Below are 144179 nucleotides of genomic sequence, written 5' to 3' on the forward strand. Positions count from 1 at the left end.
CCTTCATATTTATTCAAGAAGACGCCACCGTTTTGTGCCATACCTCTACTCAACTGGAGTACTTTCTACTGGATAATCAGTAAGTGCTACCTCGTTGGGTAAATGTATAGTGCTTTTACTACACTACAGCTGCCTAAAGTGCCAGAGAGTTGTCTACAGCGACCAGGTGTGTGTTACTATGCATTCGCGCCGAAGGGCGCAGGGGTCCCTTGAGTGAGCTGTCCATCATAGTGGGTAAATGGCGGGAAGACGGTGCACACGGTGTGTGTGTGGGCGGGGCCAAACGGGCGGGGCTTCCATGCGAGTGAACATGCCTCTTGTGTGTATATAAGGTCAGAGACCGATCAGAGCAGCAGCTGAAGATACAGAAGCTCGAGGTCACAGGAACAGCACAGGGATTGCGCTCGTGAAAGTCAAGGATGCAAATGCCTCTGTCCAGCATCACAGCTGATTTTCGATGGTAGATTTGGGAAGAAGGCACACCTGCCCAGCCTCCACGACGCTCACGATTGTTTTTGGGCTGATGAATGAGTCACTGAATTTAAGCTTCAACTAGTTCCAGCGACCAAGTGTGTGTTACTATGCAATCGCGCCGAAGTGCGCAGGGGTCCCTTGAGTGAACTGTCCATCATAGTGGGTAAATGGCGGGAAGACGGTGCACACCGCGTGTGTGTGGGCGGGGCCAAACGGGCGGTGCTTCCATGCGAGTGAACATGCCTCTTGTGTGTATATAAGGTCAGAGACCGATCAGAGCAGCAGATGAAGATACAGAAGCTCGTGGGCACAGGAACAGCACAGGGATTGCGCTCTTGAAAGTCAAGGATGCAAAGGCCTCTGTCCAGCATCACAGCTGATTTTCGATGGTAGATTTGGGAAGAAGGCACAGCTGCTCAGCCTCCCAACGCTCACGATTGTTTTTGGGCTGATGAATGAGTCACTGCATTTGAGCTTCAACTAGTTCCAGCGACAATGTGTGTGTTACTATGCAATCTCGCCGAAGTGCGCAGGGGTCCCTTGAGTGAGCTGTCCATCATAGTGGGTAAATGGCGGGAAGAGGGTGCACACCTCGTGTGTGTGGTCGGGGCCAAACGGGCGGGGCTTCCATGCGAGTGAACGTGCCTCTTGTGTGTATATAAGGTCAGAGACCGATCAGAGCAGCAGCTGAAGATACAGAAGCTCGAGGTCACAGGAACAGCACAGGGATTGCGCTCGTGAAAGTCAAGGATGCAAATGCCTCTGTCCAGCATCACAGCTGATTTTCGATGGTATATTTGGGAAGAAGGCACACCTGCCCAGCCTCCACGATGCTCACGATTGTTTTTGGGCTGATGAATGAGTCACTGAATTTAAGCTTCAACTAGGGCACATGCTGTAATGATATCTGTAAGTGCTTCCTGTTGAGGTTCAATTTTTGTGCCAGGACCATCGTGCCAGAATGGACCCTGCCCTTCATATTTATTCAAGAAGACGCCACCGTTTTGTGCCATACCTCTACTCAACTGGAGTACTTTCTACTGGATAATCAGTAAGTGCTACCTCGTTGGGTAAATGTATAGTGCTTTTACTACACTACAGCTGCCTAAAGTGCCAGAGAGTTGTCTACAGCGACCAGGTGTGTGTTACTATGCATTCGCGCCGAAGGGCGCAGGGGTCCCTTGAGTGAGTTGTCCATCATAGTGGGTAAATGGCGGGAAGACGGTGCACACCGCGTGTGTGTGGGCGGGGCCAACGGGCGGGGCTTCCATGCGAGTGAACATGCCTCTTGTGTGTATATAAGGTCAGAGACCGATCAGAGCAGCAGATGAAGATACAGAAGCTCGTGGGCACAGGAACAGCACAGGGATTGCGCTCTTGAAAGTCAAGGATGCAAAGGCCTCTGTCCAGCATCACAGCTGATTTTTGACGGTAGATTTGGCAAGAAGGCACAGCTGCCCAGCCTCCCAACGCTCACGATTGTTTTTGGGCTGATGAATGAGTCACTGCATTTGAGCTTCAACTAGTTCCAGCGACAATGTGTGTGTTACTATGCATTCGCGCCGAAGGGCGCAGGGGTCCCTTGAGTGAACTGTCCATCATAGTGTGTAAATGGCGGGAAGAGGGTGCACACCTCGTGTGTGTGGGCGGGGCCAAAGGGGCGGGGCTTCCATGCGAGTGAACATGCCTCTTGTGTGTATATAAGGTCAGAGACCGATCAGAGCAGCAGATGAAGATACAGAAGCTCGTGGGCACAGGAACAGCACAGGGATTGCGCTCTTCAAAGTCAAGGATGCAAAGGCCTCTGTCCAGCATCACAGCTGATTTTCGACGGTAGATTTGGGAAGAAGGCACACCTGCCCAGCCTCCACGACGCTCACGATTGTTTTTGGGCTGATGAATGAGTCACTGCATTTGAGCTTCAACTAGTTCCAGCAACCAAGTGTGTGTTACTATGCAATCGCGCCGAAGTGCGCAGGGGTCCCTTGAGTGAACTGTCCATCATAGTGGGTAAATGGCGGGAAGACGGTGCACACCACGTGTGTGTGGGCGGGGCCAAACGGGCGGGGCTTCCATGCGAGTGAACATGCCTCTTGTGTGTATATAAGGTCAGAGACCGATCAGAGCAGCAGCTGAAGATACAGAAGCTCGTGGTCACAGGAACAGCACAGGGATTGCGCTCGTGAAAGTCAAGGATGCAAATGCCTCTGTCCAGCATCACAGCTGATTTTCGATGGTATATTTGGGAAGAAGGCACACCTGCCCAGCCTCCACGACGCTCACGATTGTTTTTGGGCTGATGAATGAGTCACTGAATTTAAGCTTCAACTTGTTCCAGCGACAATGTGTGTTACTATGCAATCTCGCCGAAGTGCGCAGGGGTCCCTTGAGTAAGCTGTCCATCATAGTGTGTAAATGGCGGGAAGAGGGTGCACACCTCGTGTGTGTGGGCGGGGCCAAACGGGCGGGGCTTCCATGCGAGTGAACATGCCTCTTGTGTGTATATAAGGTCAGAGACCGATCAGAGCAGCAGCTGAAGATACAGAAGCTCGAGGTCAGAGGAACAGCACAGGGATTGCGCTCTTGAAAGTCAAGGATGCAAAGGCCTCTGTCCAGCATCACAGCTGATTTTCGACGGTAGATTTGGGAAGAAGGCACACCTGCCCAGCCTCCACGACGCTCACGATTGTTTTTGGGCTGATGAATGAGTCACTGCATTTAAGCTTCAACTAGTTCCAGCAACCAAGTGTGTGTTACTATGCAATCGCGCCGAAGTGCGCAGGGGTCCCTTGAGTGAACTGTCCATCATAGTGGGTAAATGGCGGGAAGACGGTGCACACCACGTGTGTGTGGGCGGGGCCAAACGGGCGGGGCTTCCATGCGAGTGAACATGCCTCTTGTGTGTATATAAGGTCAGAGACCGATCAGAGCAGCAGCTGAAGATACAGAAGCTCGAGGTCACAGGAACAGCACAGGGATTGCGCTCGTGAAAGTCAAGGATGCAAAGGCCTCTGTCCAGCATCACAGCTGATTTTCGACGGTAGATTTGGGAAGAAGGCACAGCTGCCCAGCCTCCCAACGCTCACGATTGTTTTTGGGCTGATGAATGAGTCACTGCATTTGAGCTTCAACTAGTTCCAGCGACAATGTGTGTGTTACTATGCAATCTCGCCGAAGTGCGCAGGGGTCCCTTGAGGGAGCTGTCCATCATAGTGGGTAAATGGCGGGAAGAGGGTGCACACCGTGTGTGTGTGGGCGGGGCCAAACGGGCGGGGCTTCCATGCGAGTGAACATGCCTCTTGTGTGTATATAAGGTCAGAGACCGATCAGAGCAGCAGCTGAAGATACAGAAGCTCGAGGTCAGAGGAACAGCACAGGGATTGCGCTCTTGAAAGTCAAGGATGCAAAGGCCTCTGTCCAGCATCACAGCTGATTTTCGACGGTAGATTTGGGAAGAAGGCACACCTGCCCAGCCTCCACGACGCTCACGATTGTTTTTGGGCTGATGAATGAGTCACTGCATTTGAGCTTCAACTAGTTCCAGCGACAATGTGTGTGTTACTATGCAATCTCGCCGAAGTGCGCAGGGGTCCCTTGAGTGAGCTGTCCATCATAGTGGGTAAATGGCGGGAAGAGGGTGCACACCGTGTGTGTGTGGGCGGGGCCAAACGGGCGGGGCTTCCATGCGAGTGAACATGCCTCTTGTGTGTATATAAGGTCAGAGACCGATCAGAGCAGCAGCTGAAGATACAGAAGCTCGAGGTCAGAGGAACAGCACAGGGATTGCGCTCTTGAAAGTCAAGGATGCAAAGGCCTCTGTCCAGCATCACAGCTGATTTTCGACGGTAGATTTGGGAAGAAGGCACACCTGCCCAGCCTCCACGACGCTCACGATTGTTTTTGGGCTGATGAATGAGTCACTGCATTTGAGCTTCAACTAGTTCCAGCAACCAAGTGTGTGTTACTATGCAATCGCGCCGAAGTGCGCAGGGGTCCCTTGAGTGAACTGTCCATCATAGTGGGTAAATGGCGGGAAGACGGTGCACACCACGTGTGTGTGGGCGGGGCCAAACGGGCGGGGCTTCCATGCGAGTGAACATGCCTCTTGTGTGTATATAAGGTCAGAGACCGATCAGAGCAGCAGCTGAAGATACAGAAGCTCGTGGTCACAGGAACAGCACAGGGATTGCGCTCGTGAAAGTCAAGGATGCAAATGCCTCTGTCCAGCATCACAGCTGATTTTCGATGGTATATTTGGGAAGAAGGCACACCTGCCCAGCCTCCACGACGCTCACGATTGTTTTTGGGCTGATGAATGAGTCACTGAATTTAAGCTTCAACTTGTTCCAGCGACAATGTGTGTTACTATGCAATCTCGCCGAAGTGCGCAGGGGTCCCTTGAGTAAGCTGTCCATCATAGTGTGTAAATGGCGGGAAGAGGGTGCACACCTCGTGTGTGTGGGCGGGGCCAAACGGGCGGGGCTTCCATGCGAGTGAACATGCCTCTTGTGTGTATATAAGGTCAGAGACCGATCAGAGCAGCAGCTGAAGATACAGAAGCTCGAGGTCAGAGGAACAGCACAGGGATTGCGCTCTTGAAAGTCAAGGATGCAAAGGCCTCTGTCCAGCATCACAGCTGATTTTCGACGGTAGATTTGGGAAGAAGGCACACCTGCCCAGCCTCCACGACGCTCACGATTGTTTTTGGGCTGATGAATGAGTCACTGCATTTAAGCTTCAACTAGTTCCAGCAACCAAGTGTGTGTTACTATGCAATCGCGCCGAAGTGCGCAGGGGTCCCTTGAGTGAACTGTCCATCATAGTGGGTAAATGGCGGGAAGACGGTGCACACCACGTGTGTGTGGGCGGGGCCAAACGGGCGGGGCTTCCATGCGAGTGAACATGCCTCTTGTGTGTATATAAGGTCAGAGACCGATCAGAGCAGCAGCTGAAGATACAGAAGCTCGAGGTCACAGGAACAGCACAGGGATTGCGCTCGTGAAAGTCAAGGATGCAAAGGCCTCTGTCCAGCATCACAGCTGATTTTCGACGGTAGATTTGGGAAGAAGGCACAGCTGCCCAGCCTCCCAACGCTCACGATTGTTTTTGGGCTGATGAATGAGTCACTGCATTTGAGCTTCAACTAGTTCCAGCGACAATGTGTGTGTTACTATGCAATCTCGCCGAAGTGCGCAGGGGTCCCTTGAGGGAGCTGTCCATCATAGTGGGTAAATGGCGGGAAGAGGGTGCACACCGTGTGTGTGTGGGCGGGGCCAAACGGGCGGGGCTTCCATGCGAGTGAACATGCCTCTTGTGTGTATATAAGGTCAGAGACCGATCAGAGCAGCAGCTGAAGATACAGAAGCTCGAGGTCAGAGGAACAGCACAGGGATTGCGCTCTTGAAAGTCAAGGATGCAAAGGCCTCTGTCCAGCATCACAGCTGATTTTCGACGGTAGATTTGGGAAGAAGGCACACCTGCCCAGCCTCCACGACGCTCACGATTGTTTTTGGGCTGATGAATGAGTCACTGCATTTGAGCTTCAACTAGTTCCAGCAACCAAGTGTGTGTTACTATGCAATCGCGCCGAAGTGCGCAGGGGTCCCTTGAGTGAACTGTCCATCATAGTGGGTAAATGGCGGGAAGACGGTGCACACCACGTGTGTGTGGGCGGGGCCAAACGGGCGGGGCTTCCATGCGAGTGAACATGCCTCTTGTGTGTATATAAGGTCAGAGACCGATCAGAGCAGCAGCTGAAGATACAGAAGCTCGTGGTCACAGGAACAGCACAGGGATTGCGCTCGTGAAAGTCAAGGATGCAAATGCCTCTGTCCAGCATCACAGCTGATTTTCGATGGTATATTTGGGAAGAAGGCACACCTGCCCAGCCTCCACGACGCTCACGATTGTTTTTGGGCTGATGAATGAGTCACTGAATTTAAGCTTCAACTAGGGCACATGCTGTAATGATATCTGTAAGTGCTTCCTGTTGAGGTTTAATTTTTGTGCCAGGACCATCGTGCCAGGATGGACCCTGCCCTTCATATTTATTCAAGAAGACGCCACCGTTTTGTGCCATACCTCTACTCAACTGGAGTACTTTCTACTGGATAATCAGTAAGTGCTACCTCGTTGGGTAAATGTATAGTGCTTTTACTACACTACAGCTGCCTAAAGTGCCAGAGAGTTGTCTACAGCGACCAGGTGTGTGTTACTATGCATTCGCGCCGAAGGGCGCAGGGGTCCCTTGAGTGAGCTGTCCATCATAGTGGGTAAATGGCGGGAAGGCGGTGCACACCGCGTGTGTGTGGGCGGGGCCAAACGGGCGGGGCTTCCATGCGAGTGAACATGCCTCTTGTGTGTATATAAGGTCAGAGACCGATCAGAGCAGCAGATGAAGATACAGAAGCTCGTGGTCACAGGAACAGCACAGAGATTGCGCGCTTGAAAGTCAAGGATGCAAAGGCCTCTGTCCAGCATCACAGCTGATTTTCGATGGTATATTTGGGAAGAAGGCACATCTGCCCAGCCTCCCAACGCTCACGATTGTTTTTGGGCTGATGAATGAGTCACTGCATTTGAGCTTCAACTAGTTCCAGCGACTATGTGTGTGTTACTATGCAATCGCGCCGAAGTGCGCAGGGGTCTCTTGAGTGAGCTGTCCATCATAGTGGGTAAATGGCGCCAAACGGGCGGGGCTTCCATGCGAGTGAACATGCCTCTTGTGTGTATATAAGGTCAGAGACCGATCAGAGCAGCAGCTGAAGATACAGAAGCTCGAGGTCACAGGAACAGCACAGGGATTGCGCTCTTGAAAGTCAAGGATGCAAAGGCCTCTGTCCAGCATCACAGCTGATTTTTGACGGTAGATTTGGGAAGAAGGCACAGCTGCCCAGCCTCCCAACGCTCACGATTGTTTTTGGGCTGATGAATGAGTCACTGCATTTGAGCTTCAACTAGTTCCAGCGACAATGTGTGTGTTACTATGCAATCTCGCCGAAGTGCGCAGGGGTCCCTTGAGTGAGCTGTCCATCATAGTGTGTAAATGGCGGGAAGAGGGTGCACACCTCGTGTGTGTGGGCGGGGCCAAAGGGGCGGGGCTTCCATGCGAGTGAACATGCCTCTTGTGTGTATATAAGGTCAGAGACCGATCAGAGCAGCAGCTGAAGATACAGAAGCTCGAGGTCACAGGAACAGCACAGGGATTGCGCTCGTGAAAGTCAAGGATGCAAATGCCTCTGTCCAGCATCACAGCTGATTTTCGATGGTATATTTGGGAAGAAGGCACACCTGCTCAGCCTCCCAACGCTCACGATTGTTTTTGGGCTGATGAATGAGTCACTGCATTTGAGCTTCAACTAGTTCCAGCGACAATGTGTGTGTTACTATGCAATCTCGCCGAAGTGCGCAGGGGTCCCTTGAGTGAGCTGTCCATCATAGTGGGTAAATGGCGGGAAGAGGGTGCACACCTCGTGTGTGTGGGCGGGGCCAAACGGGCGGGGCTTCCATGCGAGTGAACATGCCTCTTGTGTGTATATAAGGTCAGAGACCGATCAGAGCAGCAGCTGAAGATACAGAAGCTCGAGGTCACAGGAACAGCACAGGGATTGCGCTCGTGAAAGTCAAGGATGCAAATGCCTCTGTCCAGCATCACAGCTGATTTTCGATGGTATATTTGGGAAGAAGGCACACCTGCCCAGCCTCCACGACGCTCACGATTGTTTTTGGGCTGATGAATGAGTCACTGAATTTAAGCTTCAACTAGGGCACATGCTGTAATGATATCTGTAAGTGCTTCCTGTTGAGGTTTAATTTTTGTGCCAGGACCATCGTGCCAGAATGGACCCTGCCCTTCATATTTATTCAAGAAGACGCCACCGTTTTGTGCCATACCTCTACTCAACTGGAGTACTTTCTACTGGATAATCAGTAAGTGCTACCTCGTTGGGTAAATGTATAGTGCTTTTACTACACTACAGCTGCCTAAAGTGCCAGAGAGTTGTCTACAGCGACCAGGTGTGTGTTACTATGCATTCGCGCCGAAGGGCGCAGGGGTCCCTTGAGTGAGCTGTCCATCATAGTGGGTAAATGGCGGGAAGACGGTGCACACCGCGTGTGTGTGGGCGGGGCCAAACGGGCGGGGCTTCCATGCGAGTGAACATGCCTCTTGTGTGTATATAAGGTCAGAGACCGATCAGAGCAGCAGCTGAAGATACAGAAGCTCGAGGTCACAGGAACAGCACAGGGATTGCGCTCGTGAAAGTCAAGGATGCAAATGCCTCTGTCCAGCATCACAGCTGATTTTCGATGGTATATTTGGGAAGAAGGCACACCTGCCCAGCCTCCACGATGCTCGCGATTGTTTTTGGGCTGATGAATGAGTCACTGAATTTAAGCTTCAACTAGGGCACATGCTGTAATGATATCTGTAAGTGCTTCCTGTTGAGGTTCAATTTTTGTGCCAGGACCATCGTGCCAGAATGGACCCTGCCCTTCATATTTATTCAAGAAGACGCCACCGTTTTGTGCCATACCTCTACTCAACTGGAGTACTTTCTACTGGATAATCAGTAAGTGCTACCTCGTTGGGTAAATGTATAGTGCTTTTACTACACTACAGCTGCCTAAAGTGCCAGAGAGTTGTCTACAGCGACCAGGTGTGTGTTACTATGCATTCGCGCCGAAGGGCGCAGGGGTCCCTTGAGTGAGCTGTCCATCATAGTGGGTAAATGGCGGGAAGACGGTGCACACCGCGTGTGTGTGGGCGGGGCCAACGGGCGGGGCTTCCATGCGAGTGAACATGCCTCTTGTGTGTATATAAGGTCAGAGACCGATCAGAGCAGCAGATGAAGATACAGAAGCTCGTGGGCACAGGAACAGCACAGGGATTGCGCTCTTGAAAGTCAAGGATGCAAAGGCCTCTGTCCAGCATCACAGCTGATTTTTGACGGTAGATTTGGCAAGAAGGCACAGCTGCCCAGCCTCCCAACGCTCACGATTGTTTTTGGGCTGATGAATGAGTCACTGCATTTGAGCTTCAACTAGTTCCAGCGACAATGTGTGTGTTACTATGCATTCGCGCCGAAGGGCGCAGGGGTCCCTTGAGTGAACTGTCCATCATAGTGTGTAAATGGCGGGAAGAGGGTGCACACCTCGTGTGTGTGGGCGGGGCCAAAGGGGCGGGGCTTCCATGCGAGTGAACATGCCTCTTGTGTGTATATAAGGTCAGAGACCGATCAGAGCAGCAGCTGAAGATACAGAAGCTCGAGATCACAGGAACAGCACAGGGATTGCGCTCGTGAAAGTCAAGGATGCAAATGCCTCTGTCCAGCATCACAGCTGATTTTCGATGGTATATTTGGGAAGAAGGCACACCTGCCCAGCCTCCACGATGCTCACGATTGTTTTTGGGCTGATGAATGAGTCACTGAATTTAAGCTTCAACTAGTTCCAGCGACCAAGTGTGTGTTACTATGCAATCGCGCCGAAGTGCGCAGGGGTCCCTTGAGTGAGCTGTCCATCATAGTGTGTAAATGGCGGGAAGAGGGTGCACACCTCGTGTGTGTGGGCGGGGCCAAACGGGCGGGGCTTCCATGCGAGTGAACATGCCTCTTGTGTGTATATAAGGTCAGAGACCGATCAGAGCAGCAGCTGAAGATACAGAAGCTCGAGGTCACAGGAACAGCACAGGGATTGCGCTCGTGAAAGTCAAGGATGCAAATGCCTCTGTCCAGCATCACAGCTGATTTTCGATGGTATATTTGGGAAGAAGGCACACCTGCCCAGCCTCCACGATGCTCACGATTGTTTTTGGGCTGATGAATGAGTCACTGAATTTAAGCTTCAACTAGTTCCAGCGACCAAGTGTGTGTTACTATGCAATCGCGCCGAAGTGCGCAGGGGTCCCTTGAGTGAACTGTCCATCATAGTGGGTAAATGGCGGGAAGACGGTGCACACCGCGTGTGTGTGGGCGGGGCCAAACGGGCGGTGCTTCCATGCGAGTGAACATGCCTCTTGTGTGTATATAAGGTCAGAGACCGATCAGAGCAGCAGCTGAAGATACAGAAGCTCGTGGGCACAGGAACAGCACAGGGATTGCGCTCTTGAAAGTCAAGGATGCAAATGCCTCTGTCCAGCATCACAGCTGATTTTCGATGGTAGATTTGGGAAGAAGGCACAGCTGCTCAGCCTCCCAACGCTCACGATTGTTTTTGGGCTGATGAATGAGTCACTGCATTTGAGCTTCAACTAGTTCCAGCGACAATGTGTGTGTTACTATGCAATCTCGCCGAAGTGCGCAGGGGTCCCTTGAGTGAGCTGTCCATCATAGTGGGTAAATGGCGGGAAGAGGGTGTGTGTGGGCGGGGCCAAACGGGCGGGGCTTCCATGCGAGTGAACATGCCTCTTGTGTGTATATAAGGTCAGAGACCGATCAGAGCAGCAGCTGAAGATACAGAAGCTCGAGGTCACAGGAACAGCACAGGGATTGCGCTCGTGAAAGTCAAGGATGCAAATGCCTCTGTCCAGCATCACAGCTGATTTTCGATGGTATATTTGGGACGAAGGCACACCTGCCCAGCCTCCACGACGCTCACGATTGTTTTTGGGCTGATGAATGAGTCACTGCATTTGAGCTTCAACTAGTTCCAGCAACCAAGTGTGTGTTACTATGCAATCGCGCCGAAGTGCGCAGGGGTCCCTTGAGTGAACTGTCCATCATAGTGGGTAAATGGCGGGAAGACGGTGCACACCACGTGTGTGTGGGCGGGGCCAAACGGGCGGGGCTTCCATGCGAGTGAACATGCCTCTTGTGTGTATATAAGGTCAGAGACCGATCAGAGCAGCAGCTGAAGATACAGAAGCTCGTGGTCACAGGAACAGCACAGGGATTGCGCTCTTGAAAGTCAAGGATGCAAAGGCCTCTGTCCAGCATCACAGCTGATTTTTGACGGTAGATTTGGGAAGAAGGCACAGCTGCCCAGCCTCCCAACGCTCACGATTGTTTTTGGGCTGATGAATGAGTCACTGCATTTGAGCTTCAACTAGTTCCAGCGACAATGTGTGTTACTATGCAATCTCGCCGAAGTGCGCAGGGGTCCCTTGAGTAAGCTGCCCATCATAGTGTGTAAATGGCGGGAAGAGGGTGCACACCTCGTGTGTGTGGGCGGGGCCAAACGGGCGGGGCTTCCATGCGAGTGAACATGCCTCTTGTGTGTATATAAGGTCAGAGACCGATCAGAGCAGCAGCTGAAGATACAGAAGCTCGAGGTCACAGGAACGGCACAGGGATTGCGCTCGTGAAAGTCAAGGATGCAAAGGCCTCTGTCCAGCATCACAGCTGATTTTCGACGGTAGATTTGGGAAGAAGGCACAGCTGCCCAGCCTCCCAACGCTCACGATTGTTTTTGGGCTGATGAATGAGTCACTGCATTTGAGCTTCAACTAGTTCCAGCGACAATGTGTGTGTTACTATGCAATCTCGCCGAAGTGCGCAGGGGTCCCTTGAGTGAGCTGTCCATCATAGTGGGTAAATGGCGGGAAGAGGGTGCACACCGTGTGTGTGTGGGCGGGGCCAAACGGGCGGGGCTTCCATGCGAGTGAACATGCCTCTTGTGTGTATATAAGGTCAGAGACCGATCAGAGCAGCAGCTGAAGATACAGAAGCTCGAGGTCAGAGGAACAGCACAGGGATTGCGCTCTTGAAAGTCAAGGATGCAAAGGCCTCTGTCCAGCATCACAGCTGATTTTCGACGGTAGATTTGGGAAGAAGGCACACCTGCCCAGCCTCCACGACGCTCACGATTTTTTTTGGGCTGATGAATGAGTCACTGCATTTGAGCTTCAACTAGTTCCAGCAACCAAGTGTGTGTTACTATGCAATCGCGCCGAAGTGCGCAGGGGTCCCTTGAGTGAACTGTCCATCATAGTGGGTAAATGGCGGGAAGACGGTGCACACCACGTGTGTGTGGGCGGGGCCAAACGGGCGGGGCTTCCATGCGAGTGAACATGCCTCTTGTGTGTATATAAGGTCAGAGACCGATCAGAGCAGCAGCTGAAGATACAGAAGCTCGTGGTCACAGGAACAGCACAGGGATTGCGCTCGTGAAAGTCAAGGATGCAAATGCCTCTGTCCAGCATCACAGCTGATTTTCGATGGTATATTTGGGAAGAAGGCACACCTGCCCAGCCTCCACGACGCTCACGATTGTTTTTGGGCTGATGAATGAGTCACTGAATTTAAGCTTCAACTTGTTCCAGCGACAATGTGTGTTACTATGCAATCTCGCCGAAGTGCGCAGGGGTCCCTTGAGTAAGCTGTCCATCATAGTGTGTAAATGGCGGGAAGAGGGTGCACACCTCGTGTGTGTGGGCGGGGCCAAACGGGCGGGGCTTCCATGCGAGTGAACATGCCTCTTGTGTGTATATAAGGTCAGAGACCGATCAGAGCAGCAGCTGAAGATACAGAAGCTTAAGGTCAGAGGAACAGCACAGGGATTGCGCTCTTGAAAGTCAAGGATGCAAAGGCCTCTGTCCAGCATCACAGCTGATGTTCGACGGTAGATTTGGGAAGAAGGCACACCTGCCCAGCCTCCACGACGCTCACGATTGTTTTTGGGCTGATGAATGAGTCACTGCATTTGAGCTTCAACTAGTTCCAGCAACCAAGTGTGTGTTACTATGCAATCGCGCCGAAGTGCGCAGGGGTCCCTTGAGTGAACTGTCCATCATAGTGGGTAAATGGCGGGAAGACGGTGCACACCACGTGTGTGTGGGCGGGGCCAAACGGGCGGGGCTTCCATGCGAGTGAACATGCCTCTTGTGTGTATATAAGGTCAGAGACCGATCAGAGCAGCAGCTGAAGATACAGAAGCTCGAGGTCACAGGAACAGCACAGGGATTGCGCTCGTGAAAGTCAAGGATGCAAAGGCCTCTGGCCAGCATCACAGCTGATTTTCGACGGTAGATTTGGGAAGAAGGCACAGCTGCCCAGCCTCCCAACGCTCACGATTGTTTTTGGGCTGATGAATGAGTCACTGCATTTGAGCTTCAACTAGTTCCAGCGACAATGTGTGTGTTACTATGCAATCTCGCCGAAGTGCGCAGGGGTCCCTTGAGTGAGCTGTCCATCATAGTGGGTAAATGGCGGGAAGAGGGTGTGTGTGGGCGGGGCCAAACGGGCGGGGCTTCCATGCGAGTGAACATGCCTCTTGTGTGTATATAAGGTCAGAGACCGATCAGAGCAGCAGCTGAAGATACAGAAGCTCGAGGTCACAGGAACAGCACAGGGATTGCGCTCGTGAAAGTCAAGGATGCAAATGCCTCTGTCCAGCATCACAGCTGATTTTCGATGGTATATTTGGGACGAAGGCACACCTGCCCAGCCTCCACGACGCTCACGATTGTTTTTGGGCTGATGAATGAGTCACTGCATTTGAGCAACCAAGTGTGTGTTACTATGCAATCGCGCCGAAGTGCGCAGGGGTCCCTTGAGTGAACTGTCCATCATAGTGGGTAAATGGCGGGAAGACGGTGCACACCACGTGTGTGTGGGCGGGGCCAAACGGGCGGGGCTTCCATGCGAGTGAACATGCCTCTTGTGTGTATATAAGGTCAGAGACCGATCAGAGCAGCAGCTGAAGATACAGAAGCTCGTGGTCACAGGAACAGCACAGGGATTGCGCTCTTGAAAGTCAAGGATGCAAAGGCCTCTGTCCAGCATCACAGCTGATTTTTGACGGTAGATTTGGGAAGAAGGCACAGCTGCCCAGCCTCCCAACGCTCACGATTGTTTTTGGGCTGATGAATGAGTCACTGCATTTGAGCTTCAACTAGTTCCAGCGACAATGTGTGTTACTATGCAATCTCGCCGAAGTGCGCAGGGGTCCCTTGAGTAAGCTGCCCATCATAGTGTTTAAATGGCGGGAAGAGGGTGCACACCTCGTGTGTGTGGGCGGGGCCAAACGGGCGGGGCTTCCATGCGAGTGAACATGCCTCTTGTGTGTATATAAGGTCAGAGACCGATCAGAGCAGCAGCTGAAGATACAGAAGCTCGAGGTCACAGGAACAGCACAGGGATTGCGCTCGTGAAAGTCAAGGATGCAAAGGCCTCTGTCCAGCATCACAGCTGATTTTCGACGGTAGATTTGGGAAGAAGGCACAGCTGCCCAGCCTCCCAACGCTCACGATTGTTTTTGGGCTGATGAATGAGTCACTGCATTTGAGCTTCAGCTAGTTCCAGCGACAATGTGTGTGTTACTATGCAATCTCGCCGAAGTGCGCAGGGGTCCCTTGAGTGAGCTGTCCATCATAGTGGGTAAATGGCGGGAAGAGGGTGCACACCGTGTGTGTGTGGGCGGGGCCAAACGGGCGGGGCTTCCATGCGAGTGAACATGCCTCTTGTGTGTATATAAGGTCAGAGACCGATCAGAGCAGCAGCTGAAGATACAGAAGCTCGAGGTCAGAGGAACAGCACAGGGATTGCGCTCTTGAAAGTCAAGGATGCAAAGGCCTCTGTCCAGCATCACAGCTGATTTTCGACGGTAGATTTGGGAAGAAGGCACACCTGCCCAGCCTCCACGACGCTCACGATTGTTTTTGGGCTGATGAATGAGTCACTGCATTTGAGCTTCAACTAGTTCCAGCAACCAAGTGTGTGTTACTATGCAATCGCGCCGAAGTGCGCAGGGGTCCCTTGAGTGAACTGTCCATCATAGTGGGTAAATGGCGGGAAGACGGTGCACACCACGTGTGTGTGGGCGGGGCCAAACGGGCGGGGCTTCCATGCGAGTGAACATGCCTCTTGTGTGTATATAAGGTCAGAGACCGATCAGAGCAGCAGCTGAAGATACAGAAGCTCGTGGTCACAGGAACAGCACAGGGATTGCGCTCGTGAAAGTCAAGGATGCAAATGCCTCTGTCCAGCATCACAGCTGATTTTCGATGGTAGATTTGGGAAGAAGGCACAGCTGCCCAGCCTCCCAACGCTCACGATTGTTTTTGGGCTGATGAATGAGTCACTGCATTTGAGCTTCAACTAGTTCCAGCGACAATGTGTGTGTTACTATGCAATCTCGCCGAAGTGCGCAGGGGTCCCTTGAGTGAGCTGTCCATCATAGTGGGTAAATGGCGGGAAGAGGGTGTGTGTGGGCGGGGCCAAACGGGCGGGGCTTCCATGCGAGTGAACATGCCTCTTGTGTGTATATAACGTCAGAGACCGATCAGAGCAGCAGCTGAAGATACAGAAGCTCGAGGTCACAGGAACAGCACAGGGATTGCGCTCGTGAAAGTCAAGTGCGCAGGGGTCCCTTGAGTGAACTGTCCATCATAGTGGGTAAATGGCGGGAAGACGGTGCACACCACGTGTGTGTGGGCGGGGCCAAACGGGCGGGGCTTCCATGCGAGTGAACATGCCTCTTGTGTGTATATAAGGTCAGAGACCGATCAGAGCAGCAGCTGAAGATACAGAAGCTCGTGGTCACAGGAACAGCACAGGGATTGCGCTCTTGAAAGTCAAGGATGCAAAGGCCTCTGTCCAGCATCACAGCTGATTTTTGACGGTAGATTTGGGAAGAAGGCACAGCTGCCCAGCCTCCCAACGCTCACGATTGTTTTTGGGCTGATGAATGAGTCACTGCATTTGAGCTTCAACTAGTTCCAGCGACAATGTGTGTGTTACTATGCAATCTCGCCGAAGTGCGCAGGGGTCCCTTGAGTGAGCTGTCCATCATAGTGGGTAAATGGCGGGAAGAGGGTGCACACCTCGTGTGTGTGGGCGGGGCCAAACGGGCGGGGCTTCCATGCGAGTGAACATGCCTCTTGTGTGTATATAAGGTCAGAGACCGATCAGAGCAGCAGCTGAAGATACAGAAGCTCGAGGTCACAGGAACAGCACAGGGATTGCGCTCGTGAAAGTCAAGGATGCAAATGCCTCTGTCCAGCATCACAGCTGATTTTCGATGGTATATTTGGGAAGAAGGCACACCTGCCCAGCCTCCACGACGCTCACGATTGTTTTTGGGCTGATGAATGAGTCACTGAATTTAAGCTTCAACTAGTTCCAGCGACCAAGTGTGTGTTACTATGCAATCGCGCCGAAGTGCGCAGGGGTCCCTTGAGTGAACTGTCCATCATAGTGGGTAAATGGCGGGAAGACGGTGCACACCGCGTGTGTGTGGGCGGGGCCAAACGGGCGGTGCTTCCATGCGAGTGAACATGCCTCTTGTGTGTATATAAGGTCAGAGACCGATCAGAGCAGCAGCTGAAGATACAGAAGCTCGTGGGCACAGGAACAGCACAGGGATTGCGCTCTTGAAAGTCAAGGATGCAAATGCCTCTGTCCAGCATCACAGCTGATTTTCGATGGTAGATTTGGGAAGAAGGCACAGCTGCTCAGCCTCCCAACGCTCACGATTGTTTTTGGGCTGATGAATGAGTCACTGCATTTGAGCTTCAACTAGTTCCAGCGACAATGTGTGTGTTACTATGCAATCTCGCCGAAGTGCGCAGGGGTCCCTTGAGTGAGCTGTCCATCATAGTGGGTAAATGGCGGGAAGAGGGTGTGTGTGGGCGGGGCCAAACGGGCGGGGCTTCCATGCGAGTGAACATGCCTCTTGTGTGTATATAAGGTCAGAGACCGATCAGAGCAGCAGCTGAAGATACAGAAGCTCGAGGTCACAGGAACAGCACAGGGATTGCGCTCGTGAAAGTCAAGGATGCAAATGCCTCTGTCCAGCATCACAGCTGATTTTCGATGGTATATTTGGGACGAAGGCACACCTGCCCAGCCTCCACGACGCTCACGATTGTTTTTGGGCTGATGAATGAGTCACTGCATTTGAGCTTCAACTAGTTCCAGCAACCAAGTGTGTGTTACTATGCAATCGCGCCGAAGTGCGCAGGGGTCCCTTGAGTGAACTGTCCATCATAGTGGGTAAATGGCGGGAAGACGGTGCACACCACGTGTGTGTGGGCGGGGCCAAACGGGCGGGGCTTCCATGCGAGTGAACATGCCTCTTGTGTGTATATAAGGTCAGAGACCGATCAGAGCAGCAGCTGAAGATACAGAAGCTCGTGGTCACAGGAACAGCACAGGGATTGCGCTCTTGAAAGTCAAGGATGCAAAGGCCTCTGTCCAGCATCACAGCTGATTTTTGACGGTAGATTTGGGAAGAAGGCACAGCTGCCCAGCCTCCCAACGCTCACGATTGTTTTTGGGCTGATGAATGAGTCACTGCATTTGAGCTTCAACTAGTTCCAGCGACAATGTGTGTTACTATGCAATCTCGCCGAAGTGCGCAGGGGTCCCTTGAGTAAGCTGCCCATCATAGTGTGTAAATGGCGGGAAGAGGGTGCACACCTCGTGTGTGTGGGCGGGGCCAAACGGGCGGGGCTTCCATGCGAGTGAACATGCCTCTTGTGTGTATATAAGGTCAGAGACCGATCAGAGCAGCAGCTGAAGATACAGAAGCTCGAGGTCACAGGAACAGCACAGGGATTGCGCTCGTGAAAGTCAAGGATGCAAAGGCCTCTGTCCAGCATCACAGCTGATTTTCGACGGTAGATTTGGGAAGAAGGCACACCTGCCCAGCCTCCACGACGCTCACGATTGTTTTTGGGCTGATGAATGAGTCACTGAATTTAAGCTTCAACTAGTTCCAGCGACCAAGTGTGTGTTACTATGCAATCGCGCCGAAGTGCGCAGGGGTCCCTTGAGTGAACTGTCCATCATAGTGGGTAAATGGCGGGAAGACGGTGCACACCGCGTGTGTGTGGGCGGGGCCAAACGGGCGGTGCTTCCATGCGAGTGAACATGCCTCTTGTGTGTATATAAGGTCAGAGACCGATCAGAGCAGCAGCTGAAGATACAGAAGCTCGTGGGCACAGGAACAGCACAGGGATTGCGCTCTTGAAAGTCAAGGATGCAAATGCCTCTGTCCAGCATCACAGCTGATTTTCGATGGTAGATTTGGGAAGAAGGCACAGCTGCTCAGCCTCCCAACGCTCACGATTGTTTTTGGGCTGATGAATGAGTCACTGCATTTGAGCTTCAACTAGTTCCAGCGACAATGTGTGTGTTACTATGCAATCTCGCCGAAGTGCGCAGGGGTCCCTTGAGTGAGCTGTCCATCATAGTGGGTAAATGGCGGGAAGAGGGTGTGTGTGGGCGGGGCCAAACGGGCGGGGCTTCCATGCGAGTGAACATGCCTCTTGTGTGTATATAAGGTCAGAGACCGATCAGAGCAGCAGCTGAAGATACAGAAGCTCGAGGTCACAGGAACAGCACAGGGATTGCGCTCGTGAAAGTCAAGGATGCAAATGCCTCTGTCCAGCATCACAGCTGATTTTCGATGGTATATTTGGGACGAAGGCACACCTGCCCAGCCTCCACGACGCTCACGATTGTTTTTGGGCTGATGAATGAGTCACTGCATTTGAGCTTCAACTAGTTCCAGCAACCAAGTGTGTGTTACTATGCAATCGCGCCGAAGTGCGCAGGGGTCCCTTGAGTGAACTGTCCATCATAGTGGGTAAATGGCGGGAAGACGGTGCACACCACGTGTGTGTGGGCGGGGCCAAACGGGCGGGGCTTCCATGCGAGTGAACATGCCTCTTGTGTGTATATAAGGTCAGAGACCGATCAGAGCAGCAGCTGAAGATACAGAAGCTCGTGGTCACAGGAACAGCACAGGGATTGCGCTCTTGAAAGTCAAGGATGCAAAGGCCTCTGTCCAGCATCACAGCTGATTTTTGACGGTAGATTTGGGAAGAAGGCACAGCTGCCCAGCCTCCCAACGCTCACGATTGTTTTTGGGCTGATGAATGAGTCACTGCATTTGAGCTTCAACTAGTTCCAGCGACAATGTGTGTGTTACTATGCAATCTCGCCGAAGTGCGCAGGGGTCCCTTGAGTGAGCTGTCCATCATAGTGGGTAAATGGCGGGAAGAGGGTGCACACCTCGTGTGTGTGGGCGGGGCCAAACGGGCGGGGCTTCCATGCGAGTGAACATGCCTCTTGTGTGTATATAAGGTCAGAGACCGATCAGAGCAGCAGCTGAAGATACAGAAGCTCGAGGTCACAGGAACAGCACAGGGATTGCGCTCGTGAAAGTCAAGGATGCAAATGCCTCTGTCCAGCATCACAGCTGATTTTCGATGGTATATTTGGGAAGAAGGCACACCTGCCCAGCCTCCACGATGCTCACGATTGTTTTTGGGCTGATGAATGAGTCACTGAATTTAAGCTTCAACTAGGGCACATGCTGTAATGATATCTGTAAGTGCTTCCTGTTGAGGTTCAATTTTTGTGCCAGGACCATCGTGCCAGAATGGACCCTGCCCTTCATATTTATTCAAGAAGACGCCACCGTTTTGTGCCATACCTCTACTCAACTGGAGTACTTTCTACTGGATAATCAGTAAGTGCTACCTCGTTGGGTAAATGTATAGTGCTTTTACTACACTACAGCTGCCTAAAGTGCCAGAGAGTTGTCTACAGCGACCAGGTGTGTGTTACTATGCATTCGCGCCGAAGGGCGCAGGGGTCCCTTGAGTGAGCTGTCCATCATAGTGGGTAAATGGCGGGAAGACGGTGCACACGGTGTGTGTGTGGGCGGGGCCAAACGGGCGGGGCTTCCATGCGAGTGAACATGCCTCTTGTGTGTATATAAGGTCAGAGACCGATCAGAGCAGCAGCTGAAGATACAGAAGCTCGAGGTCACAGGAACAGCACAGGGATTGCGCTCGTGAAAGTCAAGGATGCAAATGCCTCTGTCCAGCATCACAGCTGATTTTCGATGGTAGATTTGGGAAGAAGGCACACCTGCCCAGCCTCCACGACGCTCACGATTGTTTTTGGGCTGATGAATGAGTCACTGAATTTAAGCTTCAACTAGTTCCAGCGACCAAGTGTGTGTTACTATGCAATCGCGCCGAAGTGCGCAGGGGTCCCTTGAGTGAACTGTCCATCATAGTGGGTAAATGGCGGGAAGACGGTGCACACCGCGTGTGTGTGGGCGGGGCCAAACGGGCGGTGCTTCCATGCGAGTGAACATGCCTCTTGTGTGTATATAAGGTCAGAGACCGATCAGAGCAGCAGATGAAGATACAGAAGCTCGTGGGCACAGGAACAGCACAGGGATTGCGCTCTTGAAAGTCAAGGATGCAAAGGCCTCTGTCCAGCATCACAGCTGATTTTCGATGGTAGATTTGGGAAGAAGGCACAGCTGCTCAGCCTCCCAACGCTCACGATTGTTTTTGGGCTGATGAATGAGTCACTGCATTTGAGCTTCAACTAGTTCCAGCGACAATGTGTGTGTTACTATGCAATCTCGCCGAAGTGCGCAGGGGTCCCTTGAGTGAGCTGTCCATCATAGTGGGTAAATGGCGGGAAGAGGGTGCACACCTCGTGTGTGTGGTCGGGGCCAAACGGGCGGGGCTTCCATGCGAGTGAACGTGCCTCTTGTGTGTATATAAGGTCAGAGACCGATCAGAGCAGCAGCTGAAGATACAGAAGCTCGAGGTCACAGGAACAGCACAGGGATTGCGCTCGTGAAAGTCAAGGATGCAAATGCCTCTGTCCAGCATCACAGCTGATTTTCGATGGTATATTTGGGAAGAAGGCACACCTGCCCAGCCTCCACGATGCTCACGATTGTTTTTGGGCTGATGAATGAGTCACTGAATTTAAGCTTCAACTAGGGCACATGCTGTAATGATATCTGTAAGTGCTTCCTGTTGAGGTTCAATTTTTGTGCCAGGACCATCGTGCCAGAATGGACCCTGCCCTTCATATTTATTCAAGAAGACGCCACCGTTTTGTGCCATACCTCTACTCAACTGGAGTACTTTCTACTGGATAATCAGTAAGTGCTACCTCGTTGGGTAAATGTATAGTGCTTTTACTACACTACAGCTGCCTAAAGTGCCAGAGAGTTGTCTACAGCGACCAGGTGTGTGTTACTATGCATTCGCGCCGAAGGGCGCAGGGGTCCCTTGAGTGAGTTGTCCATCATAGTGGGTAAATGGCGGGAAGACGGTGCACACCGCGTGTGTGTGGGCGGGGCCAACGGGCGGGGCTTCCATGCGAGTGAACATGCCTCTTGTGTGTATATAAGGTCAGAGACCGATCAGAGCAGCAGATGAAGATACAGAAGCTCGTGGGCACAGGAACAGCACAGGGATTGCGCTCTTGAAAGTCAAGGATGCAAAGGCCTCTGTCCAGCATCACAGCTGATTTTTGACGGTAGATTTGGCAAGAAGGCACAGCTGCCCAGCCTCCCAACGCTCACGATTGTTTTTGGGCTGATGAATGAGTCACTGCATTTGAGCTTCAACTAGTTCCAGCGACAATGTGTGTGTTACTATGCATTCGCGCCGAAGGGCGCAGGGGTCCCTTGAGTGAACTGTCCATCATAGTGTGTAAATGGCGGGAAGAGGGTGCACACCTCGTGTGTGTGGGCGGGGCCAAAGGGGCGGGGCTTCCATGCGAGTGAACATGCCTCTTGTGTGTATATAAGGTCAGAGACCGATCAGAGCAGCAGATGAAGATACAGAAGCTCGTGGGCACAGGAACAGCACAGGGATTGCGCTCTTCAAAGTCAAGGATGCAAAGGCCTCTGTCCAGCATCACAGCTGATTTTCGACGGTAGATTTGGGAAGAAGGCACACCTGCCCAGCCTCCACGACGCTCACGATTGTTTTTGGGCTGATGAATGAGTCACTGCATTTGAGCTTCAACTAGTTCCAGCAACCAAGTGTGTGTTACTATGCAATCGCGCCGAAGTGCGCAGGGGTCCCTTGAGTGAACTGTCCATCATAGTGGGTAAATGGCGGGAAGACGGTGCACACCACGTGTGTGTGGGCGGGGCCAAACGGGCGGGGCTTCCATGCGAGTGAACATGCCTCTTGTGTGTATATAAGGTCAGAGACCGATCAGAGCAGCAGCTGAAGATACAGAAGCTCGTGGTCACAGGAACAGCACAGGGATTGCGCTCGTGAAAGTCAAGGATGCAAATGCCTCTGTCCAGCATCACAGCTGATTTTCGATGGTATATTTGGGAAGAAGGCACACCTGCCCAGCCTCCACGACGCTCACGATTGTTTTTGGGCTGATGAATGAGTCACTGAATTTAAGCTTCAACTTGTTCCAGCGACAATGTGTGTTACTATGCAATCTCGCCGAAGTGCGCAGGGGTCCCTTGAGTAAGCTGTCCATCATAGTGTGTAAATGGCGGGAAGAGGGTGCACACCTCGTGTGTGTGGGCGGGGCCAAACGGGCGGGGCTTCCATGCGAGTGAACATGCCTCTTGTGTGTATATAAGGTCAGAGACCGATCAGAGCAGCAGCTGAAGATACAGAAGCTCGAGGTCAGAGGAACAGCACAGGGATTGCGCTCTTGAAAGTCAAGGATGCAAAGGCCTCTGTCCAGCATCACAGCTGATTTTCGACGGTAGATTTGGGAAGAAGGCACACCTGCCCAGCCTCCACGACGCTCACGATTGTTTTTGGGCTGATGAATGAGTCACTGCATTTAAGCTTCAACTAGTTCCAGCAACCAAGTGTGTGTTACTATGCAATCGCGCCGAAGTGCGCAGGGGTCCCTTGAGTGAACTGTCCATCATAGTGGGTAAATGGCGGGAAGACGGTGCACACCACGTGTGTGTGGGCGGGGCCAAACGGGCGGGGCTTCCATGCGAGTGAACATGCCTCTTGTGTGTATATAAGGTCAGAGACCGATCAGAGCAGCAGCTGAAGATACAGAAGCTCGAGGTCACAGGAACAGCACAGGGATTGCGCTCGTGAAAGTCAAGGATGCAAAGGCCTCTGTCCAGCATCACAGCTGATTTTCGACGGTAGATTTGGGAAGAAGGCACAGCTGCCCAGCCTCCCAACGCTCACGATTGTTTTTGGGCTGATGAATGAGTCACTGCATTTGAGCTTCAACTAGTTCCAGCGACAATGTGTGTGTTACTATGCAATCTCGCCGAAGTGCGCAGGGGTCCCTTGAGGGAGCTGTCCATCATAGTGGGTAAATGGCGGGAAGAGGGTGCACACCGTGTGTGTGTGGGCGGGGCCAAACGGGCGGGGCTTCCATGCGAGTGAACATGCCTCTTGTGTGTATATAAGGTCAGAGACCGATCAGAGCAGCAGCTGAAGATACAGAAGCTCGAGGTCAGAGGAACAGCACAGGGATTGCGCTCTTGAAAGTCAAGGATGCAAAGGCCTCTGTCCAGCATCACAGCTGATTTTCGACGGTAGATTTGGGAAGAAGGCACACCTGCCCAGCCTCCACGACGCTCACGATTGTTTTTGGGCTGATGAATGAGTCACTGCATTTGAGCTTCAACTAGTTCCAGCGACAATGTGTGTGTTACTATGCAATCTCGCCGAAGTGCGCAGGGGTCCCTTGAGTGAGCTGTCCATCATAGTGGGTAAATGGCGGGAAGAGGGTGCACACCGTGTGTGTGTGGGCGGGGCCAAACGGGCGGGGCTTCCATGCGAGTGAACATGCCTCTTGTGTGTATATAAGGTCAGAGACCGATCAGAGCAGCAGCTGAAGATACAGAAGCTCGAGGTCAGAGGAACAGCACAGGGATTGCGCTCTTGAAAGTCAAGGATGCAAAGGCCTCTGTCCAGCATCACAGCTGATTTTCGACGGTAGATTTGGGAAGAAGGCACACCTGCCCAGCCTCCACGACGCTCACGATTGTTTTTGGGCTGATGAATGAGTCACTGCATTTGAGCTTCAACTAGTTCCAGCAACCAAGTGTGTGTTACTATGCAATCGCGCCGAAGTGCGCAGGGGTCCCTTGAGTGAACTGTCCATCATAGTGGGTAAATGGCGGGAAGACGGTGCACACCACGTGTGTGTGGGCGGGGCCAAACGGGCGGGGCTTCCATGCGAGTGAACATGCCTCTTGTGTGTATATAAGGTCAGAGACCGATCAGAGCAGCAGCTGAAGATACAGAAGCTCGTGGTCACAGGAACAGCACAGGGATTGCGCTCGTGAAAGTCAAGGATGCAAATGCCTCTGTCCAGCATCACAGCTGATTTTCGATGGTATATTTGGGAAGAAGGCACACCTGCCCAGCCTCCACGACGCTCACGATTGTTTTTGGGCTGATGAATGAGTCACTGAATTTAAGCTTCAACTTGTTCCAGCGACAATGTGTGTTACTATGCAATCTCGCCGAAGTGCGCAGGGGTCCCTTGAGTAAGCTGTCCATCATAGTGTGTAAATGGCGGGAAGAGGGTGCACACCTCGTGTGTGTGGGCGGGGCCAAACGGGCGGGGCTTCCATGCGAGTGAACATGCCTCTTGTGTGTATATAAGGTCAGAGACCGATCAGAGCAGCAGCTGAAGATACAGAAGCTCGAGGTCAGAGGAACAGCACAGGGATTGCGCTCTTGAAAGTCAAGGATGCAAAGGCCTCTGTCCAGCATCACAGCTGATTTTCGACGGTAGATTTGGGAAGAAGGCACACCTGCCCAGCCTCCACGACGCTCACGATTGTTTTTGGGCTGATGAATGAGTCACTGCATTTAAGCTTCAACTAGTTCCAGCAACCAAGTGTGTGTTACTATGCAATCGCGCCGAAGTGCGCAGGGGTCCCTTGAGTGAACTGTCCATCATAGTGGGTAAATGGCGGGAAGACGGTGCACACCACGTGTGTGTGGGCGGGGCCAAACGGGCGGGGCTTCCATGCGAGTGAACATGCCTCTTGTGTGTATATAAGGTCAGAGACCGATCAGAGCAGCAGCTGAAGATACAGAAGCTCGAGGTCACAGGAACAGCACAGGGATTGCGCTCGTGAAAGTCAAGGATGCAAAGGCCTCTGTCCAGCATCACAGCTGATTTTCGACGGTAGATTTGGGAAGAAGGCACAGCTGCCCAGCCTCCCAACGCTCACGATTGTTTTTGGGCTGATGAATGAGTCACTGCATTTGAGCTTCAACTAGTTCCAGCGACAATGTGTGTGTTACTATGCAATCTCGCCGAAGTGCGCAGGGGTCCCTTGAGGGAGCTGTCCATCATAGTGGGTAAATGGCGGGAAGAGGGTGCACACCGTGTGTGTGTGGGCGGGGCCAAACGGGCGGGGCTTCCATGCGAGTGAACATGCCTCTTGTGTGTATATAAGGTCAGAGACCGATCAGAGCAGCAGCTGAAGATACAGAAGCTCGAGGTCAGAGGAACAGCACAGGGATTGCGCTCTTGAAAGTCAAGGATGCAAAGGCCTCTGTCCAGCATCACAGCTGATTTTCGACGGTAGATTTGGGAAGAAGGCACACCTGCCCAGCCTCCACGACGCTCACGATTGTTTTTGGGCTGATGAATGAGTCACTGCATTTGAGCTTCAACTAGTTCCAGCAACCAAGTGTGTGTTACTATGCAATCGCGCCGAAGTGCGCAGGGGTCCCTTGAGTGAACTGTCCATCATAGTGGGTAAATGGCGGGAAGACGGTGCACACCACGTGTGTGTGGGCGGGGCCAAACGGGCGGGGCTTCCATGCGAGTGAACATGCCTCTTGTGTGTATATAAGGTCAGAGACCGATCAGAGCAGCAGCTGAAGATACAGAAGCTCGTGGTCACAGGAACAGCACAGGGATTGCGCTCGTGAAAGTCAAGGATGCAAATGCCTCTGTCCAGCATCACAGCTGATTTTCGATGGTATATTTGGGAAGAAGGCACACCTGCCCAGCCTCCACGACGCTCACGATTGTTTTTGGGCTGATGAATGAGTCACTGAATTTAAGCTTCAACTAGGGCACATGCTGTAATGATATCTGTAAGTGCTTCCTGTTGAGGTTTAATTTTTGTGCCAGGACCATCGTGCCAGGATGGACCCTGCCCTTCATATTTATTCAAGAAGACGCCACCGTTTTGTGCCATACCTCTACTCAACTGGAGTACTTTCTACTGGATAATCAGTAAGTGCTACCTCGTTGGGTAAATGTATAGTGCTTTTACTACACTACAGCTGCCTAAAGTGCCAGAGAGTTGTCTACAGCGACCAGGTGTGTGTTACTATGCATTCGCGCCGAAGGGCGCAGGGGTCCCTTGAGTGAGCTGTCCATCATAGTGGGTAAATGGCGGGAAGGCGGTGCACACCGCGTGTGTGTGGGCGGGGCCAAACGGGCGGGGCTTCCATGCGAGTGAACATGCCTCTTGTGTGTATATAAGGTCAGAGACCGATCAGAGCAGCAGATGAAGATACAGAAGCTCGTGGTCACAGGAACAGCACAGAGATTGCGCGCTTGAAAGTCAAGGATGCAAAGGCCTCTGTCCAGCATCACAGCTGATTTTCGATGGTATATTTGGGAAGAAGGCACATCTGCCCAGCCTCCCAACGCTCACGATTGTTTTTGGGCTGATGAATGAGTCACTGCATTTGAGCTTCAACTAGTTCCAGCGACTATGTGTGTGTTACTATGCAATCGCGCCGAAGTGCGCAGGGGTCTCTTGAGTGAGCTGTCCATCATAGTGGGTAAATGGCGCCAAACGGGCGGGGCTTCCATGCGAGTGAACATGCCTCTTGTGTGTATATAAGGTCAGAGACCGATCAGAGCAGCAGCTGAAGATACAGAAGCTCGAGGTCACAGGAACAGCACAGGGATTGCGCTCTTGAAAGTCAAGGATGCAAAGGCCTCTGTCCAGCATCACAGCTGATTTTTGACGGTAGATTTGGGAAGAAGGCACAGCTGCCCAGCCTCCCAACGCTCACGATTGTTTTTGGGCTGATGAATGAGTCACTGCATTTGAGCTTCAACTAGTTCCAGCGACAATGTGTGTGTTACTATGCAATCTCGCCGAAGTGCGCAGGGGTCCCTTGAGTGAGCTGTCCATCATAGTGTGTAAATGGCGGGAAGAGGGTGCACACCTCGTGTGTGTGGGCGGGGCCAAAGGGGCGGGGCTTCCATGCGAGTGAACATGCCTCTTGTGTGTATATAAGGTCAGAGACCGATCAGAGCAGCAGCTGAAGATACAGAAGCTCGAGGTCACAGGAACAGCACAGGGATTGCGCTCGTGAAAGTCAAGGATGCAAATGCCTCTGTCCAGCATCACAGCTGATTTTCGATGGTATATTTGGGAAGAAGGCACACCTGCCCAGCCTCCACGACGCTCACGATTGTTTTTGGGCTGATGAATGAGTCACTGAATTTAAGCTTCAACTAGTTCCAGCGACCAAGTGTGTGTTACTATGCAATCGCGCCGAAGTGCGCAGGGGTCCCTTGAGTGAACTGTCCATCATAGTGGGTAAATGGCGGGAAGACGGTGCATACCGCGTGTGTGTGGGCGGGGCCAAACGGGCGGTGCTTCCATGCGAGTGAACATGCCTCTTGTGTGTATATAAGGTCAGAGACCGATCAGAGCAGCAGATGAAGATACAGAAGCTCGTGGGCACAGGAACAGCACAGGGATTGCGCTCTTGAAAGTCAAGGATGCAAATGCCTCTGTCCAGCATCACAGCTGATTTTCGATGGTAGATTTGGGAAGAAGGCACAGCTGCTCAGCCTCCCAACGCTCACGATTGTTTTTGGGCTGATGAATGAGTCACTGCATTTGAGCTTCAACTAGTTCCAGCGACAATGTGTGTGTTACTATGCAATCTCGCCGAAGTGCGCAGGGGTCCCTTGAGTGAGCTGTCCATCATAGTGGGTAAATGGCGGGAAGAGGGTGCACACCTCGTGTGTGTGGGCGGGGCCAAACGGGCGGGGCTTCCATGCGAGTGAACATGCCTCTTGTGTGTATATAAGGTCAGAGACCGATCAGAGCAGCAGCTGAAGATACAGAAGCTCGAGGTCACAGGAACAGCACAGGGATTGCGCTCGTGAAAGTCAAGGATGCAAATGCCTCTGTCCAGCATCACAGCTGATTTTCGATGGTATATTTGGGAAGAAGGCACACCTGCCCAGCCTCCACGACGCTCACGATTGTTTTTGGGCTGATGAATGAGTCACTGAATTTAAGCTTCAACTAGGGCACATGCTGTAATGATATCTGTAAGTGCTTCCTGTTGAGGTTTAATTTTTGTGCCAGGACCATCGTGCCAGAATGGACCCTGCCCTTCATATTTATTCAAGAAGACGCCACCGTTTTGTGCCATACCTCTACTCAACTGGAGTACTTTCTACTGGATAATCAGTAAGTGCTACCTCGTTGGGTAAATGTATAGTGCTTTTACTACACTACAGCTGCCTAAAGTGCCAGAGAGTTGTCTACAGCGACCAGGTGTGTGTTACTATGCATTCGCGCCGAAGGGCGCAGGGGTCCCTTGAGTGAGCTGTCCATCATAGTGGGTAAATGGCGGGAAGACGGTGCACACCGCGTGTGTGTGGGCGGGGCCAAACGGGCGGGGCTTCCATGCGAGTGAACATGCCTCTTGTGTGTATATAAGGTCAGAGACCGATCAGAGCAGCAGCTGAAGATACAGAAGCTCGAGGTCACAGGAACAGCACAGGGATTGCGCTCGTGAAAGTCAAGGATGCAAATGCCTCTGTCCAGCATCACAGCTGATTTTCGATGGTATATTTGGGAAGAAGGCACACCTGCCCAGCCTCCACGATGCTCGCGATTGTTTTTGGGCTGATGAATGAGTCACTGAATTTAAGCTTCAACTAGGGCACATGCTGTAATGATATCTGTAAGTGCTTCCTGTTGAGGTTCAATTTTTGTGCCAGGACCATCGTGCCAGAATGGACCCTGCCCTTCATATTTATTCAAGAAGACGCCACCGTTTTGTGCCATACCTCTACTCAACTGGAGTACTTTCTACTGGATAATCAGTAAGTGCTACCTCGTTGGGTAAATGTATAGTGCTTTTACTACACTACAGCTGCCTAAAGTGCCAGAGAGTTGTCTACAGCGACCAGGTGTGTGTTACTATGCATTCGCGCCGAAGGGCGCAGGGGTCCCTTGAGTGAGCTGTCCATCATAGTGGGTAAATGGCGGGAAGACGGTGCACACCGCGTGTGTGTGGGCGGGGCCAACGGGCGGGGCTTCCATGCGAGTGAACATGCCTCTTGTGTGTATATAAGGTCAGAGACCGATCAGAGCAGCAGATGAAGATACAGAAGCTCGTGGGCACAGGAACAGCACAGGGATTGCGCTCTTGAAAGTCAAGGATGCAAAGGCCTCTGTCCAGCATCACAGCTGATTTTTGACGGTAGATTTGGCAAGAAGGCACAGCTGCCCAGCCTCCCAACGCTCACGATTGTTTTTGGGCTGATGAATGAGTCACTGCATTTGAGCTTCAACTAGTTCCAGCGACAATGTGTGTGTTACTATGCATTCGCGCCGAAGGGCGCAGGGGTCCCTTGAGTGAACTGTCCATCATAGTGTGTAAATGGCGGGAAGAGGGTGCACACCTCGTGTGTGTGGGCGGGGCCAAAGGGGCGGGGCTTCCATGCGAGTGAACATGCCTCTTGTGTGTATATAAGGTCAGAGACCGATCAGAGCAGCAGCTGAAGATACAGAAGCTCGAGATCACAGGAACAGCACAGGGATTGCGCTCGTGAAAGTCAAGGATGCAAATGCCTCTGTCCAGCATCACAGCTGATTTTCGATGGTATATTTGGGAAGAAGGCACACCTGCCCAGCCTCCACGATGCTCACGATTGTTTTTGGGCTGATGAATGAGTCACTGAATTTAAGCTTCAACTAGTTCCAGCGACCAAGTGTGTGTTACTATGCAATCGCGCCGAAGTGCGCAGGGGTCCCTTGAGTGAGCTGTCCATCATAGTGTGTAAATGGCGGGAAGAGGGTGCACACCTCGTGTGTGTGGGCGGGGCCAAACGGGCGGGGCTTCCATGCGAGTGAACATGCCTCTTGTGTGTATATAAGGTCAGAGACCGATCAGAGCAGCAGCTGAAGATACAGAAGCTCGAGGTCACAGGAACAGCACAGGGATTGCGCTCGTGAAAGTCAAGGATGCAAATGCCTCTGTCCAGCATCACAGCTGATTTTCGATGGTATATTTGGGAAGAAGGCACACCTGCCCAGCCTCCACGATGCTCACGATTGTTTTTGGGCTGATGAATGAGTCACTGAATTTAAGCTTCAACTAGTTCCAGCGACCAAGTGTGTGTTACTATGCAATCGCGCCGAAGTGCGCAGGGGTCCCTTGAGTGAACTGTCCATCATAGTGGGTAAATGGCGGGAAGACGGTGCACACCGCGTGTGTGTGGGCGGGGCCAAACGGGCGGTGCTTCCATGCGAGTGAACATGCCTCTTGTGTGTATATAAGGTCAGAGACCGATCAGAGCAGCAGCTGAAGATACAGAAGCTCGTGGGCACAGGAACAGCACAGGGATTGCGCTCTTGAAAGTCAAGGATGCAAATGCCTCTGTCCAGCATCACAGCTGATTTTCGATGGTAGATTTGGGAAGAAGGCACAGCTGCTCAGCCTCCCAACGCTCACGATTGTTTTTGGGCTGATGAATGAGTCACTGCATTTGAGCTTCAACTAGTTCCAGCGACAATGTGTGTGTTACTATGCAATCTCGCCGAAGTGCGCAGGGGTCCCTTGAGTGAGCTGTCCATCATAGTGGGTAAATGGCGGGAAGAGGGTGTGTGTGGGCGGGGCCAAACGGGCGGGGCTTCCATGCGAGTGAACATGCCTCTTGTGTGTATATAAGGTCAGAGACCGATCAGAGCAGCAGCTGAAGATACAGAAGCTCGAGGTCACAGGAACAGCACAGGGATTGCGCTCGTGAAAGTCAAGGATGCAAATGCCTCTGTCCAGCATCACAGCTGATTTTCGATGGTATATTTGGGACGAAGGCACACCTGCCCAGCCTCCACGACGCTCACGATTGTTTTTGGGCTGATGAATGAGTCACTGCATTTGAGCTTCAACTAGTTCCAGCAACCAAGTGTGTGTTACTATGCAATCGCGCCGAAGTGCGCAGGGGTCCCTTGAGTGAACTGTCCATCATAGTGGGTAAATGGCGGGAAGACGGTGCACACCACGTGTGTGTGGGCGGGGCCAAACGGGCGGGGCTTCCATGCGAGTGAACATGCCTCTTGTGTGTATATAAGGTCAGAGACCGATCAGAGCAGCAGCTGAAGATACAGAAGCTCGTGGTCACAGGAACAGCACAGGGATTGCGCTCTTGAAAGTCAAGGATGCAAAGGCCTCTGTCCAGCATCACAGCTGATTTTTGACGGTAGATTTGGGAAGAAGGCACAGCTGCCCAGCCTCCCAACGCTCACGATTGTTTTTGGGCTGATGAATGAGTCACTGCATTTGAGCTTCAACTAGTTCCAGCGACAATGTGTGTTACTATGCAATCTCGCCGAAGTGCGCAGGGGTCCCTTGAGTAAGCTGCCCATCATAGTGTGTAAATGGCGGGAAGAGGGTGCACACCTCGTGTGTGTGGGCGGGGCCAAACGGGCGGGGCTTCCATGCGAGTGAACATGCCTCTTGTGTGTATATAAGGTCAGAGACCGATCAGAGCAGCAGCTGAAGATACAGAAGCTCGAGGTCACAGGAACGGCACAGGGATTGCGCTCGTGAAAGTCAAGGATGCAAAGGCCTCTGTCCAGCATCACAGCTGATTTTCGACGGTAGATTTGGGAAGAAGGCACAGCTGCCCAGCCTCCCAACGCTCACGATTGTTTTTGGGCTGATGAATGAGTCACTGCATTTGAGCTTCAACTAGTTCCAGCGACAATGTGTGTGTTACTATGCAATCTCGCCGAAGTGCGCAGGGGTCCCTTGAGTGAGCTGTCCATCATAGTGGGTAAATGGCGGGAAGAGGGTGCACACCGTGTGTGTGTGGGCGGGGCCAAACGGGCGGGGCTTCCATGCGAGTGAACATGCCTCTTGTGTGTATATAAGGTCAGAGACCGATCAGAGCAGCAGCTGAAGATACAGAAGCTCGAGGTCAGAGGAACAGCACAGGGATTGCGCTCTTGAAAGTCAAGGATGCAAAGGCCTCTGTCCAGCATCACAGCTGATTTTCGACGGTAGATTTGGGAAGAAGGCACACCTGCCCAGCCTCCACGACGCTCACGATTTTTTTTGGGCTGATGAATGAGTCACTGCATTTGAGCTTCAACTAGTTCCAGCAACCAAGTGTGTGTTACTATGCAATCGCGCCGAAGTGCGCAGGGGTCCCTTGAGTGAACTGTCCATCATAGTGGGTAAATGGCGGGAAGACGGTGCACACCACGTGTGTGTGGGCGGGGCCAAACGGGCGGGGCTTCCATGCGAGTGAACATGCCTCTTGTGTGTATATAAGGTCAGAGACCGATCAGAGCAGCAGCTGAAGATACAGAAGCTCGTGGTCACAGGAACAGCACAGGGATTGCGCTCGTGAAAGTCAAGGATGCAAATGCCTCTGTCCAGCATCACAGCTGATTTTCGATGGTATATTTGGGAAGAAGGCACACCTGCCCAGCCTCCACGACGCTCACGATTGTTTTTGGGCTGATGAATGAGTCACTGAATTTAAGCTTCAACTTGTTCCAGCGACAATGTGTGTTACTATGCAATCTCGCCGAAGTGCGCAGGGGTCCCTTGAGTAAGCTGTCCATCATAGTGTGTAAATGGCGGGAAGAGGGTGCACACCTCGTGTGTGTGGGCGGGGCCAAACGGGCGGGGCTTCCATGCGAGTGAACATGCCTCTTGTGTGTATATAAGGTCAGAGACCGATCAGAGCAGCAGCTGAAGATACAGAAGCTTGAGGTCAGAGGAACAGCACAGGGATTGCGCTCTTGAAAGTCAAGGATGCAAAGGCCTCTGTCCAGCATCACAGCTGATGTTCGACGGTAGATTTGGGAAGAAGGCACACCTGCCCAGCCTCCACGACGCTCACGATTGTTTTTGGGCTGATGAATGAGTCACTGCATTTGAGCTTCAACTAGTTCCAGCAACCAAGTGTGTGTTACTATGCAATCGCGCCGAAGTGCGCAGGGGTCCCTTGAGTGAACTGTCCATCATAGTGGGTAAATGGCGGGAAGACGGTGCACACCACGTGTGTGTGGGCGGGGCCAAACGGGCGGGGCTTCCATGCGAGTGAACATGCCTCTTGTGTGTATATAAGGTCAGAGACCGATCAGAGCAGCAGCTGAAGATACAGAAGCTCGAGGTCACAGGAACAGCACAGGGATTGCGCTCGTGAAAGTCAAGGATGCAAAGGCCTCTGGCCAGCATCACAGCTGATTTTCGACGGTAGATTTGGGAAGAAGGCACAGCTGCCCAGCCTCCCAACGCTCACGATTGTTTTTGGGCTGATGAATGAGTCACTGCATTTGAGCTTCAACTAGTTCCAGCGACAATGTGTGTGTTACTATGCAATCTCGCCGAAGTGCGCAGGGGTCCCTTGAGTGAGCTGTCCATCATAGTGGGTAAATGGCGGGAAGAGGGTGTGTGTGGGCGGGGCCAAACGGGCGGGGCTTCCATGCGAGTGAACATGCCTCTTGTGTGTATATAAGGTCAGAGACCGATCAGAGCAGCAGCTGAAGATACAGAAGCTCGAGGTCACAGGAACAGCACAGGGATTGCGCTCGTGAAAGTCAAGGATGCAAATGCCTCTGTCCAGCATCACAGCTGATTTTCGATGGTATATTTGGGACGAAGGCACACCTGCCCAGCCTCCACGACGCTCACGATTGTTTTTGGGCTGATGAATGAGTCACTGCATTTGAGCAACCAAGTGTGTGTTACTATGCAATCGCGCCGAAGTGCGCAGGGGTCCCTTGAGTGAACTGTCCATCATAGTGGGTAAATGGCGGGAAGACGGTGCACACCACGTGTGTGTGGGCGGGGCCAAACGGGCGGGGCTTCCATGCGAGTGAACATGCCTCTTGTGTGTATATAAGGTCAGAGACCGATCAGAGCAGCAGCTGAAGATACAGAAGCTCGTGGTCACAGGAACAGCACAGGGATTGCGCTCTTGAAAGTCAAGGATGCAAAGGCCTCTGTCCAGCATCACAGCTGATTTTTGACGGTAGATTTGGGAAGAAGGCACAGCTGCCCAGCCTCCCAACGCTCACGATTGTTTTTGGGCTGATGAATGAGTCACTGCATTTGAGCTTCAACTAGTTCCAGCGACAATGTGTGTTACTATGCAATCTCGCCGAAGTGCGCAGGGGTCCCTTGAGTAAGCTGCCCATCATAGTGTTTAAATGGCGGGAAGAGGGTGCACACCTCGTGTGTGTGGGCGGGGCCAAACGGGCGGGGCTTCCATGCGAGTGAACATGCCTCTTGTGTGTATATAAGGTCAGAGACCGATCAGAGCAGCAGCTGAAGATACAGAAGCTCGAGGTCACAGGAACAGCACAGGGATTGCGCTCGTGAAAGTCAAGGATGCAAAGGCCTCTGTCCAGCATCACAGCTGATTTTCGACGGTAGATTTGGGAAGAAGGCACAGCTGCCCAGCCTCCCAACGCTCACGATTGTTTTTGGGCTGATGAATGAGTCACTGCATTTGAGCTTCAGCTAGTTCCAGCGACAATGTGTGTGTTACTATGCAATCTCGCCGAAGTGCGCAGGGGTCCCTTGAGTGAGCTGTCCATCATAGTGGGTAAATGGCGGGAAGAGGGTGCACACCGTGTGTGTGTGGGCGGGGCCAAACGGGCGGGGCTTCCATGCGAGTGAACATGCCTCTTGTGTGTATATAAGGTCAGAGACCGATCAGAGCAGCAGCTGAAGATACAGAAGCTCGAGGTCAGAGGAACAGCACAGGGATTGCGCTCTTGAAAGTCAAGGATGCAAAGGCCTCTGTCCAGCATCACAGCTGATTTTCGACGGTAGATTTGGGAAGAAGGCACACCTGCCCAGCCTCCACGACGCTCACGATTGTTTTTGGGCTGATGAATGAGTCACTGCATTTGAGCTTCAACTAGTTCCAGCAACCAAGTGTGTGTTACTATGCAATCGCGCCGAAGTGCGCAGGGGTCCCTTGAGTGAACTGTCCATCATAGTGGGTAAATGGCGGGAAGACGGTGCACACCACGTGTGTGTGGGCGGGGCCAAACGGGCGGGGCTTCCATGCGAGTGAACATGCCTCTTGTGTGTATATAAGGTCAGAGACCGATCAGAGCAGCAGCTGAAGATACAGAAGCTCGTGGTCACAGGAACAGCACAGGGATTGCGCTCGTGAAAGTCAAGGATGCAAATGCCTCTGTCCAGCATCACAGCTGATTTTCGATGGTAGATTTGGGAAGAAGGCACAGCTGCCCAGCCTCCCAACGCTCACGATTGTTTTTGGGCTGATGAATGAGTCACTGCATTTGAGCTTCAACTAGTTCCAGCGACAATGTGTGTGTTACTATGCAATCTCGCCGAAGTGCGCAGGGGTCCCTTGAGTGAGCTGTCCATCATAGTGGGTAAATGGCGGGAAGAGGGTGTGTGTGGGCGGGGCCAAACGGGCGGGGCTTCCATGCGAGTGAACATGCCTCTTGTGTGTATATAACGTCAGAGACCGATCAGAGCAGCAGCTGAAGATACAGAAGCTCGAGGTCACAGGAACAGCACAGGGATTGCGCTCGTGAAAGTCAAGTGCGCAGGGGTCCCTTGAGTGAACTGTCCATCATAGTGGGTAAATGGCGGGAAGACGGTGCACACCACGTGTGTGTGGGCGGGGCCAAACGGGCGGGGCTTCCATGCGAGTGAACATGCCTCTTGTGTGTATATAAGGTCAGAGACCGATCAGAGCAGCAGCTGAAGATACAGAAGCTCGTGGTCACAGGAACAGCACAGGGATTGCGCTCTTGAAAGTCAAGGATGCAAAGGCCTCTGTCCAGCATCACAGCTGATTTTTGACGGTAGATTTGGGAAGAAGGCACAGCTGCCCAGCCTCCCAACGCTCACGATTGTTTTTGGGCTGATGAATGAGTCACTGCATTTGAGCTTCAACTAGTTCCAGCGACAATGTGTGTGTTACTATGCAATCTCGCCGAAGTGCGCAGGGGTCCCTTGAGTGAGCTGTCCATCATAGTGGGTAAATGGCGGGAAGAGGGTGCACACCTCGTGTGTGTGGGCGGGGCCAAACGGGCGGGGCTTCCATGCGAGTGAACATGCCTCTTGTGTGTATATAAGGTCAGAGACCGATCAGAGCAGCAGCTGAAGATACAGAAGCTCGAGGTCACAGGAACAGCACAGGGATTGCGCTCGTGAAAGTCAAGGATGCAAATGCCTCTGTCCAGCATCACAGCTGATTTTCGATGGTATATTTGGGAAGAAGGCACACCTGCCCAGCCTCCACGACGCTCACGATTGTTTTTGGGCTGATGAATGAGTCACTGAATTTAAGCTTCAACTAGTTCCAGCGACCAAGTGTGTGTTACTATGCAATCGCGCCGAAGTGCGCAGGGGTCCCTTGAGTGAACTGTCCATCATAGTGGGTAAATGGCGGGAAGACGGTGCACACCGCGTGTGTGTGGGCGGGGCCAAACGGGCGGTGCTTCCATGCGAGTGAACATGCCTCTTGTGTGTATATAAGGTCAGAGACCGATCAGAGCAGCAGCTGAAGATACAGAAGCTCGTGGGCACAGGAACAGCACAGGGATTGCGCTCTTGAAAGTCAAGGATGCAAATGCCTCTGTCCAGCATCACAGCTGATTTTCGATGGTAGATTTGGGAAGAAGGCACAGCTGCTCAGCCTCCCAACGCTCACGATTGTTTTTGGGCTGATGAATGAGTCACTGCATTTGAGCTTCAACTAGTTCCAGCGACAATGTGTGTGTTACTATGCAATCTCGCCGAAGTGCGCAGGGGTCCCTTGAGTGAGCTGTCCATCATAGTGGGTAAATGGCGGGAAGAGGGTGTGTGTGGGCGGGGCCAAACGGGCGGGGCTTCCATGCGAGTGAACATGCCTCTTGTGTGTATATAAGGTCAGAGACCGATCAGAGCAGCAGCTGAAGATACAGAAGCTCGAGGTCACAGGAACAGCACAGGGATTGCGCTCGTGAAAGTCAAGGATGCAAATGCCTCTGTCCAGCATCACAGCTGATTTTCGATGGTATATTTGGGACGAAGGCACACCTGCCCAGCCTCCACGACGCTCACGATTGTTTTTGGGCTGATGAATGAGTCACTGCATTTGAGCTTCAACTAGTTCCAGCAACCAAGTGTGTGTTACTATGCAATCGCGCCGAAGTGCGCAGGGGTCCCTTGAGTGAACTGTCCATCATAGTGGGTAAATGGCGGGAAGACGGTGCACACCACGTGTGTGTGGGCGGGGCCAAACGGGCGGGGCTTCCATGCGAGTGAACATGCCTCTTGTGTGTATATAAGGTCAGAGACCGATCAGAGCAGCAGCTGAAGATACAGAAGCTCGTGGTCACAGGAACAGCACAGGGATTGCGCTCTTGAAAGTCAAGGATGCAAAGGCCTCTGTCCAGCATCACAGCTGATTTTTGACGGTAGATTTGGGAAGAAGGCACAGCTGCCCAGCCTCCCAACGCTCACGATTGTTTTTGGGCTGATGAATGAGTCACTGCATTTGAGCTTCAACTAGTTCCAGCGACAATGTGTGTTACTATGCAATCTCGCCGAAGTGCGCAGGGGTCCCTTGAGTAAGCTGCCCATCATAGTGTGTAAATGGCGGGAAGAGGGTGCACACCTCGTGTGTGTGGGCGGGGCCAAACGGGCGGGGCTTCCATGCGAGTGAACATGCCTCTTGTGTGTATATAAGGTCAGAGACCGATCAGAGCAGCAGCTGAAGATACAGAAGCTCGAGGTCACAGGAACAGCACAGGGATTGCGCTCGTGAAAGTCAAGGATGCAAAGGCCTCTGTCCAGCATCACAGCTGATTTTCGACGGTAGATTTGGGAAGAAGGCACACCTGCCCAGCCTCCACGACGCTCACGATTGTTTTTGGGCTGATGAATGAGTCACTGAATTTAAGCTTCAACTAGTTCCAGCGACCAAGTGTGTGTTACTATGCAATCGCGCCGAAGTGCGCAGGGGTCCCTTGAGTGAACTGTCCATCATAGTGGGTAAATGGCGGGAAGACGGTGCACACCGCGTGTGTGTGGGCGGGGCCAAACGGGCGGTGCTTCCATGCGAGTGAACATGCCTCTTGTGTGTATATAAGGTCAGAGACCGATCAGAGCAGCAGCTGAAGATACAGAAGCTCGTGGGCACAGGAACAGCACAGGGATTGCGCTCTTGAAAGTCAAGGATGCAAATGCCTCTGTCCAGCATCACAGCTGATTTTCGATGGTAGATTTGGGAAGAAGGCACAGCTGCTCAGCCTCCCAACGCTCACGATTGTTTTTGGGCTGATGAATGAGTCACTGCATTTGAGCTTCAACTAGTTCCAGCGACAATGTGTGTGTTACTATGCAATCTCGCCGAAGTGCGCAGGGGTCCCTTGAGTGAGCTGTCCATCATAGTGGGTAAATGGCGGGAAGAGGGTGTGTGTGGGCGGGGCCAAACGGGCGGGGCTTCCATGCGAGTGAACATGCCTCTTGTGTGTATATAAGGTCAGAGACCGATCAGAGCAGCAGCTGAAGATACAGAAGCTCGAGGTCACAGGAACAGCACAGGGATTGCGCTCGTGAAAGTCAAGGATGCAAATGCCTCTGTCCAGCATCACAGCTGATTTTCGATGGTATATTTGGGAAGAAGGCACACCTGCCCAGCCTCCACGACGCTCACGATTGTTTTTGGGCTGATGAATGAGTCACTGAATTTAAGCTTCAACTAGTTCCAGCGACCAAGTGTGTGTTACTATGCAATCGCGCCGAAGTGCGCAGGGGTCCCTTGAGTGAACTGTCCATCATAGTGGGTAAATGGCGGGAAGACGGTGCACACCGCGTGTGTGTGGGCGGGGCCAAACGGGCGGTGCTTCCATGCGAGTGAACATGCCTCTTGTGTGTATATAAGGTCAGAGACCGATCAGAGCAGCAGATGAAGATACAGAAGCTCGTGGGCACAGGAACAGCACAGGGATTGCGCTCTTGAAAGTCAAGGATGCAAATGCCTCTGTCCAGCATCACAGCTGATTTTCGATGGTAGATTTGGGAAGAAGGCACAGCTGCTCAGCCTCCCAACGCTCACGATTGTTTTTGGGCTGATGAATGAGTCACTGCATTTGAGCTTCAACTAGTTCCAGCAACCAAGTGTGTGTTACTATGCAATCGCGCCGAAGTGCGCAGGGGTCCCTTGAGTGAACTGTCCATCATAGTGGGTAAATGGCGGGAAGACGGTGCACACCACGTGTGTGTGGGCGGGGCCAAACGGGCGGGGCTTCCATGCGAGTGAACATGCCTCTTGTGTGTATATAAGGTCAGAGACCGAAAAGAGCAGCAGCTGAAGATACAGAAGCTCGTGGGCACAGGAACAGCACAGGGATTGCGCTCTTGAAAGTCAAGGATGCAAATGCCTCTGTCCAGCATCACAGCTGATTTTCGATGGTAGATTTGGGAAGAAGGCACAGCTGCTCAGCCTCCCAACGCTCACGATTGTTTTTGGGCTGATGAATGAGTCACTGCATTTGAGCTTCAACTAGTTCCAGCGACAATGTGTGTGTTACTATGCAATCTCGCCGAAGTGCGCAGGGGTCCCTTGAGTGAGCTGTCCATCATAGTGGGTAAATGGCGGGAAGAGGGTGTGTGTGGGCGGGGCCAAACGGGCGGGGCTTCCATGCGAGTGAACATGCCTCTTGTGTGTATATAAGGTCAGAGACCGATCAGAGCAGCAGCTGAAGATACAGAAGCTCGAGGTCACAGGAACAGCACAGGGATTGCGCTCGTGAAAGTCAAGGATGCAAATGCCTCTGTCCAGCATCACAGCTGATTTTCGATGGTATATTTGGGACGAAGGCACACCTGCCCAGCCTCCACGACGCTCACGATTGTTTTTGGGCTGATGAATGAGTCACTGCATTTGAGCTTCAACTAGTTCCAGCAACCAAGTGTGTGTTACTATGCAATCGCGCCGAAGTGCGCAGGGGTCCCTTGAGTGAACTGTCCATCATAGTGGGTAAATGGCGGGAAGACGGTGCACACCACGTGTGTGTGGGCGGGGCCAAACGGGCGGGGCTTCCATGCGAGTGAACATGCCTCTTGTGTGTATATAAGGTCAGAGACCGATCAGAGCAGCAGCTGAAGATACAGAAGCTCGTGGTCACAGGAACAGCACAGGGATTGCGCTCTTGAAAGTCAAGGATGCAAAGGCCTCTGTCCAGCATCACAGCTGATTTTTGACGGTAGATTTGGGAAGAAGGCACAGCTGCCCAGCCTCCCAACGCTCACGATTGTTTTTGGGCTGATGAATGAGTCACTGCATTTGAGCTTCAACTAGTTCCAGCGACAATGTGTGTTACTATGCAATCTCGCCGAAGTGCGCAGGGGTCCCTTGAGTAAGCTGCCCATCATAGTGTGTAAATGGCGGGAAGAGGGTGCACACCTCGTGTGTGTGGGCGGGGCCAAACGGGCGGGGCTTCCATGCGAGTGAACATGCCTCTTGTGTGTATATAAGGTCAGAGACCGATCAGAGCAGCAGCTGAAGATACAGAAGCTCGAGGTCACAGGAACAGCACAGGGATTGCGCTCGTGAAAGTCAAGGATGCAAAGGCCTCTGTCCAGCATCACAGCTGATTTTCGACGGTAGATTTGGGAAGAAGGCACACCTGCCCAGCCTCCACGACGCTCACGATTGTTTTTGGGCTGATGAATGAGTCACTGCATTTGATCTTCAACTAGTTCCAGCAACCAAGTGTGTGTTACTATGCAATCGCGCCGAAGTGCGCAGGGGTCCCTTGAGTGAACTGTCCATCATAGTGGGTAAATGGCGGGAAGACGGTGCACACCGCGTGTGTGTGGGCGGGGCCAAACGGGCGGGGCTTCCATGCGAGTGAACATGCCTCTTGTGTGTATATAAGGTCAGAGACCGATCAGAGCAGCAGATGAAGATACAGAAGCTCGTGGGCACAGGAACAGCACAGGGATTGCGCTCTTGAAAGTCAAGGATGCAAATGCCTCTGTCCAGCATCACAGCTGATTTTCGATGGTAGATTTGGGAAGAAGGCACAGCTGCTCAGCCTCCCAACGCTCACGATTGTTTTTGGGCTGATGAATGAGTCACTGCATTTGAGCTTCAACTAGTTCCAGCGACAATGTGTGTTACTATGCAATCTCGCCGAAGTGCGCAGGGGTCCCTTGAGTGAACTGTCCATCATAGTGGGTAAATGGCGGGAAGACGGTGCACACCACGTGTGTGTGGGCGGGGCCAAACGGGCGGGGCTTCCATGCGAGTGAACATGCCTCTTGTGTGTATATAAGGTCAGAGACCGATCAGAGCAGCAGCTGAAGATACAGAAGCTCGAGGTCACAGGAACAGCACAGGGATTGCGCTCGTGAAAGTCAAGGATGCAAAGGCCTCTGTCCAGCATCACAGCTGATTTTCGACGGTAGATTTGGGAAGAAGGCACAGCTGCCCAGCCTCCCAACGCTCACGATTGTTTTTGGGCTGATGAATGAGTCACTGCATTTGAGCTTCAACTAGTTCCAGCGACAATGTGTGTGTTACTATGCAATCTCGCCGAAGTGCGCAGGGGTCCCTTGAGTGAGCTGTCCATCATAGTGGGTAAATGGCGGGAAGAGGGTGTGTGTGGGCGGGGCCAAACGGGCGGGGCTTCCATGCGAGTGAACATGCCTCTTGTGTGTATATAAGGTCAGAGACCGATCAGAGCAGCAGCTGAAGATACAGAAGCTCGAGGTCACAGGAACAGCACAGGGATTGCGCTCGTGAAAGTCAAGGATGCAAATGCCTCTGTCCAGCATCACAGCTGATTTTCGATGGTATATTTGGGACGAAGGCACACCTGCCCAGCCTCCACGACGCTCACGATTGTTTTTGGGCTGATGAATGAGTCACTGCATTTGAGCTTCAACTAGTTCCAGCAACCAAGTGTGTGTTACTATGCAATCGCGCCGAAGTGCGCAGGGGTCCCTTGAGTGAACTGTCCATCATAGTGGGTAAATGGCGGGAAGACGGTGCACACCACGTGTGTGTGGGCGGGGCCAAACGGGCGGGGCTTCCATGCGAGTGAACATGCCTCTTGTGTGTATATAAGGTCAGAGACCGAAAAGAGCAGCAGCTGAAGATACAGAAGCTCGTGGTCACAGGAACAGCACAGGGATTGCGCTCTTGAAAGTCAAGGATGCAAAGGCCTCTGTCCAGCATCACAGCTGATTTTTGACGGTAGATTTGGGAAGAAGGCACAGCTGCCCAGCCTCCCAACGCTCACGATTGTTTTTGGGCTGATGAATGAGTCACTGCATTTGAGCTTCAACTAGTTCCAGCGACAATGTGTGTTACTATGCAATCTCGCCGAAGTGCGCAGGGGTCCCTTGAGTAAGCTGCCCATCATAGTGTGTAAATGGCGGGAAGAGGGTGCACACCTCGTGTGTGTGGGCGGGGCCAAACGGGCGGGGCGTCCATGCGAGTGAACATGCCTCTTGTGTGTATATAAGGTCAGAGACCGATCAGAGCAGCAGCTGAAGATACAGAAGCTCGAGGTCACAGGAACAGCACAGGGATTGCGCTCGTGAAAGTCAAGGATGCAAAGGCCTCTGTCCAGCATCACAGCTGATTTTCGACGGTAGATTTGGGAAGAAGGCACAGCTGCCCAGCCTCCCAACGCTCACGATTGTTTTTGGGCTGATGAATGAGTCACTGCATTTGAGCTTCAGCTAGTTCCAGCGACAATGTGTGTGTTACTATGCAATCTCGCCGAAGTGCGCAGGGGTCCCTTGAGTGAGCTGTCCATCATAGTGGGTAAATGGCGGGAAGAGGGTGCACACCATGTGTGTGTGGGCGGGGCCAAACGGGCGGGGCTTCCATGCGAGTGAACATGCCTCTTGTGTGTATATAAGGTCAGAGACCGATCAGAGCAGCAGCTGAAGATACAGAAGCTCGAGGTCAGAGGAACAGCACAGGGATTGCGCTCTTGAAAGTCAAGGATGCAAATGCCTCTGTCCAGCATCACAGCTGATTTTCGATGGTAGATTTGGGAAGAAGGCACAGCTGCTCAGCCTCCCAACGCTCACGATTGTTTTTGGGCTGATGAATGAGTCACTGCATTTGAGCTTCAACTAGTTCCAGCGACAATGTGTGTGTTACTATGCAATCTCGCCGAAGTGCGCAGGGGTCCCTTGAGTGAGCTGTCCATCATAGTGGGTAAATGGCGGGAAGAGGGTGTGTGTGGGCGGGGCCAAACGGGCGGGGCTTCCATGCGAGTGAACATGCCTCTTGTGTGTATATAAGGTCAGAGACCGATCAGAGCAGCAGCTGAAGATACAGAAGCTCGAGGTCACAGGAACAGCACAGGGATTGCGCTCGTGAAAGTCAAGGATGCAAATGCCTCTGTCCAGCATCACAGCTGATTTTCGATGGTATATTTGGGAAGAAGGCACACCTGCCCAGCCTCCACGACGCTCACGATTGTTTTTGGGCTGATGAATGAGTCACTGAATTTAAGCTTCAACTAGTTCCAGCGACCAAGTGTGTGTTACTATGCAATCGCGCCGAAGTGCGCAGGGGTCCCTTGAGTGAACTGTCCATCATAGTGGGTAAATGGCGGGAAGACGGTGCACACCGCGTGTGTGTGGGCGGGGCCAAACGGGCGGTGCTTCCATGCGAGTGAACATGCCTCTTGTGTGTATATAAGGTCAGAGACCGATCAGAGCAGCAGATGAAGATACAGAAGCTCGTGGGCACAGGAACAGCACAGGGATTGCGCTCTTGAAAGTCAAGGATGCAAATGCCTCTGTCCAGCATCACAGCTGATTTTCGATGGTAGATTTGGGAAGAAGGCACAGCTGCTCAGCCTCCCAACGCTCACGATTGTTTTTGGGCTGATGAATGAGTCACTGCATTTGAGCTTCAACTAGTTCCAGCAACCAAGTGTGTGTTACTATGCAATCGCGCCGAAGTGCGCAGGGGTCCCTTGAGTGAACTGTCCATCATAGTGGGTAAATGGCGGGAAGACGGTGCACACCACGTGTGTGTGGGCGGGGCCAAACGGGCGGGGCTTCCATGCGAGTGAACATGCCTCTTGTGTGTATATAAGGTCAGAGACCGAAAAGAGCAGCAGCTGAAGATACAGAAGCTCGTGGGCACAGGAACAGCACAGGGATTGCGCTCTTGAAAGTCAAGGATGCAAATGCCTCTGTCCAGCATCACAGCTGATTTTCGATGGTAGATTTGGGAAGAAGGCACAGCTGCTCAGCCTCCCAACGCTCACGATTGTTTTTGGGCTGATGAATGAGTCACTGCATTTGAGCTTCAACTAGTTCCAGCGACAATGTGTGTGTTACTATGCAATCTCGCCGAAGTGCGCAGGGGTCCCTTGAGTGAGCTGTCCATCATAGTGGGTAAATGGCGGGAAGAGGGTGTGTGTGGGCGGGGCCAAACGGGCGGGGCTTCCATGCGAGTGAACATGCCTCTTGTGTGTATATAAGGTCAGAGACCGATCAGAGCAGCAGCTGAAGATACAGAAGCTCGAGGTCACAGGAACAGCACAGGGATTGCGCTCGTGAAAGTCAAGGATGCAAATGCCTCTGTCCAGCATCACAGCTGATTTTCGATGGTATATTTGGGACGAAGGCACACCTGCCCAGCCTCCACGACGCTCACGATTGTTTTTGGGCTGATGAATGAGTCACTGCATTTGAGCTTCAACTAGTTCCAGCAACCAAGTGTGTGTTACTATGCAATCGCGCCGAAGTGCGCAGGGGTCCCTTGAGTGAACTGTCCATCATAGTGGGTAAATGGCGGGAAGACGGTGCACACCACGTGTGTGTGGGCGGGGCCAAACGGGCGGGGCTTCCATGCGAGTGAACATGCCTCTTGTGTGTATATAAGGTCAGAGACCGATCAGAGCAGCAGCTGAAGATACAGAAGCTCGTGGTCACAGGAACAGCACAGGGATTGCGCTCTTGAAAGTCAAGGATGCAAAGGCCTCTGTCCAGCATCACAGCTGATTTTTGACGGTAGATTTGGGAAGAAGGCACAGCTGCCCAGCCTCCCAACGCTCACGATTGTTTTTGGGCTGATGAATGAGTCACTGCATTTGAGCTTCAACTAGTTCCAGCGACAATGTGTGTTACTATGCAATCTCGCCGAAGTGCGCAGGGGTCCCTTGAGTAAGCTGCCCATCATAGTGTGTAAATGGCGGGAAGAGGGTGCACACCTCGTGTGTGTGGGCGGGGCCAAACGGGCGGGGCTTCCATGCGAGTGAACATGCCTCTTGTGTGTATATAAGGTCAGAGACCGATCAGAGCAGCAGCTGAAGATACAGAAGCTCGAGGTCACAGGAACAGCACAGGGATTGCGCTCGTGAAAGTCAAGGATGCAAAGGCCTCTGTCCAGCATCACAGCTGATTTTCGACGGTAGATTTGGGAAGAAGGCACACCTGCCCAGCCTCCACGACGCTCACGATTGTTTTTGGGCTGATGAATGAGTCACTGCATTTGATCTTCAACTAGTTCCAGCAACCAAGTGTGTGTTACTATGCAATCGCGCCGAAGTGCGCAGGGGTCCCTTGAGTGAACTGTCCATCATAGTGGGTAAATGGCGGGAAGACGGTGCACACCGCGTGTGTGTGGGCGGGGCCAAACGGGCGGGGCTTCCATGCGAGTGAACATGCCTCTTGTGTGTATATAAGGTCAGAGACCGATCAGAGCAGCAGATGAAGATACAGAAGCTCGTGGGCACAGGAACAGCACAGGGATTGCGCTCTTGAAAGTCAAGGATGCAAATGCCTCTGTCCAGCATCACAGCTGATTTTCGATGGTAGATTTGGGAAGAAGGCACAGCTGCTCAGCCTCCCAACGCTCACGATTGTTTTTGGGCTGATGAATGAGTCACTGCATTTGAGCTTCAACTAGTTCCAGCGACAATGTGTGTTACTATGCAATCTCGCCGAAGTGCGCAGGGGTCCCTTGAGTGAACTGTCCATCATAGTGGGTAAATGGCGGGAAGACGGTGCACACCACGTGTGTGTGGGCGGGGCCAAACGGGCGGGGCTTCCATGCGAGTGAACATGCCTCTTGTGTGTATATAAGGTCAGAGACCGATCAGAGCAGCAGCTGAAGATACAGAAGCTCGAGGTCACAGGAACAGCACAGGGATTGCGCTCGTGAAAGTCAAGGATGCAAAGGCCTCTGTCCAGCATCACAGCTGATTTTCGACGGTAGATTTGGGAAGAAGGCACAGCTGCCCAGCCTCCCAACGCTCACGATTGTTTTTGGGCTGATGAATGAGTCACTGCATTTGAGCTTCAACTAGTTCCAGCGACAATGTGTGTGTTACTATGCAATCTCGCCGAAGTGCGCAGGGGTCCCTTGAGTGAGCTGTCCATCATAGTGGGTAAATGGCGGGAAGAGGGTGTGTGTGGGCGGGGCCAAACGGGCGGGGCTTCCATGCGAGTGAACATGCCTCTTGTGTGTATATAAGGTCAGAGACCGATCAGAGCAGCAGCTGAAGATACAGAAGCTCGAGGTCACAGGAACAGCACAGGGATTGCGCTCGTGAAAGTCAAGGATGCAAATGCCTCTGTCCAGCATCACAGCTGATTTTCGATGGTATATTTGGGACGAAGGCACACCTGCCCAGCCTCCACGACGCTCACGATTGTTTTTGGGCTGATGAATGAGTCACTGCATTTGAGCTTCAACTAGTTCCAGCAACCAAGTGTGTGTTACTATGCAATCGCGCCGAAGTGCGCAGGGGTCCCTTGAGTGAACTGTCCATCATAGTGGGTAAATGGCGGGAAGACGGTGCACACCACGTGTGTGTGGGCGGGGCCAAACGGGCGGGGCTTCCATGCGAGTGAACATGCCTCTTGTGTGTATATAAGGTCAGAGACCGAAAAGAGCAGCAGCTGAAGATACAGAAGCTCGTGGTCACAGGAACAGCACAGGGATTGCGCTCTTGAAAGTCAAGGATGCAAAGGCCTCTGTCCAGCATCACAGCTGATTTTTGACGGTAGATTTGGGAAGAAGGCACAGCTGCCCAGCCTCCCAACGCTCACGATTGTTTTTGGGCTGATGAATGAGTCACTGCATTTGAGCTTCAACTAGTTCCAGCGACAATGTGTGTTACTATGCAATCTCGCCGAAGTGCGCAGGGGTCCCTTGAGTAAGCTGCCCATCATAGTGTGTAAATGGCGGGAAGAGGGTGCACACCTCGTGTGTGTGGGCGGGGCCAAACGGGCGGGGCGTCCATGCGAGTGAACATGCCTCTTGTGTGTATATAAGGTCAGAGACCGATCAGAGCAGCAGCTGAAGATACAGAAGCTCGAGGTCACAGGAACAGCACAGGGATTGCGCTCGTGAAAGTCAAGGATGCAAAGGCCTCTGTCCAGCATCACAGCTGATTTTCGACGGTAGATTTGGGAAGAAGGCACAGCTGCCCAGCCTCCCAACGCTCACGATTGTTTTTGGGCTGATGAATGAGTCACTGCATTTGAGCTTCAGCTAGTTCCAGCGACAATGTGTGTGTTACTATGCAATCTCGCCGAAGTGCGCAGGGGTCCCTTGAGTGAGCTGTCCATCATAGTGGGTAAATGGCGGGAAGAGGGTGCACACCATGTGTGTGTGGGCGGGGCCAAACGGGCGGGGCTTCCATGCGAGTGAACATGCCTCTTGTGTGTATATAAGGTCAGAGACCGATCAGAGCAGCAGCTGAAGATACAGAAGCTCGAGGTCAGAGGAACAGCACAGGGATTGCGCTCTTGAAAGTCAAGGATGCAAAGGCCTCTGTCCAGCATCACAGCTGATTTTCGACGGTAGATTTGGGAAGAAGGCACACCTGCCCAGCCTCCACGACGCTCACGATTGTTTTTGGGCTGATGAATGAGTCACTGCATTTGAGCTTCAACTAGTTCCAGCAACCAAGTGTGTGTTACTATGCAATCGCGCCGAAGTGCGCAGGGGTCCCTTGAGTGAACTGTCCATCATAGTGGGTAAATGGCGGGAAGACGGTGCACACCACGTGTGTGTGGGCGGGGCCAAACGGGCGGGGCTTCCATGCGAGTGAACATGCCTCTTGTGTGTATATAAGGTCAGAGACCGATCAGAGCAGCAGCTGAAGATACAGAAGCTCGTGGTCACAGGAACAGCACAGGGATTGCGCTCGTGAAAGTCAAGGATGCAAATGCCTCTGTCCAGCATCACAGCTGATTTTCGATGGTATATTTGGGAAGAAGGCACACCTGCCCAGCCTCCACGACGCTCACGATTGTTTTTGGGCTGATGAATGAGTCACTGAATTTAAGCTTCAACTTGTTCCAGCGACAATGTGTGTTACTATGCAATCTCGCCGAAGTGCGCAGGGGTCCCTTGAGTAAGCTGTCCATCATAGTGTGTAAATGGCGGGAAGAGGGTGCACACCTCGTGTGTGTGGGCGGGGCCAAACGGGCGGGGCTTCCATGCGAGTGAACATGCCTCTTGTGTGTATATAAGGTCAGAGACCGATCAGAGCAGCAGCTGAAGATACAGAAGCTCGAGGTCAGAGGAACAGCACAGGGATTGCGCTCTTGAAAGTCAAGGATGCAAAGGCCTCTGTCCAGCATCACAGCTGATTTTCGACGGTAGATTTGGGAAGAAGGCACACCTGCCCAGCCTCCACCACGCTCACGATTGTTTTTGGGCTGATGAATGAGTCACTGCATTTAAGCTTCAACTAGTTCCAGCAACCAAGTGTGTGTTACTATGCAATCGCGCCGAAGTGCGCAGGGGTCCCTTGAGTGAACTGTCCATCATAGTGGGTAAATGGCGGGAAGACGGTGCACACCGCGTGTGTGTGGGCGGGGCCAAACGGGCGGTGCTTCCATGCGAGTGAACATGCCTCTTGTGTGTATATAAGGTCAGAGACCGATCAGAGCAGCAGCTGAAGATACAGAAGCTCGTGGGCACAGGAACAGCACAGGGATTGCGCTCTTGAAAGTCAAGGATGCAAATGCCTCTGTCCAGCATCACAGCTGATTTTCGATGGTAGATTTGGGAAGAAGGCACAGCTGCTCAGCCTCCCAACGCTCACGATTGTTTTTGGGCTGATGAATGAGTCACTGCATTTGAGCTTCAACTAGTTCCAGCGACAATGTGTGTGTTACTATGCAATCTCGCCGAAGTGCGCAGGGGTCCCTTGAGTGAGCTGTCCATCATAGTGGGTAAATGGCGGGAAGAGGGTGTGTGTGGGCGGGGCCAAACGGGCGGGGCTTCCATGCGAGTGAACATGCCTCTTGTGTGTATATAAGGTCAGAGACCGATCAGAGCAGCAGCTGAAGATACAGAAGCTCGAGGTCACAGGAACAGCACAGGGATTGCGCTCGTGAAAGTCAAGGATGCAAATGCCTCTGTCCAGCATCACAGCTGATTTTCGATGGTATATTTGGGAAGAAGGCACACCTGCCCAGCCTCCACGACGCTCACGATTGTTTTTGGGCTGATGAATGAGTCACTGAATTTAAGCTTCAACTAGTTCCAGCGACCAAGTGTGTGTTACTATGCAATCGCGCCGAAGTGCGCAGGGGTCCCTTGAGTGAACTGTCCATCATAGTGGGTAAATGGCGGGAAGACGGTGCACACCGCGTGTGTGTGGGCGGGGCCAAACGGGCGGTGCTTCCATGCGAGTGAACATGCCTCTTGTGTGTATATAAGGTCAGAGACCGATCAGAGCAGCAGATGAAGATACAGAAGCTCGTGGGCACAGGAACAGCACAGGGATTGCGCTCTTGAAAGTCAAGGATGCAAATGCCTCTGTCCAGCATCACAGCTGATTTTCGATGGTAGATTTGGGAAGAAGGCACAGCTGCTCAGCCTCCCAACGCTCACGATTGTTTTTGGGCTGATGAATGAGTCACTGCATTTGAGCTTCAACTAGTTCCAGCAACCAAGTGTGTGTTACTATGCAATCGCGCCGAAGTGCGCAGGGGTCCCTTGAGTGAACTGTCCATCATAGTGGGTAAATGGCGGGAAGACGGTGCACACCACGTGTGTGTGGGCGGGGCCAAACGGGCGGGGCTTCCATGCGAGTGAACATGCCTCTTGTGTGTATATAAGGTCAGAGACCGAAAAGAGCAGCAGCTGAAGATACAGAAGCTCGTGGGCACAGGAACAGCACAGGGATTGCGCTCTTGAAAGTCAAGGATGCAAATGCCTCTGTCCAGCATCACAGCTGATTTTCGATGGTAGATTTGGGAAGAAGGCACAGCTGCTCAGCCTCCCAACGCTCACGATTGTTTTTGGGCTGATGAATGAGTCACTGCATTTGAGCTTCAACTAGTTCCAGCGACAATGTGTGTGTTACTATGCAATCTCGCCGAAGTGCGCAGGGGTCCCTTGAGTGAGCTGTCCATCATAGTGGGTAAATGGCGGGAAGAGGGTGTGTGTGGGCGGGGCCAAACGGGCGGGGCTTCCATGCGAGTGAACATGCCTCTTGTGTGTATATAAGGTCAGAGACCGATCAGAGCAGCAGCTGAAGATACAGAAGCTCGAGGTCACAGGAACAGCACAGGGATTGCGCTCGTGAAAGTCAAGGATGCAAATGCCTCTGTCCAGCATCACAGCTGATTTTCGATGGTATATTTGGGACGAAGGCACACCTGCCCAGCCTCCACGACGCTCACGATTGTTTTTGGGCTGATGAATGAGTCACTGCATTTGAGCTTCAACTAGTTCCAGCAACCAAGTGTGTGTTACTATGCAATCGCGCCGAAGTGCGCAGGGGTCCCTTGAGTGAACTGTCCATCATAGTGGGTAAATGGCGGGAAGACGGTGCACACCACGTGTGTGTGGGCGGGGCCAAACGGGCGGGGCTTCCATGCGAGTGAACATGCCTCTTGTGTGTATATAAGGTCAGAGACCGATCAGAGCAGCAGCTGAAGATACAGAAGCTCGTGGTCACAGGAACAGCACAGGGATTGCGCTCTTGAAAGTCAAGGATGCAAAGGCCTCTGTCCAGCATCACAGCTGATTTTTGACGGTAGATTTGGGAAGAAGGCACAGCTGCCCAGCCTCCCAACGCTCACGATTGTTTTTGGGCTGATGAATGAGTCACTGCATTTGAGCTTCAACTAGTTCCAGCGACAATGTGTGTTACTATGCAATCTCGCCGAAGTGCGCAGGGGTCCCTTGAGTAAGCTGCCCATCATAGTGTGTAAATGGCGGGAAGAGGGTGCACACCTCGTGTGTGTGGGCGGGGCCAAACGGGCGGGGCTTCCATGCGAGTGAACATGCCTCTTGTGTGTATATAAGGTCAGAGACCGATCAGAGCAGCAGCTGAAGATACAGAAGCTCGAGGTCACAGGAACAGCACAGGGATTGCGCTCGTGAAAGTCAAGGATGCAAAGGCCTCTGTCCAGCATCACAGCTGATTTTCGACGGTAGATTTGGGAAGAAGGCACACCTGCCCAGCCTCCACGACGCTCACGATTGTTTTTGGGCTGATGAATGAGTCACTGCATTTGATCTTCAACTAGTTCCAGCAACCAAGTGTGTGTTACTATGCAATCGCGCCGAAGTGCGCAGGGGTCCCTTGAGTGAACTGTCCATCATAGTGGGTAAATGGCGGGAAGACGGTGCACACCGCGTGTGTGTGGGCGGGGCCAAACGGGCGGGGCTTCCATGCGAGTGAACATGCCTCTTGTGTGTATATAAGGTCAGAGACCGATCAGAGCAGCAGATGAAGATACAGAAGCTCGTGGGCACAGGAACAGCACAGGGATTGCGCTCTTGAAAGTCAAGGATGCAAATGCCTCTGTCCAGCATCACAGCTGATTTTCGATGGTAGATTTGGGAAGAAGGCACAGCTGCTCAGCCTCCCAACGCTCACGATTGTTTTTGGGCTGATGAATGAGTCACTGCATTTGAGCTTCAACTAGTTCCAGCGACAATGTGTGTTACTATGCAATCTCGCCGAAGTGCGCAGGGGTCCCTTGAGTGAACTGTCCATCATAGTGGGTAAATGGCGGGAAGACGGTGCACACCACGTGTGTGTGGGCGGGGCCAAACGGGCGGGGCTTCCATGCGAGTGAACATGCCTCTTGTGTGTATATAAGGTCAGAGACCGATCAGAGCAGCAGCTGAAGATACAGAAGCTCGAGGTCACAGGAACAGCACAGGGATTGCGCTCGTGAAAGTCAAGGATGCAAAGGCCTCTGTCCAGCATCACAGCTGATTTTCGACGGTAGATTTGGGAAGAAGGCACAGCTGCCCAGCCTCCCAACGCTCACGATTGTTTTTGGGCTGATGAATGAGTCACTGCATTTGAGCTTCAACTAGTTCCAGCGACAATGTGTGTGTTACTATGCAATCTCGCCGAAGTGCGCAGGGGTCCCTTGAGTGAGCTGTCCATCATAGTGGGTAAATGGCGGGAAGAGGGTGTGTGTGGGCGGGGCCAAACGGGCGGGGCTTCCATGCGAGTGAACATGCCTCTTGTGTGTATATAAGGTCAGAGACCGATCAGAGCAGCAGCTGAAGATACAGAAGCTCGAGGTCACAGGAACAGCACAGGGATTGCGCTCGTGAAAGTCAAGGATGCAAATGCCTCTGTCCAGCATCACAGCTGATTTTCGATGGTATATTTGGGACGAAGGCACACCTGCCCAGCCTCCACGACGCTCACGATTGTTTTTGGGCTGATGAATGAGTCACTGCATTTGAGCTTCAACTAGTTCCAGCAACCAAGTGTGTGTTACTATGCAATCGCGCCGAAGTGCGCAGGGGTCCCTTGAGTGAACTGTCCATCATAGTGGGTAAATGGCGGGAAGACGGTGCACACCACGTGTGTGTGGGCGGGGCCAAACGGGCGGGGATTCCATGCGAGTGAACATGCCTCTTGTGTGTATATAAGGTCAGAGACCGAAAAGAGCAGCAGCTGAAGATACAGAAGCTCGTGGTCACAGGAACAGCACAGGGATTGCGCTCTTGAAAGTCAAGGATGCAAAGGCCTCTGTCCAGCATCACAGCTGATTTTTGACGGTAGATTTGGGAAGAAGGCACAGCTGCCCAGCCTCCCAACGCTCACGATTGTTTTTGGGCTGATGAATGAGTCACTGCATTTGAGCTTCAACTAGTTCCAGCGACAATGTGTGTTACTATGCAATCTCGCCGAAGTGCGCAGGGGTCCCTTGAGTAAGCTGCCCATCATAGTGTGTAAATGGCGGGAAGAGGGTGCACACCTCGTGTGTGTGGGCGGGGCCAAACGGGCGGGGCGTCCATGCGAGTGAACATGCCTCTTGTGTGTATATAAGGTCAGAGACCGATCAGAGCAGCAGCTGAAGATACAGAAGCTCGAGGTCACAGGAACAGCACAGGGATTGCGCTCGTGAAAGTCAAGGATGCAAAGGCCTCTGTCCAGCATCACAGCTGATTTTCGACGGTAGATTTGGGAAGAAGGCACAGCTGCCCAGCCTCCCAACGCTCACGATTGTTTTTGGGCTGATGAATGAGTCACTGCATTTGAGCTTCAGCTAGTTCCAGCGACAATGTGTGTGTTACTATGCAATCTCGCCGAAGTGCGCAGGGGTCCCTTGAGTGAGCTGTCCATCATAGTGGGTAAATGGCGGGAAGAGGGTGCACACCATGTGTGTGTGGGCGGGGCCAAACGGGCGGGGCTTCCATGCGAGTGAACATGCCTCTTGTGTGTATATAAGGTCAGAGACCGATCAGAGCAGCAGCTGAAGATACAGAAGCTCGAGGTCAGAGGAACAGCACAGGGATTGCGCTCTTGAAAGTCAAGGATGCAAAGGCCTCTGTCCAGCATCACAGCTGATTTTCGACGGTAGATTTGGGAAGAAGGCACACCTGCCCAGCCTCCACGACGCTCACGATTGTTTTTGGGCTGATGAATGAGTCACTGCATTTGAGCTTCAACTAGTTCCAGCAACCAAGTGTGTGTTACTATGCAATCGCGCCGAAGTGCGCAGGGGTCCCTTGAGTGAACTGTCCATCATAGTGGGTAAATGGCGGGAAGACGGTGCACACCACGTGTGTGTGGGCGGGGCCAAACGGGCGGGGCTTCCATGCGAGTGAACATGCCTCTTGTGTGTATATAAGGTCAGAGACCGATCAGAGCAGCAGCTGAAGATACAGAAGCTCGTGGTCACAGGAACAGCACAGGGATTGCGCTCGTGAAAGTCAAGGATGCAAATGCCTCTGTCCAGCATCACAGCTGATTTTCGATGGTATATTTGGGAAGAAGGCACACCTGCCCAGCCTCCACGACGCTCACGATTGTTTTTGGGCTGATGAATGAGTCACTGAATTTAAGCTTCAACTTGTTCCAGCGACAATGTGTGTTACTATGCAATCTCGCCGAAGTGCGCAGGGGTCCCTTGAGTAAGCTGTCCATCATAGTGTGTAAATGGCGGGAAGAGGGTGCACACCTCGTGTGTGTGGGCGGGGCCAAACGGGCGGGGCTTCCATGCGAGTGAACATGCCTCTTGTGTGTATATAAGGTCAGAGACCGATCAGAGCAGCAGCTGAAGATACAGAAGCTCGAGGTCAGAGGAACAGCACAGGGATTGCGCTCTTGAAAGTCAAGGATGCAAAGGCCTCTGTCCAGCATCACAGCTGATTTTCGACGGTAGATTTGGGAAGAAGGCACACCTGCCCAGCCTCCACCACGCTCACGATTGTTTTTGGGCTGATGAATGAGTCACTGCATTTAAGCTTCAACTAGTTCCAGCAACCAAGTGTGTGTTACTATGCAATCGCGCCGAAGTGCGCAGGGGTCCCTTGAGTGAACTGTCCATCATAGTGGGTAAATGGCGGGAAGACGGTGCACACCACGTGTGTGTGGGCGGGGCCAAACGGGCGGGGCTTCCATGCGAGTGAACATGCCTCTTGTGTGTATATAAGGTCAGAGACCGATCAGAGCAGCAGCTGAAGATACAGAAGCTCGAGGTCACAGGAACAGCACAGGGATTGCGCTCGTGAAAGTCAAGGATGCAAAGGCCTCTGTCCAGCATCACAGCTGATTTTCGACGGTAGATTTGGGAAGAAGGCACAGCTGCCCAGCCTCCCAACGCTCACGATTGTTTTTGGGCTGATGAATGAGTCACTGCATTTGAGCTTCAACTAGTTCCAGCGACAATGTGTGTGTTACTATGCAATCTCGCCGAAGTGCGCAGGGGTCCCTTGAGTGAGCTGTCCATCATAGTGGGTAAATGGCGGGAAGAGGGTGTGTGTGGGCGGGGCCAAACGGGCGGGGCTTCCATGCGAGTGAACATGCCTCTTGTGTGTATATAAGGTCAGAGACCGATCAGAGCAGCAGCTGAAGATACAGAAGCTCGAGGTCACAGGAACAGCACAGGGATTGCGCTCGTGAAAGTCAAGGATGCAAATGCCTCTGTCCAGCATCACAGCTGATTTTCGATGGTATATTTGGGACGAAGGCACACCTGCCCAGCCTCCACGACGCTCACGATTGTTTTTGGGCTGATGAATGAGTCACTGCATTTGAGCTTCAACTAGTTCCAGCAACCAAGTGTGTGTTACTATGCAATCGCGCCGAAGTGCGCAGGGGTCCCTTGAGTGAACTGTCCATCATAGTGGGTAAATGGCGGGAAGACGGTGCACACCACGTGTGTGTGGGCGGGGCCAAACGGGCGGGGCTTCCATGCGAGTGAACATGCCTCTTGTGTGTATATAAGGTCAGAGACCGAAAAGAGCAGCAGCTGAAGATACAGAAGCTCGTGGTCACAGGAACAGCACAGGGATTGCGCTCGTGAAAGTCAAGGATGCAAAGGCCTCTGTCCAGCATCACAGCTGATTTTCGACGGTAGATTTGGGAAGAAGGCACAGCTGCCCAGCCTCCCAACGCTCACGATTGTTTTTGGGCTGATGAATGAGTCACTGCATTTGAGCTTCAACTAGTTCCAGCGACAATGTGTGTGTTACTATGCAATCTCGCCGAAGTGCGCAGGGGTCCCTTGAGTGAGCTGTCCATCATAGTGGGTAAATGGCGGGAAGAGGGTGTGTGTGGGCGGGGCCAAACGGGCGGGGCTTCCATGCGAGTGAACATGCCTCTTGTGTGTATATAAGGTCAGAGACCGATCAGAGCAGCAGCTGAAGATACAGAAGCTCGTGGTCACAGGAACAGCACAGGGATTGCGCTCGTGAAAGTCAAGGATGCAAATGCCTCTGTCCAGCATCACAGCTGATTTTCGATGGTATATTTGGGAAGAAGGCACACCTGCCCAGCCTCCACGACGCTCACGATTGTTTTTGGGCTGATGAATGAGTCACTGAATTTAAGCTTCAACTTGTTCCAGCGACAATGTGTGTTACTATGCAATCTCGCCGAAGTGCGCAGGGGTCCCTTGAGTAAGCTGTCCATCATAGTGTGTAAATGGCGGGAAGAGGGTGCACACCTCGTGTGTGTGGGCGGGGCCAAACGGGCGGGGCTTCCATGCGAGTGAACATGCCTCTTGTGTGTATATAAGGTCAGAGACCGATCAGAGCAGCAGCTGAAGATACAGAAGCTCGAGGTCAGAGGAACAGCACAGGGATTGCGCTCTTGAAAGTCAAGGATGCAAAGGCCTCTGTCCAGCATCACAGCTGATTTTCGACGGTAGATTTGGGAAGAAGGCACACCTGCCCAGCCTCCACCACGCTCACGATTGTTTTTGGGCTGATGAATGAGTCACTGCATTTAAGCTTCAACTAGTTCCAGCAACCAAGTGTGTGTTACTATGCAATCGCGCCGAAGTGCGCAGGGGTCCCTTGAGTGAACTGTCCATCATAGTGGGTAAATGGCGGGAAGACGGTGCACACCACGTGTGTGTGGGCGGGGCCAAACGGGCGGGGCTTCCATGCGAGTGAACATGCCTCTTGTGTGTATATAAGGTCAGAGACCGATCAGAGCAGCAGCTGAAGATACAGAAGCTCGAGGTCACAGGAACAGCACAGGGATTGCGCTCGTGAAAGTCAAGGATGCAAAGGCCTCTGTCCAGCATCACAGCTGATTTTCGACGGTAGATTTGGGAAGAAGGCACACCTGCCCAGCCTCCACGACGCTCACGATTGTTTTTGGGCTGATGAATGAGTCACTGAATTTAAGCTTCAACTAGTTCCAGCGACCAAGTGTGTGTTACTATGCAATCGCGCCGAAGTGCGCAGGGGTCCCTTGAGTGAACTGTCCATCATAGTGGGTAAATGGCGGGAAGACGGTGCACACCGCGTGTGTGTGGGCGGGGCCAAACGGGCGGTGCTTCCATGCGAGTGAACATGCCTCTTGTGTGTATATAAGGTCAGAGACCGATCAGAGCAGCAGATGAAGATACAGAAGCTCGTGGGCACAGGAACAGCACAGGGATTGCGCTCTTGAAAGTCAAGGATGCAAATGCCTCTGTCCAGCATCACAGCTGATTTTCGATGGTAGATTTGGGAAGAAGGCACAGCTGCTCAGCCTCCCAACGCTCACGATTGTTTTTGGGCTGATGAATGAGTCACTGCATTTGAGCTTCAACTAGTTCCAGTGACAATGTGTGTGTTACTATGCAATCTCGCCGAAGTGCGCAGGGGTCCCTTGAGTGAGCTGTCCATCATAGTGGGTAAATGGCGGGAAGAGGGTGTGTGTGGGCGGGGCCAAACGGGCGGGGCTTCCATGCGAGTGAACATGCCTCTTGTGTGTATATAAGGTCAGAGACCGATCAGAGCAGCAGCTGAAGATACAGAAGCTCGAGGTCACAGGAACAGCACAGGGATTGCGCTCGTGAAAGTCAAGGATGCAAATGCCTCTGTCCAGCATCACAGCTGATTTTCGATGGTATATTTGGGAAGAAGGCACACCTGCCCAGCCTCCACGACGCTCACGATTGTTTTTGGGCTGATGAATGAGTCACTGAATTTAAGCTTCAACTAGTTCCAGCGACCAAGTGTGTGTTACTATGCAATCGCGCCGAAGTGCGCAGGGGTCCCTTGAGTGAACTGTCCATCATAGTGGGTAAATGGCGGGAAGACGGTGCACACCGCGTGTGTGTGGGCGGGGCCAAACGGGCGGTGCTTCCATGCGAGTGAACATGCCTCTTGTGTGTATATAAGGTCAGAGACTGATCAGAGCAGCAGATGAAGATACAGAAGCTCGTGGGCACAGGAACAGCACAGGGATTGCGCTCTTGAAAGTCAAGGATGCAAATGCCTCTGTCCAGCATCACAGCTGATTTTCGATGGTAGATTTGGGAAGAAGGCACAGCTGCTCAGCCTCCCAACGCTCACGATTGTTTTTGGGCTGATGAATGAGTCACTGCATTTGAGCTTCAACTAGTTCCAGCGACAATGTGTGTGTTACTATGCAATCTCGCCGAAGTGCGCAGGGGTCCCTTGAGTGAGCTGTCCATCATAGTGGGTAAATGGCGGGAAGAGGGTGCACACCTCGTGTGTGTGGGCGGGGCCAAACGGGCGGGGCTTCCATGCGAGTGAACATGCCTCTTGTGTGTATATAAGGTCAGAGACCGATCAGAGCAGCAGCTGAAGATACAGAAGCTCGAGGTCACAGGAACAGCACAGGGATTGCGCTCGTGAAAGTCAAGGATGCAAATGCCTCTGTCCAGCATCACAGCTGATTTTCGATGGTATATTTGGGAAGAAGGCACACCTGCCCAGCCTCCACGACGCTCACGATTGTTTTTGGGCTGATGAATGAGTCACTGAATTTAAGCTTCAACTAGGGCACATGCTGTAATGATATCTGTAAGTGCTTCCTGTTGAGGTTTAATTTTTGTGCCAGGACCATCGTGCCAGAATGGACCCTGCCCTTCATATTTATTCAAGAAGACGCCACCGTTTTGTGCCATACCTCTACTCAACTGGAGTACTTTCTACTGGATAATCAGTAAGTGCTACCTCGTTGGGTAAATGTATAGTGCTTTTACTACACTACAGCTGCCTAAAGTGCCAGAGAGTTGTCTACAGCGACCAGGTGTGTGTTACTATGCATTTGCGCCGAAGGGCGCAGGGGTCCCTTGAGTGAGCTGTCCATCATAGTGGGTAAATGGCGGGAAGACGGTGCACACCGCGTGTGTGTGGGCGGGGCCAAACGGGCGGGGCTTCCATGCGAGTGAACATGCCTCTTGTGTGTATATAAGGTCAGAGACCGATCAGAGCAGCAGCTGAAGATACAGAAGCTCGAGGTCACAGGAACAGCACAGGGATTGCGCTCGTGAAAGTCAAGGATGCAAATGCCTCTGTCCAGCATCACAGCTGATTTTCGATGGTAGATTTGGGAAGAAGGCACACCTGCCCAGCCTCCACGACGCTCACGATTGTTTTTGGGCTGATGAATGAGTCACTGAATTTAAGCTTCAACTAGTTCCAGCGACCAAGTGTGTGGTACTATGCAATCGCGCCGAAGTGCGCAGGGGTCCCTTGAGTGAACTGTCCATCATAGTGGGTAAATGGCGGGAAGACGGTGCACACCGCGTGTGTGTGGGCGGGGCCAAACGGGCGGTGCTTCCATGCGAGTGAACATGCCTCTTGTGTGTATATAAGGTCAGAGACCGATCAGAGCAGCAGATGAAGATACAGAAGCTCGTGGGCACAGGAACAGCACAGGGATTGCGCTCTTGAAAGTCAAGGATGCAAAGGCCTCTGTCCAGCATCACAGCTGATTTTCGATGGTAGATTTGGGAAGAAGGCACAGCTGCTCAGCCTCCCAACGCTCACGATTGTTTTTGGGCTGATGAATGAGTCACTGCATTTGAGCTTCAACTAGTTCCAGCGACAATGTGTGTGTTACTATGCAATCTCGCCGAAGTGCGCAGGGGTCCCTTGAGTGAGCTGTCCATCATAGTGGGTAAATGGCGGGAAGAGGGTGCACACCTCGTGTGTGTGGGCGGGGCCAAACGGGCGGGGCTTCCATGCGAGTGAACATGCCTCTTGTGTGTATATAAGGTCAGAGACCGATCAGAGCAGCAGCTGAAGATACAGAAGCTCGAGGTCACAGGAACAGCACAGGGATTGCGCTCGTGAAAGTCAAGGATGCAAATGCCTCTGTCCAGCATCACAGCTGATTTTCGATGGTATATTTGGGAAGAAGGCACACCTGCCCAGCCTCCACGATGCTCACGATTGTTTTTGGGCTGATGAATGAGTCACTGAATTTAAGCTTCAACTAGGGCACATGCTGTAATGATATCTGTAAGTGCTTCCTGTTGAGGTTCAATTTTTGTGCCAGGACCATCGTGCCAGAATGGACCCTGCCCTTCATATTTATTCAAGAAGACGCCACCGTTTTGTGCCATACCTCTACTCAACTGGAGTACTTTCTACTGGATAATCAGTAAGTGCTACCTCGTTGGGTAAATGTATAGTGCTTTTACTACACTACAGCTGCCTAAAGTGCCAGAGAGTTGTCTACAGCGACCAGGTGTGTGTTACTATGCATTCGCGCCGAAGGGCGCAGGGGTCCCTTGAGTGAGCTGTCCATCATAGTGGGTAAATGGCGGGAAGACGGTGCACACCGCGTGTGTGTGGGCGGGGCCAACGGGCGGGGCTTCCATGCGAGTGAACATGCCTCTTGTGTGTATATAAGGTCAGAGACCGATCAGAGCAGCAGATGAAGATACAGAAGCTCGTGGGCACAGGAACAGCACATGGATTGCGCTCTTGAAAGTCAAGGATGCAAAGGCCTCTGTCCAGCATCACAGCTGATTTTTGACGGTAGATTTGGCAAGAAGGCACAGCTGCCCAGCCTCCCAACGCTCACGATTGTTTTTGGGCTGATGAATGAGTCACTGCATTTGAGCTTCAACTAGTTCCAGCGACAATGTGTGTGTTACTATGCATTCGCGCCGAAGGGCGCAGGGGTCCCTTGAGTGAACTGTCCATCATAGTGTGTAAATGGCGGGAAGAGGGTGCACACCTCGTGTGTGTGGGCGGGGCCAAAGGGGCGGGGCTTCCATGCGAGTGAACATGCCTCTTGTGTGTATATAAGGTCAGAGACCGATCAGAGCAGCAGCTGAAGATACAGAAGCTCGAGATCACAGGAACAGCACAGGGATTGCGCTCGTGAAAGTCAAGGATGCAAATGCCTCTGTCCAGCATCACAGCTGATTTTCGATGGTATATTTGGGAAGAAGGCACACCTGCCCAGCCTCCACGATGCTCACGATTGTTTTTGGGCTGATGAATGAGTCACTGAATTTAAGCTTCAACTAGTTCCAGCGACCAAGTGTGTGTTACTATGCAATCGCGCCGAAGTGCGCAGGGGTCCCTTGAGTGAACTGTCCATCATAGTGAGTAAATGGCGGGAAGACGGTGCACACTGCGTGTGTGTGGGCGGGGCCAAACGGGCGGTGCTTCCATGCGAGTGAACATGCCTCTTGTGTGTATATAAGGTCAGAGACCGATCAGAGCAGCAGATGAAGATACAGAAGCTCGTGGGCACAGGAACAGCACAGGGATTGCGCTCTTGAAAGTCAAGGATGCAAATGCCTCTGTCCAGCATCACAGCTGATTTTCGATGGTAGATTTGGGAAGAAGGCACAGCTGCTCAGCCTCCCAACGCTCACGATTGTTTTTGGGCTGATGAATGAGTCACTGCATTTGATCTTCAACTAGTTCCAGCAACCAAGTGTGTGTTACTATGCAATCGCGCCGAAGTGCGCAGGGGTCCCTTGAGTGAACTGTCCATCATAGTGGGTAAATGGCGGGAAGACGGTGCACACCGCGTGTGTGTGGGCGGGGCCAAACGGGCGGGGCTTCCATGCGAGTGAACATGCCTCTTGTGTGTATATAAGGTCAGAGACCGATCAGAGCAGCAGATGAAGATACAGAAGCTCGTGGGCACAGGAACAGCACAGGGATTGCGCTCTTGAAAGTCAAGGATGCAAATGCCTCTGTCCAGCATCACAGCTGATTTTCGATGGTAGATTTGGGAAGAAGGCACAGCTGCTCAGCCTCCCAACGCTCACGATTGTTTTTGGGCTGATGAATGAGTCACTGCATTTGAGCTTCAACTAGTTCCAGCGACAATGTGTGTTACTATGCAATCTCGCCGAAGTGCGCAGGGGTCCCTTGAGTGAACTGTCCATCATAGTGGGTAAATGGCGGGAAGACGGTGCACACCACGTGTGTGTGGGCGGGGCCAAACGGGCGGGGCTTCCATGCGAGTGAACATGCCTCTTGTGTGTATATAAGGTCAGAGACCGATCAGAGCAGCAGCTGAAGATACAGAAGCTCGAGGTCACAGGAACAGCACAGGGATTGCGCTCGTGAAAGTCAAGGATGCAAAGGCCTCTGTCCAGCATCACAGCTGATTTTCGACGGTAGATTTGGGAAGAAGGCACAGCTGCCCAGCCTCCCAACGCTCACGATTGTTTTTGGGCTGATGAATGAGTCACTGCATTTGAGCTTCAACTAGTTCCAGCGACAATGTGTGTGTTACTATGCAATCTCGCCGAAGTGCGCAGGGGTCCCTTGAGTGAGCTGTCCATCATAGTGGGTAAATGGCGGGAAGAGGGTGTGTGTGGGCGGGGCCAAACGGGCGGGGCTTCCATGCGAGTGAACATGCCTCTTGTGTGTATATAAGGTCAGAGACCGATCAGAGCAGCAGCTGAAGATACAGAAGCTCGAGGTCACAGGAACAGCACAGGGATTGCGCTCGTGAAAGTCAAGGATGCAAATGCCTCTGTCCAGCATCACAGCTGATTTTCGATGGTATATTTGGGACGAAGGCACACCTGCCCAGCCTCCACGACGCTCACGATTGTTTTTGGGCTGATGAATGAGTCACTGCATTTGAGCTTCAACTAGTTCCAGCAACCAAGTGTGTGTTACTATGCAATCGCGCCGAAGTGCGCAGGGGTCCCTTGAGTGAACTGTCCATCATAGTGGGTAAATGGCGGGAAGACGGTGCACACCACGTGTGTGTGGGCGGGGCCAAACGGGCGGGGCTTCCATGCGAGTGAACATGCCTCTTGTGTGTATATAAGGTCAGAGACCGAAAAGAGCAGCAGCTGAAGATACAGAAGCTCGTGGTCACAGGAACAGCACAGGGATTGCGCTCTTGAAAGTCAAGGATGCAAAGGCCTCTGTCCAGCATCACAGCTGATTTTTGACGGTAGATTTGGGAAGAAGGCACAGCTGCCCAGCCTCCCAACGCTCACGATTGTTTTTGGGCTGATGAATGAGTCACTGCATTTGAGCTTCAACTAGTTCCAGCGACAATGTGTGTTACTATGCAATCTCGCCGAAGTGCGCAGGGGTCCCTTGAGTAAGCTGCCCATCATAGTGTGTAAATGGCGGGAAGAGGGTGCACACCTCGTGTGTGTGGGCGGGGCCAAACGGGCGGGGCGTCCATGCGAGTGAACATGCCTCTTGTGTGTATATAAGGTCAGAGACCGATCAGAGCAGCAGCTGAAGATACAGAAGCTCGAGGTCACAGGAACAGCACAGGGATTGCGCTCGTGAAAGTCAAGGATGCAAAGGCCTCTGTCCAGCATCACAGCTGATTTTCGACGGTAGATTTGGGAAGAAGGCACAGCTGCCCAGCCTCCCAACGCTCACGATTGTTTTTGGGCTGATGAATGAGTCACTGCATTTGAGCTTCAGCTAGTTCCAGCGACAATGTGTGTGTTACTATGCAATCTCGCCGAAGTGCGCAGGGGTCCCTTGAGTGAGCTGTCCATCATAGTGGGTAAATGGCGGGAAGAGGGTGCACACCATGTGTGTGTGGGCGGGGCCAAACGGGCGGGGCTTCCATGCGAGTGAACATGCCTCTTGTGTGTATATAAGGTCAGAGACCGATCAGAGCAGCAGCTGAAGATACAGAAGCTCGAGGTCAGAGGAACAGCACAGGGATTGCGCTCTTGAAAGTCAAGGATGCAAAGGCCTCTGTCCAGCATCACAGCTGATTTTCGACGGTAGATTTGGGAAGAAGGCACACCTGCCCAGCCTCCACGACGCTCACGATTGTTTTTGGGCTGATGAATGAGTCACTGCATTTGAGCTTCAACTAGTTCCAGCAACCAAGTGTGTGTTACTATGCAATCGCGCCGAAGTGCGCAGGGGTCCCTTGAGTGAACTGTCCATCATAGTGGGTAAATGGCGGGAAGACGGTGCACACCACGTGTGTGTGGGCGGGGCCAAACGGGCGGGGCTTCCATGCGAGTGAACATGCCTCTTGTGTGTATATAAGGTCAGAGACCGATCAGAGCAGCAGCTGAAGATACAGAAGCTCGTGGTCACAGGAACAGCACAGGGATTGCGCTCGTGAAAGTCAAGGATGCAAATGCCTCTGTCCAGCATCACAGCTGATTTTCGATGGTATATTTGGGAAGAAGGCACACCTGCCCAGCCTCCACGACGCTCACGATTGTTTTTGGGCTGATGAATGAGTCACTGAATTTAAGCTTCAACTTGTTCCAGCGACAATGTGTGTTACTATGCAATCTCGCCGAAGTGCGCAGGGGTCCCTTGAGTAAGCTGTCCATCATAGTGTGTAAATGGCGGGAAGAGGGTGCACACCTCGTGTGTGTGGGCGGGGCCAAACGGGCGGGGCTTCCATGCGAGTGAACATGCCTCTTGTGTGTATATAAGGTCAGAGACCGATCAGAGCAGCAGCTGAAGATACAGAAGCTCGAGGTCAGAGGAACAGCACAGGGATTGCGCTCTTGAAAGTCAAGGATGCAAAGGCCTCTGTCCAGCATCACAGCTGATTTTCGACGGTAGATTTGGGAAGAAGGCACACCTGCCCAGCCTCCACCACGCTCACGATTGTTTTTGGGCTGATGAATGAGTCACTGCATTTAAGCTTCAACTAGTTCCAGCAACCAAGTGTGTGTTACTATGCAATCGCGCCGAAGTGCGCAGGGGTCCCTTGAGTGAACTGTCCATCATAGTGGGTAAATGGCGGGAAGACGGTGCACACCGCGTGTGTGTGGGCGGGGCCAAACGGGCGGGGCTTCCATGCGAGTGAACATGCCTCTTGTGTGTATATAAGGTCAGAGACCGATCAGAGCAGCAGCTGAAGATACAGAAGCTCGTGGTCACAGGAACAGCACAGGGATTGCGCTCGTGAAAGTCAAGGATGCAAATGCCTCTGTCCAGCATCACAGCTGATTTTCGATGGTATATTTGGGAAGAAGGCACACCTGCCCAGCCTCCACGACGCTCACGATTGTTTTTGGGCTGATGAATGAGTCACTGAATTTAAGCTTCAACTTGTTCCAGCGACAATGTGTGTTACTATGCAATCTCGCCGAAGTGCGCAGGGGTCCCTTGAGTAAGCTGTCCATCATAGTGTGTAAATGGCGGGAAGAGGGTGCACACCTCGTGTGTGTGGGCGGGGCCAAACGGGCGGGGCTTCCATGCGAGTGAACATGCCTCTTGTGTGTATATAAGGTCAGAGACCGATCAGAGCAGCAGCTGAAGATACAGAAGCTCGAGGTCAGAGGAACAGCACAGGGATTGCGCTCTTGAAAGTCAAGGATGCAAAGGCCTCTGTCCAGCATCACAGCTGATTTTCGACGGTAGATTTGGGAAGAAGGCACACCTGCCCAGCCTCCACCACGCTCACGATTGTTTTTGGGCTGATGAATGAGTCACTGCATTTAAGCTTCAACTAGTTCCAGCAACCAAGTGTGTGTTACTATGCAATCGCGCCGAAGTGCGCAGGGGTCCCTTGAGTGAACTGTCCATCATAGTGGGTAAATGGCGGGAAGACGGTGCACACCACGTGTGTGTGGGCGGGGCCAAACGGGCGGGGCTTCCATGCGAGTGAACATGCCTCTTGTGTGTATATAAGGTCAGAGACCGATCAGAGCAGCAGCTGAAGATACAGAAGCTCGAGGTCACAGGAACAGCACAGGGATTGCGCTCGTGAAAGTCAAGGATGCAAAGGCCTCTGTCCAGCATCACAGCTGATTTTCGACGGTAGATTTGGGAAGAAGGCACACCTGCCCAGCCTCCACGACGCTCACGATTGTTTTTGGGCTGATGAATGAGTCACTGAATTTAAGCTTCAACTAGTTCCAGCGACCAAGTGTGTGTTACTATGCAATCGCGCCGAAGTGCGCAGGGGTCCCTTGAGTGAACTGTCCATCATAGTGGGTAAATGGCGGGAAGACGGTGCACACCGCGTGTGTGTGGGCGGGGCCAAACGGGCGGTGCTTCCATGCGAGTGAACATGCCTCTTGTGTGTATATAAGGTCAGAGACCGATCAGAGCAGCAGATGAAGATACAGAAGCTCGTGGGCACAGGAACAGCACAGGGATTGCGCTCTTGAAAGTCAAGGATGCAAATGCCTCTGTCCAGCATCACAGCTGATTTTCGATGGTAGATTTGGGAAGAAGGCACAGCTGCTCAGCCTCCCAACGCTCACGATTGTTTTTGGGCTGATGAATGAGTCACTGCATTTGAGCTTCAACTAGTTCCAGTGACAATGTGTGTGTTACTATGCAATCTCGCCGAAGTGCGCAGGGGTCCCTTGAGTGAGCTGTCCATCATAGTGGGTAAATGGCGGGAAGAGGGTGTGTGTGGGCGGGGCCAAACGGGCGGGGCTTCCATGCGAGTGAACATGCCTCTTGTGTGTATATAAGGTCAGAGACCGATCAGAGCAGCAGCTGAAGATACAGAAGCTCGAGGTCACAGGAACAGCACAGGGATTGCGCTCGTGAAAGTCAAGGATGCAAATGCCTCTGTCCAGCATCACAGCTGATTTTCGATGGTATATTTGGGAAGAAGGCACACCTGCCCAGCCTCCACGACGCTCACGATTGTTTTTGGGCTGATGAATGAGTCACTGAATTTAAGCTTCAACTAGTTCCAGCGACCAAGTGTGTGTTACTATGCAATCGCGCCGAAGTGCGCAGGGGTCCCTTGAGTGAACTGTCCATCATAGTGGGTAAATGGCGGGAAGACGGTGCACACCGCGTGTGTGTGGGCGGGGCCAAACGGGCGGTGCTTCCATGCGAGTGAACATGCCTCTTGTGTGTATATAAGGTCAGAGACTGATCAGAGCAGCAGATGAAGATACAGAAGCTCGTGGGCACAGGAACAGCACAGGGATTGCGCTCTTGAAAGTCAAGGATGCAAATGCCTCTGTCCAGCATCACAGCTGATTTTCGATGGTAGATTTGGGAAGAAGGCACAGCTGCTCAGCCTCCCAACGCTCACGATTGTTTTTGGGCTGATGAATGAGTCACTGCATTTGAGCTTCAACTAGTTCCAGCGACAATGTGTGTGTTACTATGCAATCTCGCCGAAGTGCGCAGGGGTCCCTTGAGTGAGCTGTCCATCATAGTGGGTAAATGGCGGGAAGAGGGTGCACACCTCGTGTGTGTGGGCGGGGCCAAACGGGCGGGGCTTCCATGCGAGTGAACATGCCTCTTGTGTGTATATAAGGTCAGAGACCGATCAGAGCAGCAGCTGAAGATACAGAAGCTCGAGGTCACAGGAACAGCACAGGGATTGCGCTCGTGAAAGTCAAGGATGCAAATGCCTCTGTCCAGCATCACAGCTGATTTTCGATGGTATATTTGGGAAGAAGGCACACCTGCCCAGCCTCCACGACGCTCACGATTGTTTTTGGGCTGATGAATGAGTCACTGAATTTAAGCTTCAACTAGGGCACATGCTGTAATGATATCTGTAAGTGCTTCCTGTTGAGGTTTAATTTTTGTGCCAGGACCATCGTGCCAGAATGGACCCTGCCCTTCATATTTATTCAAGAAGACGCCACCGTTTTGTGCCATACCTCTACTCAACTGGAGTACTTTCTACTGGATAATCAGTAAGTGCTACCTCGTTGGGTAAATGTATAGTGCTTTTACTACACTACAGCTGCCTAAAGTGCCAGAGAGTTGTCTACAGCGACCAGGTGTGTGTTACTATGCATTTGCGCCGAAGGGCGCAGGGGTCCCTTGAGTGAGCTGTCCATCATAGTGGGTAAATGGCGGGAAGACGGTGCACACCGCGTGTGTGTGGGCGGGGCCAAACGGGCGGGGCTTCCATGCGAGTGAACATGCCTCTTGTGTGTATATAAGGTCAGAGACCGATCAGAGCAGCAGCTGAAGATACAGAAGCTCGAGGTCACAGGAACAGCACAGGGATTGCGCTCGTGAAAGTCAAGGATGCAAATGCCTCTGTCCAGCATCACAGCTGATTTTCGATGGTAGATTTGGGAAGAAGGCACACCTGCCCAGCCTCCACGACGCTCACGATTGTTTTTGGGCTGATGAATGAGTCACTGAATTTAAGCTTCAACTAGTTCCAGCGACCAAGTGTGTGGTACTATGCAATCGCGCCGAAGTGCGCAGGGGTCCCTTGAGTGAACTGTCCATCATAGTGGGTAAATGGCGGGAAGACGGTGCACACCGCGTGTGTGTGGGCGGGGCCAAACGGGCGGTGCTTCCATGCGAGTGAACATGCCTCTTGTGTGTATATAAGGTCAGAGACCGATCAGAGCAGCAGATGAAGATACAGAAGCTCGTGGGCACAGGAACAGCACAGGGATTGCGCTCTTGAAAGTCAAGGATGCAAAGGCCTCTGTCCAGCATCACAGCTGATTTTCGATGGTAGATTTGGGAAGAAGGCACAGCTGCTCAGCCTCCCAACGCTCACGATTGTTTTTGGGCTGATGAATGAGTCACTGCATTTGAGCTTCAACTAGTTCCAGCGACAATGTGTGTGTTACTATGCAATCTCGCCGAAGTGCGCAGGGGTCCCTTGAGTGAGCTGTCCATCATAGTGGGTAAATGGCGGGAAGAGGGTGCACACCTCGTGTGTGTGGGCGGGGCCAAACGGGCGGGGCTTCCATGCGAGTGAACATGCCTCTTGTGTGTATATAAGGTCAGAGACCGATCAGAGCAGCAGCTGAAGATACAGAAGCTCGAGGTCACAGGAACAGCACAGGGATTGCGCTCGTGAAAGTCAAGGATGCAAATGCCTCTGTCCAGCATCACAGCTGATTTTCGATGGTATATTTGGGAAGAAGGCACACCTGCCCAGCCTCCACGATGCTCACGATTGTTTTTGGGCTGATGAATGAGTCACTGAATTTAAGCTTCAACTAGGGCACATGCTGTAATGATATCTGTAAGTGCTTCCTGTTGAGGTTCAATTTTTGTGCCAGGACCATCCTGCCAGAATGGACCCTGCCCTTCATATTTATTCAAGAAGACGCCACCGTTTTGTGCCATACCTCTACTCAACTGGAGTACTTTCTACTGGATAATCAGTAAGTGCTACCTCGTTGGGTAAATGTATAGTGCTTTTACTACACTACAGCTGCCTAAAGTGCCAGAGAGTTGTCTACAGCGACCAGGTGTGTGTTACTATGCATTCGCGCCGAAGGGCGCAGGGGTCCCTTGAGTGAGCTGTCCATCATAGTGGGTAAATGGCGGGAAGACGGTGCACACCGCGTGTGTGTGGGCGGGGCCAACGGGCGGGGCTTCCATGCGAGTGAACATGCCTCTTGTGTGTATATAAGGTCAGAGACCGATCAGAGCAGCAGATGAAGATACAGAAGCTCGTGGGCACAGGAACAGCACATGGATTGCGCTCTTGAAAGTCAAGGATGCAAAGGCCTCTGTCCAGCATCACAGCTGATTTTTGACGGTAGATTTGGCAAGAAGGCACAGCTGCCCAGCCTCCCAACGCTCACGATTGTTTTTGGGCTGATGAATGAGTCACTGCATTTGAGCTTCAACTAGTTCCAGCGACAATGTGTGTGTTACTATGCATTCGCGCCGAAGGGCGCAGGGGTCCCTTGAGTGAACTGTCCATCATAGTGTGTAAATGGCGGGAAGAGGGTGCACACCTCGTGTGTGTGGGCGGGGCCAAAGGGGCGGGGCTTCCATGCGAGTGAACATGCCTCTTGTGTGTATATAAGGTCAGAGACCGATCAGAGCAGCAGCTGAAGATACAGAAGCTCGAGATCACAGGAACAGCACAGGGATTGCGCTCGTGAAAGTCAAGGATGCAAATGCCTCTGTCCAGCATCACAGCTGATTTTCGATGGTATATTTGGGAAGAAGGCACACCTGCCCAGCCTCCACGATGCTCACGATTGTTTTTGGGCTGATGAATGAGTCACTGAATTTAAGCTTCAACTAGTTCCAGCGACCAAGTGTGTGTTACTATGCAATCGCGCCGAAGTGCGCAGGGGTCCCTTGAGTGAACTGTCCATCATAGTGGGTAAATGGCGGGAAGACGGTGCACACTGCGTGTGTGTGGGCGGGGCCAAACGGGCGGTGCTTCCATGCGAGTGAACATGCCTCTTGTGTGTATATAAGGTCAGAGACCGATCAGAGCAGCAGATGAAGATACAGAAGCTCGTGGGCACAGGAACAGCACAGGGATTGCGCTCTTGAAAGTCAAGGATGCAAATGCCTCTGTCCAGCATCACAGCTGATTTTCGATGGTAGATTTGGGAAGAAGGCACAGCTGCTCAGCCTCCCAACGCTCACGATTGTTTTTGGGCTGATGAATGAGTCACTGCATTTGAGCTTCAACTAGTTCCAGCGACAATGTGTGTGTTACTATGCAATCTCGCCGAAGTGCGCAGGGGTCCCTTGAGTGAGCTGTCCATCATAGTGGGTAAATGGCGGGAAGAGGGTGTGTGTGGGCGGGGCCAAACGGGCGGGGCTTCCATGCGAGTGAACATGCCTCTTGTGTGTATATAAGGTCAGAGACCGATCAGAGCAGCAGCTGAAGATACAGAAGCTCGAGGTCACAGGAACAGCACAGGGATTGCGCTCGTGAAAGTCAAGGATGCAAATGCCTCTGTCCAGCATCACAGCTGATTTTCGATGGTATATTTGGGACGAAGGCACACCTGCCCAGCCTCCACGACGCTCACGATTGTTTTTGGGCTGATGAATGAGTCACTGCATTTGAGCTTCAACTAGTTCCAGCAACCAAGTGTGTGTTACTATGCAATCGCGCCGAAGTGCGCAGGGGTCCCTTGAGTGAACTGTCCATCATAGTGGGTAAATGGCGGGAAGACGGTGCACACCACGTGTGTGTGGGCGGGGCCAAACGGGCGGGGCTTCCATGCGAGTGAACATGCCTCTTGTGTGTATATAAGGTCAGAGACCGATCAGAGCAGCAGCTGAAGATACAGAAGCTCGTGGTCACAGGAACAGCACAGGGATTGCGCTCTTGAAAGTCAAGGATGCAAAGGCCTCTGTCCAGCATCACAGCTGATTTTTGACGGTAGATTTGGGAAGAAGGCACAGCTGCTCAGCCTCCCAACGCTCACGATTGTTTTTGGGCTGATGAATGAGTCACTGCATTTGAGCTTCAACTAGTTCCAGCGACAATGTGTGTTACTATGCAATCTCGCCGAAGTGCGCAGGGGTCCCTTGAGTGAACTGTCCATCATAGTGGGTAAATGGCGGGAAGACGGTGCACACCACGTGTGTGTGGGCGGGGCCAAACGGGCGGGGCTTCCATGCGAGTGAACATGCCTCTTGTGTGTATATAAGGTCAGAGACCGATCAGAGCAGCAGCTGAAGATACAGAAGCTCGAGGTCACAGGAACAGCACAGGGATTGCGCTCGTGAAAGTCAAGGATGCAAAGGCCTCTGTCCAGCATCACAGCTGATTTTCGACGGTAGATTTGGGAAGAAGGCACAGCTGCCCAGCCTCCCAACGCTCACGATTGTTTTTGGGCTGATGAATGAGTCACTGCATTTGAGCTTCAACTAGTTCCAGCGACAATGTGTGTGTTACTATGCAATCTCGCCGAAGTGCGCAGGGGTCCCTTGAGTGAGCTGTCCATCATAGTGGGTAAATGGCGGGAAGAGGGTGTGTGTGGGCGGGGCCAAACGGGCGGGGCTTCCATGCGAGTGAACATGCCTCTTGTGTGTATATAAGGTCAGAGACCGATCAGAGCAGCAGCTGAAGATACAGAAGCTCGAGGTCACAGGAACAGCACAGGGATTGCGCTCGTGAAAGTCAAGGATGCAAATGCCTCTGTCCAGCATCACAGCTGATTTTCGATGGTATATTTGGGACGAAGGCACACCTGCCCAGCCTCCACGACGCTCACGATTGTTTTTGGGCTGATGAATGAGTCACTGCATTTGAGCTTCAACTAGTTCCAGCAACCAAGTGTGTGTTACTATGCAATCGCGCCGAAGTGCGCAGGGGTCCCTTGAGTGAACTGTCCATCATAGTGGGTAAATGGCGGGAAGACGGTGCACACCACGTGTGTGTGGGCGGGGCCAAACGGGCGGGGCTTCCATGCGAGTGAACATGCCTCTTGTGTGTATATAAGGTCAGAGACCGAAAAGAGCAGCAGCTGAAGATACAGAAGCTCGTGGTCACAGGAACAGCACAGGGATTGCGCTCTTGAAAGTCAAGGATGCAAAGGCCTCTGTCCAGCATCACAGCTGATTTTTGACGGTAGATTTGGGAAGAAGGCACAGCTGCCCAGCCTCCCAACGCTCACGATTGTTTTTGGGCTGATGAATGAGTCACTGCATTTGAGCTTCAACTAGTTCCAGCGACAATGTGTGTTACTATGCAATCTCGCCGAAGTGCGCAGGGGTCCCTTGAGTAAGCTGCCCATCATAGTGTGTAAATGGCGGGAAGAGGGTGCACACCTCGTGTGTGTGGGCGGGGCCAAACGGGCGGGGCGTCCATGCGAGTGAACATGCCTCTTGTGTGTATATAAGGTCAGAGACCGATCAGAGCAGCAGCTGAAGATACAGAAGCTCGAGGTCACAGGAACAGCACAGGGATTGCGCTCGTGAAAGTCAAGGATGCAAAGGCCTCTGTCCAGCATCACAGCTGATTTTCGACGGTAGATTTGGGAAGAAGGCACAGCTGCCCAGCCTCCCAACGCTCACGATTGTTTTTGGGCTGATGAATGAGTCACTGCATTTGAGCTTCAGCTAGTTCCAGCGACAATGTGTGTGTTACTATGCAATCTCGCCGAAGTGCGCAGGGGTCCCTTGAGTGAGCTGTCCATCATAGTGGGTAAATGGCGGGAAGAGGGTGCACACCATGTGTGTGTGGGCGGGGCCAAACGGGCGGGGCTTCCATGCGAGTGAACATGCCTCTTGTGTGTATATAAGGTCAGAGACCGATCAGAGCAGCAGCTGAAGATACAGAAGCTCGAGGTCAGAGGAACAGCACAGGGATTGCGCTCTTGAAAGTCAAGGATGCAAAGGCCTCTGTCCAGCATCACAGCTGATTTTCGACGGTAGATTTGGGAAGAAGGCACACCTGCCCAGCCTCCACGACGCTCACGATTGTTTTTGGGCTGATGAATGAGTCACTGCATTTGAGCTTCAACTAGTTCCAGCAACCAAGTGTGTGTTACTATGCAATCGCGCCGAAGTGCGCAGGGGTCCCTTGAGTGAACTGTCCATCATAGTGGGTAAATGGCGGGAAGACGGTGCACACCACGTGTGTGTGGGCGGGGCCAAACGGGCGGGGCTTCCATGCGAGTGAACATGCCTCTTGTGTGTATATAAGGTCAGAGACCGATCAGAGCAGCAGCTGAAGATACAGAAGCTCGTGGTCACAGGAACAGCACAGGGATTGCGCTCGTGAAAGTCAAGGATGCAAATGCCTCTGTCCAGCATCACAGCTGATTTTCGATGGTATATTTGGGAAGAAGGCACACCTGCCCAGCCTCCACGACGCTCACGATTGTTTTTGGGCTGATGAATGAGTCACTGAATTTAAGCTTCAACTTGTTCCAGCGACAATGTGTGTTACTATGCAATCTCGCCGAAGTGCGCAGGGGTCCCTTGAGTAAGCTGTCCATCATAGTGTGTAAATGGCGGGAAGAGGGTGCACACCTCGTGTGTGTGGGCGGGGCCAAACGGGCGGGGCTTCCATGCGAGTGAACATGCCTCTTGTGTGTATATAAGGTCAGAGACCGATCAGAGCAGCAGCTGAAGATACAGAAGCTCGAGGTCAGAGGAACAGCACAGGGATTGCGCTCTTGAAAGTCAAGGATGCAAAGGCCTCTGTCCAGCATCACAGCTGATTTTCGACGGTAGATTTGGGAAGAAGGCACACCTGCCCAGCCTCCACCACGCTCACGATTGTTTTTGGGCTGATGAATGAGTCACTGCATTTAAGCTTCAACTAGTTCCAGCAACCAAGTGTGTGTTACTATGCAATCGCGCCGAAGTGCGCAGGGGTCCCTTGAGTGAACTGTCCATCATAGTGGGTAAATGGCGGGAAGACGGTGTGTGTGGGCGGGGCCAAACGGGCGGGGCTTCCATGCGAGTGAACATGCCTCTTGTGTGTATATAAGGTCAGAGACCGATCAGAGCAGCAGCTGAAGATACAGAAGCTCGAGGTCACAGGAACAGCACAGGGATTGCGCTCGTGAAAGTCAAGGATGCAAATGCCTCTGTCCAGCATCACAGCTGATTTTCGATGGTATATTTGGGAAGAAGGCACACCTGCCCAGCCTCCACGACGCTCACGATTGTTTTTGGGCTGATGAATGAGTCACTGAATTTAAGCTTCAACTAGTTCCAGCGACCAAGTGTGTGTTACTATGCAATCGCGCCGAAGTGCGCAGGGGTCCCTTGAGTGAACTGTCCATCATAGTGGGTAAATGGCGGGAAGACGGTGCACACCGCGTGTGTGTGGGCGGGGCCAAACGGGCGGTGCTTCCATGCGAGTGAACATGCCTCTTGTGTGTATATAAGGTCAGAGACTGATCAGAGCAGCAGATGAAGATACAGAAGCTCGTGGGCACAGGAACAGCACAGGGATTGCGCTCTTGAAAGTCAAGGATGCAAATGCCTCTGTCCAGCATCACAGCTGATTTTCGATGGTAGATTTGGGAAGAAGGCACAGCTGCTCAGCCTCCCAACGCTCACGATTGTTTTTGGGCTGATGAATGAGTCACTGCATTTGAGCTTCAACTAGTTCCAGCGACAATGTGTGTGTTACTATGCAATCTCGCCGAAGTGCGCAGGGGTCCCTTGAGTGAGCTGTCCATCATAGTGGGTAAATGGCGGGAAGAGGGTGCACACCTCGTGTGTGTGGGCGGGGCCAAACGGGCGGGGCTTCCATGCGAGTGAACATGCCTCTTGTGTGTATATAAGGTCAGAGACCGATCAGAGCAGCAGCTGAAGATACAGAAGCTCGAGGTCACAGGAACAGCACAGGGATTGCGCTCGTGAAAGTCAAGGATGCAAATGCCTCTGTCCAGCATCACAGCTGATTTTCGATGGTATATTTGGGAAGAAGGCACACCTGCCCAGCCTCCACGACGCTCACGATTGTTTTTGGGCTGATGAATGAGTCACTGAATTTAAGCTTCAACTAGGGCACATGCTGTAATGATATCTGTAAGTGCTTCCTGTTGAGGTTTAATTTTTGTGCCAGGACCATCGTGCCAGAATGGACCCTGCCCTTCATATTTATTCAAGAAGACGCCACCGTTTTGTGCCATACCTCTACTCAACTGGAGTACTTTCTACTGGATAATCAGTAAGTGCTACCTCGTTGGGTAAATGTATAGTGCTTTTACTACACTACAGCTGCCTAAAGTGCCAGAGAGTTGTCTACAGCGACCAGGTGTGTGTTACTATGCATTTGCGCCGAAGGGCGCAGGGGTCCCTTGAGTGAGCTGTCCATCATAGTGGGTAAATGGCGGGAAGACGGTGCACACCGCGTGTGTGTGGGCGGGGCCAAACGGGCGGGGCTTCCATGCGAGTGAACATGCCTCTTGAGTGTATATAAGGTCAGAGACCGATCAGAGCAGCAGCTGAAGATACAGAAGCTCGAGGTCACAGGAACAGCACAGGGATTGCGCTCGTGAAAGTCAAGGATGCAAATGCCTCTGTCCAGCATCACAGCTGATTTTCGATGGTAGATTTGGGAAGAAGGCACACCTGCCCAGCCTCCACGACGCTCACGATTGTTTTTGGGCTGATGAATGAGTCACTGAATTTAAGCTTCAACTAGTTCCAGCGACCAAGTGTGTGGTACTATGCAATCGCGCCGAAGTGCGCAGGGGTCCCTTGAGTGAACTGTCCATCATAGTGGGTAAATGGCGGGAAGACGGTGCACACCGCGTGTGTGTGGGCGGGGCCAAACGGGCGGTGCTTCCATGCGAGTGAACATGCCTCTTGTGTGTATATAAGGTCAGAGACCGATCAGAGCAGCAGATGAAGATACAGAAGCTCGTGGGCACAGGAACAGCACAGGGATTGCGCTCTTGAAAGTCAAGGATGCAAAGGCCTCTGTCCAGCATCACAGCTGATTTTCGATGGTAGATTTGGGAAGAAGGCACAGCTGCTCAGCCTCCCAACGCTCACGATTGTTTTTGGGCTGATGAATGAGTCACTGCATTTGAGCTTCAACTAGTTCCAGCGACAATGTGTGTGTTACTATGCAATCTCGCCGAAGTGCGCAGGGGTCCCTTGAGTGAGCTGTCCATCATAGTGGGTAAATGGCGGGAAGAGGGTGCACACCTCGTGTGTGTGGGCGGGGCCAAACGGGCGGGGCTTCCATGCGAGTGAACATGCCTCTTGTGTGTATATAAGGTCAGAGACCGATCAGAGCAGCAGCTGAAGATACAGAAGCTCGAGGTCACAGGAACAGCACAGGGATTGCGCTCGTGAAAGTCAAGGATGCAAATGCCTCTGTCCAGCATCACAGCTGATTTTCGATGGTATATTTGGGAAGAAGGCACACCTGCCCAGCCTCCACGATGCTCACGATTGTTTTTGGGCTGATGAATGAGTCACTGAATTTAAGCTTCAACTAGGGCACATGCTGTAATGATATCTGTAAGTGCTTCCTGTTGAGGTTCAATTTTTGTGCCAGGACCATCCTGCCAGAATGGACCCTGCCCTTCATATTTATTCAAGAAGACGCCACCGTTTTGTGCCATACCTCTACTCAACTGGAGTACTTTCTACTGGATAATCAGTAAGTGCTACCTCGTTGGGTAAATGTATAGTGCTTTTACTACACTACAGCTGCCTAAAGTGCCAGAGAGTTGTCTACAGCGACCAGGTGTGTGTTACTATGCATTCGCGCCGAAGGGCGCAGGGGTCCCTTGAGTGAGCTGTCCATCATAGTGGGTAAATGGCGGGAAGACGGTGCACACCGCGTGTGTGTGGGCGGGGCCAACGGGCGGGGCTTCCATGCGAGTGAACATGCCTCTTGTGTGTATATAAGGTCAGAGACCGATCAGAGCAGCAGATGAAGATACAGAAGCTCGTGGGCACAGGAACAGCACATGGATTGCGCTCTTGAAAGTCAAGGATGCAAAGGCCTCTGTCCAGCATCACAGCTGATTTTTGACGGTAGATTTGGCAAGAAGGCACAGCTGCCCAGCCTCCCAACGCTCACGATTGTTTTTGGGCTGATGAATGAGTCACTGCATTTGAGCTTCAACTAGTTCCAGCGACAATGTGTGTGTTACTATGCATTCGCGCCGAAGGGCGCAGGGGTCCCTTGAGTGAACTGTCCATCATAGTGTGTAAATGGCGGGAAGAGGGTGCACACCTCGTGTGTGTGGGCGGGGCCAAAGGGGCGGGGCTTCCATGCGAGTGAACATGCCTCTTGTGTGTATATAAGGTCAGAGACCGATCAGAGCAGCAGCTGAAGATACAGAAGCTCGAGATCACAGGAACAGCACAGGGATTGCGCTCGTGAAAGTCAAGGATGCAAATGCCTCTGTCCAGCATCACAGCTGATTTTCGATGGTATATTTGGGAAGAAGGCACACCTGCCCAGCCTCCACGATGCTCACGATTGTTTTTGGGCTGATGAATGAGTCACTGAATTTAAGCTTCAACTAGTTCCAGCGACCAAGTGTGTGTTACTATGCAATCGCGCCGAAGTGCGCAGGGGTCCCTTGAGTGAACTGTCCATCATAGTGGGTAAATGGCGGGAAGACGGTGCACACTGCGTGTGTGTGGGCGGGGCCAAACGGGCGGTGCTTCCATGCGAGTGAACATGCCTCTTGTGTGTATATAAGGTCAGAGACCGATCAGAGCAGCAGATGAAGATACAGAAGCTCGTGGGCACAGGAACAGCACAGGGATTGCGCTCTTGAAAGTCAAGGATGCAAATGCCTCTGTCCAGCATCACAGCTGATTTTCGATGGTAGATTTGGGAAGAAGGCACAGCTGCTCAGCCTCCCAACGCTCACGATTGTTTTTGGGCTGATGAATGAGTCACTGCATTTGAGCTTCAACTAGTTCCAGCGACAATGTGTGTGTTACTATGCAATCTCGCCGAAGTGCGCAGGGGTCCCTTGAGTGAGCTGTCCATCATAGTGGGTAAATGGCGGGAAGAGGGTGTGTGTGGGCGGGGCCAAACGGGCGGGGCTTCCATGCGAGTGAACATGCCTCTTGTGTGTATATAAGGTCAGAGACCGATCAGAGCAGCAGCTGAAGATACAGAAGCTCGAGGTCACAGGAACAGCACAGGGATTGCGCTCGTGAAAGTCAAGGATGCAAATGCCTCTGTCCAGCATCACAGCTGATTTTCGATGGTATATTTGGGACGAAGGCACACCTGCCCAGCCTCCACGACGCTCACGATTGTTTTTGGGCTGATGAATGAGTCACTGCATTTGAGCTTCAACTAGTTCCAGCAACCAAGTGTGTGTTACTATGCAATCGCGCCGAAGTGCGCAGGGGTCCCTTGAGTGAACTGTCCATCATAGTGGGTAAATGGCGGGAAGACGGTGCACACCACGTGTGTGTGGGCGGGGCCAAACGGGCGGGGCTTCCATGCGAGTGAACATGCCTCTTGTGTGTATATAAGGTCAGAGACCGATCAGAGCAGCAGCTGAAGATACAGAAGCTCGTGGTCACAGGAACAGCACAGGGATTGCGCTCTTGAAAGTCAAGGATGCAAAGGCCTCTGTCCAGCATCACAGCTGATTTTTGACGGTAGATTTGGGAAGAAGGCACAGCTGCTCAGCCTCCCAACGCTCACGATTGTTTTTGGGCTGATGAATGAGTCACTGCATTTGAGCTTCAACTAGTTCCAGCGACAATGTGTGTTACTATGCAATCTCGCCGAAGTGCGCAGGGGTCCCTTGAGTGAACTGTCCATCATAGTGGGTAAATGGCGGGAAGACGGTGCACACCACGTGTGTGTGGGCGGGGCCAAACGGGCGGGGCTTCCATGCGAGTGAACATGCCTCTTGTGTGTATATAAGGTCAGAGACCGATCAGAGCAGCAGCTGAAGATACAGAAGCTCGAGGTCACAGGAACAGCACAGGGATTGCGCTCGTGAAAGTCAAGGATGCAAAGGCCTCTGTCCAGCATCACAGCTGATTTTCGACGGTAGATTTGGGAAGAAGGCACAGCTGCCCAGCCTCCCAACGCTCACGATTGTTTTTGGGCTGATGAATGAGTCACTGCATTTGAGCTTCAACTAGTTCCAGCGACAATGTGTGTGTTACTATGCAATCTCGCCGAAGTGCGCAGGGGTCCCTTGAGTGAGCTGTCCATCATAGTGGGTAAATGGCGGGAAGAGGGTGTGTGTGGGCGGGGCCAAACGGGCGGGGCTTCCATGCGAGTGAACATGCCTCTTGTGTGTATATAAGGTCAGAGACCGATCAGAGCAGCAGCTGAAGATACAGAAGCTCGAGGTCACAGGAACAGCACAGGGATTGCGCTCGTGAAAGTCAAGGATGCAAATGCCTCTGTCCAGCATCACAGCTGATTTTCGATGGTATATTTGGGACGAAGGCACACCTGCCCAGCCTCCACGACGCTCACGATTGTTTTTGGGCTGATGAATGAGTCACTGCATTTGAGCTTCAACTAGTTCCAGCAACCAAGTGTGTGTTACTATGCAATCGCGCCGAAGTGCGCAGGGGTCCCTTGAGTGAACTGTCCATCATAGTGGGTAAATGGCGGGAAGACGGTGCACACCACGTGTGTGTGGGCGGGGCCAAACGGGCGGGGCTTCCATGCGAGTGAACATGCCTCTTGTGTGTATATAAGGTCAGAGACCGAAAAGAGCAGCAGCTGAAGATACAGAAGCTCGTGGTCACAGGAACAGCACAGGGATTGCGCTCTTGAAAGTCAAGGATGCAAAGGCCTCTGTCCAGCATCACAGCTGATTTTTGACGGTAGATTTGGGAAGAAGGCACAGCTGCCCAGCCTCCCAACGCTCACGATTGTTTTTGGGCTGATGAATGAGTCACTGCATTTGAGCTTCAACTAGTTCCAGCGACAATGTGTGTTACTATGCAATCTCGCCGAAGTGCGCAGGGGTCCCTTGAGTAAGCTGCCCATCATAGTGTGTAAATGGCGGGAAGAGGGTGCACACCTCGTGTGTGTGGGCGGGGCCAAACGGGCGGGGCGTCCATGCGAGTGAACATGCCTCTTGTGTGTATATAAGGTCAGAGACCGATCAGAGCAGCAGCTGAAGATACAGAAGCTCGAGGTCACAGGAACAGCACAGGGATTGCGCTCGTGAAAGTCAAGGATGCAAAGGCCTCTGTCCAGCATCACAGCTGATTTTCGACGGTAGATTTGGGAAGAAGGCACAGCTGCCCAGCCTCCCAACGCTCACGATTGTTTTTGGGCTGATGAATGAGTCACTGCATTTGAGCTTCAGCTAGTTCCAGCGACAATGTGTGTGTTACTATGCAATCTCGCCGAAGTGCGCAGGGGTCCCTTGAGTGAGCTGTCCATCATAGTGGGTAAATGGCGGGAAGAGGGTGCACACCATGTGTGTGTGGGCGGGGCCAAACGGGCGGGGCTTCCATGCGAGTGAACATGCCTCTTGTGTGTATATAAGGTCAGAGACCGATCAGAGCAGCAGCTGAAGATACAGAAGCTCGAGGTCAGAGGAACAGCACAGGGATTGCGCTCTTGAAAGTCAAGGATGCAAAGGCCTCTGTCCAGCATCACAGCTGATTTTCGACGGTAGATTTGGGAAGAAGGCACACCTGCCCAGCCTCCACGACGCTCACGATTGTTTTTGGGCTGATGAATGAGTCACTGCATTTGAGCTTCAACTAGTTCCAGCAACCAAGTGTGTGTTACTATGCAATCGCGCCGAAGTGCGCAGGGGTCCCTTGAGTGAACTGTCCATCATAGTGGGTAAATGGCGGGAAGACGGTGCACACCACGTGTGTGTGGGCGGGGCCAAACGGGCGGGGCTTCCATGCGAGTGAACATGCCTCTTGTGTGTATATAAGGTCAGAGACCGATCAGAGCAGCAGCTGAAGATACAGAAGCTCGTGGTCACAGGAACAGCACAGGGATTGCGCTCGTGAAAGTCAAGGATGCAAATGCCTCTGTCCAGCATCACAGCTGATTTTCGATGGTATATTTGGGAAGAAGGCACACCTGCCCAGCCTCCACGACGCTCACGATTGTTTTTGGGCTGATGAATGAGTCACTGAATTTAAGCTTCAACTTGTTCCAGCGACAATGTGTGTTACTATGCAATCTCGCCGAAGTGCGCAGGGGTCCCTTGAGTAAGCTGTCCATCATAGTGTGTAAATGGCGGGAAGAGGGTGCACACCTCGTGTGTGTGGGCGGGGCCAAACGGGCGGGGCTTCCATGCGAGTGAACATGCCTCTTGTGTGTATATAAGGTCAGAGACCGATCAGAGCAGCAGCTGAAGATACAGAAGCTCGAGGTCAGAGGAACAGCACAGGGATTGCGCTCTTGAAAGTCAAGGATGCAAAGGCCTCTGTCCAGCATCACAGCTGATTTTCGACGGTAGATTTGGGAAGAAGGCACACCTGCCCAGCCTCCACCACGCTCACGATTGTTTTTGGGCTGATGAATGAGTCACTGCATTTAAGCTTCAACTAGTTCCAGCAACCAAGTGTGTGTTACTATGCAATCGCGCCGAAGTGCGCAGGGGTCCCTTGAGTGAACTGTCCATCATAGTGGGTAAATGGCGGGAAGACGGTGCACACCACGTGTGTGTGGGCGGGGCCAAACGGGCGGGGCTTCCATGCGAGTGAACATGCCTCTTGTGTGTATATAAGGTCAGAGACCGATCAGAGCAGAAGCTGAAGATACAGAAGCTCGAGGTCACAGGAACAGCACAGGGATTGCGCTCGTGAAAGTCAAGGATGCAAAGGCCTCTGTCCAGCATCACAGCTGATTTTCGACGGTAGATTTGGGAAGAAGGCACAGCTGCCCAGCCTCCCAACGCTCACGATTGTTTTTGGGCTGATGAATGAGTCACTGCATTTGAGCTTCAACTAGTTCCAGCGACAATGTGTGTGTTACTATGCAATCTCGCCGAAGTGCGCAGGGGTCCCTTGAGTGAGCTGTCCATCATAGTGGGTAAATGGCGGGAAGAGGGTGTGTGTGGGCGGGGCCAAACGGGCGGGGCTTCCATGCGAGTGAACATGCCTCTTGTGTGTATATAAGGTCAGAGACCGATCAGAGCAGCAGCTGAAGATACAGAAGCTCGAGGTCACAGGAACAGCACAGGGATTGCGCTCGTGAAAGTCAAGGATGCAAATGCCTCTGTCCAGCATCACAGCTGATTTTCGATGGTATATTTGGGACGAAGGCACACCTGCCCAGCCTCCACGACGCTCACGATTGTTTTTGGGCTGATGAATGAGTCACTGCATTTGAGCTTCAACTAGTTCCAGCAACCAAGTGTGTGTTACTATGCAATCGCGCCGAAGTGCGCAGGGGTCCCTTGAGTGAACTGTCCATCATAGTGGGTAAATGGCGGGAAGACGGTGCACACCACGTGTGTGTGGGCGGGGCCAAACGGGCGGGGCTTCCATGCGAGTGAACATGCCTCTTGTGTGTATATAAGGTCAGAGACCGAAAAGAGCAGCAGCTGAAGATACAGAAGCTCGTGGTCACAGGAACAGCACAGGGATTGCGCTCTTGAAAGTCAAGGATGCAAAGGCCTCTGTCCAGCATCACAGCTGATTTTTGACGGTAGATTTGGGAAGAAGGCACAGCTGCCCAGCCTCCCAACGCTCACGATTGTTTTTGGGCTGATGAATGAGTCACTGCATTTGAGCTTCAACTAGTTCCAGCGACAATGTGTGTTACTATGCAATCTCGCCGAAGTGCGCAGGGGTCCCTTGAGTAAGCTGCCCATCATAGTGTTTAAATGGCGGGAAGAGGGTGCACACCTCGTGTGTGTGGGCGGGGCCAAACGGGCGGGGCTTCCATGCGAGTGAACATGCCTCTTGTGTGTATATAAGGTCAGAGACCGATCAGAGCAGCAGCTAAAGATACAGAAGCTCGAGGTCACAGGAACAGCACAGGGATTGCGCTCGTGAAAGTCAAGGATGCAAAGGCCTCTGTCCAGCATCACAGCTGATTTTCGACGGTAGATTTGGGAAGAAGGCACAGCTGCCCAGCCTCCCAACGCTCACGATTGTTTTTGGGCTGATGAATGAGTCACTGCATTTGAGCTTCAGCTAGTTCCAGTGACAATGTGTGTGTTACTATGCAATCTCGCCGAAGTGCGCAGGGGTCCCTTGAGTGAGCTGTCCATCATAGTGGGTAAATGGCGGGAAGAGGGTGCACACCATGTGTGTGTGGGCGGGGCCAAACGGGCGGGGCTTCCATGCGAGTGAACATGCCTCTTGTGTGTATATAAGGTCAGAGACCGATCAGAGCAGCAGCTGAAGATACAGAAGCTCGAGGTCAGAGGAACAGCACAGGGATTGCGCTCTTGAAAGTCAAGGATGCAAAGGCCTCTGTCCAGCATCACAGCTGATTTTCGAAGGTAGATTTGGGAAGAAGGCACACCTGCCCAGCCTCCACGACGCTCACGATTGTTTTTGGGCTGATGAATGAGTCACTGCATTTGAGCTTCAACTAGTTCCAGCAACCAAGTGTGTGTTACTATGCAATCGCGCCGAAGTGCGCAGGGGTCCCTTGAGTGAACTGTCCATCATAGTGGGTAAATGGCGGGAAGACGGTGCACACCACGTGTGTGTGGGCGGGGCCAAACGGGCGGGGCTTCCATGCGAGTGAACATGCCTCTTGTGTGTATATAAGGTCAGAGACCGATCAGAGCAGCAGCTGAAGATACAGAAGCTCGTGGTCACAGGAACAGCACAGGGATTGCGCTCGTGAAAGTCAAGGATGCAAATGCCTCTGTCCAGCATCACAGCTGATTTTCGATGGTATATTTGGGAAGAAGGCACACCTGCCCAGCCTCCACGACGCTCACGATTGTTTTTGGGCTGATGAATGAGTCACTGAATTTAAGCTTCAACTTGTTCCAGCGACAATGTGTGTTACTATGCAATCTCGCCGAAGTGCGCAGGGGTCCCTTGAGTAAGCTGTCCATCATAGTGTGTAAATGGCGGGAAGAGGGTGCACACCTCGTGTGTGTGGGCGGGGCCAAACGGGCGGGGCTTCCATGCGAGTGAACATGCCTCTTGTGTGTATATAAGGTCAGAGACCGATCAGAGCAGCAGCTGAAGATACAGAAGCTCGAGGTCAGAGGAACAGCACAGGGATTGCGCTCTTGAAAGTCAAGGATGCAAAGGCCTCTGTCCAGCATCACAGCTGATTTTCGACGGTAGATTTGGGAAGAAGGCACACCTGCCCAGCCTCCACCACGCTCACGATTGTTTTTGGGCTGATGAATGAGTCACTGCATTTAAGCTTCAACTAGTTCCAGCAACCAAGTGTGTGTTACTATGCAATCGCGCCGAAGTGCGCAGGGGTCCCTTGAGTGAACTGTCCATCATAGTGGGTAAATGGCGGGAAGACGGTGCACACCACGTGTGTGTGGGCGGGGCCAAACGGGCGGGGCTTCCATGCGAGTGAACATGCCTCTTGTGTGTATATAAGGTCAGAGACCGATCAGAGCAGCAGCTGAAGATACAGAAGCTCGAGGTCACAGGAACAGCACAGGGATTGCGCTCGTGAAAGTCAAGGATGCAAAGGCCTCTGTCCAGCATCACAGCTGATTTTCGACGGTAGATTTGGGAAGAAGGCACACCTGCCCAGCCTCCACGACGCTCACGATTGTTTTTGGGCTGATGAATGAGTCACTGAATTTAAGCTTCAACTAGTTCCAGCGACCAAGTGTGTGTTACTATGCAATCGCGCCGAAGTGCGCAGGGGTCCCTTGAGTGAACTGTCCATCATAGTGGGTAAATGGCGGGAAGACGGTGCACACCGCGTGTGTGTGGGCGGGGCCAAACGGGCGGTGCTTCCATGCGAGTGAACATGCCTCTTGTGTGTATATAAGGTCAGAGACCGATCAGAGCAGCAGATGAAGATACAGAAGCTCGTGGGCACAGGAACAGCACAGGGATTGCGCTCTTGAAAGTCAAGGATGCAAATGCCTCTGTCCAGCATCACAGCTGATTTTCGATGGTAGATTTGGGAAGAAGGCACAGCTGCTCAGCCTCCCAACGCTCACGATTGTTTTTGGGCTGATGAATGAGTCACTGCATTTGAGCTTCAACTAGTTCCAGTGACAATGTGTGTGTTACTATGCAATCTCGCCGAAGTGCGCAGGGGTCCCTTGAGTGAGCTGTCCATCATAGTGGGTAAATGGCGGGAAGAGGGTGTGTGTGGGCGGGGCCAAACGGGCGGGGCTTCCATGCGAGTGAACATGCCTCTTGTGTGTATATAAGGTCAGAGACCGATCAGAGCAGCAGCTGAAGATACAGAAGCTCGAGGTCACAGGAACAGCACAGGGATTGCGCTCGTGAAAGTCAAGGATGCAAATGCCTCTGTCCAGCATCACAGCTGATTTTCGATGGTATATTTGGGAAGAAGGCACACCTGCCCAGCCTCCACGACGCTCACGATTGTTTTTGGGCTGATGAATGAGTCACTGAATTTAAGCTTCAACTAGTTCCAGCGACCAAGTGTGTGTTACTATGCAATCGCGCCGAAGTGCGCAGGGGTCCCTTGAGTGAACTGTCCATCATAGTGGGTAAATGGCGGGAAGACGGTGCACACCGCGTGTGTGTGGGCGGGGCCAAACGGGCGGTGCTTCCATGCGAGTGAACATGCCTCTTGTGTGTATATAAGGTCAGAGACTGATCAGAGCAGCAGATGAAGATACAGAAGCTCGTGGGCACAGGAACAGCACAGGGATTGCGCTCTTGAAAGTCAAGGATGCAAATGCCTCTGTCCAGCATCACAGCTGATTTTCGATGGTAGATTTGGGAAGAAGGCACAGCTGCTCAGCCTCCCAACGCTCACGATTGTTTTTGGGCTGATGAATGAGTCACTGCATTTGAGCTTCAACTAGTTCCAGCGACAATGTGTGTGTTACTATGCAATCTCGCCGAAGTGCGCAGGGGTCCCTTGAGTGAGCTGTCCATCATAGTGGGTAAATGGCGGGAAGAGGGTGCACACCTCGTGTGTGTGGGCGGGGCCAAACGGGCGGGGCTTCCATGCGAGTGAACATGCCTCTTGTGTGTATATAAGGTCAGAGACCGATCAGAGCAGCAGCTGAAGATACAGAAGCTCGAGGTCACAGGAACAGCACAGGGATTGCGCTCGTGAAAGTCAAGGATGCAAATGCCTCTGTCCAGCATCACAGCTGATTTTCGATGGTATATTTGGGAAGAAGGCACACCTGCCCAGCCTCCACGACGCTCACGATTGTTTTTGGGCTGATGAATGAGTCACTGAATTTAAGCTTCAACTAGGGCACATGCTGTAATGATATCTGTAAGTGCTTCCTGTTGAGGTTTAATTTTTGTGCCAGGACCATCGTGCCAGAATGGACCCTGCCCTTCATATTTATTCAAGAAGACGCCACCGTTTTGTGCCATACCTCTACTCAACTGGAGTACTTTCTACTGGATAATCAGTAAGTGCTACCTCGTTGGGTAAATGTATAGTGCTTTTACTACACTACAGCTGCCTAAAGTGCCAGAGAGTTGTCTACAGCGACCAGGTGTGTGTTACTATGCATTTGCGCCGAAGGGCGCAGGGGTCCCTTGAGTGAGCTGTCCATCATAGTGGGTAAATGGCGGGAAGACGGTGCACACCGCGTGTGTGTGGGCGGGGCCAAACGGGCGGGGCTTCCATGCGAGTGAACATGCCTCTTGTGTGTATATAAGGTCAGAGACCGATCAGAGCAGCAGCTGAAGATACAGAAGCTCGAGGTCACAGGAACAGCACAGGGATTGCGCTCGTGAAAGTCAAGGATGCAAATGCCTCTGTCCAGCATCACAGCTGATTTTCGATGGTAGATTTGGGAAGAAGGCACACCTGCCCAGCCTCCACGACGCTCACGATTGTTTTTGGGCTGATGAATGAGTCACTGAATTTAAGCTTCAACTAGTTCCAGCGACCAAGTGTGTGGTACTATGCAATCGCGCCGAAGTGCGCAGGGGTCCCTTGAGTGAACTGTCCATCATAGTGGGTAAATGGCGGGAAGACGGTGCACACCGCGTGTGTGTGGGCGGGGCCAAACGGGCGGTGCTTCCATGCGAGTGAACATGCCTCTTGTGTGTATATAAGGTCAGAGACCGATCAGAGCAGCAGATGAAGATACAGAAGCTCGTGGGCACAGGAACAGCACAGGGATTGCGCTCTTGAAAGTCAAGGATGCAAAGGCCTCTGTCCAGCATCACAGCTGATTTTCGATGGTAGATTTGGGAAGAAGGCACAGCTGCTCAGCCTCCCAACGCTCACGATTGTTTTTGGGCTGATGAATGAGTCACTGCATTTGAGCTTCAACTAGTTCCAGCGACAATGTGTGTGTTACTATGCAATCTCGCCGAAGTGCGCAGGGGTCCCTTGAGTGAGCTGTCCATCATAGTGGGTAAATGGCGGGAAGAGGGTGCACACCTCGTGTGTGTGGGCGGGGCCAAACGGGCGGGGCTTCCATGCGAGTGAACATGCCTCTTGTGTGTATATAAGGTCAGAGACCGATCAGAGCAGCAGCTGAAGATACAGAAGCTCGAGGTCACAGGAACAGCACAGGGATTGCGCTCGTGAAAGTCAAGGATGCAAATGCCTCTGTCCAGCATCACAGCTGATTTTCGATGGTATATTTGGGAAGAAGGCACACCTGCCCAGCCTCCACGATGCTCACGATTGTTTTTGGGCTGATGAATGAGTCACTGAATTTAAGCTTCAACTAGGGCACATGCTGTAATGATATCTGTAAGTGCTTCCTGTTGAGGTTCAATTTTTGTGCCAGGACCATCGTGCCAGAATGGACCCTGCCCTTCATATTTATTCAAGAAGACGCCACCGTTTTGTGCCATACCTCTACTCAACTGGAGTACTTTCTACTGGATAATCAGTAAGTGCTACCTCGTTGGGTAAATGTATAGTGCTTTTACTACACTACAGCTGCCTAAAGTGCCAGAGAGTTGTCTACAGCGACCAGGTGTGTGTTACTATGCATTCGCGCCGAAGGGCGCAGGGGTCCCTTGAGTGAGCTGTCCATCATAGTGGGTAAATGGCGGGAAGACGGTGCACACCGCGTGTGTGTGGGCGGGGCCAACGGGCGGGGCTTCCATGCGAGTGAACATGCCTCTTGTGTGTATATAAGGTCAGAGACCGATCAGAGCAGCAGATGAAGATACAGAAGCTCGTGGGCACAGGAACAGCACATGGATTGCGCTCTTGAAAGTCAAGGATGCAAAGGCCTCTGTCCAGCATCACAGCTGATTTTTGACGGTAGATTTGGCAAGAAGGCACAGCTGCCCAGCCTCCCAACGCTCACGATTGTTTTTGGGCTGATGAATGAGTCACTGCATTTGAGCTTCAACTAGTTCCAGCGACAATGTGTGTGTTACTATGCATTCGCGCCGAAGGGCGCAGGGGTCCCTTGAGTGAACTGTCCATCATAGTGTGTAAATGGCGGGAAGAGGGTGCACACCTCGTGTGTGTGGGCGGGGCCAAAGGGGCGGGGCTTCCATGCGAGTGAACATGCCTCTTGTGTGTATATAAGGTCAGAGACCGATCAGAGCAGCAGCTGAAGATACAGAAGCTCGAGATCACAGGAACAGCACAGGGATTGCGCTCGTGAAAGTCAAGGATGCAAATGCCTCTGTCCAGCATCACAGCTGATTTTCGATGGTATATTTGGGAAGAAGGCACACCTGCCCAGCCTCCACGATGCTCACGATTGTTTTTGGGCTGATGAATGAGTCACTGAATTTAAGCTTCAACTAGTTCCAGCGACCAAGTGTGTGTTACTATGCAATCGCGCCGAAGTGCGCAGGGGTCCCTTGAGTGAACTGTCCATCATAGTGGGTAAATGGCGGGAAGACGGTGCACACTGCGTGTGTGTGGGCGGGGCCAAACGGGCGGTGCTTCCATGCGAGTGAACATGCCTCTTGTGTGTATATAAGGTCAGAGACCGATCAGAGCAGCAGATGAAGATACAGAAGCTCGTGGGCACAGGAACAGCACAGGGATTGCGCTCTTGAAAGTCAAGGATGCAAATGCCTCTGTCCAGCATCACAGCTGATTTTCGATGGTAGATTTGGGAAGAAGGCACAGCTGCTCAGCCTCCCAACGCTCACGATTGTTTTTGGGCTGATGAATGAGTCACTGCATTTGAGCTTCAACTAGTTCCAGCGACAATGTGTGTGTTACTATGCAATCTCGCCGAAGTGCGCAGGGGTCCCTTGAGTGAGCTGTCCATCATAGTGGGTAAATGGCGGGAAGAGGGTGTGTGTGGGCGGGGCCAAACGGGCGGGGCTTCCATGCGAGTGAACATGCCTCTTGTGTGTATATAAGGTCAGAGACCGATCAGAGCAGCAGCTGAAGATACAGAAGCTCGAGGTCACAGGAACAGCACAGGGATTGCGCTCGTGAAAGTCAAGGATGCAAATGCCTCTGTCCAGCATCACAGCTGATTTTCGATGGTATATTTGGGACGAAGGCACACCTGCCCAGCCTCCACGACGCTCACGATTGTTTTTGGGCTGATGAATGAGTCACTGCATTTGAGCTTCAACTAGTTCCAGCAACCAAGTGTGTGTTACTATGCAATCGCGCCGAAGTGCGCAGGGGTCCCTTGAGTGAACTGTCCATCATAGTGGGTAAATGGCGGGAAGACGGTGCACACCACGTGTGTGTGGGCGGGGCCAAACGGGCGGGGCTTCCATGCGAGTGAACATGCCTCTTGTGTGTATATAAGGTCAGAGACCGATCAGAGCAGCAGCTGAAGATACAGAAGCTCGTGGTCACAGGAACAGCACAGGGATTGCGCTCTTGAAAGTCAAGGATGCAAAGGCCTCTGTCCAGCATCACAGCTGATTTTTGACGGTAGATTTGGGAAGAAGGCACAGCTGCCCAGCCTCCCAACGCTCACGATTGTTTTTGGGCTGATGAATGAGTCACTGCATTTGAGCTTCAACTAGTTCCAGCGACAATGTGTGTTACTATGCAATCTCGCCGAAGTGCGCAGGGGTCCCTTGAGTAAGCTGCCCATCATAGTGTGTAAATGGCGGGAAGAGGGTGCACACCTCGTGTGTGTGGGCGGGGCCAAACGGGCGGGGCTTCCATGCGAGTGAACATGCCTCTTGTGTGTATATAAGGTCAGAGACCGATCAGAGCAGCAGCTGATGATTCATCACAGATTATGATTTGCACAGCTGATCTGGTGACGACGATGAGCAGCAGCTGATTAGGGCTCTCCCCCCCCCGCCCTCCCGCCCTCGCGCCTCGCTGCCTGCCTGCTCCTCCGAGGTGCTGGGCCTGCGTTCCCTGGCTTGTCCGGGGCCAGGCTGCGCTCCAAGGAGGGGAAGCTACAGCTGATGGCAGCACCTGAGTAGGGCCTCTCCCTCCCTCGCTCCACGCTCTCTCTCCCCACTCCTCTAAGGTGCTGGGCCTGCGCTCCCTGGCTTGACCGGGGCCAGGCTGCGCACCGAGGAGGGGAAGGAGAAGAGCTAGCCCCATTTCACAGCCAGCTCCTCTTGGGTGCTGGGCCTGCGTCTCCCTGGCTTGACCGGGGCCAGGCTGCGCACCAGAGAGGGGGGCAGGCAAGCAGGCTGACTGCCTGAGAATACCAAGGGCTTCCCCCAGACCCTCCCCCAGACCCATCCACCTGGACTGACTGTTCCTGCCGTGGGGGCGTGCTGTCTTCCGGAGAATCGCCGCTGGATTGCCGGGGGTCAACAAAACAGTGAGTACCTGCTAAAACTGCACTTGTGATTTGATTCTGTGCTCTTTAACCTGGTAAATACTATCATATTCTACTGCATTGCTCGCAATTGTGACCTTGTATTAACTGAATTTGTGGTTTCCGCATCGTTTCTTCCCTGCGCCTCTGCTAAACGCTGCGCTATTCCCTGGCATTGTTTAGCATTTGTAATATTATATTGCATTGCCTGCATTTGTGAACTTGCATTTACTGAACCTGTGGTTTTGCATAGTTTGCTACCTGCGCTTTCTGACCTGCTATACGCTGTGCTATCCTCCTGCATTGTCTGCATTTGCATTTGTGATTTTACAACAGCTGATTCTGAGACTGTGGTTTTGCATCAATTGACCTTTTGATACTCTGGATCTTGCGACTCCCTAGCAACACTGTCTGTGAATTTCAGGTTTTTCTTAGCAAAAAACTTAGTGTTACTATACCCGTAGAAGCCCCATAGCTACTACCCTATGTCTACCCAAGGCGACCCACAGCCCCTCCACCAAGCAGCACCAACCATGGATGCAGACGCCGGGACTCAACCCTGCAACACCGGAGACGACACGGAATGGCGCACTCAGGCAAAAAGAAAGGGACGCGACTCAAATCCAAGCTCGCCGGAAAAACATGCAAAGCTTGCCCGCCCACCTCTCATCAGTCCTACAATTCCAACCTCAAACCGCTATCAGGCTCTCCAGCTTACCCAGGACTGCGACGCCAACCCTCAGGACCACGGGGCAGGTGAACCAGGGACGTCTCCAGGTCCCACAAAAAGACTACGGATCCCCCCCATCATCCTGAAGAACTTACCCACACACAAGGACCTCGTGGAGATGCTGGATGAACACTGCGGCTCCCCCTACACGATCAAGCCCAGGCAAGACCACGCCAAGCTTATGCTCACCACCCCAGAAGACTACAGGAGCGTGACCAGCACACTCACCGAACAGAAAATGGAGTATTACACCTTCCCAATGACCACTGCAAAAGCCCAGCGCTTTGTAATACGGGGACTCCCAGCAAATGCATCACTTGACCACATCACTGGGGACTTAGCTGAACGCGGGCTTCCAGTCAAAAATATCGCGCAGATTGCCTCTCCAGCAGACAAGAGCAAGAAATTTCCCCTCTTTGTCGTAACCCTGTCAGCAAGCCACGACGGGAAACCAGCGGACCTTTCAGCAGTCACACGGCTCTGCGGCTGCATCGTAACCACAGAAGCACCTAAAGGGAAACGAGGACCAGTCATGTGCTACAACTGCCAGCGCCTGGGGCACACCTCTGCTTTCTGCCAACAGAAGCCAAAGTGTGTACGCTGCGGAGGTGAACACACCTCCACCCAATGCACAAGGAACCGGGAAACCGAACCAGCAAAGTGTGCCAACTGCGCAGGACCCCACCCAGCGAGCTATCGCGGCTGTCCCTATCTACAGAATGCAAAGAAGGTTGAACACCGCAAGCCACCCTCACAACCACAAAGGTCTTCCCAACAATCATCAGCAACGGACCAGCACCAAAGGAAGACCTACAACCGCAGACCTGCACTGGACCACAGGATCCCAACCCCCAATACAACCGACAACAGTAGAGAAGCACACGTGGATGGAAGGACATACGCGGACGTCATAGTACCGAAACAAGTCAGCCCGCCTCCCACAACAGCACCGGGACCATCCGGTGGAACAGGCTCAACCAGCCCACCTCCAACAACCGCACCGGGACCATCCTGTGAAATAGGCTCAGCCATCAACTGGCAGGAACTCATTGCGAAGATTGCAAAAACGGTTGCAGATATGAACATCCACCCGGTGGTGACAATGGTGGCGAATATTATCGCCGGACTTTTCCAGGGCGAAGAAAACACCAGCAATGGCAGCAAAATCTAAAAGAAACTCCCTCTTCGTGATGTGGAATGCTAATGGCATTCAGAAGAAAACTGCAGAACTCCTGCACCTGATGGAAACCATGGACGTGGATATAGCGCTTATCTCCGAGACCCACCTTCAAGGAAGCCAGAAGCTCAACATAGCAAACCACAGGGTATACCGCACAGATCGCACCACTGGAGCCAAGGGTGGGGGAACAGCGGTGATCGTCAGCACAAAAGTGAAGCACCACGAGATCTCTCTACCACCAGTTGGGAGCATTGAAGCAACTGGCATACAGATTCAGACATCTGCAGGCCCGCTGCGGCTGATCGCCGCCTACTCACCCCCAGGCAAGCTAAGCCCAAAGGACCTGGATGCTTTACTGGACCCCAGCATCCCAACACTAATTGGAGGCGACCTTAATGCCAAGCACAAATGCTGGAACTCTCGGACGGGAAACAGCAAAGGACACGCCCTACTTGCCCACTCAAAGAAGGAGGACTTTGTAGTGGCCGGCCCGACTCAACCAACGCACTATCCAGGCTCTGCACTGCATAAACCAGATGTTCTGGACATTGTGGTCATGAAGAATCTCTCCCAGTCTATGGAGCTTGAAACCCTAACAGCGCTGACATCCGACCACAACCCAGTATTGATCACAGTTGGAGACGTACTTGAAGACCAGCAGCAGGGCATCAGACACAACTTCAAGAAGGCGGACTGGTGCCTATACAAGAGATGCCTGGAGGAGACACTGGTCCCAGGTCCCCTGCGAAGCACTGAAGACATTGACCAGGCAATTCACCACTTCACAGCTTCAATCCACACAGCTATTGAGCGCAGCATTCCAGAGCAGAAACTACAACGATGCTCTATCTACGATCTCCCGAAGGGCATCAAGCAGTCAATAGCTGCCAAGAACAGAGCCCGCAGAGAGTGGCAAAGGAACCGCACCCCCGACCTGCTGAAGAAGTATAATGAACTGACAAGACAGCTGAAGATGCAAATAAGCCAGCATAGAGGCGAAAAATGGGAAGCAGCTACAGCCAACCTTAAGGACTCAGACAACTCTCTCTGGAGAATGACCCGCCGCCTGACTGGGAAGAAGGAACCAAACCCACCGATACAAGGGACGACTCACCTGGCATGCAGCAGCAGGGATAAGGCTGAGGTCTTCGCTGACACGCTGGAGGCATCATTCAGGCCCAACCAGGCAAGCAAACTGGCACCAGAAGTAGAGCAAGAGGTCGCCAAGCATCACCGGGAGCACCCACCAGAAACAGAAACTGCACACATTGAGGAATGCTCAATGGGCGAATTACTGGACCTGGCAAAAACACTAAAAAACGGCAAGGCACCAGGGAAGGACAGAATAGTCAACCAAGCCATCAAGATGCTACCAGATACTGCAGTGGATCACCTTGCTGAGATATTTAACGCATGCATGAAGCACCAGTATTTCCCAAACACCTGGAAAGAAGCAAGAGTCGTCGTATTCCCCAAGGCTGGGAAACCACTACGAGATCCTGCAAATTACCGGCCCATAAGTCTACTATCTGGCCTATCAAAACTCTTTGAAAAAGTTATCCACGCCCGTCTTGTGGACTTTGCGACAAGCAACAACCTCCTTGCCAAAGAACAGTTTGGGTTCCGGAAAGATCACTCAACCAATCACCAACTCCTCAGAGTTGTGGACATCATCAGCCATGGTTTCAACATCAACAAGTCTACCGGAGTAGTCTTTCTGGATGTAGCCAAAGCGTTCGACCGAGTATGGCACGAGGGACTGCTTTATAAACTTATCAAGCTCCAGTTTCCCAGCTACCTGGTCATGCTACTGTCCAGCTACCTGACAAATCGGACCTTTCACGTGGCAGTGCGAGAAGAATGCTCATCGCCACGCCCAATTCTTGCTGGAGTGCCTCAGGGATCAATCCTAGGACCATTCCTCTTCAACATATTCACAAACGACATCCCCACGGACCTAAAGAAGACTGATCTTGCCCTTTACGCAGATGATGTCGCGGTCATCTCTCAATCCTTCAGCGACAAGGAAGTGGCTAAGAACCTGGAGACATCGCTCTGCAGACTCTCCGAATGGTACAGCGACTGGCAGATCACCTTGAACACGGGCAAAACCACTGCAACATTATTTACCAGGAAGCAGAACAGGAAACACCCACAGATCCTCCTCAACGGGGACGAGGTCAAATGGGAAAACAGCAGCTCCTACCTGGGGGTGACTCTGGACTCTAAACTCAGCTGGAAAAACCACATAGAGAAGACCTGCCAGAAAGCAGCATCCAAACTGGCTGCATTATACCCACTCCTGAAGACCAAGTCGATGCCCATGCAGAGCAAGGTGCGAGTAGTCACTGCAATAATTCGACCAACTATGACATACGCTTCACCAGTTTGGAGTGGCTGCCGCCCACAGCTTCGGATGGACCTACAGAAAGTACAGAACAAGGCCTTACGGATTGCAGCAGGTGCACCTATGTTCACACGAACAGCAGACCTCCACAGAGACTTGGGGATTGAGATGCTGGACGACCATCTCCTCAAACTCAACAGGAAATTCTACACAGGATTAGATCAAAAAGAAAACCCACTGATCAGGAAACTCGCAGACATCTCTACGAACCCATTTGACCGCTACCCGCGTCCCATTGAAGCGCTAACCTTGCGAAACTGAAACAGAAACGCAGCATCCAAAAACTCAGCACTGCTTGAAGGCAAACGCCGGCAGGTACACAAAACCCACCGCTGCCAGATGGCATGATAGCCTCGGCAAGCAACCAAAACTCAACACTATCAGAAGGAACTTGATGGACAAAGACAAGACCCCCTGAGGAAACATGCTGACAATTCTGCATACTCAATCGACCGCTACCCGCGGCCCATCACTGAGATGACCATGTGATGCAACCTCAACTGTGACAAAGCGTCACACATCAATAAGACAATCTAAACAGCGACTAAAAAATTCAAAACGATTGTGGAGTAATGAGGCTACTGCCTCGGTATCCAAAAACTCACCACTGTCAGAAGGAATCTGACAGACGAAAACAAGACAGCAGACGAGAGCAGCAGCTGAAGATACAGAAGCTCGAGGTCACAGGAACAGCACAGGGATTGCGCTCGTGAAAGTCAAGGATGCAAAGGCCTCTGTCCAGCATCACAGCTGATTTTCGACGGTAGATTTGGGAAGAAGGCACAGCTGCCCAGCCTCCCAACGCTCACGATTGTTTTTGGGCTGATGAATGAGTCACTGCATTTGAGCTTCAACTAGTTCCAGCGACAATGTGTGTGTTACTATGCAATCTCGCCGAAGTGCGCAGGGGTCCCTTGAGTGAGCTGTCCATCATAGTGGGTAAATGGCGGGAAGAGGGTGCACACCGTGTGTGTGTGGGCGGGGCCAAACGGGCGGGGCTTCCATGCGAGTGAACATGCCTCTTGTGTGTATATAAGGTCAGAGACCGATCAGAGCAGCAGCTGAAGATACAGAAGCTCGAGGTCAGAGGAACAGCACAGGGATTGCGCTCTTGAAAGTCAAGGATGCAAAGGCCTCTGTCCAGCATCACAGCTGATTTTCGACGGTAGATTTGGGAAGAAGGCACACCTGCCCAGCCTCCACGACGCTCACGATTTTTTTTGGGCTGATGAATGAGTCACTGCATTTGAGCTTCAACTAGTTCCAGCAACCAAGTGTGTGTTACTATGCAATCGCGCCGAAGTGCGCAGGGGTCCCTTGAGTGAACTGTCCATCATAGTGGGTAAATGGCGGGAAGACGGTGCACACCACGTGTGTGTGGGCGGGGCCAAACGGGCGGGGCTTCCATGCGAGTGAACATGCCTCTTGTGTGTATATAAGGTCAGAGACCGATCAGAGCAGCAGCTGAAGATACAGAAGCTCGTGGTCACAGGAACAGCACAGGGATTGCGCTCGTGAAAGTCAAGGATGCAAATGCCTCTGTCCAGCATCACAGCTGATTTTCGATGGTATATTTGGGAAGAAGGCACACCTGCCCAGCCTCCACGACGCTCACGATTGTTTTTGGGCTGATGAATGAGTCACTGAATTTAAGCTTCAACTTGTTCCAGCGACAATGTGTGTTACTATGCAATCTCGCCGAAGTGCGCAGGGGTCCCTTGAGTAAGCTGTCCATCATAGTGTGTAAATGGCGGGAAGAGGGTGCACACCTCGTGTGTGTGGGCGGGGCCAAACGGGCGGGGCTTCCATGCGAGTGAACATGCCTCTTGTGTGTATATAAGGTCAGAGACCGATCAGAGCAGCAGCTGAAGATACAGAAGCTCGAGGTCAGAGGAACAGCACAGGGATTGCGCTCTTGAAAGTCAAGGATGCAAAGGCCTCTGTCCAGCATCACAGCTGATTTTCGACGGTAGATTTGGGAAGAAGGCACACCTGCCCAGCCTCCACGACGCTCACGATTGTTTTTGGGCTGATGAATGAGTCACTGCATTTGAGCTTCAACTAGTTCCAGCAACCAAGTGTGTGTTACTATGCAATCGCGCCGAAGTGCGCAGGGGTCCCTTGAGTGAACTGTCCATCATAGTGGGTAAATGGCGGGAAGACGGTGCACACCACGTGTGTGTGGGCGGGGCCAAACGGGCGGGGCTTCCATGCGAGTGAACATGCCTCTTGTGTGTATATAAGGTCAGAGACCGATCAGAGCAGCAGCTGAAGATACAGAAGCTCGAGGTCACAGGAACAGCACAGGGATTGCGCTCGTGAAAGTCAAGGATGCAAAGGCCTCTGTCCAGCATCACAGCTGATTTTCGACGGTAGATTTGGGAAGAAGGCACAGCTGCCCAGCCTCCCAACGCTCACGATTGTTTTTGGGCTGATGAATGAGTCACTGCATTTGAGCTTCAACTAGTTCCAGCGACAATGTGTGTGTTACTATGCAATCTCGCCGAAGTGCGCAGGGGTCCCTTGAGTGAGCTGTCCATCATAGTGGGTAAATGGCGGGAAGAGGGTGTGTGTGGGCGGGGCCAAACGGGCGGGGCTTCCATGCGAGTGAACATGCCTCTTGTGTGTATATAAGGTCAGAGACCGATCAGAGCAGCAGCTGAAGATACAGAAGCTCGAGGTCACAGGAACAGCACAGGGATTGCGCTCGTGAAAGTCAAGGATGCAAATGCCTCTGTCCAGCATCACAGCTGATTTTCGATGGTATATTTGGGACGAAGGCACACCTGCCCAGCCTCCACGACGCTCACGATTGTTTTTGGGCTGATGAATGAGTCACTGCATTTGAGCTTCAACTAGTTCCAGCGACAATGTGTGTTACTATGCAATCTCGCCGAAGTGCGCAGGGGTCCCTTGAGTAAGCTGCCCATCATAGTGTGTAAATGGCGGGAAGAGGGTGCACACCTCGTGTGTGTGGGCGGGGCCAAACGGGCGGGGCTTCCATGCGAGTGAACATGCCTCTTGTGTGTATATAAGGTCAGAGACCGATCAGAGCAGCAGCTGAAGATACAGAAGCTCGTGGTCACAGGAACAGCACAGGGATTGCGCTCTTGAAAGTCAAGGATGCAAATGCCTCTGTCCAGCATCACAGCTGATTTTTGACGGTAGATTTGGGAAGAAGGCACAGCTGCCCAGCCTCCCAACGCTCACGATTGTTTTTGGGCTGATGAATGAGTCACTGCATTTGAGCTTCAACTAGTTCCAGCGACAATGTGTGTTACTATGCAATCTCGCCGAAGTGCGCAGGGGTCCCTTGAGTAAGCTGCCCATCATAGTGTGTAAATGGCGGGAAGAGGGTGCACACCTCGTGTGTGTGGGCGGGGCCAAACGGGCGGGGCTTCCATGCGAGTGAACATGCCTCTTGTGTGTATATAAGGTCAGAGACCGATCAGAGCAGCAGCTGAAGATACAGAAGCTCGAGGTCACAGGAACAGCACAGGGATTGCGCTCGTGAAAGTCAAGGATGCAAAGGCCTCTGTCCAGCATCACAGCTGATTTTTGACGGTAGATTTGGGAAGAAGGCACAGCTGCCCAGCCTCCCAACGCTCACGATTGTTTTTGGGCTGATGAATGAGTCACTGCATTTGAGCTTCAACTAGTTCCAGCGACAATGTGTGTGTTACTATGCAATCTCGCCGAAGTGCGCAGGGGTCCCTTGAGTGAGCTGTCCATCATAGTGGGTAAATGGCGGGAAGAGGGTGTGTGTGGGCGGGGCCAAACGGGCGGGGCTTCCATGCGAGTGAACATGCCTCTTGTGTGTATATAAGGTCAGAGACCGATCAGAGCAGCAGCTGAAGATACAGAAGCTCGAGGTCACAGGAACAGCACAGGGATTGCGCTCGTGAAAGTCAAGGATGCAAATGCCTCTGTCCAGCATCACAGCTGATTTTCGATGGTATATTTGGGACGAAGGCACACCTGCCCAGCCTCCACGACGCTCACGATTGTTTTTGGGCTGATGAATGAGTCACTGCATTTGAGCTTCAACTAGTTCCAGCAACCAAGTGTGTGTTACTATGCAATCGCGCCGAAGTGCGCAGGGGTCCCTTGAGTGAACTGTCCATCATAGTGGGTAAATGGCGGGAAGACGGTGCACACCACGTGTGTGTGGGCGGGGCCAAACGGGCGGGGCTTCCATGCGAGTGAACATGCCTCTTGTGTGTATATAAGGTCAGAGACCGATCAGAGCAGCAGATGAAGATACAGAAGCTCGTGGGCACAGGAACAGCACATGGATTGCGCTCTTGAAAGTCAAGGATGCAAAGGCCTCTGTCCAGCATCACAGCTGATTTTTGACGGTAGATTTGGGAAGAAGGCACAGCTGCCCAGCCTCCCAACGCTCACGATTGTTTTTGGGCTGATGAATGAGTCACTGCATTTGAGCTTCAACTAGTTCCAGCGACAATGTGTGTGTTACTATGCATTCGCGCCGAAGGGCGCAGGGGTCCCTTGAGTGAACTGTCCATCATAGTGTGTAAATGGCGGGAAGAGGGTGCACACCTCGTGTGTGTGGGCGGGGCCAAAGGGGCGGGGCTTCCATGCGAGTGAACATGCCTCTTGTGTGTATATAAGGTCAGAGACCGATCAGAGCAGCAGCTGAAGATACAGAAGCTCGAGATCACAGGAACAGCACAGGGATTGCGCTCGTGAAAGTCAAGGATGCAAATGCCTCTGTCCAGCATCACAGCTGATTTTCGATGGTATATTTGGGAAGAAGGCACACCTGCCCAGCCTCCACGATGCTCACGATTGTTTTTGGGCTGATGAATGAGTCACTGAATTTAAGCTTCAACTAGTTCCAGCGACCAAGTGTGTGTTACTATGCAATCGCGCCGAAGTGCGCAGGGGTCCCTTGAGTGAACTGTCCATCATAGTGGGTAAATGGCGGGAAGACGGTGCACACTGCGTGTGTGTGGGCGGGGCCAAACGGGCGGTGCTTCCATGCGAGTGAACATGCCTCTTGTGTGTATATAAGGTCAGAGACCGATCAGAGCAGCAGATGAAGATACAGAAGCTCGTGGGCACAGGAACAGCACAGGGATTGCGCTCTTGAAAGTCAAGGATGCAAATGCCTCTGTCCAGCATCACAGCTGATTTTCGATGGTAGATTTGGGAAGAAGGCACAGCTGCTCAGCCTCCCAACGCTCACGATTGTTTTTGGGCTGATGAATGAGTCACTGCATTTGAGCTTCAACTAGTTCCAGCGACAATGTGTGTGTTACTATGCAATCTCGCCGAAGTGCGCAGGGGTCCCTTGAGTGAGCTGTCCATCATAGTGGGTAAATGGCGGGAAGAGGGTGTGTGTGGGCGGGGCCAAACGGGCGGGGCTTCCATGCGAGTGAACATGCCTCTTGTGTGTATATAAGGTCAGAGACCGATCAGAGCAGCAGCTGAAGATACAGAAGCTCGAGGTCACAGGAACAGCACAGGGATTGCGCTCGTGAAAGTCAAGGATGCAAATGCCTCTGTCCAGCATCACAGCTGATTTTCGATGGTATATTTGGGACGAAGGCACACCTGCCCAGCCTCCACGACGCTCACGATTGTTTTTGGGCTGATGAATGAGTCACTGCATTTGAGCTTCAACTAGTTCCAGCAACCAAGTGTGTGTTACTATGCAATCGCGCCGAAGTGCGCAGGGGTCCCTTGAGTGAACTGTCCATCATAGTGGGTAAATGGCGGGAAGACGGTGCACACCACGTGTGTGTGGGCGGGGCCAAACGGGCGGGGCTTCCATGCGAGTGAACATGCCTCTTGTGTGTATATAAGGTCAGAGACCGATCAGAGCAGCAGCTGAAGATACAGAAGCTCGTGGTCACAGGAACAGCACAGGGATTGCGCTCTTGAAAGTCAAGGATGCAAAGGCCTCTGTCCAGCATCACAGCTGATTTTTGACGGTAGATTTGGGAAGAAGGCACAGCTGCCCAGCCTCCCAACGCTCACGATTGTTTTTGGGCTGATGAATGAGTCACTGCATTTGAGCTTCAACTAGTTCCAGCGACAATGTGTGTTACTATGCAATCTCGCCGAAGTGCGCAGGGGTCCCTTGAGTAAGCTGCCCATCATAGTGTGTAAATGGCGGGAAGAGGGTGCACACCTCGTGTGTGTGGGCGGGGCCAAACGGGCGGGGCTTCCATGCGAGTGAACATGCCTCTTGTGTGTATATAAGGTCAGAGACCGATCAGAGCAGCAGCTGAAGATACAGAAGCTCGAGGTCACAGGAACAGCACAGGGATTGCGCTCGTGAAAGTCAAGGATGCAAAGGCCTCTGTCCAGCATCACAGCTGATTTTCGACGGTAGATTTGGGAAGAAGGCACAGCTGCCCAGCCTCCCAACGCTCACGATTGTTTTTGGGCTGATGAATGAGTCACTGCATTTGAGCTTCAACTAGTTCCAGCGACAATGTGTGTGTTACTATGCAATCTCGCCGAAGTGCGCAGGGGTCCCTTGAGTGAGCTGTCCATCATAGTGGGTAAATGGCGGGAAGAGGGTGCACACCGTGTGTGTGTGGGCGGGGCCAAACGGGCGGGGCTTCCATGCGAGTGAACATGCCTCTTGTGTGTATATAAGGTCAGAGACCGATCAGAGCAGCAGCTGAAGATACAGAAGCTCGAGGTCAGAGGAACAGCACAGGGATTGCGCTCTTGAAAGTCAAGGATGCAAAGGCCTCTGTCCAGCATCACAGCTGATTTTCGACGGTAGATTTGGGAAGAAGGCACACCTGCCCAGCCTCCACGACGCTCACGATTTTTTTTGGGCTGATGAATGAGTCACTGCATTTGAGCTTCAACTAGTTCCAGCAACCAAGTGTGTGTTACTATGCAATCGCGCCGAAGTGCGCAGGGGTCCCTTGAGTGAACTGTCCATCATAGTGGGTAAATGGCGGGAAGACGGTGCACACCACGTGTGTGTGGGCGGGGCCAAACGGGCGGGGCTTCCATGCGAGTGAACATGCCTCTTGTGTGTATATAAGGTCAGAGACCGATCAGAGCAGCAGCTGAAGATACAGAAGCTCGTGGTCACAGGAACAGCACAGGGATTGCGCTCGTGAAAGTCAAGGATGCAAATGCCTCTGTCCAGCATCACAGCTGATTTTCGATGGTATATTTGGGAAGAAGGCACACCTGCCCAGCCTCCACGACGCTCACGATTGTTTTTGGGCTGATGAATGAGTCACTGAATTTAAGCTTCAACTTGTTCCAGCGACAATGTGTGTTACTATGCAATCTCGCCGAAGTGCGCAGGGGTCCCTTGAGTAAGCTGTCCATCATAGTGTGTAAATGGCGGGAAGAGGGTGCACACCTCGTGTGTGTGGGCGGGGCCAAACGGGCGGGGCTTCCATGCGAGTGAACATGCCTCTTGTGTGTATATAAGGTCAGAGACCGATCAGAGCAGCAGCTGAAGATACAGAAGCTCGAGGTCAGAGGAACAGCACAGGGATTGCGCTCTTGAAAGTCAAGGATGCAAAGGCCTCTGTCCAGCATCACAGCTGATTTTCGACGGTAGATTTGGGAAGAAGGCACACCTGCCCAGCCTCCACGACGCTCACGATTGTTTTTGGGCTGATGAATGAGTCACTGCATTTGAGCTTCAACTAGTTCCAGCAACCAAGTGTGTGTTACTATGCAATCGCGCCGAAGTGCGCAGGGGTCCCTTGAGTGAACTGTCCATCATAGTGGGTAAATGGCGGGAAGACGGTGCACACCACGTGTGTGTGGGCGGGGCCAAACGGGCGGGGCTTCCATGCGAGTGAACATGCCTCTTGTGTGTATATAAGGTCAGAGACCGATCAGAGCAGCAGCTGAAGATACAGAAGCTCGAGGTCACAGGAACAGCACAGGGATTGCGCTCGTGAAAGTCAAGGATGCAAAGGCCTCTGTCCAGCATCACAGCTGATTTTCGACGGTAGATTTGGGAAGAAGGCACAGCTGCCCAGCCTCCCAACGCTCACGATTGTTTTTGGGCTGATGAATGAGTCACTGCATTTGAGCTTCAACTAGTTCCAGCGACAATGTGTGTGTTACTATGCAATCTCGCCGAAGTGCGCAGGGGTCCCTTGAGTGAGCTGTCCATCATAGTGGGTAAATGGCGGGAAGAGGGTGTGTGTGGGCGGGGCCAAACGGGCGGGGCTTCCATGCGAGTGAACATGCCTCTTGTGTGTATATAAGGTCAGAGACCGATCAGAGCAGCAGCTGAAGATACAGAAGCTCGAGGTCACAGGAACAGCACAGGGATTGCGCTCGTGAAAGTCAAGGATGCAAATGCCTCTGTCCAGCATCACAGCTGATTTTCGATGGTATATTTGGGACGAAGGCACACCTGCCCAGCCTCCACGACGCTCACGATTGTTTTTGGGCTGATGAATGAGTCACTGCATTTGAGCTTCAACTAGTTCCAGCGACAATGTGTGTTACTATGCAATCTCGCCGAAGTGCGCAGGGGTCCCTTGAGTAAGCTGCCCATCATAGTGTGTAAATGGCGGGAAGAGGGTGCACACCTCGTGTGTGTGGGCGGGGCCAAACGGGCGGGGCTTCCATGCGAGTGAACATGCCTCTTGTGTGTATATAAGGTCAGAGACCGATCAGAGCAGCAGCTGAAGATACAGAAGCTCGTGGTCACAGGAACAGCACAGGGATTGCGCTCTTGAAAGTCAAGGATGCAAAGGCCTCTGTCCAGCATCACAGCTGATTTTTGACGGTAGATTTGGGAAGAAGGCACAGCTGCCCAGCCTCCCAACGCTCACGATTGTTTTTGGGCTGATGAATGAGTCACTGCATTTGAGCTTCAACTAGTTCCAGCGACAATGTGTGTTACTATGCAATCTCGCCGAAGTGCGCAGGGGTCCCTTGAGTAAGCTGCCCATCATAGTGTGTAAATGGCGGGAAGAGGGTGCACACCTCGTGTGTGTGGGCGGGGCCAAACGGGCGGGGCTTCCATGCGAGTGAACATGCCTCTTGTGTGTATATAAGGTCAGAGACCGATCAGAGCAGCAGCTGAAGATACAGAAGCTCGTGGTCACAGGAACAGCACAGGGATTGCGCTCTTGAAAGTCAAGGATGCAAAGGCCTCTGTCCAGCATCACAGCTGATTTTTGACGGTAGATTTGGGAAGAAGGCACAGCTGCCCAGCCTCCCAACGCTCACGATTGTTTTTGGGCTGATGAATGAGTCACTGCATTTGAGCTTCAACTAGTTCCAGCGACAATGTGTGTTACTATGCAATCTCGCCGAAGTGCGCAGGGGTCCCTTGAGTAAGCTGCCCATCATAGTGTGTAAATGGCGGGAAGAGGGTGCACACCTCGTGTGTGTGGGCGGGGCCAAACGGGCGGGGCTTCCATGCGAGTGAACATGCCTCTTGTGTGTATATAAGGTCAGAGACCGATCAGAGCAGCAGCTGAAGATACAGAAGCTCGAGGTCACAGGAACAGCACAGGGATTGCGCTCGTGAAAGTCAAGGATGCAAAGGCCTCTGTCCAGCATCACAGCTGATTTTCGACGGTAGATTTGGGAAGAAGGCACAGCTGCCCAGCCTCCCAACGCTCACGATTGTTTTTGGGCTGATGAATGAGTCACTGCATTTGAGCTTCAGCTAGTTCCAGCGACAATGTGTGTGTTACTATGCAATCTCGCCGAAGTGCGCAGGGGTCCCTTGAGTGAGCTGTCCATCATAGTGGGTAAATGGCGGGAAGAGGGTGCACACCGTGTGTGTGTGGGCGGGGCCAAACGGGCGGGGCTTCCATGCGAGTGAACATGCCTCTTGTGTGTATATAAGGTCAGAGACCGATCAGAGCAGCAGCTGAAGATACAGAAGCTCGAGGTCAGAGGAACAGCACAGGGATTGCGCTCTTGAAAGTCAAGGATGCAAAGGCCTCTGTCCAGCATCACAGCTGATTTTCGACGGTAGATTTGGGAAGAAGGCACACCTGCCCAGCCTCCACGACGCTCACGATTGTTTTTGGGCTGATGAATGAGTCACTGCATTTGAGCTTCAACTAGTTCCAGCAACCAAGTGTGTGTTACTATGCAATCGCGCCGAAGTGCGCAGGGGTCCCTTGAGTGAACTGTCCATCATAGTGGGTAAATGGCGGGAAGACGGTGCACACCACGTGTGTGTGGGCGGGGCCAAACGGGCGGGGCTTCCATGCGAGTGAACATGCCTCTTGTGTGTATATAAGGTCAGAGACCGATCAGAGCAGCAGCTGAAGATACAGAAGCTCGTGGTCACAGGAACAGCACAGGGATTGCGCTCGTGAAAGTCAAGGATGCAAATGCCTCTGTCCAGCATCACAGCTGATTTTCGATGGTATATTTGGGAAGAAGGCACACCTGCCCAGCCTCCACGACGCTCACGATTGTTTTTGGGCTGATGAATGAGTCACTGAATTTAAGCTTCAACTTGTTCCAGCGACAATGTGTGTTACTATGCAATCTCGCCGAAGTGCGCAGGGGTCCCTTGAGTAAGCTGTCCATCATAGTGTGTAAATGGCGGGAAGAGGGTGCACACCTCGTGTGTGTGGGCGGGGCCAAACGGGCGGGGCTTCCATGCGAGTGAACATGCCTCTTGTGTGTATATAAGGTCAGAGACCGATCAGAGCAGCAGCTGAAGATACAGAAGCTCGAGGTCACAGGAACAGCACAGGGATTGCGCTCGTGAAAGTCAAGGATGCAAAGGCCTCTGTCCAGCATCACAGCTGATTTTCGACGGTAGATTTGGGAAGAAGGCACACCTGCCCAGCCTCCACGACGCTCACGATTGTTTTTGGGCTGATGAATGAGTCACTGAATTTAAGCTTCAACTAGTTCCAGCGACCAAGTGTGTGTTACTATGCAATCGCGCCGAAGTGCGCAGGGGTCCCTTGAGTGAACTGTCCATCATAGTGGGTAAATGGCGGGAAGACGGTGCACACCGCGTGTGTGTGGGCGGGGCCAAACGGGCGGTGCTTCCATGCGAGTGAACATGCCTCTTGTGTGTATATAAGGTCAGAGACCGATCAGAGCAGCAGATGAAGATACAGAAGCTCGTGGGCACAGGAACAGCACAGGGATTGCGCTCTTGAAAGTCAAGGATGCAAATGCCTCTGTCCAGCATCACAGCTGATTTTCGATGGTAGATTTGGGAAGAAGGCACAGCTGCTCAGCCTCCCAACGCTCACGATTGTTTTTGGGCTGATGAATGAGTCACTGCATTTGAGCTTCAACTAGTTCCAGCGACAATGTGTGTGTTACTATGCAATCTCGCCGAAGTGCGCAGGGGTCCCTTGAGTGAGCTGTCCATCATAGTGGGTAAATGGCGGGAAGAGGGTGTGTGTGGGCGGGGCCAAACGGGAGGGGGGTTCCATGCGAGTGAACATGCCTCTTGTGTGTATATAAGGTCAGAGACCGATCAGAGCAGCAGCTGAAGATACAGAAGCTCGAGGTCACAGGAACAGCACAGGGATTGCGCTCGTGAAAGTCAAGGATGCAAATGCCTCTGTCCAGCATCACAGCTGATTTTCGATGGTATATTTGGGAAGAAGGCACACCTGCCCAGCCTCCACGACGCTCACGATTGTTTTTGGGCTGATGAATGAGTCACTGAATTTAAGCTTCAACTAGTTCCAGCGACCAAGTGTGTGTTACTATGCAATCGCGCCGAAGTGCGCAGGGGTCCCTTGAGTGAACTGTCCATCATAGTGGGTAAATGGCGGGAAGACGGTGCACACCGCGTGTGTGTGGGCGGGGCCAAACGGGCGGTGCTTCCATGCGAGTGAACATGCCTCTTGTGTGTATATAAGGTCAGAGACCGATCAGAGCAGCAGATGAAGATACAGAAGCTCGTGGGCACAGGAACAGCACAGGGATTGCGCTCTTGAAAGTCAAGGATGCAAATGCCTCTGTCCAGCATCACAGCTGATTTTCGATGGTAGATTTGGGAAGAAGGCACAGCTGCTCAGCCTCCCAACGCTCACGATTGTTTTTGGGCTGATGAATGAGTCACTGCATTTGAGCTTCAACTAGTTCCAGCGACAATGTGTGTGTTACTATGCAATCTCGCCGAAGTGCGCAGGGGTCCCTTGAGTGAGCTGTCCATCATAGTGGGTAAATGGCGGGAAGAGGGTGTGTGTGGGCGGGGCCAAACGGGCGGGGCTTCCATGCGAGTGAACATGCCTCTTGTGTGTATATAAGGTCAGAGACCGATCAGAGCAGCAGCTGAAGATACAGAAGCTCGAGGTCACAGGAACAGCACAGGGATTGCGCTCGTGAAAGTCAAGGATGCAAATGCCTCTGTCCAGCATCACAGCTGATTTTCGATGGTATATTTGGGACGAAGGCACACCTGCCCAGCCTCCACGACGCTCACGATTGTTTTTGGGCTGATGAATGAGTCACTGCATTTGAGCTTCAACTAGTTCCAGCAACCAAGTGTGTGTTACTATGCAATCGCGCCGAAGTGCGCAGGGGTCCCTTGAGTGAACTGTCCATCATAGTGGGTAAATGGCGGGAAGACGGTGCACACCACGTGTGTGTGGGCGGGGCCAAACGGGCGGGGCTTCCATGCGAGTGAACATGCCTCTTGTGTGTATATAAGGTCAGAGACCGATCAGAGCAGCAGCTGAAGATACAGAAGCTCGAGGTCACAGGAACAGCACAGGGATTGCGCTCGTGAAAGTCAAGGATGCAAAGGCCTCTGTCCAGCATCACAGCTGATTTTCGACGGTAGATTTGGGAAGAAGGCACAGCTGCCCAGCCTCCCAACGCTCACGATTGTTTTTGGGCTGATGAATGAGTCACTGCATTTGAGCTTCAACTAGTTCCAGCGACAATGTGTGTGTTACTATGCAATCTCGCCGAAGTGCGCAGGGGTCCCTTGAGTGAGCTGTCCATCATAGTGGGTAAATGGCGGGAAGAGGGTGTGTGTGGGCGGGATCAAACGGGCGGGGCTTCCATGCGAGTGAACATGCCTCTTGTGTGTATATAAGGTCAGAGACCGATCAGAGCAGCAGCTGAAGATACAGAAGCTCGAGGTCACAGGAACAGCACAGGGATTGCGCTCGTGAAAGTCAAGGATGCAAATGCCTCTGTCCAGCATCACAGCTGATTTTCGATGGTATATTTGGGACGAAGGCACACCTGCCCAGCCTCCACGACGCTCACGATTGTTTTTGGGCTGATGAATGAGTCACTGCATTTGAGCTTCAACTAGTTCCAGCAACCAAGTGTGTGTTACTATGCAATCGCGCCGAAGTGCGCAGGGGTCCCTTGAGTGAACTGTCCATCATAGTGGGTAAATGGCGGGAAGACGGTGCACACCACGTGTGTGTGGGCGGGGCCAAACGGGCGGGGCTTCCATGCGAGTGAACATGCCTCTTGTGTGTATATAAGGTCAGAGACCGATCAGAGCAGCAGCTGAAGATACAGAAGCTCGTGGTCACAGGAACAGCACAGGGATTGCGCTCTTGAAAGTCAAGGATGCAAAGGCCTCTGTCCAGCATCACAGCTGATTTTTGACGGTAGATTTGGGAAGAAGGCACAGCTGCCCAGCCTCCCAACGCTCACGATTGTTTTTGGGCTGATGAATGAGTCACTGCATTTGAGCTTCAACTAGTTCCAGCGACAATGTGTGTTACTATGCAATCTCGCCGAAGTGCGCAGGGGTCCCTTGAGTAAGCTGCCCATCATAGTGTGTAAATGGCGGGAAGAGGGTGCACACCTCGTGTGTGTGGGCGGGGCCAAACGGGCGGGGCGTCCATGCGAGTGAACATGCCTCTTGTGTGTATATAAGGTCAGAGACCGATCAGAGCAGCAGCTGAAGATACAGAAGCTCGAGGTCACAGGAACAGCACAGGGATTGCGCTCGTGAAAGTCAAGGATGCAAAGGCCTCTGTCCAGCATCACAGCTGATTTTCGACGGTAGATTTGGGAAGAAGGCACAGCTGCCCAGCCTCCCAACGCTCACGATTGTTTTTGGGCTGATGAATGAGTCACTGCATTTGAGCTTCAACTAGTTCCAGCGACAATGTGTGTGTTACTATGCAATCTCGCCGAAGTGCGCAGGGGTCCCTTGAGTAAGCTGCCCATCATAGTGTGTAAATGGCGGGAAGATGGTGCACACCTCGTGTGTGTGGGCGGGGCCAAACGGGCGGGGCTTCCATGCGAGTGAACATGCCTCTTGTGTGTATATAAGGTCAGAGACCGATCAGAGCAGCAGCTGAAGATACAGAAGCTCGAGGTCACAGGAACAGCACAGGGATTGCGCTCGTGAAAGTCAAGGATGCAAAGGCCTCTGTCCAGCATCACAGCTGATTTTCGACGGTAGATTTGGGAAGAAGGCACACCTGCCCAGCCTCCACGACGCTCACGATTGTTTTTGGGCTGATGAATGAGTCACTGCATTTGAGCTTCAACTAGTTCCAGCAACCAAGTGTGTGTTACTATGCAATCGCGCCGAAGTGCGCAGGGGTCCCTTGAGTGAACTGTCCATCATAGTGGGTAAATGGCGGGAAGACGGTGCACACCGCGTGTGTGTGGGCGGGGCCAAACGGGCGGGGCTTCCATGCGAGTGAACATGCCTCTTGTGTGTATATAAGGTCAGAGACCGATCAGAGCAGCAGATGAAGATACAGAAGCTCGTGGGCACAGGAACAGCACAGGGATTGCGCTCTTGAAAGTCAAGGATGCAAATGCCTCTGTCCAGCATCACAGCTGATTTTCGATGGTAGATTTGGGAAGAAGGCACAGCTGCTCAGCCTCCCAACGCTCACGATTGTTTTTGGGCTGATGAATGAGTCACTGCATTTGAGCTTCAACTAGTTCCAGCGACAATGTGTGTTACTATGCAATCTCGCCGAAGTGCGCAGGGGTCCCTTGAGTGAACTGTCCATCATAGTGGGTAAATGGCGGGAAGACGGTGCACACCACGTGTGTGTGGGCGGGGCCAAACGGGCGGGGCTTCCATGCGAGTGAACATGCCTCTTGTGTGTATATATGGTCAGAGACCGATCAGAGCAGCAGCTGAAGATACAGAAGCTCGAGGTCACAGGAACAGCACAGGGATTGCGCTCGTGAAAGTCAAGGATGCAAAGGCCTCTGTCCAGCATCACAGCTGATTTTCGACGGTAGATTTGGGAAGAAGGCACAGCTGCCCAGCCTCCCAACGCTCACGATTGTTTTTGGGCTGATGAATGAGTCACTGCATTTGAGCTTCAACTAGTTCCAGCGACAATGTGTGTGTTACTATGCAATCTCGCCGAAGTGCGCAGGGGTCCCTTGAGTGAGCTGTCCATCATAGTGGGTAAATGGCGGGAAGAGGGTGTGTGTGGGCGGGGCCAAACGGGCGGGGCTTCCATGCGAGTGAACATGCCTCTTGTGTGTATATAAGGTCAGAGACCGATCAGTGCAGCAGCTGAAGATACAGAAGCTCGAGGTCACAGGAACAGCACAGGGATTGCGCTCGTGAAAGTCAAGGATGCAAATGCCTCTGTCCAGCATCACAGCTGATTTTCGATGGTATATTTGGGACGAAGGCACACCTGCCCAGCCTCCACGACGCTCACGATTGTTTTTGGGCTGATGAATGAGTCACTGCATTTGAGCTTCAACTAGTTCCAGCAACCAAGTGTGTGTTACTATGCAATCGCGCCGAAGTGCGCAGGGGTCCCTTGAGTGAACTGTCCATCATAGTGGGTAAATGGCGGGAAGACGGTGCACACCACGTGTGTGTGGGCGGGGCCAAACGGGCGGGGCTTCCATGCGAGTGAACATGCCTCTTGTGTGTATATAAGGTCAGAGACCGAAAAGAGCAGCAGCTGAAGATACAGAAGCTCGTGGTCACAGGAACAGCACAGGGATTGCGCTCTTGAAAGTCAAGGATGCAAAGGCCTCTGTCCAGCATCACAGCTGATTTTTGACGGTAGATTTGGGAAGAAGGCACAGCTGCCCAGCCTCCCAACGCTCACGATTGTTTTTGGGCTGATGAATGAGTCACTGCATTTGAGCTTCAACTAGTTCCAGCGACAATGTGTGTTACTATGCAATCTCGCCGAAGTGCGCAGGGGTCCCTTGAGTAAGCTGCCCATCATAGTGTGTAAATGGCGGGAAGAGGGTGCACACCTCGTGTGTGTGGGCGGGGCCAAACGGGCGGGGCGTCCATGCGAGTGAACATGCCTCTTGTGTGTATATAAGGTCAGAGACCGATCAGAGCAGCAGCTGAAGATACAGAAGCTCGAGGTCACAGGAACAGCACAGGGATTGCGCTCGTGAAAGTCAAGGATGCAAAGGCCTCTGTCCAGCATCACAGCTGATTTTCGACGGTAGATTTGGGAAGAAGGCACAGCTGCCCAGCCTCCCAACGCTCACGATTGTTTTTGGGCTGATGAATGAGTCACTGCATTTGAGCTTCAGCTAGTTCCAGCGACAATGTGTGTGTTACTATGCAATCTCGCCGAAGTGCGCAGGGGTCCCTTGAGTGAGCTGTCCATCATAGTGGGTAAATGGCGGGAAGAGGGTGCACACCATGTGTGTGTGGGCGGGGCCAAACGGGCGGGGCTTCCATGCGAGTGAACATGCCTCTTGTGTGTATATAAGGTCAGAGACCGATCAGAGCAGCAGCTGAAGATACAGAAGCTCGAGGTCAGAGGAACAGCACAGGGATTGCGCTCTTGAAAGTCAAGGATGCAAAGGCCTCTGTCCAGCATCACAGCTGATTTTCGACGGTAGATTTGGGAAGAAGGCACACCTGCCCAGCCTCCACGACGCTCACGATTTTTTTTGGGCTGATGAATGAGTCACTGCATTTGAGCTTCAACTAGTTCCAGCAACCAAGTGTGTGTTACTATGCAATCGCGCCGAAGTGCGCAGGGGTCCCTTGAGTGAACTGTCCATCATAGTGGGTAAATGGCGGGAAGACGGTGCACACCACGTGTGTGTGGGCGGGGCCAAACGGGCGGGGCTTCCATGCGAGTGAACATGCCTCTTGTGTGTATATAAGGTCAGAGACCGATCAGAGCAGCAGCTGAAGATACAGAAGCTCGTGGTCACAGGAACAGCACAGGGATTGCGCTCGTGAAAGTCAAGGATGCAAATGCCTCTGTCCAGCATCACAGCTGATTTTCGATGGTATATTTGGGACGAAGGCACACCTGCCCAGCCTCCACGACGCTCACGATTGTTTTTGGGCTGATGAATGAGTCACTGCATTTGAGCTTCAACTAGTTCCAGCAACCAAGTGTGTGTTACTATGCAATCGCGCCGAAGTGCGCAGGGGTCCCTTGAGTGAACTGTCCATCATAGTGGGTAAATGGCGGGAAGACGGTGCACACCACGTGTGTGTGGGCGGGGCCAAACGGGCGGGGCTTCCATGCGAGTGAACATGCCTCTTGTGTGTATATAAGGTCAGAGACCGATCAGAGCAGCAGCTGAAGATACAGAAGCTCGTGGTCACAGGAACAGCACAGGGATTGCGCTCTTGAAAGTCAAGGATGCAAAGGCCTCTGTCCAGCATCACAGCTGATTTTTGACGGTAGATTTGGGAAGAAGGCACAGCTGCCCAGCCTCCCAACGCTCACGATTGTTTTTGGGCTGATGAATGAGTCACTGCATTTGAGCTTCAGCTAGTTCCAGCGACAATGTGTGTGTTACTATGCAATCTCGCCGAAGTGCGCAGGGGTCCCTTGAGTGAGCTGTCCATCATAGTGGGTAAATGGCGGGAAGAGGGTGCACACCGTGTGTGTGTGGGCGGGGCCAAACGGGCGGGGCTTCCATGCGAGTGAACATGCCTCTTGTGTGTATATAAGGTCAGAGACCGATCAGAGCAGCAGCTGAAGATACAGAAGCTCGAGGTCAGAGGAACAGCACAGGGATTGCGCTCTTGAAAGTCAAGGATGCAAAGGCCTCTGTCCAGCATCACAGCTGATTTTCGACGGTAGATTTGGGAAGAAGGCACACCTGCCCAGCCTCCACGACGCTCACGATTGTTTTTGGGCTGATGAATGAGTCACTGCATTTGAGCTTCAACTAGTTCCAGCAACCAAGTGTGTGTTACTATGCAATCGCGCCGAAGTGCGCAGGGGTCCCTTGAGTGAACTGTCCATCATAGTGGGTAAATGGCGGGAAGACGGTGCACACCACGTGTGTGTGGGCGGGGCCAAACGGGCGGGGCTTCCATGCGAGTGAACATGCCTCTTGTGTGTATATAAGGTCAGAGACCGATCAGAGCAGCAGCTGAAGATACAGAAGCTCGTGGTCACAGGAACAGCACAGGGATTGCGCTCGTGAAAGTCAAGGATGCAAATGCCTCTGTCCAGCATCACAGCTGATTTTCGATGGTATATTTGGGAAGAAGGCACACCTGCCCAGCCTCCACGACGCTCACGATTGTTTTTGGGCTGATGAATGAGTCACTGAATTTAAGCTTCAACTTGTTCCAGCGACAATGTGTGTTACTATGCAATCTCGCCGAAGTGCGCAGGGGTCCCTTGAGTAAGCTGTCCATCATAGTGTGTAAATGGCGGGAAGAGGGTGCACACCTCGTGTGTGTGGGCGGGGCCAAACGGGCGGGGCTTCCATGCGAGTGAACATGCCTCTTGTGTGTATATAAGGTCAGAGACCGATCAGAGCAGCAGCTGAAGATACAGAAGCTCGAGGTCACAGGAACAGCACAGGGATTGCGCTCGTGAAAGTCAAGGATGCAAAGGCCTCTGTCCAGCATCACAGCTGATTTTCGACGGTAGATTTGGGAAGAAGGCACACCTGCCCAGCCTCCACGACGCTCACGATTGTTTTTGGGCTGATGAATGAGTCACTGAATTTAAGCTTCAACTAGTTCCAGCGACCAAGTGTGTGTTACTATGCAATCGCGCCGAAGTGCGCAGGGGTCCCTTGAGTGAACTGTCCATCATAGTGGGTAAATGGCGGGAAGACGGTGCACACCGCGTGTGTGTGGGCGGGGCCAAACGGGCGGTGCTTCCATGCGAGTGAACATGCCTCTTGTGTGTATATAAGGTCAGAGACCGATCAGAGCAGCAGATGAAGATACAGAAGCTCGTGGGCACAGGAACAGCACAGGGATTGCGCTCTTGAAAGTCAAGGATGCAAATGCCTCTGTCCAGCATCACAGCTGATTTTCGATGGTAGATTTGGGAAGAAGGCACAGCTGCTCAGCCTCCCAACGCTCACGATTGTTTTTGGGCTGATGAATGAGTCACTGCATTTGAGCTTCAACTAGTTCCAGCGACAATGTGTGTGTTACTATGCAATCTCGCCGAAGTGCGCAGGGGTCCCTTGAGTGAGCTGTCCATCATAGTGGGTAAATGGCGGGAAGAGGGTGTGTGTGGGCGGGGCCAAACGGGAGGGGGGTTCCATGCGAGTGAACATGCCTCTTGTGTGTATATAAGGTCAGAGACCGATCAGAGCAGCAGCTGAAGATACAGAAGCTCGAGGTCACAGGAACAGCACAGGGATTGCGCTCGTGAAAGTCAAGGATGCAAATGCCTCTGTCCAGCATCACAGCTGATTTTCGATGGTATATTTGGGAAGAAGGCACACCTGCCCAGCCTCCACGACGCTCACGATTGTTTTTGGGCTGATGAATGAGTCACTGAATTTAAGCTTCAACTAGTTCCAGCGACCAAGTGTGTGTTACTATGCAATCGCGCCGAAGTGCGCAGGGGTCCCTTGAGTGAACTGTCCATCATAGTGGGTAAATGGCGGGAAGACGGTGCACACCGCGTGTGTGTGGGCGGGGCCAAACGGGCGGTGCTTCCATGCGAGTGAACATGCCTCTTGTGTGTATATAAGGTCAGAGACCGATCAGAGCAGCAGATGAAGATACAGAAGCTCGTGGGCACAGGAACAGCACAGGGATTGCGCTCTTGAAAGTCAAGGATGCAAATGCCTCTGTCCAGCATCACAGCTGATTTTCGATGGTAGATTTGGGAAGAAGGCACAGCTGCTCAGCCTCCCAACGCTCACGATTGTTTTTGGGCTGATGAATGAGTCACTGCATTTGAGCTTCAACTAGTTCCAGCGACAATGTGTGTGTTACTATGCAATCTCGCCGAAGTGCGCAGGGGTCCCTTGAGTGAGCTGTCCATCATAGTGGGTAAATGGCGGGAAGAGGGTGTGTGTGGGCGGGGCCAAACGGGCGGGGCTTCCATGCGAGTGAACATGCCTCTTGTGTGTATATAAGGTCAGAGACCGATCAGAGCAGCAGCTGAAGATACAGAAGCTCGAGGTCACAGGAACAGCACAGGGATTGCGCTCGTGAAAGTCAAGGATGCAAATGCCTCTGTCCAGCATCACAGCTGATTTTCGATGGTATATTTGGGACGAAGGCACACCTGCCCAGCCTCCACGACGCTCACGATTGTTTTTGGGCTGATGAATGAGTCACTGCATTTGAGCTTCAACTAGTTCCAGCAACCAAGTGTGTGTTACTATGCAATCGCGCCGAAGTGCGCAGGGGTCCCTTGAGTGAACTGTCCATCATAGTGGGTAAATGGCGGGAAGACGGTGCACACCACGTGTGTGTGGGCGGGGCCAAACGGGCGGGGCTTCCATGCGAGTGAACATGCCTCTTGTGTGTATATAAGGTCAGAGACCGATCAGAGCAGCAGCTGAAGATACAGAAGCTCGAGGTCACAGGAACAGCACAGGGATTGCGCTCGTGAAAGTCAAGGATGCAAAGGCCTCTGTCCAGCATCACAGCTGATTTTCGACGGTAGATTTGGGAAGAAGGCACAGCTGCCCAGCCTCCCAACGCTCACGATTGTTTTTGGGCTGATGAATGAGTCACTGCATTTGAGCTTCAACTAGTTCCAGCGACAATGTGTGTGTTACTATGCAATCTCGCCGAAGTGCGCAGGGGTCCCTTGAGTGAGCTGTCCATCATAGTGGGTAAATGGCGGGAAGAGGGTGTGTGTGGGCGGGATCAAACGGGCGGGGCTTCCATGCGAGTGAACATGCCTCTTGTGTGTATATAAGGTCAGAGACCGATCAGAGCAGCAGCTGAAGATACAGAAGCTCGAGGTCACAGGAACAGCACAGGGATTGCGCTCGTGAAAGTCAAGGATGCAAATGCCTCTGTCCAGCATCACAGCTGATTTTCGATGGTATATTTGGGACGAAGGCACACCTGCCCAGCCTCCACGACGCTCACGATTGTTTTTGGGCTGATGAATGAGTCACTGCATTTGAGCTTCAACTAGTTCCAGCAACCAAGTGTGTGTTACTATGCAATCGCGCCGAAGTGCGCAGGGGTCCCTTGAGTGAACTGTCCATCATAGTGGGTAAATGGCGGGAAGACGGTGCACACCACGTGTGTGTGGGCGGGGCCAAACGGGCGGGGCTTCCATGCGAGTGAACATGCCTCTTGTGTGTATATAAGGTCAGAGACCGATCAGAGCAGCAGCTGAAGATACAGAAGCTCGTGGTCACAGGAACAGCACAGGGATTGCGCTCTTGAAAGTCAAGGATGCAAAGGCCTCTGTCCAGCATCACAGCTGATTTTTGACGGTAGATTTGGGAAGAAGGCACAGCTGCCCAGCCTCCCAACGCTCACGATTGTTTTTGGGCTGATGAATGAGTCACTGCATTTGAGCTTCAACTAGTTCCAGCGACAATGTGTGTTACTATGCAATCTCGCCGAAGTGCGCAGGGGTCCCTTGAGTAAGCTGCCCATCATAGTGTGTAAATGGCGGGAAGAGGGTGCACACCTCGTGTGTGTGGGCGGGGCCAAACGGGCGGGGCGTCCATGCGAGTGAACATGCCTCTTGTGTGTATATAAGGTCAGAGACCGATCAGAGCAGCAGCTGAAGATACAGAAGCTCGAGGTCACAGGAACAGCACAGGGATTGCGCTCGTGAAAGTCAAGGATGCAAAGGCCTCTGTCCAGCATCACAGCTGATTTTCGACGGTAGATTTGGGAAGAAGGCACAGCTGCCCAGCCTCCCAACGCTCACGATTGTTTTTGGGCTGATGAATGAGTCACTGCATTTGAGCTTCAACTAGTTCCAGCGACAATGTGTGTGTTACTATGCAATCTCGCCGAAGTGCGCAGGGGTCCCTTGAGTAAGCTGCCCATCATAGTGTGTAAATGGCGGGAAGATGGTGCACACCTCGTGTGTGTGGGCGGGGCCAAACGGGCGGGGCTTCCATGCGAGTGAACATGCCTCTTGTGTGTATATAAGGTCAGAGACCGATCAGAGCAGCAGCTGAAGATACAGAAGCTCGAGGTCACAGGAACAGCACAGGGATTGCGCTCGTGAAAGTCAAGGATGCAAAGGCCTCTGTCCAGCATCACAGCTGATTTTCGACGGTAGATTTGGGAAGAAGGCACACCTGCCCAGCCTCCACGACGCTCACGATTGTTTTTGGGCTGATGAATGAGTCACTGCATTTGAGCTTCAACTAGTTCCAGCAACCAAGTGTGTGTTACTATGCAATCGCGCCGAAGTGCGCAGGGGTCCCTTGAGTGAACTGTCCATCATAGTGGGTAAATGGCGGGAAGACGGTGCACACCGCGTGTGTGTGGGCGGGGCCAAACGGGCGGGGCTTCCATGCGAGTGAACATGCCTCTTGTGTGTATATAAGGTCAGAGACCGATCAGAGCAGCAGATGAAGATACAGAAGCTCGTGGGCACAGGAACAGCACAGGGATTGCGCTCTTGAAAGTCAAGGATGCAAATGCCTCTGTCCAGCATCACAGCTGATTTTCGATGGTAGATTTGGGAAGAAGGCACAGCTGCTCAGCCTCCCAACGCTCACGATTGTTTTTGGGCTGATGAATGAGTCACTGCATTTGAGCTTCAACTAGTTCCAGCGACAATGTGTGTTACTATGCAATCTCGCCGAAGTGCGCAGGGGTCCCTTGAGTGAACTGTCCATCATAGTGGGTAAATGGCGGGAAGACGGTGCACACCACGTGTGTGTGGGCGGGGCCAAACGGGCGGGGCTTCCATGCGAGTGAACATGCCTCTTGTGTGTATATATGGTCAGAGACCGATCAGAGCAGCAGCTGAAGATACAGAAGCTCGAGGTCACAGGAACAGCACAGGGATTGCGCTCGTGAAAGTCAAGGATGCAAAGGCCTCTGTCCAGCATCACAGCTGATTTTCGACGGTAGATTTGGGAAGAAGGCACAGCTGCCCAGCCTCCCAACGCTCACGATTGTTTTTGGGCTGATGAATGAGTCACTGCATTTGAGCTTCAACTAGTTCCAGCGACAATGTGTGTGTTACTATGCAATCTCGCCGAAGTGCGCAGGGGTCCCTTGAGTGAGCTGTCCATCATAGTGGGTAAATGGCGGGAAGAGGGTGTGTGTGGGCGGGGCCAAACGGGCGGGGCTTCCATGCGAGTGAACATGCCTCTTGTGTGTATATAAGGTCAGAGACCGATCAGTGCAGCAGCTGAAGATACAGAAGCTCGAGGTCACAGGAACAGCACAGGGATTGCGCTCGTGAAAGTCAAGGATGCAAATGCCTCTGTCCAGCATCACAGCTGATTTTCGATGGTATATTTGGGACGAAGGCACACCTGCCCAGCCTCCACGACGCTCACGATTGTTTTTGGGCTGATGAATGAGTCACTGCATTTGAGCTTCAACTAGTTCCAGCAACCAAGTGTGTGTTACTATGCAATCGCGCCGAAGTGCGCAGGGGTCCCTTGAGTGAACTGTCCATCATAGTGGGTAAATGGCGGGAAGACGGTGCACACCACGTGTGTGTGGGCGGGGCCAAACGGGCGGGGCTTCCATGCGAGTGAACATGCCTCTTGTGTGTATATAAGGTCAGAGACCGAAAAGAGCAGCAGCTGAAGATACAGAAGCTCGTGGTCACAGGAACAGCACAGGGATTGCGCTCTTGAAAGTCAAGGATGCAAAGGCCTCTGTCCAGCATCACAGCTGATTTTTGACGGTAGATTTGGGAAGAAGGCACAGCTGCCCAGCCTCCCAACGCTCACGATTGTTTTTGGGCTGATGAATGAGTCACTGCATTTGAGCTTCAACTAGTTCCAGCGACAATGTGTGTTACTATGCAATCTCGCCGAAGTGCGCAGGGGTCCCTTGAGTAAGCTGCCCATCATAGTGTGTAAATGGCGGGAAGAGGGTGCACACCTCGTGTGTGTGGGCGGGGCCAAACGGGCGGGGCGTCCATGCGAGTGAACATGCCTCTTGTGTGTATATAAGGTCAGAGACCGATCAGAGCAGCAGCTGAAGATACAGAAGCTCGAGGTCACAGGAACAGCACAGGGATTGCGCTCGTGAAAGTCAAGGATGCAAAGGCCTCTGTCCAGCATCACAGCTGATTTTCGACGGTAGATTTGGGAAGAAGGCACAGCTGCCCAGCCTCCCAACGCTCACGATTGTTTTTGGGCTGATGAATGAGTCACTGCATTTGAGCTTCAGCTAGTTCCAGCGACAATGTGTGTGTTACTATGCAATCTCGCCGAAGTGCGCAGGGGTCCCTTGAGTGAGCTGTCCATCATAGTGGGTAAATGGCGGGAAGAGGGTGCACACCATGTGTGTGTGGGCGGGGCCAAACGGGCGGGGCTTCCATGCGAGTGAACATGCCTCTTGTGTGTATATAAGGTCAGAGACCGATCAGAGCAGCAGCTGAAGATACAGAAGCTCGAGGTCAGAGGAACAGCACAGGGATTGCGCTCTTGAAAGTCAAGGATGCAAAGGCCTCTGTCCAGCATCACAGCTGATTTTCGACGGTAGATTTGGGAAGAAGGCACACCTGCCCAGCCTCCACGACGCTCACGATTTTTTTTGGGCTGATGAATGAGTCACTGCATTTGAGCTTCAACTAGTTCCAGCAACCAAGTGTGTGTTACTATGCAATCGCGCCGAAGTGCGCAGGGGTCCCTTGAGTGAACTGTCCATCATAGTGGGTAAATGGCGGGAAGACGGTGCACACCACGTGTGTGTGGGCGGGGCCAAACGGGCGGGGCTTCCATGCGAGTGAACATGCCTCTTGTGTGTATATAAGGTCAGAGACCGATCAGAGCAGCAGCTGAAGATACAGAAGCTCGTGGTCACAGGAACAGCACAGGGATTGCGCTCGTGAAAGTCAAGGATGCAAATGCCTCTGTCCAGCATCACAGCTGATTTTCGATGGTATATTTGGGACGAAGGCACACCTGCCCAGCCTCCACGACGCTCACGATTGTTTTTGGGCTGATGAATGAGTCACTGCATTTGAGCTTCAACTAGTTCCAGCAACCAAGTGTGTGTTACTATGCAATCGCGCCGAAGTGCGCAGGGGTCCCTTGAGTGAACTGTCCATCATAGTGGGTAAATGGCGGGAAGACGGTGCACACCACGTGTGTGTGGGCGGGGCCAAACGGGCGGGGCTTCCATGCGAGTGAACATGCCTCTTGTGTGTATATAAGGTCAGAGACCGATCAGAGCAGCAGCTGAAGATACAGAAGCTCGTGGTCACAGGAACAGCACAGGGATTGCGCTCTTGAAAGTCAAGGATGCAAAGGCCTCTGTCCAGCATCACAGCTGATTTTTGACGGTAGATTTGGGAAGAAGGCACAGCTGCCCAGCCTCCCAACGCTCACGATTGTTTTTGGGCTGATGAATGAGTCACTGCATTTGAGCTTCAACTAGTTCCAGCGACAATGTGTGTTACTATGCAATCTCGCCGAAGTGCGCAGGGGTCCCTTGAGTAAGCTGCCCATCATAGTGTGTAAATGGCGGGAAGAGGGTGCACACCTCGTGTGTGTGGGCGGGGCCAAACGGGCGGGGCTTCCATGCGAGTGAACATGCCTCTTGTGTGTATATAAGGTCAGAGACCGATCAGAGCAGCAGCTGAAGATACAGAAGCTCGTGGTCACAGGAACAGCACAGGGATTGCGCTCTTGAAAGTCAAGGATGCAAAGGCCTCTGTCCAGCATCACAGCTGATTTTTGACGGTAGATTTGGGAAGAAGGCACAGCTGCCCAGCCTCCCAACGCTCACGATTGTTTTTGGGCTGATGAATGAGTCACTGCATTTGAGCTTCAACTAGTTCCAGCGACAATGTGTGTTACTATGCAATCTCGCCGAAGTGCGCAGGGGTCCCTTGAGTAAGCTGCCCATCATAGTGTGTAAATGGCGGGAAGAGGGTGCACACCTCGTGTGTGTGGGCGGGGCCAAACGGGCGGGGCGTCCATGCGAGTGAACATGCCTCTTGTGTGTATATAAGGTCAGAGACCGATCAGAGCAGCAGCTGAAGATACAGAAGCTCGAGGTCACAGGAACAGCACAGGGATTGCGCTCGTGAAAGTCAAGGATGCAAAGGCCTCTGTCCAGCATCACAGCTGATTTTCGACGGTAGATTTGGGAAGAAGGCACAGCTGCCCAGCCTCCCAACGCTCACGATTGTTTTTGGGCTGATGAATGAGTCACTGCATTTGAGCTTCAACTAGTTCCAGCGACAATGTGTGTGTTACTATGCAATCTCGCCGAAGTGCGCAGGGGTCCCTTGAGTAAGCTGCCCATCATAGTGTGTAAATGGCGGGAAGATGGTGCACACCTCGTGTGTGTGGGCGGGGCCAAACGGGCGGGGCTTCCATGCGAGTGAACATGCCTCTTGTGTGTATATAAGGTCAGAGACCGATCAGAGCAGCAGCTGAAGATACAGAAGCTCGAGGTCACAGGAACAGCACAGGGATTGCGCTCGTGAAAGTCAAGGATGCAAAGGCCTCTGTCCAGCATCACAGCTGATTTTCGACGGTAGATTTGGGAAGAAGGCACACCTGCCCAGCCTCCACGACGCTCACGATTGTTTTTGGGCTGATGAATGAGTCACTGCATTTGAGCTTCAACTAGTTCCAGCAACCAAGTGTGTGTTACTATGCAATCGCGCCGAAGTGCGCAGGGGTCCCTTGAGTGAACTGTCCATCATAGTGGGTAAATGGCGGGAAGACGGTGCACACCGCGTGTGTGTGGGCGGGGCCAAACGGGCGGGGCTTCCATGCGAGTGAACATGCCTCTTGTGTGTATATAAGGTCAGAGACCGATCAGAGCAGCAGATGAAGATACAGAAGCTCGTGGGCACAGGAACAGCACAGGGATTGCGCTCTTGAAAGTCAAGGATGCAAATGCCTCTGTCCAGCATCACAGCTGATTTTCGATGGTAGATTTGGGAAGAAGGCACAGCTGCTCAGCCTCCCAACGCTCACGATTGTTTTTGGGCTGATGAATGAGTCACTGCATTTGAGCTTCAACTAGTTCCAGCGACAATGTGTGTTACTATGCAATCTCGCCGAAGTGCGCAGGGGTCCCTTGAGTGAACTGTCCATCATAGTGGGTAAATGGCGGGAAGACGGTGCACACCACGTGTGTGTGGGCGGGGCCAAACGGGCGGGGCTTCCATGCGAGTGAACATGCCTCTTGTGTGTATATATGGTCAGAGACCGATCAGAGCAGCAGCTGAAGATACAGAAGCTCGAGGTCACAGGAACAGCACAGGGATTGCGCTCGTGAAAGTCAAGGATGCAAAGGCCTCTGTCCAGCATCACAGCTGATTTTCGACGGTAGATTTGGGAAGAAGGCACAGCTGCCCAGCCTCCCAACGCTCACGATTGTTTTTGGGCTGATGAATGAGTCACTGCATTTGAGCTTCAACTAGTTCCAGCGACAATGTGTGTGTTACTATGCAATCTCGCCGAAGTGCGCAGGGGTCCCTTGAGTGAGCTGTCCATCATAGTGGGTAAATGGCGGGAAGAGGGTGTGTGTGGGCGGGGCCAAACGGGCGGGGCTTCCATGCGAGTGAACATGCCTCTTGTGTGTATATAAGGTCAGAGACCGATCAGAGCAGCAGCTGAAGATACAGAAGCTCGAGGTCACAGGAACAGCACAGGGATTGCGCTCGTGAAAGTCAAGGATGCAAATGCCTCTGTCCAGCATCACAGCTGATTTTCGATGGTATATTTGGGACGAAGGCACACCTGCCCAGCCTCCACGACGCTCACGATTGTTTTTGGGCTGATGAATGAGTCACTGCATTTGAGCTTCAACTAGTTCCAGCAACCAAGTGTGTGTTACTATGCAATCGCGCCGAAGTGCGCAGGGGTCCCTTGAGTGAACTGTCCATCATAGTGGGTAAATGGCGGGAAGACGGTGCACACCACGTGTGTGTGGGCGGGGCCAAACGGGCGGGGCTTCCATGCGAGTGAACATGCCTCTTGTGTGTATATAAGGTCAGAGACCGAAAAGAGCAGCAGCTGAAGATACAGAAGCTCGTGGTCACAGGAACAGCACAGGGATTGCGCTCTTGAAAGTCAAGGATGCAAAGGCCTCTGTCCAGCATCACAGCTGATTTTTGACGGTAGATTTGGGAAGAAGGCACAGCTGCCCAGCCTCCCAACGCTCACGATTGTTTTTGGGCTGATGAATGAGTCACTGCATTTGAGCTTCAACTAGTTCCAGCGACAATGTGTGTTACTATGCAATCTCGCCGAAGTGCGCAGGGGTCCCTTGAGTAAGCTGCCCATCATAGTGTGTAAATGGCGGGAAGAGGGTGCACACCTCGTGTGTGTGGGCGGGGCCAAACGGGCGGGGCGTCCATGCGAGTGAACATGCCTCTTGTGTGTATATAAGGTCAGAGACCGATCAGAGCAGCAGCTGAAGATACAGAAGCTCGAGGTCACAGGAACAGCACAGGGATTGCGCTCGTGAAAGTCAAGGATGCAAAGGCCTCTGTCCAGCATCACAGCTGATTTTCGACGGTAGATTTGGGAAGAAGGCACAGCTGCCCAGCCTCCCAACGCTCACGATTGTTTTTGGGCTGATGAATGAGTCACTGCATTTGAGCTTCAGCTAGTTCCAGCGACAATGTGTGTGTTACTATGCAATCTCGCCGAAGTGCGCAGGGGTCCCTTGAGTGAGCTGTCCATCATAGTGGGTAAATGGCGGGAAGAGGGTGCACACCATGTGTGTGTGGGCGGGGCCAAACGGGCGGGGCTTCCATGCGAGTGAACATGCCTCTTGTGTGTATATAAGGTCAGAGACCGATCAGAGCAGCAGCTGAAGATACAGAAGCTCGAGGTCAGAGGAACAGCACAGGGATTGCGCTCTTGAAAGTCAAGGATGCAAAGGCCTCTGTCCAGCATCACAGCTGATTTTCGACGGTAGATTTGGGAAGAAGGCACACCTGCCCAGCCTCCACGACGCTCACGATTTTTTTTGGGCTGATGAATGAGTCACTGCATTTGAGCTTCAACTAGTTCCAGCAACCAAGTGTGTGTTACTATGCAATCGCGCCGAAGTGCGCAGGGGTCCCTTGAGTGAACTGTCCATCATAGTGGGTAAATGGCGGGAAGACGGTGCACACCACGTGTGTGTGGGCGGGGCCAAACGGGCGGGGCTTCCATGCGAGTGAACATGCCTCTTGTGTGTATATAAGGTCAGAGACCGATCAGAGCAGCAGCTGAAGATACAGAAGCTCGTGGTCACAGGAACAGCACAGGGATTGCGCTCGTGAAAGTCAAGGATGCAAATGCCTCTGTCCAGCATCACAGCTGATTTTCGATGGTATATTTGGGACGAAGGCACACCTGCCCAGCCTCCACGACGCTCACGATTGTTTTTGGGCTGATGAATGAGTCACTGCATTTGAGCTTCAACTAGTTCCAGCAACCAAGTGTGTGTTACTATGCAATCGCGCCGAAGTGCGCAGGGGTCCCTTGAGTGAACTGTCCATCATAGTGGGTAAATGGCGGGAAGACGGTGCACACCACGTGTGTGTGGGCGGGGCCAAACGGGCGGGGCTTCCATGCGAGTGAACATGCCTCTTGTGTGTATATAAGGTCAGAGACCGATCAGAGCAGCAGCTGAAGATACAGAAGCTCGTGGTCACAGGAACAGCACAGGGATTGCGCTCTTGAAAGTCAAGGATGCAAAGGCCTCTGTCCAGCATCACAGCTGATTTTTGACGGTAGATTTGGGAAGAAGGCACAGCTGCCCAGCCTCCCAACGCTCACGATTGTTTTTGGGCTGATGAATGAGTCACTGCATTTGAGCTTCAACTAGTTCCAGCGACAATGTGTGTTACTATGCAATCTCGCCGAAGTGCGCAGGGGTCCCTTGAGTAAGCTGCCCATCATAGTGTGTAAATGGCGGGAAGAGGGTGCACACCTCGTGTGTGTGGGCGGGGCCAAACGGGCGGGGCTTCCATGCGAGTGAACATGCCTCTTGTGTGTATATAAGGTCAGAGACCGATCAGAGCAGCAGCTGAAGATACAGAAGCTCGTGGTCACAGGAACAGCACAGGGATTGCGCTCTTGAAAGTCAAGGATGCAAAGGCCTCTGTCCAGCATCACAGCTGATTTTTGACGGTAGATTTGGGAAGAAGGCACAGCTGCCCAGCCTCCCAACGCTCACGATTGTTTTTGGGCTGATGAATGAGTCACTGCATTTGAGCTTCAGCTAGTTCCAGCGACAATGTGTGTGTTACTATGCAATCTCGCCGAAGTGCGCAGGGGTCCCTTGAGTGAGCTGTCCATCATAGTGGGTAAATGGCGGGAAGAGGGTGCACACCATGTGTGTGTGGGCGGGGCCAAACGGGCGGGGCTTCCATGCGAGTGAACATGCCTCTTGTGTGTATATAAGGTCAGAGACCGATCAGAGCAGCAGCTGAAGATACAGAAGCTCGAGGTCAGAGGAACAGCACAGGGATTGCGCTCTTGAAAGTCAAGGATGCAAAGGCCTCTGTCCAGCATCACAGCTGATTTTCGACGGTAGATTTGGGAAGAAGGCACACCTGCCCAGCCTCCACGACGCTCACGATTTTTTTTGGGCTGATGAATGAGTCACTGCATTTGAGCTTCAACTAGTTCCAGCAACCAAGTGTGTGTTACTATGCAATCGCGCCGAAGTGCGCAGGGGTCCCTTGAGTGAACTGTCCATCATAGTGGGTAAATGGCGGGAAGACGGTGCACACCACGTGTGTGTGGGCGGGGCCAAACGGGCGGGGCTTCCATGCGAGTGAACATGCCTCTTGTGTGTATATAAGGTCAGAGACCGATCAGAGCAGCAGCTGAAGATACAGAAGCTCGTGGTCACAGGAACAGCACAGGGATTGCGCTCGTGAAAGTCAAGGATGCAAATGCCTCTGTCCAGCATCACAGCTGATTTTCGATGGTATATTTGGGAAGAAGGCACACCTGCCCAGCCTCCACGACGCTCACGATTGTTTTTGGGCTGATGAATGAGTCACTGAATTTAAGCTTCAACTTGTTCCAGCGACAATGTGTGTTACTATGCAATCTCGCCGAAGTGCGCAGGGGTCCCTTGAGTAAGCTGTCCATCATAGTGTGTAAATGGCGGGAAGAGGGTGCACACCTCGTGTGTGTGGGCGGGGCCAAACGGGCGGGGCTTCCATGCGAGTGAACATGCCTCTTGTGTGTATATAAGGTCAGAGACCGATCAGAGCAGCAGCTGAAGATACAGAAGCTCGAGGTCAGAGGAACAGCACAGGGATTGCGCTCTTGAAAGTCAAGGATGCAAAGGCCTCTGTCCAGCATCACAGCTGATTTTCGACGGTAGATTTGGGAAGAAGGCACACCTGCCCAGCCTCCACGACGCTCACGATTGTTTTTGGGCTGATGAATGAGTCACTGCATTTGAGCTTCAACTAGTTCCAGCAACCAAGTGTGTGTTACTATGCAATCGCGCCGAAGTGCGCAGGGGTCCCTTGAGTGAACTGTCCATCATAGTGGGTAAATGGCGGGAAGACGGTGCACACCACGTGTGTGTGGGCGGGGCCAAACGGGCGGGGCTTCCATGCGAGTGAACATGCCTCTTGTGTGTATATAAGGTCAGAGACCGATCAGAGCAGCAGCTGAAGATACAGAAGCTCGAGGTCACAGGAACAGCACAGGGATTGCGCTCGTGAAAGTCAAGGATGCAAAGGCCTCTGTCCAGCATCACAGCTGATTTTCGACGGTAGATTTGGGAAGAAGGCACAGCTGCTCAGCCTCCCAACGCTCACGATTGTTTTTGGGCTGATGAATGAGTCACTGCATTTGAGCTTCAACTAGTTCCAGCGACAATGTGTGTGTTACTATGCAATCTCGCCGAAGTGCGCAGGGGTCCCTTGAGTGAGCTGTCCATCATAGTGGGTAAATGGCGGGAAGAGGGTGTGTGTGGGCGGGGCCAAACGGGCGGGGCTTCCATGCGAGTGAACATGCCTCTTGTGTGTATATAAGGTCAGAGACCGATCACAGCAGCAGCTGAAGATACAGAAGCTCGAGGTCACAGGAACAGCACAGGGATTGCGCTCGTGAAAGTCAAGGATGCAAATGCCTCTGTCCAGCATCACAGCTGATTTTCGATGGTATATTTGGGACGAAGGCACACCTGCCCAGCCTCCACGACGCTCACGATTGTTTTTGGGCTGATGAATGAGTCACTGCATTTGAGCTTCAACTAGTTCCAGCAACCAAGTGTGTGTTACTATGCAATCGCGCCGAAGTGCGCAGGGGTCCCTTGAGTGAACTGTCCATCATAGTGGGTAAATGGCGGGAAGACGGTGCACACCACGTGTGTGTGGGCGGGGCCAAACGGGCGGGGCTTCCATGCGAGTGAACATGCCTCTTGTGTGTATATAAGGTCAGAGACCGAAAAGAGCAGCAGCTGAAGATACAGAAGCTCGTGGTCACAGGAACAGCACAGGGATTGCGCTCTTGAAAGTCAAGGATGCAAAGGCCTCTGTCCAGCATCACAGCTGATTTTTGACGGTAGATTTGGGAAGAAGGCACAGCTGCCCAGCCTCCCAACGCTCACGATTGTTTTTGGGCTGATGAATGAGTCACTGCATTTGAGCTTCAACTAGTTCCAGCGACAATGTGTGTTACTATGCAATCTCGCCGAAGTGCGCAGGGGTCCCTTGAGTAAGCTGCCCATCATAGTGTGTAAATGGCGGGAAGAGGGTGCACACCTCGTGTGTGTGGGCGGGGCCAAACGGGCGGGGCTTCCATGCGAGTGAACATGCCTCTTGTGTGTATATAAGGTCAGAGACCGATCAGAGCAGCAGCTAAAGATACAGAAGCTCGAGGTCACAGGAACAGCACAGGGATTGCGCTCGTGAAAGTCAAGGATGCAAAGGCCTCTGTCCAGCATCACAGCTGATTTTCGACGGTAGATTTGGGAAGAAGGCACAGCTGCCCAGCCTCCCAACGCTCACGATTGTTTTTGGGCTGATGAATGAGTCACTGCATTTGAGCTTCAGCTAGTTCCAGTGACAATGTGTGTGTTACTATGCAATCTCGCCGAAGTGCGCAGGGGTCCCTTGAGTGAGCTGTCCATCATAGTGGGTAAATGGCGGGAAGAGGGTGCACACCATGTGTGTGTGGGCGGGGCCAAACGGGCGGGGCTTCCATGCGAGTGAACATGCCTCTTGTGTGTATATAAGGTCAGAGACCGATCAGAGCAGCAGCTGAAGATACAGAAGCTCGAGGTCAGAGGAACAGCACAGGGATTGCGCTCTTGAAAGTCAAGGATGCAAAGGCCTCTGTCCAGCATCACAGCTGATTTTCGACGGTAGATTTGGGAAGAAGGCACACCTGCCCAGCCTCCACGACGCTCACGATTGTTTTTGGGCTGATGAATGAGTCACTGCATTTGAGCTTCAACTAGTTCCAGCAACCAAGTGTGTGTTACTATGCAATCGCGCCGAAGTGCGCAGGGGTCCCTTGAGTGAACTGTCCATCATAGTGGGTAAATGGCGGGAAGACGGTGCACACCACGTGTGTGTGGGCGGGGCCAAACGGGCGGGGCTTCCATGCGAGTGAACATGCCTCTTGTGTGTATATAAGGTCAGAGACCGATCAGAGCAGCAGCTGAAGATACAGAAGCTCGTGGTCACAGGAACAGCACAGGGATTGCGCTCGTGAAAGTCAAGGATGCAAATGCCTCTGTCCAGCATCACAGCTGATTTTCGATGGTATATTTGGGAAGAAGGCACACCTGCCCAGCCTCCACGACGCTCACGATTGTTTTTGGGCTGATGAATGAGTCACTGAATTTAAGCTTCAACTTGTTCCAGCGACAATGTGTGTTACTATGCAATCTCGCCGAAGTGCGCAGGGGTCCCTTGAGTAAGCTGTCCATCATAGTGTGTAAATGGCGGGAAGAGGGTGCACACCTCGTGTGTGTGGGCGGGGCCAAACGGGCGGGGCTTCCATGCGAGTGAACATGCCTCTTGTGTGTATATAAGGTCAGAGACCGATCAGAGCAGCAGCTGAAGATACAGAAGCTCGAGGTCAGAGGAACAGCACAGGGATTGCGCTCTTGAAAGTCAAGGATGCAAAGGCCTCTGTCCAGCATCACAGCTGATTTTCGACGGTAGATTTGGGAAGAAGGCACACCTGCCCAGCCTCCACCACGCTCACGATTGTTTTTGGGCTGATGAATGAGTCACTGCATTTAAGCTTCAACTAGTTCCAGCAACCAAGTGTGTGTTACTATGCAATCGCGCCGAAGTGCGCAGGGGTCCCTTGAGTGAACTGTCCATCATAGTGGGTAAATGGCGGGAAGACGGTGCACACCACGTGTGTGTGGGCGGGGCCAAACGGGCGGGGCTTCCATGCGAGTGAACATGCCTCTTGTGTGTATATAAGGTCAGAGACCGATCAGAGCAGCAGCTGAAGATACAGAAGCTCGAGGTCACAGGAACAGCACAGGGATTGCGCTCGTGAAAGTCAAGGATGCAAAGGCCTCTGTCCAGCATCACAGCTGATTTTCGACGGTAGATTTGGGAAGAAGGCACACCTGCCCAGCCTCCACGACGCTCACGATTGTTTTTGGGCTGATGAATGAGTCACTGAATTTAAGCTTCAACTAGTTCCAGCGACCAAGTGTGTGTTACTATGCAATCGCGCCGAAGTGCGCAGGGGTCCCTTGAGTGAACTGTCCATCATAGTGGGTAAATGGCGGGAAGACGGTGCACACCGCGTGTGTGTGGGCGGGGCCAAACGGGCGGTGCTTCCATGCGAGTGAACATGCCTCTTGTGTGTATATAAGGTCAGAGACCGATCAGAGCAGCAGATGAAGATACAGAAGCTCGTGGGCACAGGAACAGCACAGGGATTGCGCTCTTGAAAGTCAAGGATGCAAATGCCTCTGTCCAGCATCACAGCTGATTTTCGATGGTAGATTTGGGAAGAAGGCACAGCTGCTCAGCCTCCTAACGCTCACGATTGTTTTTGGGCTGATGAATGAGTCACTGCATTTGAGCTTCAACTAGTTCCAGCGACAATGTGTGTGTTACTATGCAATCTCGCCGAAGTGCGCAGGGGTCCCTTGAGTGAGCTGTCCATCATAGTGGGTAAATGGCGGGAAGAGGGTGTGTGTGGGCGGGGCCAAACGGGCGGGGCTTCCATGCGAGTGAACATGCCTCTTGTGTGTATATAAGGTCAGAGACCGATCAGAGCAGCAGCTGAAGATACAGAAGCTCGAGGTCACAGGAACAGCACAGGGATTGCGCTCGTGAAAGTCAAGGATGCAAATGCCTCTGTCCAGCATCACAGCTGATTTTCGATGGTATATTTGGGACGAAGGCACACCTGCCCAGCCTCCACGACGCTCACGATTGTTTTTGGGCTGATGAATGAGTCACTGCATTTGAGCTTCAACTAGTTCCAGCAACCAAGTGTGTGTTACTATGCAATCGCGCCGAAGTGCGCAGGGGTCCCTTGAGTGAACTGTCCATCATAGTGGGTAAATGGCGGGAAGACGGTGCACACCACGTGTGTGTGGGCGGGGCCAAACGGGCGGGGCTTCCATGCGAGTGAACATGCCTCTTGTGTGTATATAAGGTCAGAGACCGATCAGAGCAGCAGCTGAAGATACAGAAGCTCGTGGTCACAGGAACAGCACAGGGATTGCGCTCTTGAAAGTCAAGGATGCAAAGGCCTCTGTCCAGCATCACAGCTGATTTTTGACGGTAGATTTGGGAAGAAGGCACAGCTGCCCAGCCTCCCAACGCTCACGATTGTTTTTGGGCTGATGAATGAGTCACTGCATTTGAGCTTCAACTAGTTCCAGCGACAATGTGTGTTACTATGCAATCTCGCCGAAGTGCGCAGGGGTCCCTTGAGTAAGCTGCCCATCATAGTGTGTAAATGGCGGGAAGAGGGTGCACACCTCGTGTGTGTGGGCGGGGCCAAACGGGCGGGGCGTCCATGCGAGTGAACATGCCTCTTGTGTGTATATAAGGTCAGAGACCGATCAGAGCAGCAGCTGAAGATACAGAAGCTCGAGGTCACAGGAACAGCACAGGGATTGCGCTCGTGAAAGTCAAGGATGCAAAGGCCTCTGTCCAGCATCACAGCTGATTTTCGACGGTAGATTTGGGAAGAAGGCACAGCTGCCCAGCCTCCCAACGCTCACGATTGTTTTTGGGCTGATGAATGAGTCACTGCATTTGAGCTTCAACTAGTTCCAGCGACAATGTGTGTGTTACTATGCAATCTCGCCGAAGTGCGCAGGGGTCCCTTGAGTAAGCTGCCCATCATAGTGTGTAAATGGCGGGAAGATGGTGCACACCTCGTGTGTGTGGGCGGGGCCAAACGGGCGGGGCTTCCATGCGAGTGAACATGCCTCTTGTGTGTATATAAGGTCAGAGACCGATCAGAGCAGCAGCTGAAGATACAGAAGCTCGAGGTCACAGGAACAGCACAGGGATTGCGCTCGTGAAAGTCAAGGATGCAAAGGCCTCTGTCCAGCATCACAGCTGATTTTCGACGGTAGATTTGGGAAGAAGGCACACCTGCCCAGCCTCCACGACGCTCACGATTGTTTTTGGGCTGATGAATGAGTCACTGCATTTGAGCTTCAACTAGTTCCAGCAACCAAGTGTGTGTTACTATGCAATCGCGCCGAAGTGCGCAGGGGTCCCTTGAGTGAACTGTCCATCATAGTGGGTAAATGGCGGGAAGACGGTGCACACCGCGTGTGTGTGGGCGGGGCCAAACGGGCGGGGCTTCCATGCGAGTGAACATGCCTCTTGTGTGTATATAAGGTCAGAGACCGATCAGAGCAGCAGATGAAGATACAGAAGCTCGTGGGCACAGGAACAGCACAGGGATTGCGCTCTTGAAAGTCAAGGATGCAAATGCCTCTGTCCAGCATCACAGCTGATTTTCGATGGTAGATTTGGGAAGAAGGCACAGCTGCTCAGCCTCCCAACGCTCACGATTGTTTTTGGGCTGATGAATGAGTCACTGCATTTGAGCTTCAACTAGTTCCAGCGACAATGTGTGTTACTATGCAATCTCGCCGAAGTGCGCAGGGGTCCCTTGAGTGAACTGTCCATCATAGTGGGTAAATGGCGGGAAGACGGTGCACACCACGTGTGTGTGGGCGGGGCCAAACGGGCGGGGCTTCCATGCGAGTGAACATGCCTCTTGTGTGTATATATGGTCAGAGACCGATCAGAGCAGCAGCTGAAGATACAGAAGCTCGAGGTCACAGGAACAGCACAGGGATTGCGCTCGTGAAAGTCAAGGATGCAAAGGCCTCTGTCCAGCATCACAGCTGATTTTCGACGGTAGATTTGGGAAGAAGGCACAGCTGCCCAGCCTCCCAACGCTCACGATTGTTTTTGGGCTGATGAATGAGTCACTGCATTTGAGCTTCAACTAGTTCCAGCGACAATGTGTGTGTTACTATGCAATCTCGCCGAAGTGCGCAGGGGTCCCTTGAGTGAGCTGTCCATCATAGTGGGTAAATGGCGGGAAGAGGGTGTGTGTGGGCGGGGCCAAACGGGCGGGGCTTCCATGCGAGTGAACATGCCTCTTGTGTGTATATAAGGTCAGAGACCGATCAGAGCAGCAGCTGAAGATACAGAAGCTCGAGGTCACAGGAACAGCACAGGGATTGCGCTCGTGAAAGTCAAGGATGCAAATGCCTCTGTCCAGCATCACAGCTGATTTTCGATGGTATATTTGGGACGAAGGCACACCTGCCCAGCCTCCACGACGCTCACGATTGTTTTTGGGCTGATGAATGAGTCACTGCATTTGAGCTTCAACTAGTTCCAGCAACCAAGTGTGTGTTACTATGCAATCGCGCCGAAGTGCGCAGGGGTCCCTTGAGTGAACTGTCCATCATAGTGGGTAAATGGCGGGAAGACGGTGCACACCACGTGTGTGTGGGCGGGGCCAAACGGGCGGGGCTTCCATGCGAGTGAACATGCCTCTTGTGTGTATATAAGGTCAGAGACCGAAAAGAGCAGCAGCTGAAGATACAGAAGCTCGTGGTCACAGGAACAGCACAGGGATTGCGCTCTTGAAAGTCAAGGATGCAAAGGCCTCTGTCCAGCATCACAGCTGATTTTTGACGGTAGATTTGGGAAGAAGGCACAGCTGCCCAGCCTCCCAACGCTCACGATTGTTTTTGGGCTGATGAATGAGTCACTGCATTTGAGCTTCAACTAGTTCCAGCGACAATGTGTGTTACTATGCAATCTCGCCGAAGTGCGCAGGGGTCCCTTGAGTAAGCTGCCCATCATAGTGTGTAAATGGCGGGAAGAGGGTGCACACCTCGTGTGTGTGGGCGGGGCCAAACGGGCGGGGCGTCCATGCGAGTGAACATGCCTCTTGTGTGTATATAAGGTCAGAGACCGATCAGAGCAGCAGCTGAAGATACAGAAGCTCGAGGTCACAGGAACAGCACAGGGATTGCGCTCGTGAAAGTCAAGGATGCAAAGGCCTCTGTCCAGCATCACAGCTGATTTTCGACGGTAGATTTGGGAAGAAGGCACAGCTGCCCAGCCTCCCAACGCTCACGATTGTTTTTGGGCTGATGAATGAGTCACTGCATTTGAGCTTCAGCTAGTTCCAGCGACAATGTGTGTGTTACTATGCAATCTCGCCGAAGTGCGCAGGGGTCCCTTGAGTGAGCTGTCCATCATAGTGGGTAAATGGCGGGAAGAGGGTGCACACCATGTGTGTGTGGGCGGGGCCAAACGGGCGGGGCTTCCATGCGAGTGAACATGCCTCTTGTGTGTATATAAGGTCAGAGACCGATCAGAGCAGCAGCTGAAGATACAGAAGCTCGAGGTCAGAGGAACAGCACAGGGATTGCGCTCTTGAAAGTCAAGGATGCAAAGGCCTCTGTCCAGCATCACAGCTGATTTTCGACGGTAGATTTGGGAAGAAGGCACACCTGCCCAGCCTCCACGACGCTCACGATTTTTTTTGGGCTGATGAATGAGTCACTGCATTTGAGCTTCAACTAGTTCCAGCAACCAAGTGTGTGTTACTATGCAATCGCGCCGAAGTGCGCAGGGGTCCCTTGAGTGAACTGTCCATCATAGTGGGTAAATGGCGGGAAGACGGTGCACACCACGTGTGTGTGGGCGGGGCCAAACGGGCGGGGCTTCCATGCGAGTGAACATGCCTCTTGTGTGTATATAAGGTCAGAGACCGATCAGAGCAGCAGCTGAAGATACAGAAGCTCGTGGTCACAGGAACAGCACAGGGATTGCGCTCGTGAAAGTCAAGGATGCAAATGCCTCTGTCCAGCATCACAGCTGATTTTCGATGGTATATTTGGGACGAAGGCACACCTGCCCAGCCTCCACGACGCTCACGATTGTTTTTGGGCTGATGAATGAGTCACTGCATTTGAGCTTCAACTAGTTCCAGCAACCAAGTGTGTGTTACTATGCAATCGCGCCGAAGTGCGCAGGGGTCCCTTGAGTGAACTGTCCATCATAGTGGGTAAATGGCGGGAAGACGGTGCACACCACGTGTGTGTGGGCGGGGCCAAACGGGCGGGGCTTCCATGCGAGTGAACATGCCTCTTGTGTGTATATAAGGTCAGAGACCGATCAGAGCAGCAGCTGAAGATACAGAAGCTCGTGGTCACAGGAACAGCACAGGGATTGCGCTCTTGAAAGTCAAGGATGCAAAGGCCTCTGTCCAGCATCACAGCTGATTTTTGACGGTAGATTTGGGAAGAAGGCACAGCTGCCCAGCCTCCCAACGCTCACGATTGTTTTTGGGCTGATGAATGAGTCACTGCATTTGAGCTTCAACTAGTTCCAGCGACAATGTGTGTTACTATGCAATCTCGCCGAAGTGCGCAGGGGTCCCTTGAGTAAGCTGCCCATCATAGTGTGTAAATGGCGGGAAGAGGGTGCACACCTCGTGTGTGTGGGCGGGGCCAAACGGGCGGGGCTTCCATGCGAGTGAACATGCCTCTTGTGTGTATATAAGGTCAGAGACCGATCAGAGCAGCAGCTGAAGATACAGAAGCTCGTGGTCACAGGAACAGCACAGGGATTGCGCTCTTGAAAGTCAAGGATGCAAAGGCCTCTGTCCAGCATCACAGCTGATTTTTGACGGTAGATTTGGGAAGAAGGCACAGCTGCCCAGCCTCCCAACGCTCACGATTGTTTTTGGGCTGATGAATGAGTCACTGCATTTGAGCTTCAGCTAGTTCCAGCGACAATGTGTGTGTTACTATGCAATCTCGCCGAAGTGCGCAGGGGTCCCTTGAGTGAGCTGTCCATCATAGTGGGTAAATGGCGGGAAGAGGGTGCACACCATGTGTGTGTGGGCGGGGCCAAACGGGCGGGGCTTCCATGCGAGTGAACATGCCTCTTGTGTGTATATAAGGTCAGAGACCGATCAGAGCAGCAGCTGAAGATACAGAAGCTCGAGGTCAGAGGAACAGCACAGGGATTGCGCTCTTGAAAGTCAAGGATGCAAAGGCCTCTGTCCAGCATCACAGCTGATTTTCGACGGTAGATTTGGGAAGAAGGCACACCTGCCCAGCCTCCACGACGCTCACGATTTTTTTTGGGCTGATGAATGAGTCACTGCATTTGAGCTTCAACTAGTTCCAGCAACCAAGTGTGTGTTACTATGCAATCGCGCCGAAGTGCGCAGGGGTCCCTTGAGTGAACTGTCCATCATAGTGGGTAAATGGCGGGAAGACGGTGCACACCACGTGTGTGTGGGCGGGGCCAAACGGGCGGGGCTTCCATGCGAGTGAACATGCCTCTTGTGTGTATATAAGGTCAGAGACCGATCAGAGCAGCAGCTGAAGATACAGAAGCTCGTGGTCACAGGAACAGCACAGGGATTGCGCTCGTGAAAGTCAAGGATGCAAATGCCTCTGTCCAGCATCACAGCTGATTTTCGATGGTATATTTGGGAAGAAGGCACACCTGCCCAGCCTCCACGACGCTCACGATTGTTTTTGGGCTGATGAATGAGTCACTGAATTTAAGCTTCAACTTGTTCCAGCGACAATGTGTGTTACTATGCAATCTCGCCGAAGTGCGCAGGGGTCCCTTGAGTAAGCTGTCCATCATAGTGTGTAAATGGCGGGAAGAGGGTGCACACCTCGTGTGTGTGGGCGGGGCCAAACGGGCGGGGCTTCCATGCGAGTGAACATGCCTCTTGTGTGTATATAAGGTCAGAGACCGATCAGAGCAGCAGCTGAAGATACAGAAGCTCGAGGTCAGAGGAACAGCACAGGGATTGCGCTCTTGAAAGTCAAGGATGCAAAGGCCTCTGTCCAGCATCACAGCTGATTTTCGACGGTAGATTTGGGAAGAAGGCACACCTGCCCAGCCTCCACGACGCTCACGATTGTTTTTGGGCTGATGAATGAGTCACTGCATTTGAGCTTCAACTAGTTCCAGCAACCAAGTGTGTGTTACTATGCAATCGCGCCGAAGTGCGCAGGGGTCCCTTGAGTGAACTGTCCATCATAGTGGGTAAATGGCGGGAAGACGGTGCACACCACGTGTGTGTGGGCGGGGCCAAACGGGCGGGGCTTCCATGCGAGTGAACATGCCTCTTGTGTGTATATAAGGTCAGAGACCGATCAGAGCAGCAGCTGAAGATACAGAAGCTCGAGGTCACAGGAACAGCACAGGGATTGCGCTCGTGAAAGTCAAGGATGCAAAGGCCTCTGTCCAGCATCACAGCTGATTTTCGACGGTAGATTTGGGAAGAAGGCACAGCTGCTCAGCCTCCCAACGCTCACGATTGTTTTTGGGCTGATGAATGAGTCACTGCATTTGAGCTTCAACTAGTTCCAGCGACAATGTGTGTGTTACTATGCAATCTCGCCGAAGTGCGCAGGGGTCCCTTGAGTGAGCTGTCCATCATAGTGGGTAAATGGCGGGAAGAGGGTGTGTGTGGGCGGGGCCAAACGGGCGGGGCTTCCATGCGAGTGAACATGCCTCTTGTGTGTATATAAGGTCAGAGACCGATCACAGCAGCAGCTGAAGATACAGAAGCTCGAGGTCACAGGAACAGCACAGGGATTGCGCTCGTGAAAGTCAAGGATGCAAATGCCTCTGTCCAGCATCACAGCTGATTTTCGATGGTATATTTGGGACGAAGGCACACCTGCCCAGCCTCCACGACGCTCACGATTGTTTTTGGGCTGATGAATGAGTCACTGCATTTGAGCTTCAACTAGTTCCAGCAACCAAGTGTGTGTTACTATGCAATCGCGCCGAAGTGCGCAGGGGTCCCTTGAGTGAACTGTCCATCATAGTGGGTAAATGGCGGGAAGACGGTGCACACCACGTGTGTGTGGGCGGGGCCAAACGGGCGGGGCTTCCATGCGAGTGAACATGCCTCTTGTGTGTATATAAGGTCAGAGACCGAAAAGAGCAGCAGCTGAAGATACAGAAGCTCGTGGTCACAGGAACAGCACAGGGATTGCGCTCTTGAAAGTCAAGGATGCAAAGGCCTCTGTCCAGCATCACAGCTGATTTTTGACGGTAGATTTGGGAAGAAGGCACAGCTGCCCAGCCTCCCAACGCTCACGATTGTTTTTGGGCTGATGAATGAGTCACTGCATTTGAGCTTCAACTAGTTCCAGCGACAATGTGTGTTACTATGCAATCTCGCCGAAGTGCGCAGGGGTCCCTTGAGTAAGCTGCCCATCATAGTGTGTAAATGGCGGGAAGAGGGTGCACACCTCGTGTGTGTGGGCGGGGCCAAACGGGCGGGGCTTCCATGCGAGTGAACATGCCTCTTGTGTGTATATAAGGTCAGAGACCGATCAGAGCAGCAGCTAAAGATACAGAAGCTCGAGGTCACAGGAACAGCACAGGGATTGCGCTCGTGAAAGTCAAGGATGCAAAGGCCTCTGTCCAGCATCACAGCTGATTTTCGACGGTAGATTTGGGAAGAAGGCACAGCTGCCCAGCCTCCCAACGCTCACGATTGTTTTTGGGCTGATGAATGAGTCACTGCATTTGAGCTTCAGCTAGTTCCAGTGACAATGTGTGTGTTACTATGCAATCTCGCCGAAGTGCGCAGGGGTCCCTTGAGTGAGCTGTCCATCATAGTGGGTAAATGGCGGGAAGAGGGTGCACACCATGTGTGTGTGGGCGGGGCCAAACGGGCGGGGCTTCCATGCGAGTGAACATGCCTCTTGTGTGTATATAAGGTCAGAGACCGATCAGAGCAGCAGCTGAAGATACAGAAGCTCGAGGTCAGAGGAACAGCACAGGGATTGCGCTCTTGAAAGTCAAGGATGCAAAGGCCTCTGTCCAGCATCACAGCTGATTTTCGACGGTAGATTTGGGAAGAAGGCACACCTGCCCAGCCTCCACGACGCTCACGATTGTTTTTGGGCTGATGAATGAGTCACTGCATTTGAGCTTCAACTAGTTCCAGCAACCAAGTGTGTGTTACTATGCAATCGCGCCGAAGTGCGCAGGGGTCCCTTGAGTGAACTGTCCATCATAGTGGGTAAATGGCGGGAAGACGGTGCACACCACGTGTGTGTGGGCGGGGCCAAACGGGCGGGGCTTCCATGCGAGTGAACATGCCTCTTGTGTGTATATAAGGTCAGAGACCGATCAGAGCAGCAGCTGAAGATACAGAAGCTCGTGGTCACAGGAACAGCACAGGGATTGCGCTCGTGAAAGTCAAGGATGCAAATGCCTCTGTCCAGCATCACAGCTGATTTTCGATGGTATATTTGGGAAGAAGGCACACCTGCCCAGCCTCCACGACGCTCACGATTGTTTTTGGGCTGATGAATGAGTCACTGAATTTAAGCTTCAACTTGTTCCAGCGACAATGTGTGTTACTATGCAATCTCGCCGAAGTGCGCAGGGGTCCCTTGAGTAAGCTGTCCATCATAGTGTGTAAATGGCGGGAAGAGGGTGCACACCTCGTGTGTGTGGGCGGGGCCAAACGGGCGGGGCTTCCATGCGAGTGAACATGCCTCTTGTGTGTATATAAGGTCAGAGACCGATCAGAGCAGCAGCTGAAGATACAGAAGCTCGAGGTCAGAGGAACAGCACAGGGATTGCGCTCTTGAAAGTCAAGGATGCAAAGGCCTCTGTCCAGCATCACAGCTGATTTTCGACGGTAGATTTGGGAAGAAGGCACACCTGCCCAGCCTCCACCACGCTCACGATTGTTTTTGGGCTGATGAATGAGTCACTGCATTTAAGCTTCAACTAGTTCCAGCAACCAAGTGTGTGTTACTATGCAATCGCGCCGAAGTGCGCAGGGGTCCCTTGAGTGAACTGTCCATCATAGTGGGTAAATGGCGGGAAGACGGTGCACACCACGTGTGTGTGGGCGGGGCCAAACGGGCGGGGCTTCCATGCGAGTGAACATGCCTCTTGTGTGTATATAAGGTCAGAGACCGATCAGAGCAGCAGCTGAAGATACAGAAGCTCGAGGTCACAGGAACAGCACAGGGATTGCGCTCGTGAAAGTCAAGGATGCAAAGGCCTCTGTCCAGCATCACAGCTGATTTTCGACGGTAGATTTGGGAAGAAGGCACACCTGCCCAGCCTCCACGACGCTCACGATTGTTTTTGGGCTGATGAATGAGTCACTGAATTTAAGCTTCAACTAGTTCCAGCGACCAAGTGTGTGTTACTATGCAATCGCGCCGAAGTGCGCAGGGGTCCCTTGAGTGAACTGTCCATCATAGTGGGTAAATGGCGGGAAGACGGTGCACACCGCGTGTGTGTGGGCGGGGCCAAACGGGCGGTGCTTCCATGCGAGTGAACATGCCTCTTGTGTGTATATAAGGTCAGAGACCGATCAGAGCAGCAGATGAAGATACAGAAGCTCGTGGGCACAGGAACAGCACAGGGATTGCGCTCTTGAAAGTCAAGGATGCAAATGCCTCTGTCCAGCATCACAGCTGATTTTCGATGGTAGATTTGGGAAGAAGGCACAGCTGCTCAGCCTCCCAACGCTCACGATTGTTTTTGGGCTGATGAATGAGTCACTGCATTTGAGCTTCAACTAGTTCCAGCGACAATGTGTGTGTTACTATGCAATCTCGCCGAAGTGCGCAGGGGTCCCTTGAGTGAGCTGTCCATCATAGTGGGTAAATGGCGGGAAGAGGGTGTGTGTGGGCGGGGCCAAACGGGCGGGGCTTCCATGCGAGTGAACATGCCTCTTGTGTGTATATAAGGTCAGAGACCGATCAGAGCAGCAGCTGAAGATACAGAAGCTCGAGGTCACAGGAACAGCACAGGGATTGCGCTCGTGAAAGTCAAGGATGCAAATGCCTCTGTCTAGCATCACAGCTGATTTTCGATGGTATATTTGGGAAGAAGGCACACCTGCCCAGCCTCCACGACGCTCACGATTGTTTTTGGGCTGATGAATGAGTCACTGAATTTAAGCTTCAACTAGTTCCAGCGACCAAGTGTGTGTTACTATGCAATCGCGCCGAAGTGCGCAGGGGTCCCTTGAGTGAACTGTCCATCATAGTGGGTAAATGGCGGGAAGACGGTGCACACCGCGTGTGTGTGGGCGGGGCCAAACGGGCGGTGCTTCCATGCGAGTGAACATGCCTCTTGTGTGTATATAAGGTCAGAGACTGATCAGAGCAGCAGATGAAGATACAGAAGCTCGTGGGCACAGGAACAGCACAGGGATTGCGCTCTTGAAAGTCAAGGATGCAAATGCCTCTGTCCAGCATCACAGCTGATTTTCGATGGTAGATTTGGGAAGAAGGCACAGCTGCTCAGCCTCCCAACGCTCACGATTGTTTTTGGGCTGATGAATGAGTCACTGCATTTGAGCTTCAACTAGTTCCAGCGACAATGTGTGTGTTACTATGCAATCTCGCCGAAGTGCGCAGGGGTCCCTTGAGTGAGCTGTCCATCATAGTGGGTAAATGGCGGGAAGAGGGTGCACACCTCGTGTGTGTGGGCGGGGCCAAACGGGCGGGGCTTCCATGCGAGTGAACATGCCTCTTGTGTGTATATAAGGTCAGAGACCGATCAGAGCAGCAGCTGAAGATACAGAAGCTCGAGGTCACAGGAACAGCACAGGGATTGCGCTCGTGAAAGTCAAGGATGCAAATGCCTCTGTCCAGCATCACAGCTGATTTTCGATGGTATATTTGGGAAGAAGGCACACCTGCCCAGCCTCCACGACGCTCACGATTGTTTTTGGGCTGATGAATGAGTCACTGAATTTAAGCTTCAACTAGGGCACATGCTGTAATGATATCTGTAAGTGCTTCCTGTTGAGGTTTAATTTTTGTGCCAGGACCATCGTGCCAGAATGGACCCTGCCCTTCATATTTATTCAAGAAGACGCCACCGTTTTGTGCCATACCTCTACTCAACTGGAGTACTTTCTACTGGATAATCAGTAAGTGCTACCTCGTTGGGTAAATGTATAGTGCTTTTACTACACTACAGCTGCCTAAAGTGCCAGAGAGTTGTCTACAGCGACCAGGTGTGTGTTACTATGCATTTGCGCCGAAGGGCGCAGGGGTCCCTTGAGTGAGCTGTCCATCATAGTGGGTAAATGGCGGGAAGACGGTGCACACCGCGTGTGTGTGGGCGGGGCCAAACGGGCGGGGCTTCCATGCGAGTGAACATGCCTCTTGTGTGTATATAAGGTCAGAGACCGATCAGAGCAGCAGCTGAAGATACAGAAGCTCGAGGTCACAGGAACAGCACAGGGATTGCGCTCGTGAAAGTCAAGGATGCAAATGCCTCTGTCCAGCATCACAGCTGATTTTCGATGGTATATTTGGGAAGAAGGCACACCTGCCCAGCCTCCACGATGCTCGCGATTGTTTTTGGGCTGATGAATGAGTCACTGAATTTAAGCTTCAACTAGGGCACATGCTGTAATGATATCTGTAAGTGCTTCCTGTTGAGGTTCAATTTTTGTGCCAGGACCATCGTGCCAGAATGGACCCTGCCCTTCATATTTATTCAAGAAGACGCCACCGTTTTGTGCCATACCTCTACTCAACTGGAGTACTTTCTACTGGATAATCAGTAAGTGCTACCTCGTTGGGTAAATGTATAGTGCTTTTACTACACTACAGCTGCCTAAAGTGCCAGAGAGTTGTCTACAGCGACCAGGTGTGTGTTACTATGCATTCGCGCCGAAGGGCGCAGGGGTCCCTTGAGTGAGCTGTCCATCATAGTGGGTAAATGGCGGGAAGACGGTGCACACGGTGTGTGTGTGGGCGGGGCCAAACGGGCGGGGCTTCCATGCGAGTGAACATGCCTCTTGTGTGTATATAAGGTCAGAGACCGATCAGAGCAGCAGCTGAAGATACAGAAGCTCGAGGTCACAGGAACAGCACAGGGATTGCGCTCGTGAAAGTCAAGGATGCAAATGCCTCTGTCCAGCATCACAGCTGATTTTCGATGGTAGATTTGGGAAGAAGGCACACCTGCCCAGCCTCCACGACGCTCACGATTGTTTTTGGGCTGATGAATGAGTCACTGAATTTAAGCTTCAACTAGTTCCAGCGACCAAGTGTGTGGTACTATGCAATCACGCCGAAGTGCGCAGGGGTCCCTTGAGTGAACTGTCCATCATAGTGGGTAAATGGCGGGAAGACGGTGCACACCGCGTGTGTGTGGGCGGGGCCAAACGGGCGGTGCTTCCATGCGAGTGAACATGCCTCTTGTGTGTATATAAGGTCAGAGACCGATCAGAGCAGCAGATGAAGATACAGAAGCTCGTGGGCACAGGAACAGCACAGGGATTGCGCTCTTGAAAGTCAAGGATGCAAAGGCCTCTGTCCAGCATCACAGCTGATTTTCGATGGTAGATTTGGGAAGAAGGCACAGCTGCTCAGCCTCCCAACGCTCACGATTGTTTTTGGGCTGATGAATGAGTCACTGCATTTGAGCTTCAACTAGTTCCAGCGACAATGTGTGTGTTACTATGCAATCTCGCCGAAGTGCGCAGGGGTCCCTTGAGTGAGCTGTCCATCATAGTGGGTAAATGGCGGGAAGAGGGTGCACACCTCGTGTGTGTGGGCGGGGCCAAACGGGCGGGGCTTCCATGCGAGTGAACATGCCTCTTGTGTGTATATAAGGTCAGAGACCGATCAGAGCAGCAGCTGAAGATACAGAAGCTCGAGGTCACAGGAACAGCACAGGGATTGCGCTCGTGAAAGTCA

Source organism: Lissotriton helveticus, chromosome 8 (genome assembly GCF_964261635.1).
Source record: "Lissotriton helveticus chromosome 8, aLisHel1.1, whole genome shotgun sequence".
In the NCBI taxonomy this organism is placed as follows: domain Eukaryota; kingdom Metazoa; phylum Chordata; class Amphibia; order Caudata; family Salamandridae; genus Lissotriton; species Lissotriton helveticus.